The 144,179-nt window shown below is 38.8% G+C and overlaps 3 protein-coding genes and 1 long non-coding RNA gene across 6 annotated transcripts; 1 reads left to right on the top strand and 3 right to left on the bottom strand.

Annotated features, from left to right (window-relative positions):
- Positions 1-79,077: 79,077 nt before the first annotated feature.
- On the top strand, positions 79,078-97,691 carry pitx1 (paired-like homeodomain 1). Of its 3 annotated transcripts, none has more exons than XM_074611286.1 (4): positions 79,078-79,557; positions 81,135-81,189; positions 91,823-92,025; positions 96,943-97,691. In XM_074611286.1, the coding sequence occupies exons 1-4, from the start codon at positions 79,279-79,281 to the stop codon at positions 97,480-97,482; spliced, it is 1,077 nt and encodes a 358-aa protein (XP_074467387.1). In that variant the 5' UTR covers positions 79,078-79,278; the 3' UTR covers positions 97,483-97,691. The 3 variants fall into 3 exon arrangements, with proteins under 3 accessions (XP_074467387.1, XP_074467389.1, XP_074467388.1); XM_074611288.1 differs by lacking the exon at positions 79,078-79,557 and adding an exon at positions 79,728-79,785; XM_074611287.1 differs by lacking the exons at positions 79,078-79,557; positions 81,135-81,189 and adding an exon at positions 88,376-88,814.
- A 12-nt stretch (positions 97,692-97,703) lies between these two features.
- LOC141752992 (uncharacterized) lies at positions 97,704-106,694 on the bottom strand. The gene is made up of 5 exons (XR_012590369.1): positions 106,559-106,694; positions 105,495-105,644; positions 103,643-103,717; positions 98,352-98,426; positions 97,704-97,898 (listed from the first exon to the last, which is right to left on the bottom strand). It is a non-coding gene; the product is annotated as an uncharacterized LOC141752992 (long non-coding RNA).
- Positions 106,695-113,588: 6,894 nt separating this feature from the next.
- Positions 113,589-129,773, bottom strand: LOC141752355 (pterin-4-alpha-carbinolamine dehydratase 2). Its single transcript, XM_074610210.1, has 4 exons — positions 129,552-129,773; positions 128,280-128,411; positions 116,029-116,109; positions 113,589-113,827 (listed from the first exon to the last, which is right to left on the bottom strand). The coding sequence occupies exons 1-4, from the start codon at positions 129,663-129,665 to the stop codon at positions 113,732-113,734; spliced, it is 423 nt and encodes a 140-aa protein (XP_074466311.1). The 5' UTR covers positions 129,666-129,773; the 3' UTR covers positions 113,589-113,731.
- Positions 129,774-132,112: 2,339 nt separating this feature from the next.
- On the bottom strand, positions 132,113-137,482 carry txndc15 (thioredoxin domain containing 15). Its single transcript, XM_074610209.1, has 6 exons — positions 137,272-137,482; positions 135,748-136,058; positions 134,119-134,262; positions 133,504-133,667; positions 132,711-132,841; positions 132,113-132,455 (listed from the first exon to the last, which is right to left on the bottom strand). The coding sequence occupies exons 1-6, from the start codon at positions 137,354-137,356 to the stop codon at positions 132,259-132,261; spliced, it is 1,032 nt and encodes a 343-aa protein (XP_074466310.1). The 5' UTR covers positions 137,357-137,482; the 3' UTR covers positions 132,113-132,258.
- Positions 137,483-144,179: the final 6,697 nt, after the last annotated feature.

The following is a 144,179-nucleotide window of genomic DNA, read 5'->3' as shown; positions in this document are numbered from 1 at the left end:
GTGGCGAGCGAGAAAAATGTTGTCTGACGTAGTTTTTTTTTCCACTGCGGACAAATTAGTTTGCTGTCGTTCCGTGCCAAGTAGTCACGCTTTTGTCCAAAAAAACTTTCAGATTGATCCGGTGTTTAGCCGTTACAGCGATGATTGAAGTGAGCCATTTCCAAACAGAAAAGGCTTAAAGAGAAAAGGTGGAGATAAAAGGTTAAGTGGAAAGTATAAACCGGGCAGGGTGCATGACGGCAGCTCTGCATGCAAATCATCGTGCACCAACAGATTTGAGAGGAAACACAGGAGAACGGTGGCCGTACCGTTCAGCCATTTGCAACACTTAAAGTCACGATCAACTTTCTTGTGTACACTCTCCTGAAATGAAACTACTGCTGAAGAAGGGAAAAATGGTTTTCGAACAAAGCCTACAGTGTCTGCGAGCAGCCGTGGGTGCCGCTCTGTTTATCGAAGGATTCGGCTGTTGTCAAAAAGACAGATAGTTGCTCTTTGTCAACATGATTCCGCGTAATGACCCTCATTATTTATTTGGTTGCTGCCATGGCTACAGTTGGAGAGGCGTGATGTATGGGGTTTCTGACAACGCCATTCTCTCTAATGACACATCCAGTGTTTCGCCAGAGAATCCAGGCATGAAACACACTAAGGCAACAACGGGTAAGCGGGGCTCTGCGTGACGCTTTGAAGTGCTTTTCATCGAGAGATTATCGACAGGAGGAGGAGAAGAAAAAAAGGCTTGAAAATGTCCTCACTGTTTTTTAACACCCTGAATAAACAGAAAAATTGGTCCAGCAACACAGAAATATGAAATGAACAAGAAGACAAAGCATTATTGTTGTCTGTCTTGTAAAACAAGACAACATGTGAGTTTATTTAAGACCGAGATGAGGTCGATTTTATAGCTTTAGATGGTTAATTATTAGTAAGAAAATGTGATATATATAGTGTAGATTCACTCAGTACTGCCGCCAAAATCCTGGTTGGAAGCCACAAAGCGCATTCTTCTTTTTGGTATAATTATATAGAGTTGAAAATGCAGCAACTCTTCAAACACAGATTTCTAACACTGGTGATCTCAGTTTTTTACTCTGTGAAGCTTGAAATGACATTAAAGCAAAGATGGAAATCATCAAACCACTTCAGAAAAGGAAACGGCAGTTTCTATGTCACACTGCATAATACCACATAATCTCATGCAACGGTTTGTACATCTTATTCCTCCTTTTTCGTACGTTTTCCTACAAATGTCCAGCAACACGTGTCAATTTACGCTCGTTACATGCATACAGTCTTTTACAAATAAATTTATTTTTTCACAGGAAACAAACTTTCTTAGGTTTAGGTGAAAAAACGACTTAGGTAGGTTTAGGAAAATATCGTGATTTGGCTTAAAATTACTACGAAAGTAGCGCAATTTACGTGACAAATAAATCAACACTGACTTCTGGTTTCACACGGGACACAAACACCAGTCTCCTGGGCAAAAGTCTGGTATTTTTCGACCAACCCATCCATCCCGAACTCCTCCCTATGTGGCGTTCACCACTATTCATATTTCCTGGTTCACAATTACATTAATTACACACAAATTTATTTCATGGGATATACACAGATTACAGTGCATTACTTTCTGTAGGTACAGCTACGAACAGTGTATGAGAACAGCCTGCATAATAAGAATAAACGCAAAAGTAGAACGTCCCTGGATCACTGACATCACATGCAGCCGGTAGTAAAGAGTTCAAAGGTCAAAGCCTCAGTGCCCTGGTCTGAGTCCATGTTGTAACATCTCTATGCAGGTATTCTGGTGTCAGGTCAGACGTGACGCTCCGTGTTGCGGTGCTTCATCAGCGCGCTGTGAAGCAGAGACGTTCGTTTGACCAGAAAACTCTGGTCTGAGGCGCAGAGTGCGCTTTGATGTGAGCCTAATATGGCTTGTAAAAAGGGGATCCTGCACTTTGAAGTGTTGCCTGACGCTGTCCAGACACAAGTGTGTGTGTGTGTGTGTGTGTTAGTGTGTGTGTGTGTAATACTTGGGCTGTTGTAGGTCTGTGTCTGTCATCCTGGAGTTATAAAAAGTGATGTAAACATTGAGAGAGGCCTGGAGAGAGAGAGAGGGAGGTTTGGCAGGGGAACTGTCATAGAGCAGGGCATTATTTGTGTAGAGCATCTTCTCATTTTGTTGTTTTTATTTACTTAAACTTTTACATATTGCAATATGCAATAATTTGCCTTCTTTCCTTTAACCAATAAACCAAATATAGCGCAAATTTGAACCAAATTTCCAGAAAATCTGCATAAGAAAATGTGAATTAATGTCCTTCTGCTACTCTTACCCAAATATTATGAATTGGGTGCATCAAGATAAACAGCTGGTGGCGCAATTTCTCCAGTCGGCTGCCGTTAAAACCGAAGAAGATGTTGCAATGATATGACACTGCCACTGTTCGTAGCTATACCTACGAAAAGTAATGCACTGAAATTCGTAAATATCCCACAAAATCAATTCGTATGTAATCCACGTAATTATGAACTAGGAAGTATAAAAAGCGACAAATGCCACATAGAGAGGAGGACGGCGTGGATGGGGTGGGTCAAAAAACACCGGACCTTCGCCCAGGAGACCAGTGTTTGTGTCCCGTGTGAAACCAGAAGCCAACGTTTGTTTATTTGTCATGTAACTTCCGTACTTAAGTTACACCACTTCCGGAGTTACTTTAACCCAAACCACGATATTTTCCTTTACCTAACTAAGCAGTTTTTGTTACAAAACTTCCGTACTTACTGTAAGTTACGCCACTTCTGGTGTTGCGTATCTTAACAACAATCTTTTCCTAAATCTAACAGTAGTTTTGTTGCCTAAACCTAACAAAGTTGTTTCCTGTGAAGACAAAAGTTGATTTTGAAATGACTGGAGCGGAAATTGACGCTGAACATTCGTAGGAAAACAAAAAATGAGGGATCATTTTTCATTACATATCATACAAAACGTTGCATGAGGATATGTTGAGAAAACATGACATATTATGTTTGTTTAATGTATTAGTTTGAGGAAGATTACAGTCTCTGCATCGCTTCTGGACGATGAAGTCACTTGCTTCATGTGGGCTACATCTGGCTAAAAGCTTTTTTGCAATATTTACAATTTTGGGGTGAATTTCCAACGTTTCCATGTTTTATTTATGCACAAATTGAAAAACACACATGACACCTGCCTTTGGATCTCAGTATTTTCTACACGTTTTAAGGGATATTTCTGGTTTGTTGAAAATTGGATCTTATTTGAGAGATCTAAGAATGTGGCAACATCACTAAAAACAGTCAGATGCAGCAAGAAGTAAGAAGCAGACAGGTTGTTAACAAATCCCCTTTAACTAGCCAAACGTATTTGGAAGAGAATACAAAGACAAACAATACAAGTTTACATTTTAAGTTTACAGAGGGACTTCCTGGTCCAACTGTGACTTACTGTACGCATTATACTTGTGCACACTGACAGTTTTTCTGTACAATGAGGGATTATTAACAACCTTGTGCATTTCATAATGTATTTCATAACATACTGTGTATTATTATTGCTGTCTTGTAATAGTTTTGCTCATGATGTGTTTAAACCTTCACTTGAGGTGATAAAACAGAAAAAAGGACAATGTATACAATAACAGCGATAACACTTTAAATAACTTTGGATAAAAGAATCCTACAAATGGCACATGATATGTGATATATTATGGTCTAAAATGACTTCTTAATGCCTAAACCAAGTGCTATTTTTGTTATTTTACAGCTCAAACGTGTGTTAAATACACCAGGGGATCCTTTCACTGTGTAATCAGCTCAAACAAAGATAAAGAGCAGTTACGACAGACATAAAAACCCAAAAGACCTTCAGATCACACATTAAAATGGGAGTAACTCGGCCTCTGCTCTGTGTCTTCACTGCCGGATTATACTATGTATAAAAAGAGACAAGACTTCAGTATATCATGGCGTGAGGTGACAATTATTCATAACAATTTAGAAATGAAACAGATGATAAAATACTTTCAGCTCGCAAATGTGTTAAAAAGTCAAGATGAAGGAAAAGGGGAGAATAAAAACCCGAGCTTTTAGGCAGGTTTTCTGCAGGCGGGACAGAGGAGTTGGTGTTTTTGGCGGGGTGTGGTGACTAGGAGCTGGGGGCTGGAGTGTATAGATCATGGTGTTAGTGAGGAGGAGGTCAGGGCCAGTGCATCTAACTCTTCTACTGATTGTTATGAAGGGCCATGTGTCAGCATCCATCCGACCACTTTATAACTCTTGGCCGTTCCCTGCGCCTCTCCTGCAAAAGGCCCTAATGCATTCTCTTTGACCCCGCCGGTGTAAATCAAATATCTGGCCTCAGATCTTGTCGAGTGTGTGTGTTTTGTGTGTGTGTGAGAGAGAGAGAGAGAGCATGGTAGAAGCTATGTGGGCCTGAGAAAGTAAAAAACATAACAGAGAGGATGAAAGAATAAAAGAGTGTAGGAAAAGAAAGAAAGGACTTCTAAGCCTCCTCTCAGTAATTCATTATTGTTTTAAAATCCATCAGGATTCCAGTATATTAACCCATTCAACAGCTAAACCTGCAACAACAGATCTTTTTGGACACTTGGGGGCAGCCGAAAGCGGAAGTTGTGAACGCAACATTGACATATCACCTTTTAGGCTGAACGTGTAAGCAAACAGGTGACGGTTTACACAGCCAGAAGTTATAGAGAAACATTATCATTCATTTGGAGTCGTGTTTGTGTCCACCTGATGAATGTAAGTCCAGTATTCACTCTCTTTTAGCTCCATTTTTGGTCTCCACCAACTGCTGAGGGAAATATCTGGCTCTTTAGCTGCTAAATGCTCCACTATGTTCACCAGCAGTCCAGTCGATAGGAGTTAGCATTGTACGTTTCTGCAAACCCCGGATACGTTGAATGTCGACGTTTTTGCATTCGATCAGAGAAAGTGGCGTAGTATATCGAGCAACCGTTATTGAAAGTTATGTGGTAGCTTATAATAATGAGTATAACATGCGAGAAAGTCCAATAAGGGCGGGTGGATGGGCACAACAAACAGGACTTTCCAGCACGTTCTCATTCCCAGGTCCAATATTGAGGGTTTGTTGTGGCCATTGGTGTTCGGTACCACCGCACAAGGCACCCTTCAGCCTTTTTTTATTTGTTTGTCTCCCTTTGTCTTTTCTGTCTGTAAATGTGTTTTTGTGCAACTGCCTGTCTTGGCAAGGTCGCCTTGAAAAAGAGATTCTTAATCTCAATGGGTTTCGCTTGGTTAAATAAAGGTTAAACAACCGTTTTGTTGCCTAAATCTAACCAATCATTTCACAATGTTAACCAAGTGACATTGTGTGTTTCTGAAGTCGTTCTGTGATACGAGGCTGATATGAAATGTATTTATGAAACATATTTTTTGTTTCAGAAACATCGACATTTCGACATATCCCGTGGTTTGCAGAGACATACACTGCATGCCAACATGTCAACCGGCTCGTCACCAGCTAGTTTCTAAATTTGTCTGTCTGTGGTTTGTTGCTGGGAAGGTAGTGTACGGTGGGTTTTTACAGCTGAGGGCGGAAAATGACGGCAAGAGAGTGGGGAGAGCGAACCAAAAAACAAAACAATGAGCTGAAAGACACTAAAATGTTCTGTTGAGCTGAGGGGAAATGCAGAGTTGGGTGATAATTCTCTATGGGTTTGTCACTTTGAGTGACCCCTTCTACATTTCACATTAAATATAGTAATTTCATATAAAAAAAAAAAAAAAAATATTGATTATAGCCATGTCAAAGTTTTACTGCAGACATCTATGTCCCACCTTGGTGTGTCGGATGTAAAGAGTTCAGGAATGGTGCACGTCCCCCACTTTTAATTTGGCGCCTCTATAATTGAATGCAGGATTAGCATGAACAGTGAAGCCACCACAGAAAAGAGCAGCGCTTTCAGAAACTCAAACTTCACCAGCCAGTGATAATTATAGAAAGAAGAGCCAACACCGTTTGATTGACATTGGATGCTACTGTCTGGCAAGAGCTGAAACACCGCAAGATATAATACTGGATATCACTTTTAGACTGGTAGGAGTTGATTTTGTTAAGCTGAAATGCTACAAACTTTACAACAAAGAGAACAGGCTACTGGTCCATATGAGGTGGCAGTTCATATGTACAGCTGGGACATTAGAAGGCAGCATTTCCACCGCTGTTTGTCGGTTCTTGTCTAATAAAACAGCTTTTATCCAAAATCTGACATCTGGGTCCATCAAATACTCTGACATACTTTCAATGTGGCGAAACAGCAAAAAAAAAAAAGGACTTTTTTTTTAACCAATCACCAAACATATTCACAAATGTACCGTACAGCCACATCAACATATACAGGTCAGAAAAAAATTAAAGAAATAGAAACAAATACTGAAACTTTACAGTGGCCATTTAGGCAAGAAGTGGAAGTCAATGGCTTTTCCTCAACGACGTGTCATTTAGGAAACAAACTATTCAAGAACTGCGAAATGTTCCGTTTAAAATAACTACTTTGGCATTAATAATGACATATAATACAACAGCATGACTTGAATATCTCGGTGTACTACTGGTGTGTAAGTTTGGGTGTGTCTTACAATAACTCACGGTAGATTTATACACTCCCGGACAAACATGTCGTGCACACAAAGCCCTCCTACTGAAACATACATCACACAGTATTTACTCCTAAAACAGGAAGGCAGCAGTGAACCCATCACAACAACACTGATATTAAACTGGATAAACATATTAATAATCATAATAAAACCTCTCCTGCGTGGACGGTTTCCATATCATTATGTCTGTGATACTCTGCTCTCAACATTCCCGACATTCCCATGTAGCTCTTGACCCCTGACAGCCTTAAATTATTAACATTCCCATATGGGCTTAAACCCCCTGATCGCTGCTCGCAGCTACATTTTTTCATGTGTTTTTCATATTACCACAAGAATTGACACAGGAGATAAATATCTTATTTATAATTCACGGCCTGTGTGTGTTTGTGTTTTCGGTGTGTGTTGTGAGTCTTTCCTGTTTATCTGTCTTGAAAATATCACCATCATGTACTAAATTTGACTTTTTGGAAGCCTGCAGGCTAAATACATCCTCCATGCAGTGCTGGGGTCTGATGACTGAGAGCCTGAGGCCAACAGGGGGCAGTAGTTTGCCTGTTTCTGCTGTATAAAAACCCACAGACTGGACTGTGTCTCTGCTGCAGCACTGACAGCACACAGGGCCAACTACACAATGGGTTATGAATGAGCTCCCATTCATCACAATTAATCAGTGGGCCAAACCCATTAACTGTCAGGCGAGAGACGAGTTTGTCTTCGTAAGGATGACGGACGGCTCGACTGTTCAAATGCATCAGACGGATTCAGGTAGTCGAGAAAAAAGTGCGTTTGAACCCGTTTTCACTTTATTACTTTGTAGTCTTTGTCGTTTTCTTCACACATATAAAAGATGATGGAAATGTATGTTTTTGGACAAAACTTGCTTCATGATTCAGTTGAAATTCCACCTCACATCTGAGCTCAAATCTCAGAGATGGAAAGTAACCGAGTTCATTTACTGATGTACTGAAAGTCCATTTACGAAGTACCATTTTAAGATAAGACAAGATAATCCTTTATAAGTCCCACAGCGAGGAAATTTGCAGGATTACAGCAGCAAAGAGGGACACTGCAAACAGCAAGAGGCATCAGTAAAAAACAAAACAAGATCTAATAGCAAGTAAACAATAAAGATATAGTAAGTAAGTAAACAGTAAAAAACAAGTTATAAAAAATAAGGTTAACGGGATAATTGCGCATTAACGCAAATTTGTTTTAACGCTACTAATTTCTTTAACGCATTAGCGCAACTTACGATTTTTAGGTTGTAGCGCTCGGTTTTAAATCTAGAGTGAAGATACTGGTATCATATGAAACTAGAAAACCTAAAGAATCATCGTCATACCAACCATGTAATACTAGCTTTTCAGGAAGGAGTCTAAATAACGCTCCAAACTTACGCTACATTTTGGCGAGGACCTCCCTTGACCTCTGACCTCAAGATATGTGAATGAAAATGTGTTCTATGGGTACCCACGAGTCTCCTATTTACAGACATGCCCACTTTATGATAATCACATGCAGTTTTGGGCAAGTCACAGTCAAGTCAGCACACTGACACACTGACAGCTGTTGTTGCCTGTTGGGCTGCAGTTTGCCATGTTATGATTTGAGCATCTTTATAATGTTAAATTACAGTACCTGTGAGGGTTTCTGGACAATATTTGTCATTGTTTTGTGTTGTTAATTGATCTCCAATAATAAATATATACATATAATTGCATAAAACAAACATATTTCCCTATTCTCATGTTGATAAAAGTATTAAATACTTGACAAATCTCCCTTTAAGGTACATTTTGAACAGATAAAAAATGTGAGATTAATCGCGATTAACTATTTTAATTGATTGACAGCCCTAATAAAAAATAGACTGAATGAGGTGTTGGGTTCACACTTGACATTTTATGCTACTTAACACTCGTAACTCCACTGCATTTTATAAGGAAACATAGTTTTTTACTCCACTACATTCATGTGACAGCATAGATACTAGTTATTTTACAGATTTAAGTTGTGATCTTAAAACATTATAGTATTTAAATTAGCTCCATCTCCAGCTACAACATTAAAACACTGCTTACAACTAAATGCATCAGAAATAACAATCTAATAATTAAATAATATAGTCTAAAACGGGCCATCCTGCAGAATTATTTTACCATTTTAATACATTTTGCTGATAACATTATAATTTTAATGCTGGATTTTTATTTGTAAAAGAGTATTTGTACAATGTATTTTGGTAATATTCGGAATACTTCTCGCCTATTTCAATGCAAAAAACGTGGCAGTCCTACTCGAGGTGTCCTACGTGTTGTAACGACATTTCCATATTCTGCACGCTTCTGATCGTTCTTTAACACAAATATGTGATGCAGTATAACATGATCTCAGTCAACAGGCGGCTGATAACGGTTTAAAAGGCGAAGGCGAATGTAAACACCTCAGTCAAGTTTGAAAGGACGTCTGTAGCATGTTTGAGTGACCAAACTTCAAACCCTCAAAGTCTTCCTCAAACAAAAAGTCTTTTTTTTCTCTTTTCTTTTCTCCTCACTTTTTCTCCCCCTCCATAACAAACACCACATAATGATTTTGGGTATCTGGTAGATCAAGCGGGGTTTTGCCGGCAGCTGTGTGGTGGTTGCGGGGCTGCCAAGCCAAATAGAGGGGGGCTCCTGGAGTCACCTCTGCCCAAACATACACCTAATCCTCCCAGCACCGGCCAGATCGCAACTCTTGAAATGCACAAGACAGTTTAAAAATAAAGGGGGGCGGGGACAAAGGTCAAATCTACAGAGGGATTTAAGGCCTTATCATTATCACGGAACAGCAGAGCCGAGCTGCAGCCCTGAGAAAGTGCCTCCGTGTCTACCAGAGGACGGGAGGCCTCTGCATGACTAACAGCAGGCAGATAGGAGATTTCACCTCTTCTCGGATTCAACTGTTTTCAGAGCTGCAGATAGAAAATCACCCTTAAAGGCCCAATCTGTCATTTTTGTGTCCTTATAAATCACGACTATTTGCTTATACACTGCGTATTTCAAAGAGTGACATTTCCTTCGTTGAAATGTCATCTGAATTTTCTAAATTGTAAGTCTACTGTTGTATTCATAAGCATTACCGCTGCATCAAGAACATTAATAACGTAAACTTACACTACATTTAACGGTTAACTGTTAATTGTAAGTTTAGCTTTTTCATGCAACTTATTTCAACATGTGAACTGTCCGAAAACCACATGTACATACATGTGAATTCATCATGCGATATAAAGTTAACTTATTTTGTGATTTCTTACAAATTATGTCTGTATCATGTGAATTAATAATTTTTAGAAAACTATACGTACATATGCCTAAATATGACATTTTCATGTGTAAATGTTGTAAGAAACATCTGAAATGGTTTTTTTTGTTTTTGTAGTGCTTTTATCTTTTCAATTTTGGTGGTGGAGTGACTCTTTTGTTTTCATTAAGTTCATGATTGTTCCTTTAATGAAGAATATAAGGAAAAATGTGAAGCATGAATCCTGAAAATAATATTTATTTTTCTTTTTGAGTTGCACACATACTGCTTTTACATTATATTTTATTAATTTTTAGTACACAAAGTTTGTTTAGGGGCCGATATTATAAAAACACTGCATAATTGACATAAATCCCTATCATATTGTGCTTATTTTTTTCCAGTAAGTAAGTAAGTAAGCAATTTGACATGTGGAGAACAACAGCTGCCTTTTAAACTCTGACTGTAAACTCCCTAAAGGTGGATGAAAGGGAAAAATACTGAAAATAATAACTGATAAAAACAGTGTGGAAGACTATAAGACTGTATAATATTGTTAAATCAATGTGTTTGTACTGTATAAATATGTAATTTCTCATGCAATTTAATTAACTGTGTGTACTAACAGCATGCAGCATTGTGGCTGTTAGAATCAGACTGATGGAGGCTGATGTTTTTTAAACATTTTAAAGTCAAAAGCCACAAAATTAAACGTTTTTTGAGGTTGATTGTGCTTATTGGTGGGATAGAAGAGCTTCATAAACAGCATGCAGACCATTATTAAAAAACAGAATAATTAAATTATCTTTAAGAGACACTCTGGGAGATATTAAATTACTGTACTCAAATGTCACTGAATGATTAAAAGAATGAATTAAAGATGCAGGGGAATAAAAATCTAATAGAAGGTTTTAATCTTCTTGAGCTGAACACGAGCCGTCACTGTGACATTTAGTCAAAACAAATATGTCAAACCCTAAAGGAGACAACACATTCACACGCTCCTGTGTGTGTGTGAGCTTCATGTTATCAACGATACTCATGCATGAAGAGCACTTGAGGCCCTGATGAAAAGCACTTGCTCAGGCCATTGAGGCCCGGAGGAGAGGGATCCCTGCTGCAGCCGTATCAGGTAGAATCTGTGAGGGAGGTTCAAACGAGCTGCTGGTGGACGGCAGCGTGGGAGGAATAAGGTCAATCGGCCTTTAGGTTTTTGTTTTTGAGAGGGAAAATTTAGTTTTGGTCTTTGATGAAGTTAAATATTTGTATTAATAAATCTCTGCTGGTTAGTTTTAGTGCTTATTATTGATGTATTTCATTTTTTACTTATGGAAATAATGCATAGACCATCACAGCACTTAAAAAAACTCACTGAAAACCAGAATAATTAGTGTATTTTTAAGGCAGGCTGACTCACCAGGCTGTTGAGGACTGGATCAGTTGCAGTCAGCGGGGGCTCCGAACCCAAAGAGGAGACTTCCAGCTCCTGTGGGAACAGATACGTTGAAGAAATATGACTCAGGAGGAAGTTGTCTTTGAGTTTTGTAGTTATTAACGACTGCATCTTTGTTTGCAAGATCAGCTTTTGGCTGTGAGGGAACAGAAATATCTGGAAAATGCGTTAAAAATATAGCTTCAAATAAAGCTGTGAAAGAGATTCTGTCCTGCATCTCCATCTCTTAAATTCAAGATTATTGGCCTAAATGGTTGATGACAAATATTCTAAGTCAGGGAGTATGTTACCTTTTTTTTAGAGCTTAAAAATTCAAGCAGTTCAATTGCGGACTGGACAACAAAAAGAACCTTAAGGTTATGTTGCCGTAAACTGAGACTAAATTTAAAAGAAATAAATTCTCCTGCATCAATCAGAGCTCTTTTTCCTCCTCGATGACAGTGAAATCCCACCGTGCTCCACTGCAGTGAAGCTGCTGCACAACTTTTACTCCTACAAGTCGAGGAATTTGATTAAAATTGTCTGGTTTTGTGATTAAACTGACCACAGCGATGCTAAATCAAAACCTATTAACATGCTGTTATGAAACGTAGAGCAAGGGGCCAGTGCTAATTCTGCTGGGGCTTTAGCCGCACCATGAGCAGTTAGCAGCCGCTTTATTATCACCTTGTTGTAGCTTAGTGTGTATACAGACACTGTATACAAAGTTATTACAGACATGAAAGCACTTAAGCCCTCTGAAGGAAAAAGGGTGTTCAGAGACTTGATAAAAAAAAGTCTCCAGTTATTTCAAGGGGAGTTTTAGGGCTTTATTGTTAGCTTTTGGCCACAAAGCTGGAGTCAGAGATGCTTTAAAAGAAAAACTGCACAGCTGACCTTTAGGCCTCAATCAAAAACAGACCAAAAAAAAAATGAAGGAGGGGAGAAGAATTTACCGCCCTTTTTTAGAGGAAAAAGAAGAGGACTTGGCTCTGTTTGTGGAAAGAGGAAGAATATGATGAAGTCAGGTGTCTCCTGCACCATCTGATTATTTCCTATTTTAACTTCTCATGAATAATTAATCAGTTCAATGCAAAAGGTGAAACTTATATTTACAGTATGATAAAATAACTGTGTTCTAGCCAGCAATGCATGTAGTTTAATTAAACAAATTTTAACTCCTTAATTCTTTTTAGAATTAAAAGAAAAACAGTTTAATTTGAGACTAATACACTGTAAACAATTGCTGTTAATTTACAGCAGGATTTCAACAGTATTAACCTGTTATTGCTAAAAACAGTGCTTTACTGTTAATACAAAAGAAAACCTGTTAAATTACGCTCATAGGCCGTTTTTTAACTGAACTATAATGCATTCTTAAAAAACAGCACTTTACACAACTGTCTAAAGTATCATCAGTAACAGTTTCATGCAGTATTTATTTAAAACTGGGATCTGATCTGCACATGTGAGGCTTGTACATTGTACATGATTGTAAAATCAGTGAATTAGCTTTATTGTTCACTCACATGTTGTTATGGTATACATTCTGTGCTCAGCTATAGACAGACATTTTGGGAAAAGTGTCAACAAGTCTATTATAGCCTTTTTCCTAACAAGTGCTTTAATTGTATTTAGTGTGACTATTCCTATGTCTGTAACCTGCTAAGTCTATTCATCTAGGCAAAAAATAATGTTTATTAAAATGTAAAAAATACAACCTAAATAGTGCATTAAAACAAATCAGTAAGATAAAAGAAAGGTGAAAAACAGCTTTATAATGTATCTTTAAACAGTAAATTAACTGTAAAATACTGTGAAATTAATAAAAAAAAGAAAACAGTTCAAACTGTATTTTTCATTAACAGTACAAAGCTGTACATTTCAGCGACAGTATAATAATGTTAATTTTACAGTAACATAAAGGCAACCCTGCTGCCAGTTCTTTACTGTTATTTTACTGGGAAATTCTTCACAGAGTAATTGTAAAAAGCCTCTATATGAAAGCTGAAAACGACGCTTCATTCGCGTCCTCATGCATTTTAATATCGTGAAAACACCGCAAGCGACGTCGTAGAGAATTAAAAACCTTACAAACTAATATGCTTTAAGTAAATAAAAAAAAAAAATTGGTTTAATTTAAAAAACTTCAAAGTGAAATCAGACGTTCATTTACATCCCGCTTGTTAATAATTCTGTTAAAAGGCCGAGAGGCTTAAAACGAAGCTTTGACTCTCAGAGGAGACTCTTTCTATTCAACCAGAGAAGATCTGAGTGTTAAAAACACATTTAAACTAAGTCAGAGGATGAAAAAGGATCAAAGCGGAATTAAAGTTTAAAAAACGGACAAAGAAACGGAAACTCGACACATTCAGGTTTCATTATAGGCCCAACTTATTATCTAAAACGGAATATTACTATTATTATTTTATTATTTACGTTTGATTTAAAACCGTTTTCAAATCTAGAAAGCAAAAATAATGTGATATTAAATCACGAACAGAAATAACTGAACTGTAAAAAGTCGATCAGCCAAAAAATAAAATAAATAAATAAAATATCTAGAGATGTTTATTTATAGTGGTTTATCATAATTGAATAATATTAAAAATAATTGAATAATATTAACACTGAATAATAATAATAATAATAATAATAATAATAATAATAATAATAATAATAATAGTAATAATAATAATAATAATAATAATGTGCATGCATTATTGATTAGAAGCCCATGTGATTAAAAAAAATAATCAGTGTAAGCTATTTTATAGACAGAAAAGTATCTGAAATGTATTTAATAAAGCAGTCAAAAGAAATTGGAGAATATCTGAAAATGCATTTAGGAAACAAAATTTTAAAAATGAATCAATAATATAATAATAATATATAATATTAATTATATAATATAATAATTAATATCATTACTATTATATTATATATATTAAATAAATGAAACTAAATATTCACCATGAAAGAAAAAATATATAAAATAAGAGGAGGTCTTCTGAAAAAGTGTGTGTGTGTGTGTGTGTGTTTTGGGGGAGTGTTTTATTCGTGCCCCCTGAGGAAGGGGACTTACCCTCCTTATTGTTCCACACTTGAGCCTCTTAGAGACAAATATTCCTGATGTTACTTAAAACCAAACTACTGCTGCTTCTCAGCCTCCAGAGATCAGAAAACATCCAGAAATACAACAGTATCAAAAAAACAACAACTAACTGTCCACCTATTTGAAAAGGATTGCAATTATTCTCATGGCACTTGAAATAAGCTACACTTTGATTTTGCCATTACATATCCTAAGATATTAAAAAATATATATTTTAAGCAACACCAACTTCTTGTTTCTTTAACAGAAGCAAGACAATACAGATCACCTTGGTTGACATGAAAGAGCATAAACACACACATCCTGATGCTTTCTGGTGTAAACAGAAATGACCCAAAAAATCAGAAAAACAATATACAAATAGCAGAAAAGTGCACAGAAATTAAATGAAATACAAGTTGAAACCTTTCTTGTTTTTGGTTCTCACAGGAAGAAGAAGGGAGAGATTATGGTGGGACAACATGAGGCCAAAAAAAGGCAGAAGATGAAAAAGAATGAAACATATCAGAAGTGATCATCTAACAGGAGCCAGAAGAGGCAGCAAACGTCACCTGATCTGATGGACACGGATCAATTTCCAGCCTTTAGACCACTGTCTCCAGCTGAGGACGCCTAACAGACATGAATCATCCCTGAATGTGTGTGTGTGTGTGTGTGTGTGTGTGTGTGTGTGTGTGTGTGTGTGTTACTGCTTTAATATCTGGCTCCTCGTGCGGATGTCGACATCTGAATTTAAGCATCTTAACTGATGCCTTTAATATCTAATATTATTCTGCCAAAATGACTCTGCTGTGGCTCTAAATCGTGGACGTGTGTTGTGATGATTAGAAACATTAAACGTCTGCTCATGCTGTTTCTTGAAATATATCATTTAACGTGAACAAGATCAGTGACAAATATGTCTCCGTATGAAATCATGTTTTTTATTTGTTCAAAAATCTATTAAAAATGTAATTAATTAAAAATTAAAACTGAGGTGTAATAAAGTCCATGATTAGGCCCATAATACATTTTTTTCCAATTATGAACTTTTTTTCAATATTTTGCATATATATTCATATTTTGAAATAAATAAATATTTAATAAATAAATAAAAAATATATAATGAATCATTTGAAGATATTACATTTTTCTACAATTCCGTAAAAATTTATGAATTAATTAAATAAATATTGTTGGTACTGTTTATATATTTTTTTGTCACCTGTATCTAGTTTTCTTTTGTCCATTGTTCATTTCTGACTTTAAGTCATTTTAAAAAAATGAATAAAATAAAAATAAATATTTATAAAAATAAACTAATCCAGCTAGTTGAACCTTTTATCGTTCAGGCTTTTTCTAAATATGTAGACAACGTGTGGATCACTTAGTGGTGATAATTGCTGGGAAACATGATTTTATGGGAGATAATGTGCTGTTAAAACACATCTCTAAACTCAAGGGTTCCACAAAATGCTTTACAGTGCAATCACAAGAAAGAAAATAAACAACAGACAAATAAAAAAGAAGAATTTAAATGATGTAATATGGAGTTTAAATTGATGCTGAAGCCTCCTACAGTGAGAACACACCGTGTTACCTCCAAACAGGCAGACAGAGCGCTTTATAATAGAGTCCTTACTGTCTTATAAAGGCTGTTCTCTGGGCCAGCAGAGGCATAACCCCCCTCCCTCCCTCCCTCCCTCCCCCCCCGCCCCCCTCTCACACACACACACACACACACACACACACACACACACAGACAAACACACACACACTCACACACATTAAAGCCGTGCCTGGCCTCGATAGGGAGGCTTGTGCAGCAGATGTGGGGTCAGCCCTGCAGGGCCTTACATAAGGCCTTGGCTGAGCCAAGCTGAAACTTTTACTGCATTAAAGCCTCACTCTGGATCCTTTTATATTGTTTAATGAGTTATCAATTAAAGCAGCAATTATAAATTAATCCAATTCAGCCAGATAGTCTTAATGAGATTTCAGAGAGATCTGCTGAGAGATTAGCAGATGTGTTTGTCCATCTGGGGAGAAAAAAAATATGTGTGAAGAGGTTTTACATGAAGATGTTTGTTTGTGCATTTGAACTTGTTCACCTTTTTTATGTGAGGGTATAAAAAATCACTTCACAGCTTCAAAACAGCGTCACATAAACGAGCAGCTCGAGCATTTTTGGGGCCGTACGCAAGATTTTTTGCAGTGCGCCAAAATCCTGTTGAGTTCTCCAGAGCTTTGAGAGCATTTTGGGGGATTTAGGGGCACAACGGAGCACTATACGAAAAGAGGGAATGTTTCTTTAAATACTTAAAGTGGACACAAATATATGAATAGATACATTATAATGCAGGAACCAAAGAAAAGTCACATGTTCAGTTGGTTCTGGAGGCCCCCGGGGCCCTAATCATGCCTCGTTATCCGCCTTTTGTCCCATTTCAGTCCTTCCTATGCCCATACCGGCGTAATATCTGAGAAAAGCAACCACAGCGGTGCAAATGCAAGAAAGTCTAAGATTGTATTGTTTATCTGAAGTTTCCAAAACTTCTTTCCATTCCTACCTGCAGGCTGTCGGTGGCGTGGAAAAGCCCTCTGTGTGTGTGTGACTCTTTGAGATCCCAGCTGCTGCAGAGCCAGAGGGAAGGCAGGCAGCTAATGCAGCCAATTACAGTCTAATCCAGTGATGAAGCATTGTCTCAGGCAGATAACAGAGCTGCTAAGTGGCCCTGCTAATGACACGGGAGAGGTGGGGATCCCTGTATTCATGGAGCACATGCAAAAGAAAATAAAAGCATAATGTGTTGGTGAGGAAGAGGTCTGGAGAACGCTGTTGTTAACAGGAAGTGTGATGGTAAAATATTAAAGGTCCCATATTATACTCATTTTCAGGTTCATGCTTTTATTTTGTGTTTCTACTAGAGCATGTTTACATGCTTTAATGTTAAAAAATATGTTTATTTTCCTCATACCGTCTGCCTGAACATGCCTGTCTTCACCCTCTGTCTGAAACGCTCCATTTTAGTGCATTTTAACTGAACTGCAACGGAATTGCGTTGCTAGGCAACAGCTTTGGTTCATGACTACTTCCTGTCAGCTGATGTCACTTTTGGTGCCTTTAAATGAAACTTGCGAGCTTGTGTTTACAACATGGGAAATCGTGTACACAATATGCTTGGCGTTCAAGTGGTTGAGTCGTGAGAACACCACTGCTAAGCAACGGCAATATTAACGTTACTGTCGGCATCTAGAAGCTACAGAAGATAACAATTTAGCAAGCTAGCAAATGGGAAACATAATGCAGTAAATGCAAAGGCATGATGGAAGAGGAACAAGACGAGGCCCTTGGGAATATCAATATTTTCCTCAGACATATTATAAAATTACGAAGAAAAACAATATATGACTAAAATTACAATATACGTATTAACTTATAATGCACCAAATTATTGACTTCCATAGCCTCCGCCATATCTAACAACGTCAACAAACACGTCACAACTCCTGAACTCAGAGCTTTCAGAAACTTTCCACTTTTTTGCGAATACCACAAGAGGGGGGCGTTCATATGGACTCCTCTCGTGAACACGGTAAACACGACACCATTTGAAGGCACCAATACACTTCACTGTGACATCACTAATGTACAGAAAGCCTGACAGTTTGTTTCAAAGGCACAGTTTCTAAACACGGGCTGTGTGTATTTCTCTATGGATTGAGTGTTTCGATACTTTGTTTACATAACATTTAAACCTGCTTTATAATATAAAAGACATGAAAATTTAACTTTTTACAATATGAGACCTTTAAGTTACAATAAATGTATTCTCACGACCATCTGTGAAACTACACCTTTATATATCATATCTAAATAACAGTGAGGGCCTAGTTTTTCTTAATAATACTACAATTCCCTGTTTTTGCCAAAAACAACAAAATTGCCACCACACCTATCTGGTATACATATAATGACTAAGTAGGTAAATGGAAATAATAGGACAGCTAAAACAGTCTGGTAAATTCAGAAAATTACATAACTTTAAAACCAGGAAAAGACAACACTTATGACATATTACAATATCCAAAAGCAAAGACAATATATAGCCTCATATCTTGATATTGATATAATATCGATATGTTGCCCAGCCCTAGGGTTATTTTTATTTATTTAGTATGAAATTCCCATGAGATCAGATCTGCAGCATAAACATTTTACTTTGTAGGTTTAAGCTTTTAAACTTTACACTGAAGCTAAAACTCCTACAGTTTATACACAAAAGAGGCTGTGAAGAAAGCTGTAATAATGAAAGCATACTGTTGTGTAATCTTGCATTTTGCAAGGTAAACACATTGCATCTGCATTTCAATTTAGATTCAAATTCAGAAAACACTATTTCAAAAGTGACACAATGTTGGTTCACATAGACACATGCAGGCGACCTGCATTAATATGCAAATGATGCACTGCAGAGAAAACAGAAGTTTATCTACAGTGTCCACACGCGCGCATACACCTCATCCAGAACATAACACTAACTACTCAGACAAACGCAGCTACTAAGTTGCTAATTCAACAGGCTTCGTGGGGCTTAAGGGACCTTTGTCATGCGGATCACAACATAATGGTCTTTAGATGCATCAACAAGATTAGCTGAAACATTTCCACACTGTCCTGCTGGTACGGAGCAGGCAGGCAGCAACGAGGCCACTGCTGGATAATATCCTAACCTTTAGACACCTCTGACAACAGAGATAGAATAGCTTTAGAGCCCAATATGTTTGTGATATTTTCAGGTCTAGTTAAACTGCCAATTAACAGGGAAGTCCTTTATGAAGGTTTGATTAACTGTGCAGCTTCATGAGACACCCATACAAGAAATGTACAGTATATGCACTTGTTATCCTGTTTCCTGCAGAAAACAAATCAATAAGTGGATTTTAAAGTGTCCCTTTTTCCAAATTCTCTGTCCACATAAGCCGGCTGAGTGAAAGAAAAGGGATTCCTACACTAATACACTAAACTTGAGGAAATAAATTGTGTCAAGCACACATACAGTAACTCCACGTCTCCCCGCTGCGATGCATCAGCTGCAAAACAAAGACGCAAATCAGTCAGAACTCATCTGCAGCTGTTGATGGAACTGATTGATGAGATATTATTACCTATATATTATTATCATTATTATCATTATTATCATTATTATTATAGGTATTTAGGCTTCTGGACTACAGTGAGTGTCTCAGTCATTGCGCAAGACTTGGTGTGTTTAGTTTAACTTTCTACGTACAGAAAGACGCTCTGAAAAACACTACGCTTGTGTGGATTGCAAGCCACAAAGACAAATTACAGTAAATTTGTTGACCAAAAAATACATTTTCAAAGTGAATTCTGAACAATGTCTTCCACAATATAAAACAATGATGATCAATTATGTAATTGCAATTAATCACAAACATATAAATATGAAACATGCAAAATATAGCGTTTTCTATTCTGCTCTATGGCTGGGAAATAAGACGATATATATTGTCAAAATGATATAAAAATGTCTATCGTATATGTTTTTCTATATCGTTTCTATCGTGATATAAGCTAGGCCTGTATTTATTTCTTTTATCTCTCTATAAATTCACATAAAACTGTTATTTTCAGTTCTTAAAATGAGAAAATACTCTGTACTTTTAATTTGTCAAGTGTTTAATTCAAACAGGAGTATTAAGAAATAGGTTTTACCATGTGGTTATTTCATATAGACTATTTATTTATTGAATTACCAGAAAACATGCAACAATATCACCATATTCTGCTCTATTCGTGTCTATTCTGTTGTATTTTTGCTTTATGCATTTCATGCTCAGCCTCCATTTCTGAACCAAGCTATGGGAAATAATATGTACCTCTTATTTGTAGAGATGTTGTTTCCGTAATGCTTTAATAAGTAGCTTAAAGCTGTTGGTGATTTGTTGTTAAATTGGAGGTTTATATGCGCCTCTATCGTTCGAGTAAACTCCGTCACTCTTGACTAAATATTCAAACCAAACCAACCAAAAGCCGAACGCATAATGTTCAAGCCGAAAACAAAGATTTACTTTAAAGAAATAGCTTGGATATTTGACATTTCCGCCCGACAGCAACAATAACCACCTAAACTCGTCTGATGGCACTTAGAGATTTAGATTCCTGATTTCAGTCCATTGTTGCTAATTGTTTTAGGTTGTTGTGTCTTTCCTGTTTCAGCCTCCGGAGGTTAAATCCTGCAGCCTGAGTGGCTCTGTGCTCTGAATGTGTGTCGATCTACTTTATCTTTCTTTATGTGTCAGGAATCGGAGAGGACACCCCGTGTTTAAGTCTTAATATTTCAGTCAAAAAGTCCAACTTGCAGAGAGAAAACAGAGAAAAAAGCATGTGGAATCTCCCTTTAAACATGTAACACAAGCTCAGCAATCATCCCTCGAAGTGCTTCCAGGCACAGCACTGTACAATCAACTGAAATTTGCAGGAACGGAAAGCCCTGGCAGGGCCCGGGCTCCTGAGATCATGTCTGTTTTATTGGGGGATAAATGTTGCCATTGACATTGCGGAGGGGGGAAAACGGAGCGTGGCCGGCCCAGCTCTAATTGGCTGCATTAGCATCATCATCGCTGTATACGCACGCCCCTCCCAACCTGGCTCCGTCTCCTGCCATACGATTGGTTCTGTCGGCATTCCAGCACAATTTACAAGCTACCTCGGGGATATTTTTTTCTTCCTTTCCTCCCTTTGCTACCTCAGTTTTTTTTCTTTCTTTTTTCTGCCAGTGCCTAACAAGCGTCAATGTGTGTTTCATGTCTTGAGTCTGCTCCAACAGAGTGCCAATACAAAGAGGCTGAGAGCAGGGGAAGAGTTGATTGAAACCAAGAGAGAGAGGAGATGTATTTATATAACATTTGAAGGGGAGAGAAAAGCCTTCAGTTTCATATCTAAAAACAGGACTCTGATCGGATTCACCTGAATAAATATACATTGTTGTTACATTTTCTACACGAATCAAGATCAGAATAAAAGTGCACACACACTGTCAGTAAAGATTTTTACGAAACAAGGGTGAGACAAGAGGAAGTGACTCATTTTAAAGTATGATTTTTTGAGCAACTTTTGGACGCTTTATAAGCTACATTTTAACTATGTTTGTAAAGATATAGCAAATCGGTCTGGCGTCGAATTCATGGATGTATAAAGAGAACTGGATACAGCGTTGTAGGTGAGCACCAGTTCATTCCTATGAGAGCTGCTCAGTGGCGCGTGAAGCCAAAATGGCTCGACTGCCGAGCGACAAAGTACCCGGATCATCCGGCGATCTTCCGCATCAATTCGGACCATAGAGCAGGCGCAGTAGCGTTTCCTTTAACTCCGCCTCCCAGCCCGTGGTCCAGCCGCGTTCTGGGTCTCATCCACATGAACGAAGGAAGGGAAATAACTCTGGATTCAGCTATTAGTGCATTTTACAACAGAAAGTTTGCTGATCTCGTGGGGAGTCGGAGGAGTCCCACGTGATCAGACCCTTAGTGCTGGGGTTTGCACTTGCTGAATTTTAGCTAACTGCTATCTTGGTTTGTCTTCCGGAGCTGCCGCACACATTTCTCACGGTGGCGGGGATGACAAGGTGAGGGTGTGAGTCTTTTTCTCGTTTCTGCCATGTTGTATTTAATCCAATAAACAAACTACAAAATGCACATGGACCATCGGGGTATTATTGACAAGCCCTAGTGTCAGCTCTACTTCTTCGTTCTCTGGACTGAGGGCAGACTGGCGCTACAGTGACTCACTATCGCCTCTTGAGGAACAAGTGGTATTACAAGAAAGTACGGGCCGGACCGTGCTGGTTAGATATCAGTGCAGCACAATACATTAACATATTTGGCATAACGTCAAAACGAAAATTCTGGCCAGATCTTAAATGTTGCACCTTTAAATAAAAGATTTTTTTCAGACCTTACGAGCGCATTAGCATTTTATATTCTAACCACACAGTTGGACCACTCTATTTTTCATCTTCCCTCCTTTCACAGCGCCTGTAATCATTTTGTGGCTGTTAGACGCTGCGATGCTAAAGAGCCTTACATGGCGGCTGAGCCCTTTAAAGTCCTGACCCCAGAGGTGTCAGTGTCATCCTCCGCCTACAGAGCTGTGTAGGAATAAATGGTGGGAGATGGAAGCTACTTAATCCTGGATGTGTGATGAGGGCAGCTCTATGAATGGACTGACTGTTTTACAGTGAAATGTGTCCAAACATCGGCGTCACTCAGGCCATTTCAGAAACACACTGTGTGTACGCTGCGCTGTGGTACAAGACAGGAAGGACAAATTACTTCAGTGCAGTGGGCTGCGATTTTAGTGCCTCCAACCCATTGTGCATTAATACCTCCTTCTGGCAGTAACATGCGCACATACACATCAGCAGGTAAGCAGACAGGAAGGGACGTTTTTAAAGCAGTACGTCAGCAGATATGCACACCTACAGTACCTCCTCCACTACCCCTACACCTAGTCTCTCACACAAGAACAAAAAAGGACAAGAAGCTTTGTGAATCATCTTTTTCTGCAGCCATCTTTAATCCCTGCACAGGGATTTAGGCAGTGAGGGGGGAGGGAGGGAGGAGAGAGGAGGGAGGATGTCTCCAGGGCGAGGGCCTCCCTTTGGTACTCTCACCCCAGGAGCAGGGGCCTAATTGGGGCTGCATAGGAGGTCTGCAACAACATCAGCAGACAGTCCTTAAGGAGGGACTGCTCTTTTCACTTCTATTCTAACTTATTAGGTTTTGTTAGGATCTATTTCCTAGTCTTGCATAGCCAGACCGCAGTCCGTTCTAAAAAATTAATCGTGATTCAATATTTTCATCGATTGACAGCCCTTATTAAAATCAATTCATGCTTGATTCAACCTGAATTCTGTTATAGCAATCTTGATTAAGGTGCATGCCAGGTGCAATAGCTGGAGTATTGCCTTAATTGAATTAGAATCAAATCATTAACATGCATGATGATCACTGCAGGTTTTAACACCAACGATCACTGTAATGTCCTAACGGGACCAGATCTTTGTAATGCCTTTAAGATGTTATTTGTCATTCATCAGTTCCTGGCAGAAAGGCTGTGATTTGCCACAATAAAACCCTGAGTGTGACCACTGGCGACGGGTCTGAGGGGATGTTGGTTCTCGCTGCATAAAGTGAAAGCTTATTGTGTTTGGAGTCTGTCTTACTTTTGGCTGCACTTCACGGGGACTTGCAGAATAAAGAGGTTTGATTTTTAAGTGTCTAAACGGTGCAAAAGCAAACACAGTTGGGCAAAACACATTAATGCATGAACCCAGAACCAAAATGTGTGGTTTTGGCATTGTAGCTGGATATAATGACATAAGAAATGACATCCACATGAGGGACGAAGAATAGACAGCAATTAAAAATGGAAAGTTGCTTTCAGATTTAACTGAAAAACACGTATAAACTGTAGGATTTAGTAGATTAACCACATGAGGAAATATGATACTGTTGAAGTCAGTTGTTTCAAATTTATGAGAAAATACATAAACAACTCACCAACTTTTCATTCATTTGTCTCAGACCGGATTTCACAACCTGCTGTGCGTACGTGTGTGCGTGCTTGTGTGCGTGCGTGCGTGCATGCGAGACAGATGGTCCTCAGTGTGACGAGCGTCAGCATCCACCCATTGAAGGATTAGATATTACTCTGCTGCTCCACAGATCAAAGCTTCACCAACTATCTTGTCTGCTCCAGGACGTCGCCTCTCCTGCCTCTCATTGTTTATGATGCGACTGAAATGAGGTCAGTCCAAGATGATAACCGCTGAACAAGAAGAAAATTTGTTAACCAGCTTACTGTACAAAAACATTTTGACATCAATGACACTTTAAGATTAACTCTCCTATAATCTACATGTCTGTACTACTAATTTGTTCCAATAAATACAGGGAACGCCGCTTGAATTAGTTTTTTTTGCAAACTAATGTCAAGTTGCAATATGTTCATACAGGACGTACTGTATCTTTCAACCTGGACCCTATTTCCCCATGTTTTTAAACATGCACTATCTACCTTTAAACATGCACTGTTTTCCCTTTAAACATGCACTATCTACCTTTTAACATGCACTATCTGCAACCATCTTGGACTCTAACCACTGGCGCACTTTACACTCACTTTACACTATACATCCTTTATACCACTTTATAGACTGCACATATTACATTTATTTATTGCACATACTACATTGCACACACTATGTTCACCCATTCACTCTGTATCTTTTATATCTCTATTATTGTTTTTATCATTTTTGTATACCTTTACCTCTCCTGTGTTTCACTCTGTTTGCTGATGTTGCTGCTTTGACACCTGAATTTCCCTCCAGGGATTAATGAAGGTTCATCTTATTTTATCTTATTGAGGGACAACGCTGCAGTCGGCAGCTGCTAAATGAGCTGTAACATAATCATTTCGGGCAATTGCGCACCGTCAGTGAACGTCCACTAAAAGTGCTTGTTTTTGGAATACTGGGAGAAGAAGAAAGAGGAGAGGAGGACGTGGTGGCTGGGATGAGAGTCAGGTAGAGAGGAGGGAAGGGAGGGTGAGTCAGTGAGATTATACAGGGGAGGAAGGATGGGAGATGGAAGGCTGTAATTGGTTGCCTGGTGAGGATTAACCTGTCTGCCTCCAGCCTCTCCCTTCTATCTTAAACAATATACTGTATACCTGCGTTACCGTGGCAACTACCCTCTCTCCCTTTAGCCCCCTATCCTCCCCGCGGCCCCATCACACTAAAAAAAAGTCACCAGCGTTTCTTTGCTTCTCTCTCTCTGTCTCTTAATCTTGGCTCTCCCCAGTCTCCCTCACACTGTCCCTGTAATATAAATGATTAATTAAGCACTCAATTCCCACGAGGGACCTGTATTGTCTACCTGACCAGATAAGCGGAACAGCGGCTACTGTACGCTACATTAGCATCAGAGTTTCCTGACTCTTTCACCACAAACGCTATAATTAAAAGACAGGGAAGGGCATCCCCTTCTTTTGATCTCTGGATATAAATTTGATTGACGCTTTGAGACTTCATACCACACACATACACGTGTACAGATTTCACACACACCCTCACTCCTAACCTCAGATGTAGCCGCAAGGCAAGCAGGAACTAGTTTGTGTGCGAAACCACAGCCAGCCAGACACACAGAAACACAGACAAACGCTCCTGTGAAAAGACGAGCGAGCGTTTGCGACGGTTCCCACCATTTCGCTGTATGACAGCACACAATAGGACAGGAAATAACACCCAGACGACACACACCTTCATCCTGTATTCTGTCTGAACAAACACTTGATTGAGAAGAGTAAGATTAATGGATGAATGGTTTGCTAAATGGCAACAATGAAATGTTTGACAATAGCTTTGCCAGGTTTGAGAACACCGGCTCATTAAACACCAAATACACAAATAGTGTAATTATATAGTTCAGATTTTTAGGGATTGCAGACCTCTGCTTCCTATTGTCATTATTAAATATTGTATATGCAGATATACTGTGGGAAAAAAATATTTTGAGAGTTGTACGTGTGATCGGATAGTAATTTTAATGTATGATCTTTACTAGGGGGGATTCTTACTATGCATCAATTCAAATACTTATGTGTAAGTTGCACATTTTCCCCTAAATATTCATACTGCATAATCTTTACTAAAATAATAATTGCATAGTACTCTTTTATGAGAATGGATTATTAAAATAAAATAACTTGGTTAATCCCAAAGGAAATTATTTTGCCAGAGATTGCTCTAAATTACAATGTAATAAAAAACAGAGTAATAAATATAAAGTTTATTAGAAGTAATATTATATATATATATATAAATTTAGTAAAATAAGTCAACTAAATTAGAAAAGTAAATTACATCAACATAATAATAATAGAAACAAGAGTAAAAAAATAGAAAGTGCATAAACAGTAACACCAGTGCAATAAAAGTAAGATAGATTTCAGTAAAAAATTAAGTAAACTAAAATAGAAAAAGTAAATTACAACATCAGAAGAATAAAAAAACAAGAGTAAAAATATAAAGTGTATAAGAAGCCATATTAAATATATATAAATTTAGTAAAATAAGTCAACTAAATTAGAAGTAAAATGCAATAAAATAAGAATAGAAACGAGAATACAAAATAAAAAGTGTATAAAAAGTAATACTAACACCAAAGTACAGCCAAAAAGAATAACAATAAAAGTAAGATAAATGTAGTAAAATAAGTACACTCAAATTCAAAAATGAATATTGCACATGATATTGAATTTTTCTGATAAGAAGTTATTGTTTGACAGCATCATTTGATAATATAAAATATATAATATATAATAAACAATGTTAAGATGGTCTGAAAGTTGATGAATGATGTATTATCTCATTTATACAGTTGTTTTCATCTTTGCATACTATAGTTTTGGGAGTAGTATTAGTTTTGCAAATTAAATTTGAGAACTGAGCCAAAGTAATCATAAAATACGGTTGGCATAATAAACATTTTTTGCCTTGAAATGATATTCAAAGGCTACAACAACTGAAGCCTTTTGTGTTTAACCCAGTTATTTTTTTTCCATACTGTGACTCCTACTTCATGTCATATCAACCTTTACTCGACTGCGGTAAAGGCGTTAGCTTTTCTGTTGTGCTAATGGGAGCAGCTAAAGCTCCACGGTGGCGATTGACAGCAACCCACCCATGAACTTCATGACTGATGTTGGATCAACTAAAGAGGCTGCTGATGATCCATGAAAGTCAGGCTTACCGGGATGAGTCTCAGTCATAACTGATAGAGAGTCTCTTCTCTGTTTTGCTGAGTAACACGTTTCACTCACCTGTGCTATGGAGAAGAGTTGAACCTCTTTCAATTAGGAATCAATTGACTAAAAAATAAAAACAAACATGTAGGCATGAACAGGACAGGGTTCTCTTTTTGCTGATTCACATATCTTGAGGTCAGAGGTCAAGGGAGCTGTTATTCTACGTCAATACCTCGTAAAGTAGCATATTCACGCGGATGCATTTACATCACAGTCAGTACAGACTACATGGCGTGAAATGACATGCCAGCGTTGTGATAGCACGCGAAAAGACTTAAGAAATTGACGCGTCATTCATACGCCATTTAGTGAGAAATACACAAAGGCATTTCCTTAATATTCTTTGCAGTAGATACTCGATGTTGTATGTGTTACAAAAGTGTGTTTTTTGCACTTTTGTTGCTTGTTGCTGCAGAAATAAAAGAGAAATTTACACTACAGGTCACGTTATGAAAAATAAATGTACCATATCTTATATCTTAAAGTTGCATTAAAGCTGAAGTAGGCTAGATTGGAGCAAATATGATTTTAAAAAGTTGTTTTTATAAAACGGTCGCTATATCCTGACAGTAGTACATGAAACAGGTAATATGAAAAAAAGACCAGAGGAAAACAAGCAGTAAGAGCTGATCTGAGGTCTGCTGTCCATCTGCTGTCTATGATAGCCGGCTGTCAATCACTCGCGAACTCCGACCAAACGGTCAAACTAGGCAGCTCTGATCAAATATGAATTAATATTATGTTACGTTAATGCCTATTTCTCGCCTCAAATGTTTTCAGAATCATTTTGTAGTGCACGGTTTAGCTGTAAAATAAGAAAGTTTGTGACGCCATGGTGAAATCTGGTGAATGAAGGCCAAGTTCCGGTCATATGACCCGAGCACAGCCAATAGGAACGCTCTCTCAATGAAATGACCTGTGATTGGTCAAAGTCTCCCGTCACGGGCTAGATTTTCTAAAGCCTGAAAACAGAGACATGATAAGGTGCAGAAGTTTAGTTATCTCTCAGAACTCTTGAATTACAATATGCTGAAAGGTTATTATGGAATTTTTGCCCAATGATGCCAAAAATAAACTGCCTACTGCAGGTTTAATAAGTGTAAAGAAACTAATAACTTACTCTCACACACATACACACGGATCAAAGATGCAGACAAGAATTACATAAAATAATCCTCTAGATGTTTCTAGTTTCTTGCTTTCTTTCTTTCTGTCTTATTCATTCAATGTTATTTTTCTAGCAGGAATGCTACACAAACAAACATGTAAATAAAGTTCTACAACAAAGAATAAAACCATATAAAAAGATGTCTGCGGCGGAGCCTCAATGAAGCTGCCATACATTATTACTGCCTGAGCTGAGACACACAGCAGAGCCACATACCCCATCACAGAGCCGAGGATTATGCTTTTTAAACAACATCTGTCTTTCCTTCTCTCTCTCTCTCCGTCTTCAGGAGGACGGGATAAACAAGCCAATACGCGTCCAGATCATAAAACATTATCTTGATCCTTTGACTGTCTCCTGTGTATGTCGACAGAGATTACAAATTACTAAGTTTGTGTTTTATTTTGCTTGGCTGCTTATGGTTTGATTCTCCTGTGTATAACCAGATGTGGTTCACATCACCAGGGCTAACTCTAGCTTGTGTTTTAAAGTTCTCGTGCAGGAGCGGTTGCCTAGAGGGAGTTGTGTTGTTGTCTGTGGTGACGCCGTCAGTCAACTAACCAAAGAGCCAAAACAACAACCAACTAGCCAGTCAACCCCTCTGCCAAATAGTAAACCAGACAACGAGCACAAAGACCAACAGGTCAGCAGAACAGATATAAACATGGTTGAAGTTGACGCCTGGAGTTTGGAGTTTTGCTCATGGTCATCGTTGAGCCAGAAAACCCTCATTTGGGGCAACAGATTAAACAGACTTAACTGCTTAACAAGCAGCGTCTTCCCGGTGGGTCAGTCAGTACAAACTCATGTTGGGCAGCCAAAAATTGTTTAAACACACAGAACCTCATTTCAAATTTCTAGTGGAAAACCCAACGGTCCCAAAGATACAAAACATGGCGGGTAAAAAAGTGAAAAATGATGCACAAGACATTCTAGGAACAAGCTGATCCAGACACTGCGGATAAGACTACTTTTTTCCTTTGAAAGGGAAATTTAAGAGTGAATATTAAACTTTATATCCTTAATTATTTTAAAAATCACCACCAGCCTGCCCTGGACAAGGCGCTGGGGGGGTCAACTTTCAAGCTTCTCTGGTTTATAAAACTGCCAGAAATTGAATCTCTAGGTCAATTCCCGGCGGTTTCCGGGAGTTTTCTGTGAAAAGTCATTAACCCGAACTTCCATGGCAATTTACAGTGCCGCTTACTGACGAAAATCTCACTTTTCATGCAGTGATAGGAAGCCAAAATAGCTTTAAAGATTCTGTACTGTGTATTTGTAAAGAGAACATTCAGTTCAGTTCTAGCTTGAATCGTGCAGCCACCACAAGAAAAGCATCATTAAGTATTAAAGGTCTTGAATATTGATGACTATTTTAAAAAACTAATACATCTTTAGAAAAGTGCCGAATAAAAGAATATCTTTTCCTGAAAAAAAAAAATGATTTTGATTGTGAATTAATCATTTAGGAAATTTTGGCGGGTCCAAAATTGATGTTTTGTTTATCTCTGTGGAAGAATTAGGACGTTTGGTGTCCACTTCTAACAAGGCTTGTGAGCCAATTGTAAAACGACGTTGGTATCTCTGGGTCGTCAGTTAGTGTGGAAAAAACTGATAAATGGCTGAGATTGATGGTAAGTGCCTGGCTACAACTTGTTGTGAAGTAAATGCAATGGAACGGGGAGGAAGAATGCGACATCTAGTGGCTGAATATTACAAATGTTATCAATAACACCTTTTTTTTTTTTTTTTATACAATCGCTATCTTATTTTTGTAGTTTGTCCGTTATTATTATTGGTTGTGGTAACTCACCAAATTAACTGCTGAGGTATGCGGACAAGGTAACATCACAGTTCAACAGGATAAGAAATAAAAGCTGTCAGATGAGCAACCAGGAAACAAATATACAAAACATACCAAAACTTCTATCAGCCAACATGCCAACCCAAACAAAGGAAACTGACAACCAAACTGTTATCACACCAAACAGTCATCTGAAGCAGAGAGAAACACAGCCGGCATCCGACAAACAGACATCAAACCAAACCGTCAATCAGGCCACCAAATGGCCACCAAAACACCAACCAACCAAACAGCCATCTGGAGTGGAGGCGACCACACCCACACACTTGTGGTTAGACAGAAACCACCACACCACGTTTGGTTTCACAGTGCCACAGTGTACTATCAAATGACAAAGATTAACAAAAGAGATTACATGTTTGTTTGTGTATGAATACAATAGAAAATAAAAAAATGTAACTTTGCCCATCCCTATTTGGAACCAGGTATGTCTTGGATGTGAAAACAGTCTCAACGGTTGTTTTATATTGTTGTGTTTGCATTCTTGTGTGTTTGTCGCTCTTTATACTTCCTGGTTCACAATTACGTGAATTAGATACAAATTGATTTCGTTGGATACACAAATTATTGTGAATTACTTTGAGTAGATATAGCTACGCATGGTGTTGGAAATCAGACCTCCAAGCCCGTCCCCGTCACTGATTAGATCTCCCAGTCTGAGTTTAAAGTAGAGGATTACCTGCACTGCCACACTTGCCAAAAGCGGTACAATGAAAGCACAGACAATCACATCAGAAACCTGCAGCATCTCCCTTTAGATGATGACTCATTTGTCTTTTCTGTGCTGTCAGATCATAATCGATTTATCACAGCTCTCTAATGAGAGCGCGTTCTGCTGAAGGAGTTTCAGTAAAAGCCAGGCGTGACTGCCAGGCTCAGACAGAGAAAATAAACACCTCCTGTGTGATCTCTCACGCCTGGTTAACATCACTGACAACACGCTATATTTCACGCAATCACCAAGAAGTTTTGTCTCGCATTCAGCAGATGTGGAAGCCAGTGAAGCATGAGATACTGACTTTAGATTAAAGTGCTGATGATGCGTCGCTCTCCTGCTCTCTGTCAGCGGGTCAGGTGAGGTTTTGTGAGCTCGGTTGCTGTTTTGATTAACGGTTCATTGCGCCTCGTGTCTCTTTGGTTATGTTTGGTGTCATGTTTTAGGGGGAGCAGAGAGCTGTGTGAGGTCTGATCTTGAAAAAGGGAGACTGAATAAGTGTTTCTGCGCATCAAATCACTGGGAAGCTTTGTGACTCCACATCTAATGTAAAGCCCAAACACTAACAACATACCTCCATCACCACGGCAATGCCTGTAGCTTACAGAAATGGATGCATCATATATAAGACTATACAGCACAATATGTTCAAACTGTTTCAAACTGCAAGTGAAATACACTATATATTAATTATTGTGGTATATTGTAAAAATCTAATTTTCAACTCTTTTTGGGTAATGTACTTTTTTCAGTCTTGTTTTGAACTGAATGTGTTATAAATTATTTGCTTTTGTTTTATATATGTATTTTTAAATGTGCTAAATGCGGGATTGGGAGCATATCCATTGCCTCCGCACGGCTCTCAATATGGCGACTGCTGAACCAGAGGCTAGCAGGAACGGTGCTAACAGCACTAATAGTGAAAACAACAGCAACAGAGCCATCAGTGTTTACCTTGGGGGAACCGGAGGGCGGGCGCTACACTTCCGCAACACCGGACGGCGTTATCAGCTGTAACCGCCATAGCCAGTGGGGCATGCTCACATGCACTGTGGTCTAATTTGTGTCAGTTCAGGGGTCCTTGACGTGAAAAAGTTTGGTAACCACTGTACTAACCGACCTCCAGAAGACTAGCAACCACATCACCGGAGGCTTCCAACAATAACAACACTACATGAGAGTTGAAACACGGAAAGTCTGTCCCACAATAGAAATGCTTCCCACCACAAAACAGATCTCTATTTCTTCTTTTGTATGTACTTTAAAAACATCCAGTCATGTACTCTGGTACTGCAGATAGGAAAAATATATATAAAAAACTTCATGATTCATAATTAAAATGCTATTGAAAATAATTCATATTTATTTGCTTTTTTTAAATATAGAACTTCACTAATAAATGTGCAAATTAAAAACCAAGGAAATCACGGGCTGCCCTGCAATCCTATCACCAGACAAAATGGTTTTACATCCACTTTTCCCAATTTTTGCTTCCTGCAATATTTGTGTGCATGGCATGGGAAAGATCATTGGTATAGTTCATAAAACATCAAAAGTTAAATTCAAGTCTGTGACGGGACGCAAACTTTTGTCTCCTGCATAAAAGTCTATTGCACCACATGCCCTGCACCATCCTGACCTCCACATCCTTACATCGTACCTTGCTCCATAAATGACACACCTCTTCCTGAATATGGGCATCGAATGTTTGCATTGGGCGTAAATTGTGAGATGCAGAATATGGATATAAATCCTCGGGATGCCTGGCTGCACCCAGTCTTGTATCAGTGGAAAGTAAAACTACCGCTACCACAAATAATGATAATTCAACTTCCACCACTACAGCAATATCAGTATTATTACTGCAGGTTTTATGGGACACAAAACTGAAAACAGCATGAAAATGAACTAAATCACAATTGCAAGTATTACTATAGAGTTGCATCAGTCTGTTATATCCATGTTAGATAGTTTTAACCTTTGACCTTTGTTCTCCTTGATGTGATCATTTATTCAGCCGTTTTTCGACGAGTGCACCTGTTTGGCCGCAGATGTTGCTTTAAAACAAAGCACATATCAAACTGCTTTTTGGCTGTTTTACAGCTGCTAAGTACGTACTTCAGAGATAAAATCCTTTGTGTTTGTGTTACGTTGTTATTACTACTACTAATAGAATAAATGCTGTATAAATTAGACCTGTATGCCTCAATGAGTAATACACGGTTGGGAAAATAGAAATGCCATGTTGAGAGAGTCATTGTGGGTACAAGTGCTAATCAAATGTTAATTCTAACATTATTAAACACAACATCCGTAAGACTCTTCCCTGGTTCCTCCTGGAGGCCCTGCCCTGTTTGATGTTCTGGATGAGAGCTAGTGTTTGTTAATGCTGCCACCGCAGGCAGAGACCCACCAAGTCAGCGCCGCTGCCGCAGGTTGGGTCATGACTGCCTGACGGTGGGTGGGAAGCATCACTGAGGATATAGAGAGAAGAACAACAGGAGAGGACAGACAGTAGACTCTCTGTTTAGTATTCTCTTTTCCTGTTTTATAAATTTGTGTTTATGCAACCTGATCTCATGGAAAGGCGTACAATTAGCACAACATTATAAGACCATTACGTGTGTCATGAGGATGCATTTTAGGCTTTTCGTGTGTCATTTTTACACCACGCAACAAATTTACGGTAACGTCCACAGTTAGGTTTAGGTAACAAAACCACTTAGTTATGTGCTAAACATAAGTATGTAAACTAAATACGTACAAAACAGGGTAACATCACGTAACAAATGTCACTTAAAAACACGTCACTAAGGGAACTTTAAAATAACTTTTGTTAGAACGGACAGTTGCCTCTCCGGGTCGTCTGACGCTATGGTCTCAGGCCTCACACACCTAAGCCACACCCGTAGCTGCAGTTGCTCCTCACAGGACGCTGACCGGTACAAACACATTACTTGAAGCCTGACAAGATAGATTTTCATGTGTCAATTGATACCGCGATTCTCACGTGATCTTGTGACATCACGATAATCCAGCGGCTGTGCAAGGTTATCTCCTCTCTCACCATTAAAACTACGTCACCACAACACTTTCCCTGTGCGCTTACTGTTGCCGTGGATGAGTTTACATTGTAGTTAATGGAAAGCCCGGTACATCTCATACCGACGCTAAAGGGTGCCTTTTGCGGCGCCGGCGGTATCGAACACCGACAGCCGTGACAAAGTGTCAGTATTTGACACCCTGGGAATGAGAATGGGCTGCTCATACTGACGCTAAAGGGTGCCTTGTGTGGCAGTATCGAACGTTGACGGTCGTGACAAAGTGTCGGTATTTGATGTCCTGGGAATAAGAACGGGCTGGTTCAGAAGGAGGAAATAGTTTGACTAATGGGAAAGGAAACATCCTGCAACTATGATACTAAATTGTCATACATTTTTGACTATTCATTTTAAAATTTTCAGTCATAATTACTGATATTACTTTTTCTACATGGTGTGCTCAGTGCAGTTTGTAGAAACTTACAAACACACACTTAAAGCATGACAAATAACTTCACCTGCCGTGGCCTTATTTGCCCCCTTGCCCTTTACAACACAGCTAATCCGCAGATACACCAGAGATCCCTCTATGCATTCTCCATGAGTGGAGGTCCGCGGTTTTGAGCGCAGGCAGCCTAACTGCCCCCCCTGAGACCGGCCTAAACAAGGGAGCCCGAGTCTGTCAATTACCCCCAGGAGTCGTTACACCAAAGCATATCGGATGCTGCTGACATACACACGCATGTTGTCAGAGTAGCAGTGGCATCATGGATATGTATGACACATGCGTACACACAATCACACACCCAGACAGCTGTGATTTCCCTAGGTAGCTGCTCTAAGCCTGCAGAGGGAGGATTTGTCGGAGACCTTGTTTAACACAGATGTCAAAATGAGAGCGCGGCAGCGGCGCCGTGGGACGGAGGGAGGGGGATGGAGTTGATTTTTGACAGAGATGTTCGTCTCACGCCGCTTTGATTGACAAGGAGACAAGCCCTCAGTTTAACCCTCCATGTCTGACAAGACATCTCCTGAATGATCAAGTGGTAACACAACTCAATTTAAGCAGCTCTTCGTGTTCAAGAGGTTTTATGGGGTCAAAGGGGGTTTTGCATTTGAATTTGCCCCCAATTTTTGGTGTCCCTCTGGCTGGGGTGCATGCTGGGAATATTTTGCCATGCATGCAAGCAGCGTCAGTTGGTCGGTCCACCACTTTGATCCAGACTGAAATATCTCAATGGATTGCCATGAAAATGTTAACATATTTGTCACGTTCGTGATGTGACACACATTTGTCATCCGTTCAAAATGTACCTTAAAGGGAGATTTGTCAAGTATTTAATGCTCTTATCAACACTTGACTATGACTTACCCAAACTGCATGTGATTATCATAAAGTGGGCATGTCTGTAAAGAGGAGACTCGTGGGTACCCATAGAACCCATTTTCATTCACATATCTTGAGGTCAGAGGTCAAGAGACCCCTCTGAAAATGGCCATGCCAGTTTTTCCTCGCCAAAATTGAGCGTAAGTTTGTAGCATTATTTATCTTTTCTGACAGGCTAGTATGACATAGTTGGTACCGACGGATTCCTTAGGTATTGTAGTTTCATACGAGACCAGTATCTTCACTCTAGCTTTAAAATTGAGCCCGCTACGACCTCTGAAATATCGATTGCGTTAATGCGTGCAAAATCACAAAGCCAAACTGTTCATTCCGATCAGTTATCATTCATATCTGACACAAAAAAAATCACAAAATAGCGATCCAGGGCTGACTGCTTCATGAGAGATTTGACAACCGTACTGAAACCTATTCTAACATCTTAACTTTAACATGGAGCACATATTATAATAGCTTTTATATGCCTAAAGGTGTCTTTACACGGCAACAAATGTGGTGCTTTCTTTTCCATTCTACTACTCCAGTATTTATAATAAAACAAAACCAAGAGTTCCCACATACAGAACAAGAGATGTGACTTTGCTTCCTTTAGTCAAATTAGGTAAAAACATCTGTAAAAGATTTGTCTTTGTTTAAAAGGTAGACACTGCCTGAGGCAAACTTTTTGACCTGTTACCTACCAGGCCCGGAGCGCTGCTATGAGGAACCCCACCTTAATAAACTGCTCTGACTGTCTGCAGCGTGGGACGCATGAGAAATGTCTAAAAGGAAAACAAAACTTAGAGATGTAATCTCCTCTCCTGAACCTTTCTGCTGCTTTTTTGGTTACACTCGCGAACAAACGGTGCGTGGAAGGAAAAAAAACAAAACTCAGGCTCTCGGGAGGGGAAGACAACCCAGATGATGATTGGCAGCAGCTTAACAAAGCACCTGTCTGACAAAGACACACGCAAACATGCAAACAAACACCAGAACCTGTCCTGTTCTACGCCTCCACAAATGAGGCAGACAGAGGAAAAAGTCTTTAACTCACTGCTGCCCATCCAAATTGGCGTGAAAGGAGAAAAGGCGAGAAAGCAGCATAACAGCGTAACAAAATGAGAATTATGCAGAGGCAAGCAGTGAGCGTTGCTGGAAGAGGAGGAGAAGATGTGGTGACATCATACTTAAAGCCCAGAGATGGGGCTTGTTAGCAGGAAGCTCTATTAGGTTCGCCTCCTGCCCTCTTCTCCGTTCTCCTTTGTCCTTCTCACCTCTCCCAATAGGCCTAAATTGGCCTCTAGAACTCCACCTGACTCCCCTCCCAGCCTGCAGCGCTCATGTATATGCATCTCAAATCCCCTCTGGACACGGGCAGATAGGCAGGCCAGGCGTAGCGCTGGGTTCACCTAACAAAAGCAATTTGGTACGATACACCGTTTGGGTCAAGTACCCCGCGTGTTCCCCCTCAATTGTTTTAATCAGGCCAAGGTAGCAGAAAGGAGAGGGCTCGGAGGCACCTAAAGGCACCTTTCCTCCTGGCCATTATCCTCCGGTGGGTGAATTGGGGATGTGGTTGTTAAGAGACACAGACGTGACAGCCCGTCTTGCGGACGAGTCAATTAAAGGAGACTGGAACTTTTTTAAGGGTGAAAGATGCATATAGACATATATGTTTTCAGGGAAATTAAAGGACAAGTTTGACACCAGAGACGTGGAAGTGAATGTCAAGAGGGAAAAACACTTGTTAAATGGAGACTTTGACATTTGTTACTGGAGTTGTTAAGAGTTCTCTGGACAAGACAAATTATCACACCGTAGAGTAAAGTTTTCACATTTGACTTTTGGTTCCTTTAAAGGACTATTACTATTATTATTGACACCAGTTTGACTATTACATTTTTGGCAGATTGGCACATTAGCGAACTTAGCCATTAACTAATATGACAGGCTGTTCTTATACACCGTTCGTAGCTATACCTACGGAAAGTAAATGCACTGTAATTCATATATATCCCACAAAATCTATTTGTATGTAATCCATGTGATTGTGAACAGCATGTAGGGAGGAGGTCGGAGTGGATGGGTGGGTCAAAAAACGCCAGACTTTCGCCCAGGAGAGCGGTGTTTGTGTCCCGTGTGAAACCAGAAGTCAGCGTCGATTTATTTGTCACATAACCTCCGAACATAAGTAACGGCACTTCCTGTGTTATTTTAACTCAAACCACGATCTTTTCCCGAACCTAACTAAGTAGTTTTTGTCACGGAACTTCCGTACTTAAGTTACGCCACTTCCAGTGCGATGTAACCACTTCCGGTTTGGCGTAACTTAAATACGATCTTTTCCTAATACTAACTATATGGTTTTGTTGCCTAATCCTTATTAAGTTGTTTCTTGAGAAGACGGAATTTTATTTTGAAAAGACTGGGGCGGAAATTGACGCTGGACATTCGTAGGAAACGCCCGAAAAATTAGGAATAACTTTTCGTAACATATCTCACGAACCGTTTTATGATGTTAATTGATTTCCAATAATAAATATATACAACATTTGCATAAAACAAGCATATTTTCCCACTCCCATGTTGATAAGAGTATTAAATACTTGACAAATCTCCCTTTAAGGTTCATTTTGAACAGATAAAAAATGTGCAATTCATTTGCGGGTAATCACGATTCATTATTTTAATCGACTGACAGCCCTAATTTAGAGCTTGTCTCCCAGGTTTGATTTTTCTGACTTGAACATGATAAGCAGCCAAACTGGAAGCTCCAGATGCATTTCAAAATGTTAGAGGTGATGTGGATTTTCATTAGTGTGATATGTGTGTGTCATTTACTTGGCTCTCGTCCTGATGATTCAGGTCAAAACAGAATAAACAACAGCTGGGGAAACAAAAGAGGGAAGAAATGCTGATAGATTCCACCGATCAAAAACAATCAAAACAAACTCTCATGCCCTGAGGCAGACGAGCCCTTGATTCACCTTTACAAAGAACGTAAATGTCGTGATATCTGAAAATCAACAGGTGTCGATTGTACTTGGTGTGAGCTGTCAAAGGTTAATGTGTTTAATATCTCTTTTGCCTCAGGCGACTTTACTTGAAATACCACTGACTGACAACCTCCGTGTGTAGATTACAGCACCGTATTTTGGCAAGTAAAGTTTGACAGCAGCAGCAGAATCTGTTCGCAATCATAACGTGGCACTCACCTGACCTTTGTGAGATAGTAAAGTTACGCTTCTACAATTAAAATACAAAATACACCCAGTAGGCTTTGTGCTCTGAGAATTAGTGGTCTGTGTTAGTGTGATATATACTGTATATACACACACAACTATTAGTCTAACTACACTATACTCGCAAACAGTGGTGGATGACATATTCAGAATCTTTACTGAAGTAAAAGTACTAATACCACACTGTCAAAATACTCAAAACCTTACTTAGGTAAAAGTATGTAAGTATTATCAGCAAAATGTACTTAAAAGTATGAAAAGTGAAAGTATTCATGTTGCACTAAAATGTTCCCTGCCAGTGTTTTACAATGACATATGGAGCCAGATCGCATGAAAAGGCATGTGAATGACACGATAATGTGCAAGGCATTTAGCGTGCAATAAGAACGCCGTTTGGTGTGTCATTTGTACGCCATGTAGTCTGTACTGACTGCAATGTTAAGGCATCCATGTAAATATGCCACGCTCAGAAGTAGTGACGTAGAATAAAAAGCGAGAAAGACTGCCAGAAGACCAGTGTTCGAGACCGGTATTTTGTTTTATAAATTCCTTTAGTGCCGTTTATTACATGACTTTGTTGAATACTCGATTCTGATTGGTCCATCACGGCGTTCTATGGTCTCTTATTTCTTTATACTAGACTGTTGCTATGTATAACAGACTGTTGCTATGGCCGCAGTTCTGATGTCGGACTCTGGCGGACCGTTTTTGTCAAATTATTGATTTTATAAGTAAGCAGCCGTGTAATAAGCGGGATAATGTACAGCTAGCTAGCAGGTCATTGTTGTGAAATAAACCCCTTCAGGGCGATGCGGCACCCCGATAATATTTCACAACAATGACCGGCTGGTTGTACATTATCCCTTATTTGAGACGTGTTTTTTTATGTTACGTTGTTTCCGTACGTATTTTACTTAGTTTCCGTACTCCTTCCATCACTGCTTGCAAACAGCATTAGAAAATAAGTAACAAACACATCACAAAAGTATCTCCTGTGGATGTAAAGGAGGTCAAATTGATCTGAATCTACGTCAGACTGACATTTATCTCTCTTAAAGCTGGTTGGTTAGCATCTGGTGCAGTTGTTAGCAGTTTGATCGTAGTTGCATATCAACGTAATTGTGAGATAAAACACAAACTGTAATTCACTGAAAACTCTGAAGGCAACACTAAGACTTCAAAGTCCCGAAAAGCAGCAAGTCACAACAAACACCTGAAAACTACAGCATGAACAACATGGGAAGCTGGCTTTTACAATATACTTGGCACTAGTTGTTAACACGCTACGGTTGTGTAGCTCTGACAGTTTGTATTGACAGACGCATGACTCATAAAGTGTGAGAGGCAGACGTGGACCATGCACGTCCAGTAGAGCTGAACGCAACTCACAAAACTGGCGTGGACCATTTTATATAACGACGTGGGAGGTTTTGGTTGACAGCTAATGGTCTGTGCCAACGCTGCACCCATATCTTAGTGTTCTGCAGTGAACTACTGTATCATAGTTCTGTGATCCATCACTTATCTGTCAGCAGTTTAAAATATCAAATTAATCTTACTCATTTAGATTGCAATGTTGGTCTTTGATGATCCCCTGACTTTTTTTCTAGCGCCACCATGAGGCTAGCATTCAGTCTCAACAACTATCAAACGAATTGCCACGAAATTTCGTGCTTTGCGCAGACATGTTGTTGTGACACATTCTTACTCACAACTTGTGAAATAGAGACGCTTGGTCAGTGGCCTACACGCTTCAAACTCTTACCCTCTAGTGACCGTTTTGGGCGTGTCAGGGACGGCGTGTCAGTTTCCACTCGTTACAAGCATAGTGTCTTTTCAAAATGAACTTCCAACTTCCATCCAACAAGGTTTACTTAGTTTTTAGGTTTACTTGGTTAGGTTTAGGCAACAAAAGTACTTTGTTATGCTTAGGAAAAGATTGTGCTTTGGGTTAAAATAAATACGTCTGTCATGTAAAATAAGTACGTTGCGAGCTTAACTAATGACGTGTACGTAAGTTTCATAACAAAAGTAAGGTTGTGTACCAACCCAGTTTCACTCCCAAACTGCCAAATACCGCGGATTGGGCAGCACCCCTCTGCACCGGAAACAGACACACGGTGGCACCCTTTAGCGAAGAACGGAGCTTTCAACTAACTCTAATGTAAACCCACCCGAAGCGTTATTCGACGGTCAGAGCAAGTGAAGTAGTATTAATAGCATGAGAGTCCGCTGAGGGCGAGTGGGAGTGATGGTGAATAGGTCAAACAAACACAAGACTTTCAACCAAGAGACCAGTGTTCATGTCCCGTGTGAAACTAAAAGTAACGTTGACTTATTTATGAGTCGCTAGTCACGTGAGTTGCTAGTCAGTGACGTTAACTTCAACCACGACCGTTTCCTAACCCTAACTAAGTGGTTGTGTTGCCTAAACCTAAACCTAAACTTCCTGTGAAGACTGAAGTTTATTTTGAAGGACACTATGCATGTAACGTGCATATATTGACACGCCGTCACTGGTCTATCCAAAAGTAAAGCAAGAGGAGTACCCCGTACGTCGGCCTCCAATGCTGACGGGCACTGACCAAAAGCTGGTATTTGACGAGTTGGGAGTGAGAATGTGTTGTACGTAACGTTACGTAAAATATGTGGTTCATGATGACTTTGTCAAATTACCATTGTGAACGTCTGCCATTGGTCTTAATAAAAAGATACTTTGGCTTTATTGCTTTAATTCAATTTTGATATGTCTTGATGTTTCTTCTGTTTTACTGATATCGGCAATCATACTGCAGCCATAAAACGTATATTTATATTCATGTTTTACAATTTCTCTGTCTGTGCTTATGCATATAAACAAAAGTAATGCATTGAATATGTATGAGTCACGTTTTTTTCTACCCAAAGTGTTGCGCTATTTATCTGAGATTAAGTGATTTGAATAGGCCTACAAAACAAAAACACAATTAACAGACTATTACAGATGTGCCAAATAGGTGAGGCTTAAAAATAAACTTAGCATACTGTTTGAGACATTGACATTTTCTCTGCTGTAGTAAGCTCCACCCATCTGTTTCACTAAAGCTGAAAACTGTTTGTACGTAAGCTGCACATTTGATTCAACATCCAGTAGTACAGCTGTGTAAGAGCAGCATGGTGTTATGTAAAAACGGAGGATGACACTTGAGATGGGTTATTGCAAGAATCTGTCCGTCTGATGAAGAGCAGATGGCGTCTCTGTGAATAGCCGACAGGCTACTGTCCATGTCACAGGCAGAAAACAGAAGCAGGTTAAACCTGCAGAGAACCTTCTTCAAAGGTGACCTCCTGCGGCAGCTTGAACAGTTCCGCCTTTCTGTTCCTCCCATCAAATTAAACTACCTTCCTCTGTCCAACTGTGTTTTATGTCCCGCCTCAACATTATGCCGCTCTACTCCCTTATCACTTCCTCTATTTTGATCATTTGTCAAATTTACATAGTGGGTGGAGCGGGCAGACCTCCAGAGACCGTTGAACTTCAGGTTAGCCTCACAGGCTTCTCTCTCCTTCTAAGAAACTTTCATTTCCAGCTACGATTGCAATCCCCCTCAGGCAGCAGCAAACCAACAAAAGATCATTTACAATTTCCCTTAGTGGTTGTGAAATGATGAGTCATTCAGGGGTGTTGTTATTTCCGTTGCTTTATGTGTGCACAAGCATGTTCTTGCACATTTTTGCAGTAAAAGCACAAACTCCAATATATGAGTTTATCTGCATGTGTGTGGTTTTGAATACTTTGTGTGACCTCTTTTCATGTCACTGCAACATTTCTACCCACATGTACACATTTCTACATGATGCCTCTCTTCCCTGTGTGCGGTTGTGTGCGTGTTACCGTGGCAGCGGTGATTGACAGGTCCCCCTGCAGGGCTTTCTGTCATGTTGAGAAAGGAAACGCAGACGGCGAGAGAGACAGCGAAGAAGACTGGAGGGAAAACCTGCACGGTGATAATTACACCGTCCTTCACCTCCTCCACTTAACCTTGACAAGATGTAGATCGAAATCATTCCTATCGCTCTACAGGAAGCATTTTCTGAGATGTAATGATGGTTAAAACTGAATTATCACAGGAGACTGACCTAGAGTTTGAAAGGAACGCCAATACGGTCCACGATGGTGTCTTAAAATTTTAACCATTTTCTTCCCTACACTGTAAAACATCATACTTTTACCTATCTTTTATCATTAACTTATGAAGATAAATACACATTTACATTAAATACAGTCAACTTAAAACGTATTGAATTATTAAATTGAGAAAACGGCCTACTGTTTCCAATGTCAAGAACGAAATATTAACCTGTAAGCTTTTAAGCCAACATGGACGAGAAGTCCTTAAGTGCTCCAAACTGGAAACTAGAAATATTTGAAAATGTTTTACAGTGTACAGCACATATTAAAAATCCACTTAACTTGGTGCATTAGGGACATGCAAAATGGTTGTGATGTGACAGCAGCAAACAGATTAAAACCATTTAAATCACTGGTATAACTGTTCGACTTTGGAGGCCTTTGAGCATCAATTTAATTCGTCAGTGTTTCACATGAGCCGTGTTAATGGTGCCAAAGCCTTCCCACCCAGCCAGTCCTCATTACCCTCTTGTGACTTGTCCGGGCTATCATCATCCCTCATTACATCCTCGCAGCGTGTAGTTTACCACGCACAGCTCACCAAAGGGATATAGATTCATAAAACATTCACCAGCGGGCTACATTGACACCCACTTTCCTACGGAGGGTGTAAAATATCCCTATGAATCTTTCAGAGTGGAAATTATGCGGGCATGTTTTTTGTTTGTTTGTTGTTTGAATGAGGTGGAGATATAATTTAGTTTTGACTCATCAACAGCGAGACAACAAGATGATTGCTGTCTGGGGAAAACCACAAGCAAGAGCCGCTACAACGATTGTAAATCTTTGCTGTTTAGCAAGAGCGGAGGAAGAGACTCAACCTCAGGCTATTGACGACAGAATAGATGAGAATAAAACAGATAAATCGGATCACAGTAGAATTGTTCTCTGAGAATCTGTGTTTTCTTACTTGTAGCCAGAAAAAGTGGAGGCTTATTGGAGATAATTCACCCTGATTTTACACCATGGTACTTTATCCAGCCTTCTGTGCACTTGAGGAGAATCGAAAAAGATTCGGCGACATCATATGGCCAATATTTTGTTATATCAATATCCCAAGATTGATTCAGAAAGCTTGTTTTAATCTCCCCTTCACTCACCCCTGGGCCTCAGCCCAGATGTTGAAAAACGCTGCTAAACTTTACAGTGAATTTACAAACTATTAAGACCGTCTTTCCAATATTGAGTTGCGGCCTCTTCACAGGCTCCGTCCAAATCTTCTCGGGGCTTGAAAATCCTTTGGTAAACTTCATCTTTTTGTCTTCACGCTGGAAGTGGATTTAACAGGTGAAATCAATAGGAAATAAGGGCTTTCACATGGATTCGGGGGGCCTTTTTGATTCTATGAGAACAGCATGTTGTTTTTGTGCTCTCTGTGTGGATACGACAAATAAGCATTGTGTGTAGAGGAGGAGAGCTTTTTGGCCGGCGCACAGTGTGTGAACAGCGCACTTTGTTTTGACTAGCGCCGTGAGAGAATTGTTGCTCTGCCAGTGAGGCAGTTTGTGTGTGTTGATGGAGGCAGGTTAAGAGTGTCAGTGTTGCGTCTCGCTGATGCCCTGCCTTAACTGTTATTACTGCAGCTTTTCAAATGCTCCTCTGACACTTTGACACGGCAATTGTGCCGGGACGAGAGAGAGAAAGAGAGAGAGTGTGTAAGCATGTGCGTCCGTGTGTGTTCTGGGTCTACTTCTCTTTGTGTGCACATGCCTACGTACCTGCATGATTGCGGTGTGTCGTCGTTGTGTGTGTGGGTGTGTGTGACCTTTCCTTGTCAGTGTGACTTTGTGACAAACAGCCGAAACATTTGACCCGAGGCTGTGATGTCAGAGAGCGAAGCGTCCATTGTTTCCGTGTAACTCGGCTTTACCTGCCATTCGAAGGCACTGAACTCGTACTAAATAGTTTTGGAAGTTATTACTGACATGAGTTTGTATCAGTAGAGCTCATCTTGAATCTAAGTCAACAGGATTTGTTTGATGCTGCTGTTTCTGTCATTGAAATTCTGCTTATTTTGTATGAGCGTTGTCAGTTAATGTTAGTAAAGCAAATCCACCTTGGGACCAAGTAGTCCGGCCCGGCTGGGTGAATCCCAATGAGTAACTCCACATCAATGTTGATCTTTAATAAATCCACTCTTGAGTCGACTTACTTTCTATAAGCCTGAAAGTGTGTGACCACACCGGCTGTAACACTCATTATACACCCGAGCAAAGGAAACACTACTGTTTGTTGGATGAAAAAAGGAGCGACAACTTTGTTATTCTCAGATTATCACCACTATTGGGGACATTTTTTTTTTTTATTTGCTCTGCAGAATGAAGGTCATGTTGTTACCTAAATCAAAACAGTTTATATTCTCTCTGTGTGGAGGCCGTTCTCTGTGTAGGATACGTTGAACAGTATGTTTTGTGGTTCAGTCCATATGTATAGATAAGGATGGTAATTCTAATATAGTTTCCCATGAACCCAAGACCCATGCAGGTTAAATGTCAGCAGCTCGACAGAAGAGGTGAGTTGAAAGGGCAGGTCGATTGGCTGCGATGGCTATAATAACATCAGAACACAGAGAGCCGAACAGTGTCGACATTTTTGCAAAAAAAATAGATACTGAAGAAACCAAAAACGTGCTGCTGTGTAGGAAGACATATGATAAAAATGCTCAGTGAGAACTTTGCATTGAGTTACAGATGTGGAAATGCGGCAAGTTTTGAGGCGACATCAGGACTTTGTGGACTTTGCATCCAGTGTGTGGGCTGACATAGAAAACAATGGGTGTTGGTGGCCAATCTCAGACCACGTTTCCAAAAGCTGCTCATTGACATTCTGTCTGCTTCACACTGCAGGGATGTGGTTGAACCACCTAAATCACTTTAGCTAATTAACCACTTTTACTTTTTACTGGCCGAATTGAATCACTTTTACGTGATGTAAACTCAAAACAAGAAGCATAGTAACTAGTATTAAACTAATGGATGTTATATTAAGATATGCTGAGGAAAATGAGGAAGCACTGTATGTTCTTTGCATAGACTGTGGACGTAGACACCGTGACGTCACACATTGGTTTGTGGACTAGGATTTTGAAGCCTAGAGTTCCACATTTTGACCGTTGCCATCTTGATCTTTTGCAACCAGAAGTGACACGAGAGGTAAGTACTACTGATCGCTGAATAAGACATTTTTACGCAACCAAAAAGGTTAGAATTAACTCTCATGAACTGAAAACACGCTGTGAAAGGGTTAAAGTTATAAGACAAAAATACGAACAACTCCCAGACCGGACAACGCAGTGGGAGCTACTTGTCAATCACACGGTAGCCACGCCCTAAAGCATCCCCTGCTTTATGGTCTATTTGACTCTAAATGGGACCATAATTTACTAAATGAACATCATGCTGTATTGAAGAAGACTTGAAACTAGCGATTGAGACCATAAACTCATGTTTACAATGTTTACTGAGGTAATAAATCAAGTGAGAAGTAGGGTCATTTTCTCATAGACTTCTATACAATCAGACTTCTTTTTGCAACCAGAGGAGTCGCCCCCTGCTGGCTGTTAGAGAGAATGCAAGATTAAGGCACTTGGCTGAAGCATTGGCTTCACTTTTCAGACTCCAGAGTTGCCCACTGGTAATTTGACATCAGTGATAATCATGCTGTTGCAACCTTTATTTTTGAAAAACCCTGGGACATGATGAGCAGGTATTACAGAGTAATACTGGCATCATTACTCCACTTTTTAAGTATGCAGATTTAGCAGAACATCATTATTTTAATGGCATTGCGTGATAAAAATGAATCAGAACTATTCTGGCTAAACCCTAATTATTCTTTAAGCTGTTCAAATCCAAACAAAGAACCCTAATCACAACGTTGTTTCATCTAGCGACTGATCTAGAAATCCATCATCTAATTACAAACTAAAAAGCAGCTCAGTGTTGGTACAGTTGCAGTTTAGGGAAACGGTGTTAATGTATCATCTCAGGCACTTCTAAGGGTGGCCCATATTTACTATATTGCCATAATACCCTATCATCAATTCCCTTTGTGCTGGCGGATTGTGGAGGCTCACGGGATTACAACAGGCAGATTCAGCGAGGCACATTTACAGGTGTAAACTGCAGGCTTTTGTCTGCACTTTATGTGTGTAGCCTGTGTGAAGGCTGCTAAGACAGTTGCTTTAAAACACGCAGCCAGGACCTCAAGCTGAGCAGTGAAGAAACCAAAACCTCCCCAGAGGGAGTTAGAAGGCTTCGACAGCGACACAGATGTAAAACTCTCTCTTCCGCAACACACTGTGTCGCCGTCCTGTAGCAAATTGGAAACACAGTTTCTTGAAACAAATTCAAAAGATGCAGCAGCAGCTCCAGGTTTGGAAACAAATCTCTGCATAGGTTCATAAACACAAGGTCGAATCTCAAGCAGCAGCAGAGAGAGAGCGGATTACGTCTGCGCTGCACCAAATCCAGCCAATCCCCACTTTAACCCCTGCACACCCTCCTCTCCTGTATCTGCTTCCACCTCGCTCACACGTGCTGACCAGGGTGGCTCCTAACGGACTAATGAGGGCCACTTAGGTGTCAGCATTAGGCCTGGATAGCAGAGTGACAGGGTGAGGACTTACAGTAAGTCCACTGTAAGTCCTTGCTCTATCGATGTCTCTCTCTTTGTCTTTCTATCTCTTTCTACTTTGCTTTTTTCTGTTTTTTTTCTTCACCATCTCCGTTTCTTTCTGTCTTGATTTTTCTATTCTTCTTTGACTTCTTTGTTTCCCTCTTTCTTGTTTCCTCTTTCCAGTCGGGGCTTACAAAGGGCTCATATGGGGGTCTGTGTGCAATGACTTCAGTGGCCATGTCTGAATAATTCAGGTGTGACTTTACCTTAAAATGCTGTCAAAACAACGGTATTGCTGTCACACCTGGATTTACTCCTCGATCATTCTGTCACAACATTTCTGAATAAATAAGGTGCGGACGAAGAAAGTTTATCTTGTGGAATGATTGCATTTGGACAAAAACAATAGATTTACTATAAATATTCCTATGAATAAACAGGCAATGTACGTATTGTTAACTGCTAAAATGTAATGATTTATTTTTAAGTCATCTATTGTTTAACATTTACCTAAAAAATCTGATGTAATTTGTGCCGAGTAGTTGGGATTAAGTGGTAAAAATACTCTATTACAAGTAAATCCTGCATTTACTTTTGTTAAAGTAAGTGTTATCAGCTAAAGTAGTCTGTTATTTTATCATACTATTGAATCATTATTGCATTAACAAATCACATGCATCAGTGTATAAACATGTAAGCGCTACTTTTAGTCATATTCATTAATGTTTCATTTGATTTGTTAATCTGAAAATCAGCGGTGGAAAGTACTGTACTTTTTTTTTTTACTAATTTTGAGATGCAAATATTGAGATTAACAACAAACAATAATCAACAAATAAATTATGATGTATTATTAGTTAAGATAAAACTTCATTGATACCTGGTTGAAAATTCACTACCTACTTGAGTAAAATGTACTTAGTTACTTTGCATCATGACTAGAACCTTTAACTAGAGGCCATCTTGTGACGGGATCACACCAGCCGTGACAATGCCCCTTCCCCAATTCCTACCCCCCTACTTACAGCGCCATTGCTCGAACCACATTTATCTTCGATCTCTGCCTTCATTTTAATCACAACAACACATCTGTAAAGATTCATGACTGCATCTTGCACATTTGTGATGCTATCATAGTGACAAAATCTGTCCACAGACAAACATATAAACACCTGGCAAACTACTAAAACCCGCCTCTGTGGTAGTTCCCGCTACAGTAGGTGTCTCCAGGAACACATTTTACCATGATGACTCACACACAGACTCACAAGGTGAAAACAATACCAGCGTTGCTGTCACGGCTGGTAAAAAATGGATTCTCTTTACTGAGTAACACATCAAAAATGCAGTTTCAATGCCAGAGTTAACTGGTGTTGAGGAATCTCAGGTGTTGTTTAGTCCTTTTTTTTAGATATCATTTCCCTCCACTCCCTTCGATAGCTCAGGTGGTAGCAATAATAGGTGGTAAGAGCAGTTATCCTTAGGTTGCTAGTTCAACTCCGGCTTGAAGGTAAACTAAAACTAAACTTGGGAAGGATGTACTTCTGAGGGCGGCAGTAGCTCAGTCTGTAGAGACTTGACTTGGGAACCGGAGGGTCGCCAGAGCTAGTCCCCGCATTAAGTCTGGACTGTGGACTGGTAGCTGGAGAGGTGTCAGTTCACCTCCTGGGCACTGCCGATGTGCCCTTGAGCAAAACACCGGACCTCCAAACTGCTTCCCGGGCGGCTACATAGCACTACTCCTACTACTAGGATGGGTTAAATGCAGAGACTAAATATCACTGTGTGGCTGTGCTGTGTACAATACAATGTGTGACAGTAAAAGCTGATTTACATTTCTGATCTAACTTCTATTGCAAAGAAATCTTTTTAGATCATATTTCTCTTTTCTATCAGCATCATAACGCACAAGATGTGGCACAGGGTTACCAGTTGGCAGCAAATGTTGACATTTCTGTTTAATCACATGTAATTTTCTCGTTAGGAGAGAAAAGCAACCGAAGCCAGATCAAGTCACACACTCATGGCTCTCAAAGAGCTGCAGAGTGCAACATCAAAGGAAAGCCAGAAGTCACAGGGAAAGGCGAAGCTAATGATACCGGTGTTTAATTGCTCTTAATTATATGTGTGGTGGGGAATAACTGTCTTGCGGCAACCATCTTCTGCAGTCCAAAAGATGCCAGTGTTGACACATGAAATGAAAGTGTAACCTCTTCATGAAGTTCAGGTTCGACGAGCTGGTTTAAGGTTATCGTTCCTTAATGGCACATAAATACCGGGTGATTGAAAAGAACCAGATCACACCAATTTTCTGATAAAGGTAATTTGAAGTGTCATGTGGGACAGAAAAGACCTCTTTCCAATTTTTGCAAGTCATGAGGAAAACAAAGCGGTTATTCTACAACGTCAACCGTCAAACTGCTCAAAACTTCCAATACGATTAAGCTTTCCCTCGTTTTATTTTTCTTACCTAATCAAACCTGTCACAAGCCGCATGTTTGCTCTTTAGGTCTGACAAGTGCAGCCTTACACATGCTACATACACGTCCCTCCCAGGCATGTGCTTATACTTTTGCTTGTTTAAACTAAATAGCTCAACAGAAATCCTGCAGAATGGATACAAATTTTCTCTTTAGTCCAAACACCTGGCCTCTAGACTGGAGAAACTCAGTTTTACCTCTCTGGTGACTTGATTTCATGACAAGTTAACTTTCAAATTCACTTCAGGCATGCAGACATATTTCATATGACACGGTCATCTCAAGTTGTTGGTCATTAATCTTGATAACTATATGTAAGACCGATGGAAAGCCATTTATCTAATGTCACAAGCTGGAGCCTGAATGTTAACCATCCACGGGGACCAGTGTGCAGAGATGGAAGTAATCAAATACTTTACTCCAGTACAAATACTACTACCGCAAAGTAAAATACTGCATTACTCTTTAAAGTTCTCTCAATATCTTATTTTACTTGTTATTTTGAAAACTACTTGCAGCAAAATGCACTCAAAGGATGGTATTTCTCCATGACATTAAACCTGACTTTGCAAACCATTCTCACTCATACAGACATTTGGCCAGTGGCCACTTGGCGTCAAACTATGACGCTCCACGTACCCCTCTAACGTCAGTTTTTGACATGCAGGGCTGCCTATAATAGCCATAGTAATTATGGCGGGAGTCAACGTATTCTCCTACAATGGTTCGTATGATATCTTATGAAAAAGTTATTCCTCCTTTTTCGTTCGTTTTCCTTCGAATGTCCAGCAACGTGTGTCAATTTCCGTTCGTTACATGCATACAGTCTTTTCAAAATAAACTTCTGTCTTCACAGCAAACAACTTCCTTAGGTTTAGGCAAGAAAACTACTCAGTTAGGTTTAAGAAAAGATCGATTTGGTTAGGTTTAGGCTACAAAACTACTTAGTTAGGTTTAGGGAAAGATTGCGGTTTGGCTTAAAATAACTACAGAAGAGGCGTTACTTATAACTTATGTGACAAATAAATCAATGTTGACTTCTTGTTTTACATGGGACACGAACACCGGTCTCCGGTATCTTTCGACCCACCCCAACCTCCTCCCTACACAGTGTTCACCGTTTTTTATATTTCCTACCTACAAATTGATTTTGTGGGATATTGTATGAAGAATAACTTCTTTGTCATTGACAAATTCCAGTTTGTGTTTGCCTTCATCGGGGTCAAAATACACTTTACACTTAAGATATTATGTATTACTGATGCATTGGGATTTAAGCAGTATTTACTGTAAATGTTGTAGCTGGTCAAAGTCGACCCAATTCTAACTACTTTATATAGTGTCGGGTAGTTTAATCTATAGCAATGCATCATATTTATAATCTGATCAAATATTTTGGATGTTAAATCTGCAATCGGCTGTCAAATAAATTCAGTGAAGTAAAAGATACCATATTTCCTCCTAAATTATAGAACTAAAAGGGAGACCGAAGAACTCCAAAAGTGTATCTAAGAACAGTACTGGGGTAGATGTACACACACATAGTACTTACTACAGCTTATTCTGTTTCTCTTACAACTTAACATGTACATAAACCGTAAAAACACCTTTACACACCAACATACACTGTCTTTTTCAGTCTGACAGAATCCGCAGATACAAACACTCGTGCGACAAACACACACGCACAAAGAGCAAAAACAGATTTAACGTGCGCCCCCTTCCACGTCTAAGTCGGGGGGATTTTTCTGATTCTGTCGAGCCTTTGTGGGGTGCAAAGAACAGCTTTGATGTCACCGTATATCTTCCTGATCTCTCTGGCTCCGCTCTGGCCTCCGCTACCTTCAGGTTTTACTTAAAGCACCACCAAACGTCTAATTTAGGGCCAGGCTTATGGAAATTGGACTTAATATACTGCTTGCCCCTTTCTCCCCGAGTACCTTAACAGCCCCTCTGAGTTGGGGGACGTAATTCATCAGTAAAAGGTGTTTCGCTCAAACCAGGACTGAAAAACGTGTGTTGAAACGACAGGGGATGTGACGTCTGGGTGCAAAACAAATGAGGATGCATTAGAAAATGTAAAAATGGAAGTATGTCAGGATGTTTCCAGCACTGCTGAGAGAGAGAGAGAGAGCAAATGAGCACCTTGTTTCAAAACGCCCTTGAATATCTGGGATTTGATTGAGACTATTGTTGCAATGAATGGGGAGCATCACAGATAATCAAATTATTATTTGCATGTGAAAAAACAATACAAGAGTTTACATTAAGATAGGATTGGACTTTAATATAAAAATATGCAAACAGAGCATTTAGGGACATGTATTTAATATTAATTAAAGATCATCAGTTTGTGTCTGTGACTATGTGCAGCTGGTTTTAGGTTATGGTAAGTTAATGCTACCAGAACTGCACATGGAAGTCCCTTTAAAGTAGTTAAAGTAAAGAAAGTCCAGTAAAGCTAAACATGAAGCCAACAAGACCAGTACAATCACACAGGCACAGTCATGTCTCTTAAAATAAAACAGGTGAAAAGCACGAGAGCTAAAGTGTTTGTCGCTAGAAAAGTGTGGTGTCAGTGGATGCTTCTTTTTTGAGATTTAATTTATGTCGTTTTTTCAAGTACAGTTTGCAGAGAGCGGTCTAGTTCTGAACTGCATCGTTTGTGAACGTTCAGACGGCTCACAAAGTTGATTGACGGGTGTCACAGCATGATATTGAACAGCTGGAGGGGACAAAAGAGGACTAACAAACTTCTTATTTAAAAGCAGCATGTAAACACTTAATAAATGGGGGTACTTAATAAATACGCTACTTGACTTAAGTTAAGTAGGTTACATAACTTAACAGGCTGGTCTCATACACCATTCGTAGCTATAGCTATGAAAAGCAATGTACTGTAATTTGTGTTTATCCCACAAAATCAATTTATATGTAATTCACGTAATTGTGAATCAGGAAATATAAATAGCGGTGAACGCCGCGTATAGGGAGAAGGTCGGGGTGGATGGATGGGTCGAAAAATACCGGACTTTCACCCAGGAGACTGCTGTTTGTGTCTCGTGTGAAACCAGAAGTCAACGTTGATTTATTTGTCACATAACTGTCGTACTTCAGAAACGCCATTTCCAGAGTTATTTTAAGCCAAACCTAAATCTTTTCCTAAACCTAACTAAGTCGTTTCGTTGCCTAAATCTAAAGAAGTTGTTTTCTGTGAAGACAGAAGTTTCAAGCGAAAAATTTACACGTGTTGCTGGACATTATCGTAAGATATCATACAAACCGCTGCATGACAATACATTGAACGTAAAATAGTCAAGAGGAAAAACATAGGAGGCTCTTCTCATTTTTCATCTTCATCTCATCTGATCATTCTAATACACAGATTTTTTTCATAACGACATGGTTATCTGGACTGAAGCTAACTGGTGAGTGAGAGTGGTGTGAAAATGATCGTCAATCGCAGCTTTGTTTCATGTACCTAACGTATCATAACAACAGCTTGTATATCCGCCGTCCTTGGTCTCCCGGCTTCCCTTTTTTAATGACAAATTCAGACTAACGCGACCTGCTGTTGTGAAGAGTTATTTCCTCTCATGTAGGCGCAGAACATACGTGCTAACCAGCCGTCAGCTGTAGCCTTTGCGTGTATTCAAATGCAACTCATCGGCCAAAACAAAGGCGATGTGAGGCAACGCAACAGTTGGCTTTCATCACCACTAGTTCTTTGTGTCTGGGCCTTTACAGAAAGAGAAAACATCTCAGTCTGAAAAAGAAGAAAAGTGAATATTTGTGAGTGCGCTGGGCATATTGCACATAATACTCTACAGTTAATTTCTGTATTAGACCACAATTTGTGGTTCATCATCATGGAGCCTTAAACACCCTATTTTGATTCATACCGTTCCCTTTGTGCCTATCTATTCTGCTCCAAACCACAGCCCAGTTATGCAAAGAGTGATCTTTTGTATACGCGGGCAACTGATACACGCAAACGCTTTGCATCAAATCACCTTAACAAAACATGTTCACTAGGCCAACGGTCTCTCATCCTCTCTCTGCATTTGAATAAAAATGCACCTTGACGCTGAAAGAACAAGAGCGGAAAAAAAAAAAAAAAAGAAGAGAAGCCCTGAAATGTAAACTCGTCTCTCCTTGATATCCCCGCCAATTTATTCCGCCTGTCTGTCAGCACTGCCATCCATCTGTAACATGAAGACAATGATGAAGCTGTCTCTCATTTAGCAGCTGTGGCCTCTCGTCAGGAGCCGACCAACTCCTTTGCATGCGATGCGAACGTCCCAGCCTACCTTGCAGCAGGCCGGTATTCATATTAAGCAGGTAGAGCTGGTTGGAGACAATCAGTAATGGAGGTGTGAAGCTAGTTGTATAGCGGCAGGAAAAGGGAGGGGTGAGCATGAATTATTCCAACTGTGATATCTGCATACAACTATGCAATCAGACCAGCCCTGAGCAGACGGGTAGGAAGTACAGTGAGGACATGAAAAATGCCCCGGAACCACCGACAATGCCAAAGACGAAGCAGAACAAGAACAAAAAACACGCCACTGGAGTGACACATCCCATGTGCTTAGAAAACAACAGGAAGGGTTTGGAAAGCTGACAATTAATTACACCTACTGAAGAATGCGCCCACAGGAAGAAAAAGTGCACACCTACTGTAGCAATGTCTCTGAGAACAATCACCACATCCGCGTGTGCTTAAGTCAATTAGACCGCAACAGTAAAAAATAGGATTTCTGGATATCAAGTTACAGAGAGCGGGAACTTTTGTTTACCTGTATTAACTCAGAGTAGGGTTGCAATCCCTGCATCGTCCTGCTTCAACATTTATACAGTCTTCCTCTCTTTTTCTATTTTCCTGTGCTGATATTTGATTCATACACACGTTACTTTCGTCAATAAAGCCACAACTGTGCGCTGCTGACCGCTGAGCAGCTGAGCGCACAGGCTTTGTTCAAGGGCACCTTCGCAATGTTTATAAAGGGATGAGAGAGATTTACACTTTCCCGTCTCCTGCCACGATTGTCCCGGTCGAGACGGGGATTCACACCCCAGCTTCTGAAACCCTCCAGTCATCCAATTGGCCCGTTGAAACGTACTGACATAACACCTCATCTCATCTGCCGTGCTGAGGCTTCTCCCAGATTGTTGTGGATGTACAACTCGCCCTCCGACGATCAAAGGAGGAAGCGGTGATGGATGAGGTCCGAGCAACTGACTAAACTGAAGAAGACACTTCCTCGTGTCATTGTGGAGGCGCTTTCATCAACCGGAGGAGGTGTCTGACTGGACCGTGGAAGAAGATACCAGAGGGGATAACTGGACTTTCCAGTGTGTAGTTCGGATGACACAGACACCCATAGACATGCACTCAAACTAATAAGAGCAAATATTTCTTGTGCACAAATACACACTACACACTTACATGTTGTGCATTGACGTTATAATCTTCTTGACTGCAGGGGACACCTTGAAAAGAACACTTTGATTGACTGTCCAAGGTGTCTATTTCTGTTCCTCATGAACCAGTCTGAGATCTGAACTGAAGAGCAAAGAGATTTCTGGGAAACGGAGGAGACCTTTAAGATCTATTTTAGAGAATGTTTGTGTTTGGTTAAAAGTGGAAACACTGTCAGAGTAACCTTGGGTTGAGGGTTAAAGAGAGGCCAACACTGAGCAAAGTTAAACATGTGCTATGAATCATTGCAAAGCAGTTGGTGTTCAGGCTAAAGACTCCGGGAATACAACAATACAGTATCCTCGGAAGGACAAGGAAAAGGACAATTCAGTTTTTATTAAATTTTAGCTATGCTAGTGGGGTACATGTTAAATGCAAAATTAGCATTTAAATGATTATAGCGTTATATGTTTTACATTAACTCTACACAATTTCATATTTTGTGTTATTTATAAGACACCTCCATTTAAAATATCCTTTAGGTGCAATAAAATGTCGCTATGACAACAGGTTCCAATATAATGCACGAGAGCTGGTTCAAGTCCGACCACTCTCTAAATTGTGCCTTTTTGCATCTTGTCAGAATAGAATTCATCCTTAAAATATGTCACTGTGAGGATCTCTACTTCATAAGTGCAACACTAGCAGCATGGCTTTAGGGATGGCGATGTTTATCTACAACTTTGGTTCTGAATGGAACATCTCAACAACTATTGGATGGATTGCCATGAAATGTACTACGCACATTCATGCCCCCTAAGGATGAATCGCAATAACTTCATATGAATGTCCAGCAACACGTGTCAATTTGCGCTCATCATACGTGCATACAGTCTTTTCAAAATAAACTTCCCTCTTCACGGGAAACAACTCTGTTAGGTTTAGGGAACAAAACTACTTAGATAGATTTCGGAAAAGATCGTGGTTTAAGTTAAAATAACTACACGGAAGTTACGTGACAAATTATTATCTGGATTTCGAAATGATTTTGTGAGATATACACGAATTACAGTGCATTACTTTTCATAGGTATAGCTACGAACGATGTATGAGAACAACTTTCCCAGGTGAACATGATAAACATTACACCTGCTAAACATCAGCATGTTAATATCTTTGTGAGCAGGGTAGCATGCTGATGTTAGCATTTAGCATTTGGGTTGATTGTTAACATGGACGCATTCAGTTCAAAACTTTGCTTCAATGCAGTTTCTTAGAGGTTGCAAATTTCAGTGTGGAGACAACTTCTCCTTTTCCAAAAGGCTGATTGTGTTAACTGTACCAAAATCGCCTCACAGCCCACAACTATTCCTGGGGGGTGGCCACATGCACAAAGCCATATCCATTAAAAATGGAAGAACTTGACTGGTCCTGACCTCAAGCAAAGTGGAGGCTCTTATAGCAGCATAGTAATACATATGGATTTTGAATGAGTTGAGGGCGACAATCAAATCCGGGTGTAAAGTTCAGGACATACTTTTGTCCATGTAGTTAACGTAGACAGAGCTCTGACGAGGTCACAGATGAAAAGGCAGACAAAAGAGACAGAAGGAGACAGAGGAGGCTGATTTATTGATAACAACGTGGAGACGTGATGGATCTGGGCATCGAGGGAGCATTCCTCCCTGAACAGACGTGACGGAGAGAGGGAGAGAAACAGAGATGTGGCGAAGAGCAGGACAAGAAAGGAAACAGGAGAGACATGAAAACCAGAGCAAATGTTTCAAAGTGAGGAGAAAATGGAAGGAAGACCAGCACATGGATTGATGATAGATGAGAGAAACAAAAGAGAGAAAACGTTACAAAAAGGAGAAGACAAAAGGGGATAACAGGCTGGGAAGAGAGAGATGACTGAGGACAGAGGGATGAAAAGGTTGCAAAAGCGAAAGAAAGAGGTAGAAAGAAAGATCACAAGATAGACAGAAGGGAGACAAAATAGGACTGACACAGATAGACGAGGGAGGAGGAGAAAAAAAAAAGGGAGAGAACAGCTTTTTTAAGCCAGCCAGGAGGAGAGTGCCAGCTGTGTTTATCTGACCTTTGACCTCAAGGCCACTCCAATCTCTACAAGGCCTCAGTGTGACGAGCAGGCGCACACACACACACACACTCATATGTACCTACAGCTGCAAACAGTGGATTACTGAGGCACTACTTTACCTGATTAAAACAGAGAAAGACCCACTTGGCCAGGTAGGAAACACACCTGGAGGAAACTAACCGAGTAACAGTATAGGCAGGCTTGGCTGTTTTTTTTTTTTAATCAACTTGGCTCTTTAATTTTGAGACATTACTATATTTTAGCCACCTCGCCAAACACACATTTGCTTCTCTCATTGCTTTTCTCTCAAGTCTTTCTGTGCCAGAAGAGGAGAGCTGCTCCTTAATCCTGCAGTCCTGGCCTCTGGCAATCAGTTCCTCTCACAGGCCAGACACACACAAACACACACAATGTGTAGGCCAGATCAAAGCCTGACAGCCTCCGCAGACCCCCACTACACACTGAAATATGTCTCTGCATGGGCCTCTTTTTAGCCATTTCTCCGTCATTTCTAGCCCTCTCATCCTCTATCTACTCTGTCCCCAAATCTCTATTTTTCTATCTCTCCCCCCTCCCCCTTTTCTCCCTTCTTTCAGCTCCGTATCTCTCTTTCTGTCCCCGTGAAATATGTCCAGCTGGATTGAGCTTCTTCCTCCTCAGCACTCACCAAACCCAAGAGGGAGTAAGACAAGCAGCTGGTTTTACACAACAAGAGGAAGGGATGGGGGGTTGGAGGTAGATGGGAAAAGAGATATGGGGAGTGAGAGATGGAGAAATATGGGAGAAGGTGACGGACGAAGAGTGGGAGATAGAGGGAGACAATGGATGTAGAGCGAAACATAACAAACGAGATTTGCTGATGTGGGAAAACTGAAGATAGATTTCAGCCCAGTAACCGACTGTAAGGATTACGTCCATATTGTATAAATCCTAACCTCACGATGTACATCCAAGTAGTTACCATGTGCAGTTATTACACGGCTTTGTTGAATACTCGATTCTAATTGGTTAATCACGGCGTCTGTTATTTCTTTATAGCAGACCGTTGCTATGGGCGCAGATCTGATGTCTGATGTCTGATTATTGATCTGTCGGGGTTTCTTCACAACAATGACCTGCTCGCTGTACTTTATCCTTTACATAAGAACATTATCACTGGACGTAACGTGGGGTTTTGCAGAATTGTCCAATATAAACATTTTTGTCTGGCGATAGGACAAAGATCTAAAGGTAATCATCGTTTTTATTAGAGGAATAATTACATTTTTAAATATACTCCAAGCTGCCAGCAAATGTGTCTGATATAAATTAAACCATATATATATATAAGACAACCATCTTTTCCCAAAACCAACACTTATTTAGCTGCTTCAGTTTCAGGTTCCTGGCTGGCTATTTATAGGCCTTCCCATGAGATGTATTGTAATAGAAAATGTAAAGGGGCCGCATTTGTTGTTGAAAATTAGCAGTTTATGACAGTAATTTCTCAGCTGTTTCCCAGCTACACAGGAAGTTTTGCATGTTTTGCAGTTGGTAAAAGCTGGTTTGTTTGAAAACTGAGTTTCCAAAAGACCCAGACAGAAAGAGAAAATATTCATTAGAGCGCCTGATACACAGAAACCAGACACACACAGAGCAAAGGATGAGGATAAGTGGCGGAAATATGCAGATATGAATTAGGCAACAGGGTTAAAGCTGTGCTCTCAGTTTGTTCAGTTTAGACAAAGAAGACAAACTGCATTGTTAGCGTTGCCAACAACAACAACGATCATGGCTGAAGAGAAAAGAGTGCCACCTCTCATCAACATAAATTGGAAGAGAAGAGACAGCGTCGCCTACGCAGTCCTGAATGAAAGAAAAAGCAGAGATCTCTGGGATTACCACATTAAACTCACCCTCACTCACCACAGACAAGAGCACTGACTAAACATTGGGAGTCTACAGGCATCTTTCACATCATTTAATCACATCTATACTTAACATATTAATTTGGCATTTGAGGATTAGTTTGTTAAATTACACTGGCGACTGTTGGTTTCTATGATAGATAGAGTGCTTTGGGTTTTAGCACAGCCGTTCTGGGAATGAGTCACAGCATTATACTCCTCAGACTGAGACAAACAGAGATTACTGGGCTTACCTACCGCCACACAGGTAGACACTCTGTCAAACACACATGCATGACACACACACACACACACATTAGACAAAAGCTAAAGCTCTAAGATACACACAATTAAACACAAGCACTAAAGGCAAGAAAACGGATCCGGCACGGTTGCAATCAATTTGGAAACAAGATCTCTATTGATAGCAATTTAAGGTGTCGTTTGAGTTTAATTCAGTGTGTTAAAAAGATGCATCATCTTTGTCTTTTACTGTCATGAAAAGCATTTTGCAACTTTTGTTTTTTTAATAAGTAGCTTAAGCAAGAGGTGTAGATTTCAAATGTGCATTTCTAAAACCAATGGATTCTGTTGAATCGTTTCTAGGAAGCTTTTATGTACGAAATAAACAGAAAAATTTACCTTATGATCTCATCAGCGACCCGTGGCTTGTGAAAATCATCAGACAACTACTTTTTGAAGCCAGCTTACTACCTCAGCATACAGCGTTTTATTTATTTAACCTTGATTCAGTCCTCACCATCAAGTACCTGGTGGTTCTATTAATGGAGCTTCTACTGTGTTTTTACATAAATGTGTACATGGATGTGTCTTTTAATGTACCCTTTTTAATAGCAGATTTTGCACATGCAAACCAAAGATAAATGTCTGCCTTTTGTATGCAAAAAGTCGACTATTAAGCTCACATAGATGCAGGGTTTAAGTACAGGCTGCCCTGCAACAAGAGATTAATGTGGATTATTTGAAATGTGAATCTGTGCGCAATGAAAAGAGTGAAGAAAGAAAAATAATACAATAAGAATTTGTCTTAATGTTCACTTGTTTAGTTTTTTTGGCAGAGCAACATGTGTTGAGATTCCTACTTTACAGCTGCATAAAACTGTGTGTGAAACCTGATGATGTTACGATGCACATTTAATTCATTCTTTTCATTGTTGAGTAATGTCTTGTAAATTAATTCTTCTTTCCACCCGTTATTGGACAGGTTGGGTCACCCTGCCTTACCGAAAAGAGTTTTATTAGTCTGTGTTTGAAAGGAGAGTTTTAGTGTCCTGAGATGATCTCAGTGTTGTTTCGGAGCCTTCGCCGCCACGACGACAAACTACTGGAGGAAACAATGACTCCCTGTAGAATAGCTGCCATGAAAACGGTTCAAATTAAAAGACACTGATAAACATTGTCGGGAGCTTTAATTGCATCAGTTGTCAAACACCTCTATTAAAAACATCATGAAAATAATTTAATTTATTAATTTAATTAAGGTTAGGTTTAATCAATTAAATTGTTAATATATATATATATATATATATTACTATTAATATGTAATTAAATTACATTTACTTTAATTCAATTAAACCACATTGGCATTATATCATCATCATCATCATCATCATCATGTGATTAAATTACATTTACTGGGGGATTTACTTTAATTAATTGTCATTATATTATTATTATTATTATTATTATTATTATTATTATTATCATTATTATATTAATAATATTATTATCATCATCATCATTATTGTTATTAATATTAATAATAACAATAATCATAATGATGTTATTGTGTAAATACATTACATTTACTTTAATTGAATTAAACCTTATAGTGATTATACTTGCATACAATGAAACATAGTTACAGGATAGTGCAACCTGCTAAAACTAATTAAAGTATACAATAAATAACTGTAAATTATCTTGCCAAATATTGCACATAACTTTTAAAATGTACAGTGTTTTATACACTGTAACAGTGTTGGAAATTAGAAACCAGTCAAATTTCCTTCACTCACCAGCCAAAGAGCAATGGTAATCTATTGAGTGGCTGGTGCAATTTGAACATTCACTATAGCCGACTTTATATTTGCAGGTGGATAAAAAAGTTCATTTTGAGAGATAATGTCAGTATTTTACTTAAGATTTTAAATATCAAATAAAATAGCCTTTTGCTTGAATATTGCAGATCTTGTTTTATTATTTTTCACAAGTAGTTTCACACTGCCAGTTTAAACAAGAAAGTGGCTGGTAGATTTTGGAATCAAAAAAGTTAATTTCCAACCCTGATGACTGCAAACATGCTATACAAGCAGGCATAATCACAGTGCAAAGGATTATCTTTACATTTTTGGAATAAGATCAAATAAAAGTTGAACATTGACGTGTAGCCTATACTCCTGGAGCTCTTGTAGTGTGTTATACTGTTGTATTTATTTACTGTATATCTAAAGATTCCTTTAAATCTACTATACTTTTCCCAGTTGAATTCTTATGTCTTATATCTTGTGTCAGATCAAATATTATTACTGCTATTCCTAATTTGGTTATTTTTGCAGTGTGAACAATTCAAACTATCAGAGCTTGACGGTTCATTCTTGATCATATAAACAGCAGTTTGACAAAGAAAAAATCAATACAAAGTCAATCCAACTAGTTGTTTCCAGATCTTTCAACCACATCTCGTGGCCTTCGATGTCACACAGATGGATTTGTTCGTTATCACATGACCACGGTATGGAACCGCAGTGACGTGAATAACAGGTGGTCGATTGTGGATGATGTACTTGATCTTTTTTCCAGCCGTGGACGACCACCTGTTATCGGTTACGTGACCCAAACTCCATATAAAAATGTAGGTAAAAGCTTTGGAATCAGCAAATGTGCTGGACTTTATGTTGACTTGTGTTTTTTTTTTCAAACTGTTTCCCTGTTGAATTTACCTTCAGACCATTACGCCCATTATGTTTGCATGACACTGTATACCGTCGGCTACAGTAAGTCAATGGGAAGACTCCATAATAAATGTGCTTGTTTGAGTGTCAGTGCTCAAATTACAACACACACATACCCTCACATATGTAGACATACACAAGGAAACACACACACAAACACGCACACACATATACACACACACAAACTCACGAAAACACACAAAAACACACACCTCTCACCCTCAACCCAATTCCACAGCCGTCTACTGCGTACATTGTCTGCTGCTCCCGAAAAACGAATTAGTCACACATGTTTGCATTTGTACACAAACCCGCCCAGCAACAAACACAACAGGCGCTCGGGGTCATACACGCATGTGCACACACACACACACACACACACACACACACACACACACACACACAGACGCATGCATGAACACACACACAGACGCATGCATGAACACACTCGCGTAACACACATGTGCATAACTACACACACAGAAACATGTGAGGATGTTTAAACAAACATACGTGAAGACAAACACACCAATATGAGCGCACACCTCTGTAGCACACTCACACTCACACTCACACACTCACACACTCACACACTCACACACACTACATTGGTGGTCCTGCCTGGAGAGGAGCTAAAGCTCCGTGTCTTTTGTCTCTCGTGGGAGGCCCAGACAAAAGCAACAGCCTGACAGGTAAACAAGCCGTCATGTTTGGGCAGACCTACCTGAGAAAGGCTCTCACCCTTCTCAGCCTCACCCGACACACCCTCCTCCCACCGCTCTCCCACCGATGCCGCCTCCAGTCTGCGGCTTTTCTTCCCCAAAGTTCCTCCCTGCATCTCCTAGTCTCTCCCTCACTCTTTCCCCTCAGTCGTTGAACTTTGCTTCGTAAACCTGAACAGAAACGTTGTGAGTCCTGACAGGTGATATAACATACCGCGTGTCAGCCATATTGGAGGTCCATAGCTCCAGAGCAACAACTGATTATATTTATGAACATACAACTTGTAAATTCCACAGATGTGACTAAACATGTGCTATTTCTGAGTTAAAACTGGTTACCACTACATGCTTACGATATGTTAGCTATGTTATATGTTAGCCCCTTCAGGGCGATGAGAGACCCCTCTGCTCCGCTTGGGTTTATTTCACGACAAAGACCAGCTCGCTGTACATCATCCCTTACTTAGCACAGTTATTCTGCAGCTATGTAGATGTAGTGTTAGTAGCCAGTGGTGGAAAGTGAGTTTATTTACTCAAGTACTAGAGCAAATCTGAGGTATTTGTACTTTAATTTTCTGCAACTTTACTTCAACTCCACTAATTCTAAGAGGGAAATATTGTACTTTTAATCCACTGTATTTATTTTATACCTGCACGAGTTACTTTACAGATTAAGATTTTTTTGTAAAAACACAACGATAAGCTTATAAATTGCATTGCTAAAGATTAAAGTAGTGTTTCCCAACCTTTTTGGCTTGTGAACCTTTACACTGTTTCACAACACATTTCAGATGTCTGTGAGAACAAGAACAAGTTATTACAACATGTTTTGGAATACTTTGCATTAGGGCTGTCATTATATCAAATTTTCACAACACGATTGTTGTGGTCAAAAGAATTCACGGTAACGATTTTAATCGCAATATCTGTGGATAATTTGAAAAATAAATAATGCAGTCAAACTAATCTTTGACTTGTTTTTTTTGTCTCTTTTTGGCAAATGTGTAGGGAGGTATTGACCGTAACTGTACAAAAGCGTGATATAAAATGGCACTGGATTATTTACATTATCCTAGTGTAGCTTATTATTAATATGATAATATTTTATTTTGTAAATATCACGGTTATCGTCAATATCCGTATATCGCGACACCCCTACTCTGCATTGACTGCTCCCTCTGTCTTATTCTGCATCCAATGTATGCGTCAGGTGTCAGTTTATGATCCAACGCGTCACTATGTGGAGACTAAAGATCGTTTCTGTCCCAATATCCGACAATAAATGTAAACATACGGTCCCAAACTATTCACCTGTAACGTGAAGTTAGTAAATGATCAGCTACATCACAACTTGTTTTTAATCTGTTAAACAATAATTGTTCCATTGGGCCTTTTTACTTGAATGTTGGGACACTTCCAGGCTTGATTCTAGCTCCTCGACATGATTCCCAAGAGATCAATGACACAATGGCTCTAGTGCCATGTTCATTGTGCCACTACACTGTCTTGTGTTTCACAAGACAGAAAAAGAGAAAAAGATGTGATCTGGCCAGGCAGCGCATGACATCATATCGTCATGGTTTATTCGTGGTTGGTAATAGAGGTTAGTAAATGTCATGGATGATTTAATGGCCCTTTTAACATCAGAGTATGTTTGTTATAGCAAAGGTTCTAATACAGCATAATGCAGCTCCAGACCACAGAGCAGAGTATTTAAATGCTGTTTCAGAGGTTTTTCTACCCAAGAACAACATTTCCACTACAATGCTGAATATGTGGAATTTTTTGCCAGCTATTTAGTCCAAAAATAGCACCTTCACGTTTCCATATTGGTCAAATCGTCATTATTCTTATTACAATGGGTTTCAACAAGTTTGGGAAACACTGAATGTTTGTCAGTTTTGGCATGGAAACTGAAATGTATCATCCTGGTTCACAAATATTGGTCAAAGCCAAATTATCAGAGCATTAGGCCAATGACATTTGGTTTGATGTGTGTATAATTCGACCTCACACGCAGCTATCGTAAGTGCACAGAGGTGCGCACACACACACACACACACACACTGAAGCAGCAAATCCCTGCCAACTTCAGCCTTTCCAAACAATTCAAAACATTTGGGAATTAAGTCTCATAAGACGAGAGTCTAACAAAAGCACCTGCTTTATCACTGGAGTGTACTCCTAGCGTTCCCCTCCAACTAAACATTGGGAACCAGTTTTTTCATTCTGCACAGCAGATGTGAGATGGTGGACGATCACGACCACAGGGACGGAGACGGAGGGAGGGAGGGAGAGAGACGACCAAAAAACAGACAACGAATAACGAATGAGGTGTTGTAAAGAAATAAGAAGAAGACTGGTGGAAAGATCAGGGATGAAGTGGAGAGTAGGTTACTCAGTTTCCAGTAGTGCTGTTTCCCCAATTCTTATGTGTAATAATAGAGCTTAAATGCCTTTTTAGTTGGGCAACATACTGTACGGCAATTTCATTTAAAGCTGGACCATTACAAACAAATAACACATTCTTCCTCTTACAGATTAAAAGGTTAATTCATAAGCAATAAAACACGCAATACACACAGGTATTTTACTGCTACAAATTTACTTGGTCTGGTATGACCAATAGTGTAAATCACAAGTTTCACCGTGATACGATATTATATTGATTATTTGGCCAATGATACGATATTTGCTGTCACAATAGGATTTCGATTCAATTCATGGGCCTGCGATCGATACGAGACGATATCATACGCCCATTTAACACAATCAGTTACATTTATATCAACTTACAAAAAGCGACTAAAATATGATTTGACAATTGTATTACCGGGCTCTGTAGGAATGAGGTGCGCCCGGATGGAAATGGTGACACAGACATGCCATGGGAATTTCAAAATAAAGGCGTATGTTAAAGATGACGATATGTATCAATGTTTTCACTTTGCATCGATGATATTGGAGCGTTGAATCGATGTATTGAACCAGATCGATGGATCGTTACACCCCCTAACCAGTATTATATTATTGTATGTTACTGAGTCAGTTTGCAGACTTTTTCTTCTCTACTTGTGCTTCTCTTACACAAGAACAGTGGCGAAGTAAGGCCTGCAGCAAGCTGCCATGCAATGTCTATGGAAAGCTACAGCGGCCGCTCCCGAGCTCTGCAAGCTACAGCTGCTTGATTCTGCGTTGAAGTGCAGCCAAACTAAACGGTGGGAAAAGTTTAACCTTCAGCAGCGAAGGGCGGCCAGAGAATACCTGCAGCCAATCAGTAAACAGGTCCTGTGACTCCTGTGGCACGTTGACCTGTGTTACAAAGAATTTCTTCCCACCTAAAACACATGAACACGCCTCCCACCCACAGAGAAATTTTGTTATTGCAGTAAGCCGCACTTCGCCGCTGCCGTGACGACATCATTTGTCAGTTCCTTCCAAAAATGTTAAGGTCAACGTGGTTAAGGTTTGGTTAAGTGTAGGCACAAAAACAATTTGGTTGGGTCTAGGGAACGATCATTGTCTGGATTAATAATACATCAGGTTTATATAGCACTTATTAAACTTCTCAAGGATGCTTTACATACTGTAGAATAAAATAAAGGATAAAAAAACAAGCAGTAAACTTTTTAAAATAGACAAAAAAAAAAAAAAGTACTTCGTTAAGGGAGATTAATCATCAAGGTTATAATACTAAACACGTGTTTAAGGTTAGGTTAGGTTAAAGAAATACGCCATATACTTTAAAATCATAAAACAGATTTATTTTTCCAACTGTGATTGTAACGGTTGTGGAAGACACAGACAAACAATGTCGTCCTGTCGATGGGCGGCGTTGCGTTGTTCTGGATGACAAATAATGTATTTCGTTGTTTAATATGAAGGACTAATTGACAAACACACCTCCTGGTTACAGATACGAATTACAGACTGGGATGCATCGGCATCAAACTTGTTACCGATTGACAATTAGCAAACAAATGTTTAGATTTTATATTTCATAAAGGACTGTCTTAACGGTGTGTTGTTTGTGCTACACCGCCAAAACATTGTATTTATATGTAATTCTTTATTCACAATAAAATTCTCAATATGTGCAGAACTGCTAATAAATGCATACGTATGTATTAATCTTAATAAAGCAACAAAAAAACCTTAGTAAAGGTTTAACAATGACATAATAGGTATTTAAACTCAATAAATGTGTTCAATGCTATTATAAACAATTATAAAAAAAACAACTCTTTTATTAACTTTCTTAAGCAGTCTATAAACTGTTAAGTTTCTTATAAGTGCTTATAATCCAACAATAATTGTGTTTATGATGCTATTATTAACACTTATATAGTCTTATTAAAACATAATGTTATAATGTTTTATAAGGACTTATAAGTTTTTTTTTACCTATTAACTAATGCTTATTACAAGGACCTTAATATAAAGTGCTATCCTTCTCGGTAAGCTTAATAGATTTTCTACTATACAGCATTTGGACAGTGATTGTGCTTCACCAGCGAGAGGTCATAGGTCACTGGTTTTATAGAAAGCTACATCATCAGATAAGACTGACGGAGGAGGAGCAGTAAAGACAGAAGAGTTGAACGCTGTGTTACACGAGAAGCCGTGTGAGGCGTTTTTTTTTTTTTGCGTGCGCTGCTGTGGGAAAACACTCGTTCCTGACTGAGGATAACCAGAGTCCCAGCAGTTCCTCCCTAACTCCTCTTTAACCTGGCCTGCTCCGTCAGGCTACTGTGTGTGTGTGTGTGTGTGTGTGTGTGTGTTTGCATTAGTGTGTGTGTATACCTGTGTTAATCCATACCTGTGTCTGCGTGTCTGGCTCAGTGCACAGCATGGGAAAGAATGAAGAGGAGAAAATATAGCAGAGGAGGAGGACACAAGTTGCTCCCTCTAGAGCTAAAATTTATAGAAGCTTCTCATGAACAACATTCAGACTTAAGAGCAAATCTCAGCCACAGCTGAGACAAATATGATACGGGAGAGGTGGTACCAAAGTAACACTTTTCAGATAAACGCCATTTTTAAAAGGCAATGTTTCAGACAGAAACAAATTTTTGCTGTGATCAACAACTCACATGTGTGTTGTATCAATACCGGGTGTTATTTTGTACCAATGTGGAACGACTTTGGTATAATTTGACTTTGAAGGGACGTTGCGCGTTGTTACTTTCGACACCGTCAGTCGGGATGAAAATAACACGACGGTATAAACTTGAATTGTTTATGTTGTTCTATTAAACATATCTGATGATGTCCTTGTTAATATGTGCTGCAGTTTGGCATATCAGAATTGTATGGGCTCAGAGAAAATCGACTTTCGTCCGGCGTTACTTTCGTACCGGCTCTCCCCTATTGATACCAAAACTGCCATACTTCTGATACGTTATGGGGCGACAAAATTGTGTGTAAAAAGATGTTGATCATCCATTTTTGATGTTGGTTTCAGTCATGCTCTGACATGTTTTTACTCTGTATAAAAATAAGCATCTGGCATAAACCCGGCCATAGATCAAACCATTTTGTAGCCTATTTTATAAATCATAGCTATCAGGATAGACCTAAATCTTCATGGACAGGTTAATCCTCTTACTCTTACTCTCTACATAAGGATGCAGCGTTCATATTCAAAACACTTCACAAAAGTAGACTCCTAACTGCCTTTTACAGAAGTTCAGGATTTGAGAGATTTTGATTGATGAACTTGAAAGAAAAAGATGAAGAAAACATGTATGTTGCTGCTTTAAAAGGGAAGTCTTCAGAAGAAGCTCCAGGCCTCTGTGCACTTTTATTGGCCTTGCTAATGACACAGTGTTTGTGCGATTTTTATCAGAAAGCAGAATGTGAGAAGGAGCTAAAGTGCTTCTTGCTAAAGACTCTCGTGTACAGCTTTAGAGCAGCACATGCCGTTTTATCTGACAATCAAGATAAAACTGCCAGGGTGAGTTCACCGCTTCGGCTTTTCCTACTCTCCATTCCCATACCTGGATCATGTGGAATTCCCAGAGAAGGGCAGTAAATTGTCCATCAGGGCGACGTTGTCCTCTCCCTCCTGAATACCTTCGACTCTGAGAAAAAGAGACAGGAGAGGAGGCATGTTGAGTTTCACCTACGTGTCCTTTCTGAAAAACACATACATCACTTCTTTTTTTTTTTTTTTTTTTAAAGGGAGGATGTGAGCCTGAGATGGAGCAGTGTGCGTGTGTGTGTGTTCAGTCCGTGACTTTCTCAGGTCCAACATCTTCCCAGATCAAGTGAAAAGCGGCTGTGCTTTGTGAGAAATAAAATACGTGGTTGACCTTTTGTTGATGGACAAATACGGCTGAGGTTCCTGAGCAAATATGTAGAGGAGGCTCAATCAACCTCGGCGGTTGCTCTTGATCAATATACGACGCTTACAGGCCGCAGAGAAGTTCAAACCTCGCCAAGAACATGTCAGCTCAATTGGCTAACGTCCAGAATGCCGTTTCAAGAAATGAAATCCACTGCAGGTGGTTTTATAAAGCGATGCAGTGGTCAATTCAGGACACGTTGTCAGTTCTCTGAAAGCTGAGGTGTAAGTCAATATGTTGTAGACATTCATCATTGGATCTGAGGCCCACAGTCCGGTACATAAAAGTCAGTTTGACCTGACAGTGTTTCAGGTTTTCTCATCTTCATAACTCAAGTAATAATGCAGCAAACCTGTAGAAAGTGAGACTTCTAATGAGAGGCACATTGGACTTTTAAGTACAAACATTTTGTCTATTAATCAAAACAGAAACAAGCCTATAAAATGCCAACATCAAAGTCCCCATAGTTAAAGAAAGAGTTCAGCCTTTTAGGAAATGTGCTCATTCGCTGTGATGACATGAATCCAGGAGGTCGCTGCACCTGGCCAAGAAATAGTCCAGCACATAACCTCTTGATGTTTTTACACTTTTTTTGGTGACCAAAATGTTACAATTAACTTTGATGAACAGAAAACACACTGTGAAAGGGTTAAAGTTCTAGGACAAAAATACAGACAACTCCCAGACTGGACAACACCATGGTAGCTACCTGTCAATCACAAGGCGGCCACGCCCTAAAGCATACATACACATACACTTAGGTCTTTGCGCCAAGTTTAGTGAAATTTGATGGACAAATTTGCAACGTCAAAAAAACAGCAAACTGTTTTGACATTAGGAGAAGACATTGGACCGTCTTTGGAAACTGTTTGGAAAAGGGCAGGCATTTGGCAGGTGATTGGATGAACCATCTGTCAATCAAACTCTTGCCGAAGCCGGTCGGGAGAAGAGCGAAAACATCTTGTCCATCGAGAAAAACCTTCAGTGCCGTTCTTTGCTCTCCTTTCAATATGAAGAAATACTCTCCAGTTCTGATATAACTGTTAACGTCTTCAGGAGCCACACCCGTAGCTGCCAGTAGCTCCTCACAGGACGCTGATTGTTGCACCGGCTTATGACAAGATTGATTTTCGTGTGATATGTGATCCCGCGATTTACACGTCTCATGTTGTGACATTGCGAGAATCCACCTGTCGTGCAAGATGAGCGGCCCTACTGTTGAGCCAAAAACGGTGGAAGATATCCTCCTAGCTCATGTCAGTTCACACAGTTCTTGCAAAATACAAATTCCAACGCCAAAGCCCTTTGGCCTATTTGCCTTCAGTAGTTACACAGTGTCAAGTACCTAGCGTGAACTATATATTTCTTACATATGCTTTGCATTCCATTGTTGACCTAGCTAGGTCAACTTGCTAATAAGTAGTATTAGCTAGAAAACTAAGCTTCAAGTACATTTTGAAGCAACATCTGACGGAATCTCACTCCGTCACTTTCTGGCGTGACCATCAGAGAAAGTTTAAGGTTATATGAAGTAACAGAAGCAGCCAAATACAATTTTTTCCGGTGTTTGCATAGCTTGCGTAACCTATTTTTTCAAAAGGTGGATCACAGTTACTCATCGTACCAGCAGAGCCACCAGAGGCACTGAACGGGTACCACAATAATTCAATTCAGAAGTATAGATCAGCATAAAGCCTGCAGTAAGTGAATGACCTCAAAGCTGCAGTGAGACATACGTGTGCTTTGAGGACATACAGCTGTACAAGTGTGTGAGCATGTGTGTGAGTGTACATGGGAGTGTGTTTATAACTGTTTACACTCTCCGGGTTCAAGCCTTTGCTCGGCCTGGTTCCACCGAGCAGGCAGGTACACACTGACAGGCAGGGAGGCCGAGGCAGCTTCTTAATCATTTCTCCCTCCTTTTTGTTTCTCTTTTGACAGTCCTTCGCTCTTGTGTGACGGCCCACATCGCCGCCCCGGCCTGCTTACCTTTTCAGGGCTCCTGAAGCGAGACTACTAATGCACTTGCTGCTCTGCTCGCAGCCTCGCCGCCTCGCCCTGAGCTCCAAACTCCCGTGACAGCGCAGGACGCTCACTTTGTCTGCCGTGTTTGTCCAAAAATTGTTTCAATATGTATTTTTGGGAACGGTAATGTTTGCATAATAAATCTTTGTGTCAGGAGAATACAAAAGGAGCTATAGGTCGAAACCTGGGTGGGTCGGATTGGACACTCTCTCTCTCTTTCCTCGTTTACTCTACTTTCCATTCTCTCTCTCTGCCAGGTTGTTTTTCCAGCCCGCTGTCAGTAGGTTTATATAGACATGTATCAGGCCCAGCGCAGAGGCTGGAGCTGCCTTCCCCGGAGTAACCTTTGGCAGTTCTCATGCCCCATGTTTTGCTACCATCACATGCCCAGTTCGAGGAAGGAGCTGAGAATCTGCAGAGATATACAACATGCTACAGAGAGAAACCACATGCTATAAACATTTTGTTGTCACACATTTCTAACATGATCCAACACCTATGAATCTAACATTAGTGCCAAAAAATCCAATTACCAAGCTATGTGCCGAGTAAGCTTCAAGCTCCTGGTCCTTATGCCAAAAACAACTTATCTAGAAATCACTCCTCAAGTACAATTTCATTACATTTAAACTAATCTCTTATTATGGGAACAACTTTACAAAAAAAGATTTTTACAGACACTCTGGGCAGCTCTGGTGAAGTTGAGTCGAGAGACAAAGAGGGGAGGGGAAGTAATGTACCTCAAATGATGGAAAATTGGATGTGCTTCCTCCTTTTAGCCCAAAAATGAGGAAGTGGAGCAGCAACAATTGACACAAGACAAAGAAACTGAGAGAACAAGTACAAGATCCTCACTGGCAGCAATTGTCAAAAAGTCACACTGACCTCAAGCACCAAGACAACTCAATTTCACTAAAACGACCTTAAACAGATTTATGCTTCTTTCTCATCAAATGTCCATTTGATGCTACATATTTGAAAACTCCATTTTAAAGAAAAGGGAGTGGGTCCTCTTCACGGAGTCCGTCATGTTGCTCCGCCATGTTTCTACAGTAGCCCAAAACGGACAAACAAAACACTGGCTCTAGAGTGAGACTTTCACGTTTTTATGTTACCTGAAGACCACCGTAGTTCTCAAGACGCTTGTGAAACTGCGGTAATGTGAGCCACGGAGTGCGAAACCGCGATGCCGCCGTCTGACTTCTGTTGCTCCTATAGTGTTATTACAGTATGGTAAGGATGGCCTCTGAGTGAGGTGATGGCGTTACCACGGTTTTGCACTTGGCAGCTCACGTTACCGCAGTCTTGGACTGGAAGGAGTGAGCGGAGGGGTACTCAGTTGGTTGCAATCTGCAACCACACCATTAGATACCACCAAATCCTACACACTGTACCTTTAAGGTTCGAGAAAAGATCTTGGTCGGGGCTAGAAGAAATCAACATTAACCAAATTACAGCAATGTCACACTACTTCCATCTTTGCTCGTCAGTCATTATTTGTGCTGCGACAATTCGTCCTTGACAGGGAAATGTAAAAATGGGTCATTTAAGTGTTTGACCAAGCGACAAATGCAGTCCGTCTTCGTGTGAGGACAGTCTCAGAATTGGTTCAGTTTATCCATCCATAAAATTGTGGAAATTGGGGTTTCTCTAATTATTTTTGTTGGATGTGGACTTTGTTTAATCTGTCAAAAGACAATCAATAGTTCGGCAAGGCAACGAAATCCATCTATTTTACTGTTTGTATCACTTAAATCACCTAAATGTGAAGAACCACACGGCCTAGTTGAGCTTCTTTGCTGCAAACCAAACAGTCTCTTGTAATCAGAGCAGCCACATGACCTTGTGGTTTTTATTGTCCCTCGCTGGTGACAGAAGCAGACAGAGAGGGGAAGAAGGGGGGGCGGACAGTTTTCCTCGATGAGCCAGAGGCTGGATTGAAAGCGGGGAAGCAGGGGAGGAGAGAGTATAGTGATCTTAGTGGGACGGCGCAGGGCAACGCTATCCCAAACACAGCAGAGTGCTATAAGCCTCCGCCATAAATCTCCGAGCTCGGCGAGCCACAGCCAAGCTTGTTCAGTGCTGTGTGCCGCTCCAGAGGCCAGAATCCAGATGTTGGAGGGAGACGGTAAATAAAACAATCTATCAAAACTGAAGAACCAAAAAGAAAAAAGAAAAAAGTGGGGGGGGGATTTTTTTCCTGCAACTGATATTGGAAATCTGTTTTAAGCAATTATCAATGAGGTTGTGTCCAATAACTCCCTCAGTGAGTGGAATCAGTACTTTAATCCCAATTGGGACAACACAGATATTATAGCAGCATGCAGCTCAAGGTGTTCCTGAATACAAAACAGGCCTGTTCCTCTGGATTAGTTTTTATCATTTATAGATGCAGGTGGATTGAAGGGATAAACAGATATGCAAACCTCATTGTGGAATAAATATCCGCAGCTTAAAATCTTATTGTGCCGAGCGTAGTGATGGTTTATTGTTTAAGACCTTTGCCTCTGGACATGAACTCCTGCTGGGACTGGATCCTGGAGGACCTATTTGTATCCTGTGTCCCTGCTGCTGTTGTGTCTTTCTCAGCTTTCATTTGGCCTGATAAACAAAGCACGAAAAGGGGAGCGCACTGCTCAGATTACTACAAAACATTTAATGTTAAAGATCTTTCTTTTTCAAGAAAACACACGCTCGTCCCATCTCGCCTTGTTTTCCGTTAAAAATTGAACAACAGATTCACTTAATCTGCCCAAATGAACCTCAGGTTTCAGCAGTTGAAGGAAATCAAGTCACAGGAAGTGGAAAATGTAGTTCTTGTCTCATCGATGTTAGATCTTTCGCTCTTTGTTTTGGTTTAAACTGATCTCAGTCTCGCCGGGTTGATGAACATGAGAGCGCTGCGTGCAGTTGGATGTCACATTACAGGATTTTAGGGATTTGTGGGTATTGAGGCTCACGCTGTTTTGAAACGGTTACCTGTTGCTGCCATTTGGAGCCGCCACCGTGCACAACAGCCTTGGTTTTCAATCCCAGAAGTGAAGTGAACTAAAGAAAACTTACTTATTAATATTATATTCCATTTCTGCCCATAGATGCCCCTAAATGCCACACACCGGTCCTTTAAGAAAACAACTCTGACAGAGTCACATCAAATGGAAATATTCTAGATGTCTTGGGCCTCATTTTATGCCCCAAATTCACTCTGATATATCTGGTATCTTTGGGAACTTTGGTGTCTCTCCGCTAACTCGATTTTGATAAATGGAGCCACTAATGAGGTCTGCAGTGTTGAAGAAATAAGAGGACATGGATAAAAATAATTGTTCTATCATAAAACAGTGAATTATTTCAAGATCAGATATCTTCACATGAATCTAAACTTCAACTCCAACCGAGGATGTGCTGCATTTTCACACCAGCAGTCAGTGATGAGTGACTGGAGTGAGGTGATGCTTTACTTTTGTGGATAATATTAAAACTGCTAAATTTCATGTTGAGTTCAGGAGTGTTCAACCTTCAAAATCAGCAGCCCTGAAGATATGATCATCATTCAGGATTAGTCAAAATCTGACAAAAAGGAACATTTCTTGAAGAGATGTTAAGATCTGGAATGAAAGAAGATGTCATTGTATTTATTACTTAATTAGCCAAAAGAAGTGATGAAAAGACGTTTTTTAGACCAGCTCCGTCCAAGCGTTTTGTGCTGGAGCTGCCCAGTTTTGGTGGTCGGCCTTTTAAATATTCTACCAAAAGGAAATATCACTTTAGCCAGCATTAGGTTTATGCTCAGATGAAAAACTGGAAGCTGGACGTCCGCTTCTCATCAGCACTAAGCCAAAGAGGCCCGCCGAGTTTGGATAAAGTGGAAAAAAGGGATGATGCCTCCTCTTGAAATGATGATCTATGCACCAGACCTGTTTACGTTGGTAATCTCCGAGCCCTGCGCAATCAAAACATCACTAATTTCACTGCCGATTGGAAACTGTGACATCTGCGTTTTCAACACACTTCAAGGGGGACTGCTTCAAAGAAAAAAAAAGAGAGGAGCTGGGAAGCATCCATTCTTCATAATAGCCCCAGTGATGAGAGGGTGACTTCATCTTTGTCCGCTCACATGTTTTAAAGTGGACAGATATCCATAGTGGAAACTTTATGCAGTAAATATCAAGACTGTCTGTCCAACAGACGGTTGTGTATCTGTCTGGGCAGGCTGGCTGGGTGAGTGTTTGGCTTGTTGACATGCAGGCGGACTCTCCGGCTCTGCTCCGAGTTAGAGAAAGGGCCGCGACGTCACAAAAAGGCTTTCCATCCTGTCGAGCTGCCCGGCGTCAAGCTCACAAAACCCTCCTGATTGATTCGACAGAGTCTGGACGGCATACGGTTCAAAAGCACTTCTCTGCTCCTCGCTCAGCGGAAACAGGCCTTACATACTAATGCCACCAGCTCTGCTTTATTATGATTGTCCTGGATGGGGAGCTCGCTGGGAGTCGCTGGTTGAAGGGACGAAGAAGAAGAAGAAGAACATCACTTTTTTAGATTAAAACTGCTGATTCTGCTATATGAACCAACACACATGACTCTGCAGGTGTATATGTGTGATAATGTATCCTCAACACACACTTATAACCTCCTCTGAACTCGTCTCCTGATGGGGTGTGAGCTTGTTTTCCACCTATTCCACCGCGCATCAGCCCTTCTGTTATTTAGGAATAACTATTTACGCTGCGGGGGTGACCATCAGACAGGCCCTGGCCACAGACACACACCTCCTCCCCCTTCACACACACTCCAAACGGGGCCAAATAATCCCTCCACCTATTTACACAGGAGAGATGAGGCCACGGCCTCACCTTCAGGGCACTACTTAACTCCTCGAGTCACTCGTTGAGTAATCACAGCATTCTCCTACCTGCCTACTGCCTAATTATAGAGAGAGTGTGTGAGTAGGACTCATTATTTAGCAATGCAGGCCTCCCAGGTAGACAATTACACAGGCGGATTTTGCATATTATTACTATTTTGTGGATACAGTTGCATGCTGGGAGCTGGGGTCAGTATTGTGGCCAATCAAGTAGGATGACTTGCATGTTTGAGGTGCAGACTTTGAGTTGCAGCAGTGGACTAATCTTACATAACTTGATCAAATTTGACTGTTAATGTTAACTTTTAAGTGCTTTTTAGCTATCTTGTGGTAGAACAGGCGAATAATTGTCTATTTTTTTACTTTATTTGGCAGAAAAATCTAGCAAAAGCTGCTTCTAACTAATCGCCTGGTGGGAAAAACAGATTTTTTGTGCACAGATTCAAGCCTGAGTGTTACATCACTGCATCACCTGAAGCTGCACTTCCATTTTGATACAGGAGTTTGTTTTTTTTAAAACAGCTGACTTGTGAGGATAGGTGTCTCCAAGAGGCCCCATGGGAAGGAGGTCTGTCCATGTCCTGGAGGGAGGCCCTCAGCTCCCCTTTAATCCCTCCAGGATCCCTCTCTCAGAGCCAGAGCTTTGCATCGTGCGCAGCTCTTGGCCGAGTTAAAAAGGAAAGTGTAAGGGTGGGACAAATTTCACACTTTCTCCCATGTCTCAGGCCAAAAGAAGGAGCTTGTAAACCCAAGTATGTGGAGCTGGAAATATTCTCTCTGCCACACAGACGCTGTGGTGGTTCAAGTGGTGGGACTATGGCTGTGCGTGGGATGCACATGTTGGCCGTGGACGTTTCAAATCCAGAGCAAGTTTTTGTACATGAAAAAAAAAAAACACTTATAATGGCTTTTCAGATATGGCGACTGGACATGTAAAATTATAAAAAAATATATATATTATATTGTTTTATTTTCACTTTCATTGCTTTATTAAATTATGTATTTATTTATTTATTATTCTATTAATTTATTTATTTATTCTTCTATTTATTTAAAGTTGTAATCAGTGATCCAGTCCGCCCACATCTTACAGTCTAAACCTACTTTAATCTCGGCTACTTGTTGCCTACTATATGTTATCTTATAACACTTATAATGGCTTTTCAGATATGGCGACTGGACATGTAAAATTATTGCTTTTTTATATTATATTGTTTTATTTTCACTTTCATTGCTTTATTTATTTATTCTTCTATTTATTTATTTAATGTTGTAATCAGTGATCCAGTCCGCCCACGTCTTACAGTCTAAACCTACTTTATTCTCGGCTACTTGTGGCCTATACGTTAGGCCCTAATTTGCATATTTAGACATTTTGTCTATTAATGCAACCGCACTATGACCCGATTCATCCGTTTATTTGCTTTAGCTTATTGGATTTATAAAAGTCCTTTATCTCCGTCGCTTTCGTCGTGTTTTGTGTTTTGTGCGTCTCTGCAGCTCAAAGACTCACAAAGGCCTGAATGTTTCCATCGGAGCATCTTCTTTTGTTTTCTCAGGAAATATTATATGATTATATATATATATTTTTATTAAATGCAAAAACTGTAATTCAGCAGAATATTCCCAGCTTTTAAAGCCACAGAACAAAACAAAAAAAATATTGGCACAATTAAAATGTTTTGATTCATGTCAAACCAATAGCAGAACAAATCGTTGCTTAAACCTGCATGTAAATATTAGGATATGAGCAATTGTTTGAATAATCCTCCGTTAACGAGGCCAGTGGCTTTAGGCTGTTATGTTCAGACAGTTTACCGAATCAATTAATTGTCGAGAAGACAAACATTATTAGTGTCCGCACCCAAACAATCTGTAAAGACTGCCGGCTGTATTAATGAGGCTATTTTGACATATTGTGATGTTTGACAATTAAAGTAACATAAAAAAGCAACAGACTCTGGTTAAATGAATAAATATATTTTACATCTAGAACACAAAAAAAAATATATCAGAGGTGTGTGTTTCATTCCTACACGAGTGAGACGGCAGATAATAATAACTGAGAACAGATTATTCTTTTTCAAGACGCCAAAGTCCAACACAACCTGTGTGAGTTTACAGAAAAGCTGTTTAAAAAAGTGGATTGCGCACAAATGAAGAGCTCATAAAAACTCTTAAGCCTCAACTTTTCACACCGAAACAGCTCACACACATACAAACAATACAGAGAGAGAGAGATAAATATGAGTAGTGAATTGATTTTAAAATTATAAACTGAAATAAAATCGGCATTATTATTATTTTTTTACTTATGTGTTTATTTATTTATTTGTGTTTGTTTGTTTGTTTCTTTCTTTCTTTATATTATTGTGTTATATTATAATACCAATTATTGTTATTATGACTATTATTGTTGTTGTTATTATTATTATTATTATTATTATTATTATTATTATTATCATTACCATTACCATTACTACTACTACAACTACTATCGCCATCATCATTATATTAAAGTATGAAATACTATACTTTAATTTTACTCTCTGCTTTCACATATTCGGGTTAAGCAAAATGAGGATGAGGATGAAAATTAATTTAAGATGAAGATCAGAAACTGAGAATAAGGATACATTTAGGGGATGATGGAGATGATGAGGATGAGGGTGACGTCAGTTGAGGATGATAAAGTTGTTAAATTTGTTGAGGATTCAAAAACAGATGAAGATCAGAAACTGAGAATAAGGACAAAGTTAGGGGATGAAGATGATGTAGATGAGGGTGACGTCAGTTGAGGATGATAAAGTTGTTAAATTTGTTGAGGATTCAAAAAAAGATGAAGATAAAGAAAAAAAAAAAGCAGTGTGATGAAGAGGAGATCGAGGATGCAGGAAGATGAAGAGGGTGACAACGGTGGGAGGTGGGAGGTGGTGACGTCACCGCGAGGCGTGCTGCAGAGCGCTGGAGAAGAAAACCAAAGCAGGGTCTCGGAGACGCAACCAAAAGCGCTGATTATCGCGGACGCAGCGTTTTACGCGCAGCCGACGCATAAAGTGGATTTAACTGAACAACCTGCATGGAGAAACTCTAAAGGCTTTATTCATTTTTTTCTCCCCTTGTCGTCTGCCTCTGCTGGGCACCAACTGGTGAGTAAAAACACACACCTTGTCTGTCAGGTAGCTGGATTTTAGCTCAGGGAATAATCGGTCAGAATGTTGGTCTCGCTATTCAGATGTTGCAAATGGAATAGAATGGAATAGAACGCTTTATTGTCATTGTATTAAATACAACGAGTTTCACAGGTGCCACTTCTGGTCAGTGCTTTAAATCTAATACTTGACAAGACTAAACGAGGCAGATAAAACATATAACAGGTATAAAACACACACAGTTATAATAAGACAAATAAAACAGGTAAAGTAGATGTAATAAATAAATATAAACAGAAGTGTTACACTAGAAGTTTAAAATATAAAACAAATAGATGTAATGTAAACAGAGGTTATTGCACTTGTAAAATAGGTAGAGTAGATGTAATAAATAAAATACAAACAAAGTTGCACTTGCATCAAGGATATATTGCACAGATAAATGTATTTTACATTCAGTGTATTAATATTGCACAGATTTATTGTTTGTTCAGTGTCCGTATGGCACACACAAGTCTGTGTTTAGTATGATGGAGAAAATTAAATGTTGTCAGCAGCTAACAGAGTGTGAGTGCAATTCAGAGTGGCTGAGCATCACTGTCAGCCACATATAGCATGTAGACTACTTTATTATTTCCATATAATATATAATATTATAATATAATAAACTATATGTGCTTCTTTTTCTTAGTTAGAAAAAAGTAGGCAAATGCTGGTGACTGTTCTTAAGAAATACATGTTTGTCACCTGTAAGTGTGAAGATTTCCTTTGTGTAGTTCACAAGGATTTTTCTTTTCTTCATATTCTATTCTGAATAGTTTAAGAACGGACACAGGTGATGAGCCCCTTTTGTGTTGATGAGGAAGAGGAGCTGTGGAGGTCTTCATAACCTCTTACTTTTTAATATTTAGAATTGTTTAGTCTATTATTTAAAATGCTTTCGTGTAAATAAATTCAATATTTATACCTTATACTGTGTGTGTGTGTGTGTGTGTGTGTGTGTGTGTGTGTGTGTGTGTGTGTGTGTGTGTGTGTACTATAATGGCAAAGGTAAACTTTGGGATGTTGGGTTAGGGTCGTTACTGAGGGCCTAAAACATTAAGATCTGTGTGGAAACGCTTATAAAATAAATTAAAAAGACAACAAGTGTGTGAAGGTGTTGGTGAAATATTTGGTTGCTGCTTATTAAAGTTATTTTTTAATATTTTTTTGGCTGCATTAGCTTGGAATTGCCCATATATAAGCCTAATAATTATAGTTTCTAATTTTGTGAGGCAAAAATAATTCAACATGATTATGAAGTTTCCTAAGAAATGGTGTATTAAAAAAAAAATTGAAACACTCGTCTCCAAATAAAAATGAATTTTAAAAAAAAGAAATTATTTTTAACTAATTTAAATGTATTAATATATCAGCAGAAATCTGATTATAATTTATTCCTAATTTATATGTAATATTATTTGGTTAAAGAGAAGAAAATAAATACATTTGACTTATTATTTTATATATTATTAAGTCTGATATGCAGGATTTTTTTTATTCTCCTGATGCAACTTTCATCTTCTGTTTTCCAGGATTCTGGAATGGAACTGAATCTGTCGAAGAATGTGATTTCTTGTGGAGACGCAGGTATGACGTGTTCTCTTCACAACTGTTTAATTATTATATTGTTATCAGAGTTACAAAACTATGATGTAAAGCAAAAAAAAAAACGGATGCTGTAGTAGTGTGAGTATACAGATCTACTGCAAATCTCGGTTTTATTGGCGCAAGGTCAGAACTTGTTGTTGGTGAATCTACAGGCATCTGCTTTCAGACGCAATATGTTTGATATGCGGGGAATTAATGCGCGGTGCATTTACGACATGGTGATATGCGGACATATCAGATAATGAGATGCAAATGGAAGCGTGTGGGAAACAAATGAAACGAGATTTTCAACAATGTTTAGCCTATAGTTGAGGTTTTATTTACACACTTTTATTTTTTGTGTGTCTGGTTTTTCTGATGATAATGATTTCCTGATGAGTCGTTTTGGAAAAAAAAAAAAAAAAACACGAAGCCAAATAGACAGCAAGCAACAAAAAAAGCTATATTCAGGAGGGAAGCTGAAGTTTACATGTAACATTTTATCTCATAACAAATTAAGTTTTTAACTAAAAAAAAAGGAGGTCTTCTGGATTCAATCACAGAAAAAATAAGTTTTTTTAAAGACATTTAAATGTCAAACACGTCAGACGGAAATCCTTTTAAATTTTAAATTTTCTGTCAGGAAATAATCATTTTTAATAATGAAGCAGCTAAAGGTCAGGTTCCTAAATAGCACGACTCTAATGGGAAACATAATTATTATGAAGACAGAAAGAGGTTTGGACTGCTGAGTATGTTTCTATTTGGAAAAATCTGACTAAATGGACCTTCATTAAAGTTACAGTGGAATCTATGTTACTAATAAACACGTGTACGTTTTTATTTTATTCTAACGTTTTTATCTATTCTTTTGTCATTATACTGCTTACTTGCACTAACAAAACCAAAGCAAATTCCTAGTGTATACCTCTTACACCTGGCAATAAACACCATTCTGATTCTGGATTCTGATTCTGGATTCTGGATTCTGATTCTGGATTCTGATTCTGATTCGTTTTTATTGGTTTGTATTTTTGAGAACTAATTCCACCTCAACTCAAGTTATCAACCTTTTTTGTTTTCTATAAAACCAAACTACACTAAACATGATGGTGCCCAACTTTAAGTTCATATAAAATCCAATATTTTTACAGCTTCTTCTGATGAGCATTCCCTGTGATGGCCATTAGAAGTTATTGTTTTATTTAGGGTTGTTTGTTGGTTGTCAGGCTGCAGGTCAAACAGGCCTTGGACCAAGCAGAGAAAACCATCACCAAGGAAATAATCATCCCTGTCCTTCTCCAGTTACGCACCGTGTCCAGTTACATATCCACTGCTGTCCCTGCCTTTCAATCTGCTCTCCAGCTTTAATTTTCTAAAGCTTTGTGTTTTTTTGGCCCCAGTGGTTCCAGCTTCACTTTGTTTGGTCACCTTATAAGTTAAGAGAGGAATAAATACGGTATTATTACGCGTGTTTGGTGTGTGATTAAGAGTTTATTTTCACTTCTTGGGGAGGAAAAATATGAGTTGTTTGCATTTCCACCAGGCCTTTAACCTGTCCTGCCGGATGGAAAGGCTTTTTAACTCATCCATCACACGCAAGTGCCCTCCAGAGCAGAGGAGATGCAGGCTGGAGGAGGAGGAGGAGGAGGAGGCTGCTGGGTATTTAGATTAACCCCATCTATCAGCCTGTAATATCTACTGGAGGACAGAGGAAAGGTAGAATCACAGGAGCTCCTCCATGGAAAAATCTACATGTGCTGTAAATCCTTTAATATTCCTACGGGGACTTTAAGGGTCAGCGGGTTTATTGTGACTTTTATTCTACTAGTGCTGCTCTAATATTCTTAGAAAAATTACCTTTTTGAACAGTATCTAAATTGTGATTTCCCTATAACAGGCCTGGGATTTTTTTTATTTCACAGTTTATTATATTCCTTATTATAGAGAGCCTTCAGTTCTTTTTTTTAAGGATACAGCTGCACAACTGCTCTTATAATCACCGTATATTGACCCACGCAGTGCCGCATATACACTCCACGGATACGCAGCGTAGGCAAGGCAGCTTTATTGTATAGCACATTTCAGCAACAGGGCAATTCAAAGTGCTTTACATAAACATTCAAGAACATTGCGACAAAGTGCAAAAAGAACATTACGACATAATTAAAACAGTTATAAAAACATGAAAGATTAGAAAATAAAAAAAGCTAAAAATAAAAGCTATAGGATAGAAGCTAAAATAGAAATATAACACACAAGAGTAAAAGCTCTATTGCGGTATATAAGATCATTATCTGGTTTAATAAAAGGCAGCAGCAACAAACAGGAACGTTTTAAGCTTTGATTTAAAAGAACTCAGAGTTGGAGTTGGTCCTGCAGGTTTCTGGGAGCTTGTTCCAGATATTTGGTGCATAAAAACTGATTCTGCATGTTTAGTTCTGACTCTGGGGACACTAAGCAGACCTGATCCAGATGACCTGAGAGGTCTGGATGGTTCAGAACATAGCGGAAGATCAGAAATGTATTTTGGCCCCTAAACCATTTAGTGCTTTGTAAACCAGCAGCAGTATTTTGAAATCAATTCTCGGAGAGAGACAGGGAGCCAATGTAGAGACCTCAGAACTGGACTGATGTGATCCACTTTCTTGGTCTTAGTGACGTACCCACTGACCTCCCAAATAACACGCACCGATTTAGATTTCAAATCCATTCAGTCTTCACAACCTGCATAGTAAATACCAGCTGCTGACACAGAGGGGTGACCAGGTGCTCCAGGTCACTTTTTTACAAAAATGCATCAGCATACAGATCCCACTTGCATTCTCGCGTTTGGGTCTATACCGTTGAACTGCATGCGCCAAATTTCTCTTCAAACCTATTTTACGCACGTGTCTGCAGCTCAGAAAGCAAGTGAGTACGCAGGTAAATGATGGTGGTTTTCTGCAAAAAGGACACTTCAGTATGTGAGGGTCGAACTTCTTGCAGGCCTATTAGGTTCAGGTTCAGGTGACTTTATTTGTACCCGTATAGGTAGATTTGTTTTGCAGCAAAAATAGAGGATGACATCCGTATTGACAATAAGGTAGAGCACAGACAAGAAAAAAGACATACCAAAAACATGACAAAGAGTACTCAGAGGCTTACTGGAATCAGGACTCAGCGAAAAGAAAAGAAGGCCACAAGAACAATATAAAAAAAAACACTGAAATATCAGGACAAAAAAGACAATAAATGAGAAAAGGGATAAACTTTCCATAAATATGTGCAAAAGCTGCTATTTAAATGAACAATTGCAGCTGGAACAAAGCTGTTCTCCTGTAGCGCTTTGTTCTGCACCTTGGGATATTACTGCACACTGGAGCTGGATACTCTAATAATGACACAATTCTGCTATAAAAACAACAAATTGTTTAGTTAATTTCTAGATATTTGGATTTCTTAATTAGAATGAATGAATGTGGCAGGTCTGTTATGTGTAGAAATCTAATCCAGGCCCTTATGTGAGCTCCACTCAACCAATGTAGATGGGAAAAGCAGAGTGATTGGTGAGAGCTGGAGCACAATTGTCATTTCATGCAGGGCACAAACCAAGCCACAGCCAGTTAGTAGGTCTCATGTTGCAGGAGACATAAAGCTACCAGTCCGTAGTAGTACAGATGCGTAATAATAGACGTAATTAGCGTTTTGCATTTGTTTTTTTGTTTAATTACGCAGAGACAACAAAATATGTCCTTTCCTGGTTGACATTTAGTCACTCACAGCTGAGCATTTTCCTCAAGAGATTAATTTTACAGTTGTGTTTAGACACAAGCAAAACAAAAGTCTATTAATTCAAGAAAAAGCCTCTGACTCCAATGGCAAATGTTTGCCTTCTTCTGACTGTAAGAAATGTGATTTTAAGTCTCTGTAGCTCTACTACAGTAAACCATTCAAACCTGAAATGTTGCTGTTGGTCTGCACATGTGCAATCACAATAAAACATAGATCTTAGCACACACAATAAGTAGATATGTTCTAATGCGTAAAAACAAAACCCAAACTAAACGCCTGCTCTTATTGGCTCCCAGGATGCACCAGGTCTACTTAAAACCTTAAATCACCACAATGAGGCCAACCTCACTTCAAACTAATTGAAATCTTTTGCGAGCAGCGCGTTTTCTAACAAAGAAAGAAGTTTGCACATGCAGCTGCTGCATCACCATCATCATGTTTCACTCAAAGTGCAGCACACACCGAGATCAGCAAGTCAACATCTGGCCGAAGCTCTGCAGCTCTCCACACAGACAGACAGACATATGGGTGTTCAGAGGGTTACAGTTCACATTAAAGGTCCCATATCGTGCTCATTTTCAGGTATATACTTGTATTTTGTGTTTCTACTAGAACATGTTTACATTCTGTAATGTTAAAAAAAACACTTTATTTTCCTCATACTGTCAGCCTGAATATGCCTGTATTTACCCTCTGTCTGAAACGCTCCGTTTTAGCGCATTTTGACGGAATTGTAACAGAATTGCATTGCTAGGCAACAGCTTGGGTCCATGTTCACTTCCTGTCAGCTGATGACATTCACATACACTGCAACCAGGAAATAAACTGGGACACATTTAGAATGTTTACGTTTAAAATTGTGCCAATGGTCTAAATATTGTATATTTGTGACATCACAAATGAGCAGAAAATCCTGATAGCTTGTTTCAAATGCACAATTTCTGAATACGGGCTGTGTGTATTTTCCTTGTGGATTGAGTGTTTCGATACTTTCACAGTATTTATATAGAACTGAAGCCTGCTTTATAATAAAAAAAACGTGAAAATCTCACCTTTTCATAATATGGGACCTTTAACTGAACTGTGAGTCAATGTGTGAATGCGTGTGAGGGATGACAGAAAACACTGAGATTATATCAAATCTGATTTGAAATTTTGATTTTCAAATTTACTTATTAGCTATTTTCACATACTTTATCTAAATTATACCACAGGGCTTGTATAGAAAGCGTATAATGCCGCCTGCAAACTGACCACCACTGGATCGCCATTCGTGCGTCATCGACCAACAAAACGCACTGAAATGTGTCACCATCAGCCACATTCAGGTCATCTGTAATCAGATCATAGTAGCGGACCATCAATCTTAATGGGGATTTGTGCTGAGAGGTTGTGCATGTTGAAGTTTTTTGAAAAAAGGGTTTTTATTAATGCTTAATTATATCATCATGTTTAGGGGAAAGATCTGCTGCTGTCATCAGATTTAGTTATCTGGTAGAAAATCTGTCATTCTGCTATAAAAGGAAAACAAAACGTGTGTTAAGTTATGAGCTCTGCTGGTCTTTTTATTAGTCCTGATTGTTTATTTGTCAAAGTGCAACAATGAGCTTGATGGAGAGCGACACTCAGTCAGTTTACAGTGCGTGCCATTATTCATACTACACACAATAATCTTCATGCACTTTTCAATCATACTGAGGAAACAGTAACTGGGCATGGCCAGTGTTGGAGGGCAAATGTTTATTCAGCTCAGTACATATCCGAGATATACGGTACATTGTGTGGGTGCGTGTGTGTATAAGCGCACCCAGCTGCGTTGCGCTGGACGAGATTCAAACATGCCTGCACGAATAAAAGGCCCATTTTACTCCTAAAGAGCAAAGCGGTGCATTGCGCGCTCCCGAGAGCTGGAGAAAAAAAAACGAACGCTGCAAAAAATATGTGCGTAAAAACCTTTACCTAGAGTCTTTTAAAGGTCCCATATCCTCCTGGAAACCGAGTAAAAAAAGTGTCTTCCAATTTCTTTTTTTGTGTGATTTCCTTCCTATTTAGGGTTAAAAGAAAATCTTGCAATTTAGACTTTTTAATTTGTATTTTTAATTTTGCAATATGTCCACTGTAGTCCATTTCAGTGTGAAAAGACAGCCGAATTTAGAAGATACAAAAAAAATAATGGCTATAGAGTGATATTAAACCAAGAATACATTCAACTTGATTTAAAAAAAAAAAAACACATGACATATCACTGGAAAGCCCATGATGTCCTCTTTACAATAACCCAGGGGTTGATAGAGTAGGTCAAAAGAGTAAAAAGGAGATGCACGTGGACAAAATGTCGACTACATGGGACACATGTCAATGGGCTGGGTCTCAGGAGGATATTATAAAAAGTGAGATTTTCATGTCTTTTATATTATGAAGCAGGTTTAAATGTTTTATAAATTCTGTTAAACTATCAAAACGCTCAATATACGGAGAAATACACATACAGCTCGTATTCAGAAATTGTGCGTTTGAAACAAGCCGTTTTGGATTTCTGTCCATTTGTGATGTCACAAATATACAATATTTAGACCATTACGCGGTTTTAAACATAAACATTCTAAATGTGTCCCAGTTTATTTCCTGTTTCAGTGTATGTAAATTACATCAGCTGACAGGAAGTAAATATGGACCCAAACTGTTACCTAGCAACGCAATTCTGTTGCAATTCTGTTGAAATGCGCTAAAACGGAGCGTTTCAGACAGGAGGGTGAATACAGGTATATTCAGACAGACAGGATGAGGGAAATAAAGTTTTTTTTTTTAACATTACCGCATGTAAACATGTTCTAGTAGAAACACAAAATACATGTATGAACCTGAAAATGAGCACGATATTGGACCTTTAAAGCAAGTGGGAAAACTGTAGAGTAGAAATTCACATGGAATATTATGCTCAGATAGGAAGCTTTTTACGTTTTCACTGCAAAAAATGTGTGCGTAAACCAGCCAATGTGTGCGTAAACTCAGTATGCGTCCAATACTGAGACTTTTAGCAAGTGGGAAAACTGTAGAGTCGAAATTCACATGGAATATTATGCTCAGATAGGAAGCTTTTTACCTTTTCACTGCAAAAAATGTGTGCGTAAACCAGCCATTCAGTCTAATACTGAGTCTTTTAGTAAGTGAGAAAACTGTAGAGTAGAAATCCACATGGAATATTGTGCTCAGATAGGACGCTTTTTACTTTTTCACCGCACCTAAACTTGATTGAAGATTTTTGCATGCGATAAAAACTAAATGTCTGATAAATTAATAGCACCACTTGTTTTAGCTTGACGTCAGAGTTGTTTGGGTGGATGTTTTTTCTTGCAGTGGTGCATGCTCAGTGGGTGGGACTCGTTCATTTTGGGGAGGTTAAACGCAGCCGATGGGTGTGTCTCATGTGTGGGTGTTGGAGAGCCGAGGCTTCCTCTCAGTCACAGCGGTGCACAAGCTTTTTCCTGCAGCGCAGAGAAGGAAGGAGAGGAATAAGGAAAAAGGAGCTGCATGTGTGGGGGTTAATTTTTATTTTTCGTGGAAGAACAAGACTTTCGTGTGATCGTTGCAGAGGGTGGACTTTTTTTTAAGCTTTTGAGGAAAAAAGCGCTGTGCATCTCCAAGGATTCATCCCCTTTTTACCCTTTTTTTGCACGCATCCTTCTCTCTTCAAGGTGGGATGAATTTGGACAGAGTCGCAGAGGCAGTGAGAGCTGCACCGCCGGCTGCTCGCGACGTGGCCACCGCGTTTCATTTACCGAGAACTTCAAACAGCAGCAGAGAAACTTTAGAGAACTCAAGCAGCGAGTCTTCAGACACAGAGTTGGCAGGTACACACAGCCAGAGTATTAACCTGTTATTGCTAAAAGCAGTGCTTTACTGTTAATACAAAAGAAAACTTGTTCAATTACGCTCATAGCCTATAATGCATTCTTAAAAAAACAGCACTTTACTGCTGATCAACTGTCTAAAGTATCACCAGTAACAGTTTCATGCAGTATTTTTTTAATTCTGGGACCTGATCTGCACAGGTGAGGCTTGTACGTTGTACATGATTGGAAAATCAGTGAATTAGCTTTATTGTTCTTCACTCGCATGTTGTTATGGTTTGCATTCTGTACTCAGCTATAGACAGACATTTGGGGAAAAGTGTCAACAAGTCTATTCATCTAGGCAAAAAAAAATAATGTTTATTAAAATGTATGTAAAAAATACAACCTAAATAGTGCATTAAAACAAATCAGTAAAATAAAAGAAAGGTGAAAAACAGCTATATAATGTATCTTTAAACAGTAAATTAACTCTAAAATACTGTGAAATTTAATAAAAAAAGCAGTTCAAACTGTATTTCTCATTAACAGTACAAAGCTGTAAATTTCAGCGACAGTATAATAATGTTAATTGTACAGTAACATAAAGGCAACCCTGCTGCCAGTTCTTTACTGGGAAATTCTTAACAGAGTGCTTTTAGCAACTCGATTCCTTCTTCTGAGTGCAATAACAGTTTATTTTACGTCTCCATCTCGGCAGTAAAGGAGACACTATTTTAGTGAACTCAGTGTTTCCTTATTCTCACTGCAAAGACGATTTATTTCCTGCAACATGCACATGGATAAAATGCAACAAAGTCCATTTACAGTAAATCTTAGTTTGGTTTATTTCTGCTCCACAGTGTAATGCGCATAAAAATGCAACAGAAACAAGGGAGAATAGTTCAGCTTTTTGTTTATTGCGTTGGCTGAACCAAACACTTGGCAGGATCCTGAGGTCTGTCAGGGAAAAATGTGCAGAACAGCCTGGCCTGCTGTCAGTAAATGCATTAAAACAAAACTATAAATATTGAGCCCATCCACCAATCTAAACTAGGAAGCCAGAAGGTCTGTTAACAATTCTTGGAGAAGCTTTTTGTTCTTCAACTTGGCCACACTTTTAGAGGAAAAACTAGTCTTCTGTCTCACTCCATGTGAGGAAGAAATGGCAAATATGGGTGCATGTTTATTTCCCTTGTTTGAATTATTTATGGGGCTTAAATTAAAAATGATGTTGTGGCTTTAAGTTGCTTTTTATTTTTGGCAAACAATCAAAACACTATTCCCTTTTTTTGTGATTAACCTTTGCACGTGTTGACCCTTCAGTTTAATGAGCCAACCTTGTTAGGACACGAATACAAGATAGCAGTTGGGAGATAAGAGACCTCGTCGTAAAGAAAGCCATATTGATCTCTAAGTGTGTTTGAAAGAATCGATGCAAAACTCACAGACATGTTTGTAAATATTTGGCTTTTAATGTGTCACTTCTCCTCTGAGGGCTTATTTTTCATGAACAACTTTGTAAATAGTTTATTTATAGCTTTGCTTATTTCATGCTGGCATGCAGAGTTGACCTATAAAGCTTTAAGTTTGTTTATGCACTTTGGTTGCATTTACTTTCAGTCTGAAACGTTTGACTTTTAAAGTGAAAATACTAAATTTGTATGTACGTGTTAAACAAAGTACCATATTGCCTTTGGTCGTGTCAAATTACAGAAATACTGGTCTGAAATATTATGTGAAATGGAAAAGATATTTGGTTTAGAAATGCATCTTTGATTTTAGGAATCCCAAGTACAAATATAAACAAAAGGTTATATAACATTCTTACATTTGCTGCTAGAAAAAATATCTTACTACAGTGGATCAGTGATAAGAAACCCTCTGTCCAAGGCTGGCGAAAAGTCATATTTGAGATGGTCCCTTTGGAATATCTCACAAATATTCTACATGCCCAAAGTAGATCAGTTCCACAATATTTGGCAGCCCTATCTGAATTATATTGGACCTGAACTCTCTTACATTATCTCACAAGGAGTCTCTTGAACATGAATTCATATATCCTGTGACTTCCCTACACTATGGACTATTTCCTATGACCTCCAATTAGGGCTGTCTTGATATCAGAATTTCACTAAAGTATTATTGTGGCCAAAGAATTCACGATAACGATATTATCGCAATATCTATAGAACATTTTTTTTAATTAAATAATGCTATCATTCACATTAATCTTTAACTTTGTTTATTGTGCATTTTTTTCTGTTTTGGCAAATTAATTACATGAAAAATACGAGTGTAGGGAGGTGAAGACAGAGTTTGTTACCATAACTTTATATATAAACTTATTTAGGAGATGCTATATTATTAACACAATATTATCATATGTGTATTATTAACATGATATCAATATTTCATTTTTAAATATCACGGTTATACAGGCATATCGTTACACCCCTACCTCCTATATAAAAAAAAATTATCTGAGCTGTACCAGTGTTGGTTTATTTTGTTTGTGAAAATAAGAAAACCCAATAAACATATTAGTGAAAAAAAAAGTACCATAGCTGCAGCATAGAATAATTTCACCCCAAAACCAAACCAGCCATATAGTACGTGGACAGACACAATGTGATCTGTAAAAACTTCTTATAAAGACTTTAGCAATGCTCGAATGCTTGAAAGTTATCATGGCGGTCAAATCATTTAAGAAAAAAAAAAACGTACACAGAAGTATATGATGGAGAAATCTGTGATTATTTAGGTCAAAATATACAGTAGGAGTGCTGTGCTTTGGCTTTAATGTGTCACTTCTCTTCTGATGCTTATTTTTCATGAACAACTTTGTAAATAATTTATTTATAGCTTTGCTTATTTCATGCTGGGAGAGTTGACCTATAAAGCTTTAGATTTGTTTTCTGAAACATTTGTCTTTTAAAGTGAAAATACTATTTTTTTTATGTACATGTTACACAAAGTACCATAGCTGCACCATAGAATAATTTCACCCCCGATTTTATGATCCACAGAAAAGGAGAGAAGCGCCGAACAGAGGAGCGATGATGGGAACGCGGACGATCCGAAGAAGAAGAAGCAGCGACGGCAGCGGACTCACTTCACCAGCCAGCAGCTGCAGGAGCTGGAAGCCACTTTCCAGAGGAACCGATACCCGGACATGAGCACCAGGGAGGAGATCGCTGTGTGGACCAACCTGACCGAGGCCAGAGTCCGGGTAAGAGGTCAAACAGGCCGTGCGTAATACGTGCGTAATGACGATTAGAGAAATAAACCTCATTCAGAATCAGAATCAGAATTAGAATTAGAATCAGAATGGTGTTTATTGCCAGGTGTAAGAGGTACACACTAGGAATTTGCTTTGGTTTTGTTGGTGCAAATAAGCAGTAAAATAAAAGAATAGATAAATACGTTAGAATAAAATAAGAATAAAAAAAATTTAAATTTTACCAATATACAATATAAGCTATAAACAAAAAAATAAACATGATATAAACAAATAGTGCAAATGACATCAGTATCCTAAGACGATTTGAGAAATAAACCACAACATTCTGGGAGTATTCTCAAGCAATTATCTAAATACATGAAATAACTCCAACACATATGGACTGGATAAATAACTAAATGTTAAGCGAAATATACCCCGAAATAAATAATGCTAAGAAAATTAACAAAGCAAAATTAATATCTGCGTTGCATGCAGGTAACATTAACGCCTACGTACGTGTGTGATTAGGCTCTATCTATCTATCTATATACATATATATATATATATATATATATATATATATATATACTGTATACTGATATATATATATATCAGTATGTAGGTCAGATATCCCAAAATAAAACCAACACATTTACAGCATCAAACGCGAGGAGGGAATGACTGTGTGACTGTAAATGAATCAGAAACGAGCCTCTGGACTTCCTCAGATCTTATCGAAATACCTGACAAAATCCCCGTTAGTCGGCACTCTGAGACTCATTTTTAATTCATAGTAGAAACAGTTTACAAGTGGAACCATCAGACGGCCGCGCGGAGGCTATTTATAGGCGCGCAGTGGACAAGGTGCTGAGGACAAATTGTCCACAAAGACATGAGCGATGTGACGGAGAGCTGCGTCTCACTGCGAGGCTCCACTTTCCTACCGAGCAAAAAAAATAATACTTTTGGTTTTAATGGCACGTTAACGAGCAAAAAGCCTCATTAGAGCTCATTAAACGATGGAGACATTCAAAATAGCTGAGCTCACAAATAGCATTCAATGTCATAATATATTATCTGTCAAGCTTGATTGAACACCGATGACCTTAAAAAGGTCAAGTCCAAACACTTTAAAATGTCAAAACATTTTAATAAATGCTCAGATATGAATCAGAAATGTTACCAATGTTTTCTTTTTATTCCGCTAAAATAAAATGCTGCACTGTTTCACTTTCACCGCACTTTAAATAGCTGTATGCACTTATTTGTTGATTTCATTTATTATTATTTTTTTTCTTTTTGTTTTTTAACTCTACTCTTTATTTTTGTCATTATTATTATTGCTATTTCTTTTCTTGATTTTGAATGTTGAGGTTTTCTCTATAGTGTACTCGATGGGTTTGTCTGTAAACTCATCTATTTAAAAGCTGGTTTATAGACTGTTGTAATTACAAACAGTGGATTGCATATATGAAAACAGCCTTGAAAAAAGGGAAAAAATAAAGTAGAAAAAAATAAATAGCTGCATGCATTTTTTATGCAATTTGAGAAGGTGGATTCTGCAAAGGACGAGCCGCCAGGCGCCAGTTGCTGTAAATGAAAACCGACTGCAATTGTTTTGTGTTTGACGCACGTCTCTTGCATCCACATTTTTTTGTCTGAGAAAAGAGCAGCCAGCATGAATACCTGCGTAAAAGCAGCTTGTTGTGTCAGCTATTTTCTACTTTTAAATGGTTCCTATTATAAGAATTTAAATCTCTTATAATTAAAGTCCTCCCTGAATAAATAGAATCACACGAGCTGTTCATCGCACAGCTCGAGGTAGATCTGGCTGCACGAGCTGCGTCTCCTGCACGCGGACAAATAAGGGTCCAGACTGGTGGTGATGTCATCAAAAGACAAATCCTCCATTGGCTCCGCTAACACCCTCAGAGAGAGAGAGAGAGATGTGTATCCAACAGATCCAAATAGTTAAAGACAGATTACATTTCTGCTAAATTTTCAACATGAAATGTGTTGACATGTTAGTCCTGCTCGTGTCAGAAATGCGCGCGGTGTTGGGAATTGCGCACGTGTTTGAAATAATGGAAGACTTACTTTTTTAGAGGATGACTGCAACTTAATATATGTTAACGCCACATATCCGAAAAAACTCCCAGTTTTTTTGTCAAATGATTTTTCTTCACAGTGTCTCTGAATTATATAACATTTAACGTCGCTGCAGTAATTTACATGTACTCTTAAGAGGCTGGATTTTCACTCTTTCATTCAGTAACAGGAAGAAGTCGCTCGGAGAAAGTGTAAAGACCTCAATAGCACACATAATATTATACATGATGATGATGTTGTCCTCATATGAAATGATGGGAGAGCGAGTTTGTGTTGACACCAGCAGTTTTCTACAATATCTTTGCATATATTTAAGCAAATCAATGGTACATTTTGCATCAATATGTTAGTTGGAACAAGAAGTAATTGTATGAATTTAACGCACAGTGTGTCTCTGATATTAATGCGTTAATTCCATTGTATTATTTTTTTGTTAGAATTACTTTTGCTTTGTTAGTTTTCTTAGCATTATTTATTTCGGGGTATATTTCGCTCAACATTTAGTTATTTATCCAGTCCATATGTGTTGGAGTTATTTCATGTATTTAGGTTTATTGCTTGAGAATACTCTCACCCAAGAATGTTGTGGTTTATTTCTCAAATCGTCTTTACATATATATATATATATATATATATATATATGTATATATATATATATATATTCTTATCACTGTATATCAAGTGATGCAAATTAAAATAAATACTCTGCATAATTGCCTTCAACACATCCTTGGCTCTTTGGTCAAAACACACTGATGTTGTAGGCTGTTACTGTTGTTTTATTTGAATTATATCATGAAATAATTCATGATTCATTTACAGGTTCTAAACAAATTAAATCGGTCATGACATTAATTCAATTGCAGAAATTTAAAAATATTTGTAGATACATTTTCTCACAAGGAATATTTAATTGAAAAAAATACAAGAATATTTCTATACGAGGACTGTTGGACAAAAGTTGGTCATTTAATTGGGTTTCTTTCCGTGCACACTCACTAATTTAACACTTCCTGCGTAAATAACTGAACAACTGACAATAAATGTGGCTTTAATAAAAAAAAAGCAAATGTAAACATGTGCAAACAAAAGAAGCTCTTTTTTTCCACCCTCCGCAGTTATATTCACTTTTGATGATTTTGAGCAAATTAAAGAGGAGTTTTACTGGATCAATTTGAAGTTTAAGTCTTTATAGTATACTGGACTCTAAAGCTGCAGCAGTTGCTCCTCTAATTAAATCCCCAGGCTGAATTTAAATGAGCAGAAAAGTACAAAGTTTAGTATCAAAAGACTATTAGGACCAAGTTTGATGTTTTCACAGCTCTAATACAAACTGAAAAACTGAGGATGAATTGCACTTGGCAAAAAAGTGTTATTTTCTATATTTCTGATAAACTGATTTTTGTGGTCATGTATAAAAAAAACATATAGAGCCTATAACTGAAAACGTTGACCATGATGCAAATACGCCTTTGTGTGTGTGTTACTAAAATGATCACAACTGAACACATAGTCTGGGCAATTTTGTGTGTGTTTATAAACTGATGTAAACACATTTCTCTGAGAACATTAAACAGATGTAGTTGTTATTAAAGAACTGATAACGTGGGACTGCAGCTTTAAATGTGGCATTTAGCTGTATAAATCTTTTGAGTGTGCCTTTAAAATATTTAACCCTTTGACATTACACTTTATTCAACTTTCAAATGTTTTTCATTTAGATTTTTTTTTTTATAAATAGCACACAGTGTGTTTTTGCCAGTTTTCAGTTGCCAAAACACCTACAGACCCTGAAGGCATCGTCACTACTGCTTTTAACAACTCTGCCTCCTTTTCCAACATTTTAACTGCATGCACTGTTTTTGATAGTAAGCCTTTTGTAAAACACTGGCCATGCACTACAGATTAAAAATAGCCTTTTGGCTAATTCTGGCATTTTTTTTATACCATCTGTATTTGTTCATTTGAACCGTCCCTTGTCAAATAAACTAAACTCAATAGGGGGCCTTCAAGTGCACCGAGATATTATTCAGTTGGCTAAGAAAAAAAAAGGTACAGATAATTATTGGAAAGTTGGATTTTATGCAACATGAGATGCTGCCACATACTTGTAACTTGATTCTGGCCTGTAAGACAATAAGTTAATGTCAAAAACAAAATCAGGAACCGTATCTTCTTTTTCGTTTTTTTAAATTTAATTTAATTAATTTATTCATTATCATCATTATTATTTTTATTATTATTTTTTTCCCTCCTATTTCTATGTATATGTATGTGTGTATGTGTGTATGTGTGTGTGTATGTATGTATGTATGTGTATGTATGTATATGTATGTATATGTGTATATATATATGTACATATATGTATGTATGTATGTGTGTACGTGTAGGTATATATATATATATTTATTTTTTTTAATGTTTTTTTTTTTTTTCTCTTGTTCTTATTATTTCATGACTTATTTGTGGATACTCTCCCTATGTTGTATCCTCTACAATTTGAATTTTATGTATCCATGATTGAGAATCAGTTAGGTCCTTTGTGGCCAGCTGTGGCTGTTTGTGTATATGTTGTTGTTGTCAGGTATGATTGATTGATGTGTTGTGTCATGGGGTGAGTGTTGTTCAGAAAAACAAAAATTAACTTTCCTTGCATAGTGACTGTTCAATTGATTATTGACAATTAATAAAAAGACCTTTGAAAGAAATGTCGACATATGTGACACTTTGGGGTCCCCATGGTACCTCTCTCATTCCTCAGGTGACTCTCAGCTCTTTAATGGCACAGCACTATAACTCTCCTGTCTCCTTCAGGTGTGGTTCAAGAACCGCCGTGCCAAGTGGAGGAAGCGTGAGCGCAACCAGCAGATGGACCTGTGCAAGAACAGCTACCTGCCGCAGTTCAGTGGCCTCATGCAGCCTTACGAAGACATGTACCCGGCCTACACCTACAACAACTGGACCAACAAGGGCCTCACCCCGGCGCCGCTGTCCACCAAGAACTTCACCTTCTTCAACTCCATGAGCCCCCTCACCTCACAGTCCATGTTCTCATCGCCCACCTCCATCTCCTCCATGACCATGGCCTCCGGGATGGGCCACTCCGCCGTGCCGGGCATGCCCAACCCGGGTCTCAACAACATCAACGGGATCGGCACGTCCGGCATCAACTCGGCCATGTCTCCGTCCGCGTGTCCGTACGGGCCTCCTGGTTCTCCGTACAGCGTTTACCGGGACACTTGCAACTCCAGCCTGGCCACCCTCAGACTCAAATCCAAACAACATCCAACTTTTGGATACAGCAGCCTGCAGAGCCCTGGATCCAGCCTCAACGCCTGTCAATACAACAGCTGACGTTGTACTAATGTTACTAATATAAATAAATAAATATATATATATGTGATAATAAACGGACACGGTGTCAGAGCTTTCAGGCTATATACCTGCGGATGATGAGGGAAAAAAAAAAAAAAAAAAAAATCAAAGACAACTAAACTGGATTAGTTGCAATCATTTTTCCAAAAAAAAAAAAAAAAGAAAGAAAAAGTGGATTATGCGGGTTTTATGTGTTTACCAGTGAACTTGCACAGCAATTGAAATGTCCAGGTTTTTTGGATTTTTTTTTTTTAAATAATGAAGACGTGTTACATTGCTGCATTGTACATATAAATGTAAATATATACAGGCTTAACATATGAAACAGACGATGGGATTTTTGCTTGCTTTTGAAGACTGGCTGGCTGATGGGAAGGGGGAGGGGGTGTCTTGACCTAAAAGGATTTGCAAAAAAAAATAAAGCGTGGAGCATATCATCATCAACACGAGAAAAGAAAAAGTCGCCTATGAGTCATTCTATAATTAGGGGTACATTTCATGTCAACCAAAAAGTGAAGAAATCAAATAATTATGACAATTATATACAAAAACATGTATTTTAATGTTAATCTGAAGAGCAAAACCTGACATTTAGCAAATCGGACAGCACAAAAACAGCAAATTCCAGTATAGAATATACATTTTCTGCAAAATAAATGATGGGACCTGTTGATTTTTTTGTATTAAATGAAAGAGAAATGTGCCCTGATATAAAATTGACAATTGCGTGAAGTGAATATTTAGTAAAATTGATAAATACAGCCCATGGACATGACATGTACCCCTAATTATAGAATCACTCCTATATTGTACATATTTTATACTGCTTCTGTGTGCTTTCTATTTACCGTCTATGCAGGGTGCCACCGGCCCGTTTCACTGACTTTACTTTGAAAATGTCTTTCCCATTTTTTGTTTGTTTGCTGAAATAGAAAATGCATGTTTAAAACTTGAGTGCAACGTGTTTTTGTACAATAATGTAAAGACTTTTACAGAAGTACGTTCATTAACCTAAACTGTATACAAAAAAAAAAAAAAAAGGTGATTCAAAGTCCTCATGTGTTTATGGTAACATGTTTGTTTGAATAAACTCCAGGAAAAGAGAGAGGTTTATTTCAAGTAGAGGAGTCTTTGTTTAACGAGACAAACCACAGTTTGAGGAGCAAAAAATGAAGAAGTTGGCTAAATATCCGCCTATTGATCCACTCACTTTAAAAGGGATTATCTGAGAAATATGAAGATTTTTTTAAGGATTATTAGGACTATAGCCGGTAGTTATCTGGGCTTTAACCACAATATTTTATTTTTCTTTTGCTCATTTTGAAGCTTATTTCTGCATTATTGCTTTTTCTTTCACTTTATTGCACATTTTCTCTATGGAGGGAAATAAATCCATAATTTTCTAGGAATTAATAGGATCCTTGTCTAAAGCTTCTTTAATATTATGGGCAATTGCTATTTGGGGAGTACAATAATCGCCATATTTCACAGCTCACAGCTAATAAAATATACATTTATGATTATTTTTACTTGATATTTGCTCTCACCATTCACACTATAATAATAACACACAAGGTAAAAAGTCACTTTTCTATGGGCCTACCTAACGGACTCTCATTTTAATTAATGATTATATCCAACCTGCATATCTTATTCTAAACAGAGGATGAAAAAAGTTACTTATATGTGATTTTTTTTAGCTGCAAAAGTGTGAAACTCTTTAACAGACTTGTGTGTCTCAAAACACCTTCTGGATAAAAACAAACTGTACTTCTTTAATAGCGACAATCCTGCGCCAAGTTTGTCCAAGAAGTGCAAACAAAATGAATTCAATCAATACCATATCTTGTTTTCTGACACCTGCAGAAATCCCCATATCTATATTACTCAACGTCACACTGATATTAGCGTGCAGCACAAATGAGTGTGTGCTTTCACTGATAGCGCTCTGTAAGGGCAGGATGTTATAGGATTAGAGAGGCAACACTTGAATAAACCATCAGATGTAAAACAGTCTTCTAATGACTAATAAAAACAGCCTGTGACACCTGAAGAATTATATGATTTAGACCTACAGTGTTACAAGTCAACAAACTACTGTAAACCAGTGTCTATAATAATATTAATATTCCTCTATTCTACCCATTATTGCTCTATAAAGGTAAAAACAAAGAGCTTATCTTGACAATGTGGTGCATTTTTTTTGTATTAGATCTGCTATAGTACCTAAAATAGTCCTATAAAAATATGTGCCTATGACACTCAAAAGTGAGTCAATCATGACCTCGTTGTGGCTTTTTAGTAATTATTCTCTTATATTAGCTTTAAATTATTTTATCTTTACTATATAAAAAAGTGAGTTTATGTTGACTTTAAGGTGTCTTTTTGGAATATGTATCATCTATAGTGTTTTTAATATTTGTACCAAAATATAAAAAGGGACCATATGTCAACGTAAACTCATATTGTTTGTCTCCTAATAGCCTCATAATAACTTCTTTTTTTTTACCTTAACCTGAAGCATGTCCGACACTCAAAAGTGAGTTAACTGTGTTAATCATGGTGGCTTTTTACCTTTCTATAACATTTATATAGCATATATACATATATAATATAATATAATATAATATACTTGTAAAATATTCATGTAATATTCATGTAATATCCAATCTTGACTTGATACTCAAAAGTGAGTTTATGTTAAACTAAAATGTCTTTTTGGAAAATTTACTATAATATTCCTATAATATTTCACCATATTGTGACACTCAAAAGTCAGTTTTCTTGACATTATGGTGGCTTTTAGGTAATTGTTCTAGTTCCTCTATAATATTCCAATAATGTATTTTATTTTAATTTATAGTGTCTGTACTCAAAAAGGAGTTTATGTTGACCTTAAGGTGCCTTTTTGGAAAATGTCTCCAACAGGGACTATAATTTATTATGTTACCACAACATTTAGCATTTAACTCCTATAATGGCTCTTTAATATATTTCTATAATATTTTACTTTAATATGGAGTGAGTTAGCAACACTTAAAAAGCGCATTTGTTGAGCTTGGTTTGTTTTTGGAAAATTAATATTTGCTCTATCCTATAATATTTTTTACAATTGTGCCTCTGGCGTCTTGACCTCATGATGTTTTTTTGTATTCATCCTCCTATAGTACCTCAATAATATTCCTATAACATTTTATCTTGACCTGTAATACTCAAAAGCGAGTTTATGTTATTAGGTGCCTTTTTTGGAAAATTAATCTAATATACCTTGCTTTAATATTTGACCACAGTGTTTCTGACACTCTAGTTTAATAATGATAATAACAATGCATTTATTTTATACAACACTTGAAAAGGCACCTTACATGGTATAAACAGTAAAAGCAATAACATTAAAAGACAATCAAATTACATTAAACAGTATAAATACAATTACATTAAAGTTTCATGTCATTTGGGTTCTTCGTTGGTGAATTTATCTCCTATATAGCCTATGGCTCTATAATATTCCTATAATATTTTTACCTCATAGTGAGTTACTAAAGGTGATTTGATGTTGTTTTGGTGATTTTATCTCCCATAATCAATTAAAACTATCATAATGTTTTCTTATAACTTATATTAGACACACCCTGCTGTTACTATATCTGTAACTGTGTCACAGGTTCAACCATTCATAACAAGTCACAACAGTAACATCAGCAGCGTGTGCGCGCCTTCAAATTCTTTCCTTGGGCGCGGCGGCGCGCATGGAGGCGCAGAGCGTTTACTCAGCGCGGGCATGCGCACTGGCTGTGATTACAACTACCCGCTTTGATTTGGAAATGTTTGACGAGAGGACAAAGGCGCACAAGAGGCTCATAATGATTCCTAACAAAAACAAAGCGCGCATGCTGTCGTAAAGGTTACCCATAATGCTCGTATCCGGTTATAAATAAGACCGCGTGAACGCGCCTGAACCTGGAGGGCAAAGTTCAACATGCTGCTTTACAGCCAGTAAATATTTGAACTAGTGTTTCTCTGGTAAGGAAGTCCCCACTTCCTCCTGAATTATTAGAGATACTGCGAAGGGATAAAATAAAATAAAATAAAACAAAATAGAATAAAATAAAATAGAAATGTGTGACATCATGTAACCACGTGTGTTGTGTGTGGGTGTGTTCAAGGGTGCAAATCAGGATTTTCTCTCACATGCAAATGATTTAACTGAACAAACAATAATAACTGGTAATATCAAATGCCTGTTTCCTTTTGCTCTCTCACGCACACACTGAATGATAGGCTGGTGTAAAACAAATAAATAAAACTTTAAAGATAAGAAGAAGTTAGACAATAAATCAATCAACAGCTATTTTTGATAATCAAAGAATTATTTTGGGGGAAAAAGGCCAAACAATCTCCAGCTCCTGCTTCTCTAATGTAAAGACCTTATTGGACTCGGGAGTTATTATGATGGTCGTATTTCATAGTTTTATGATATTACATTAGAAAATCGATTGGATTTAATCGATTAATTTAAGGAATAATCCGCAGATATCAAGAATGAAAATAACTTAAAGTCACAGCAAAGATGAGTGAGGGCTGCAGCCAAACGGGACTAAACATATTCACTCCACGCAATAACTTCAAATAATAATCAAAATCAATGCAAATGAACTAAAATCAAGTTGGCATAAAGAAGAAACTATGCTGGACTTAAAAGGTGCAGTTTGTATGATCTGGCGGCATTTAGTCTAGTGGTGAGGTTGCAGATTGCAACCAACTAAAACTTCTCCCGTGTGCCAAGCACGTAGGAGAATTACAGTGGCCGATGCAAAAACGCGAATGTCCCTCTCTAGAACCAGTGTTTGGTTTGTCCATTCTGGGCTACTGTAGAAACATGGCGGCAGACTCCATGAAGAGGACCCGCTCCATATGTAGATATAAACGACTCATTCTAAGCTAACGAAAACACAACGATTCTTATTTTCAGGTGATTACACACTAAATAAAACATACTTATTAATATTATGTTCTATTCCTGCCAATAGATCCCCCTAAATGCTACACACTTCCTTTGATGTCATCACAGACCTTTTCTGATGAGTCGTATAGCTCAAAAAGAGCTCAACCAGCTAACTTTGGTTTTAAATACGTCTTCATGTTTTGTTTTGTAAATTTATTTTGAATATGTAAATAACAATACTGGCTTTCCATGAGGCCTGTTTAGAAGTTAACTGTGATCCTCGTGGCCACATCAGTGTACTGAGGCAAGTCTGCATTACCAACTGGGGGCCCAAAAGCCCAAAAGAACACTGTATGTCAACTGATTTAGGTCATTTGGTTAACTGCAAATTTGTTTTTACGAATCCCACCACTGAATATCAACTAAGGCAGGTCCTGCATTATCAATTTTTTGGCCGTGACTTTTGTCTCGTGCCTTGTTATCATAGGATCAAGACTTTTATGATTTTAATTTTCATTGTGCACACATGGTGCATTTCCTTAATAAAGTTGTTTTTGATTAATCAAATTATAGCAAACTAACCTACTCTGAAGCTGCAATGAGGGCGTTAAGTTTTGGGCTCAATGGGGGCCCAACAGCGTGTCTTTGCCCCGGGCCCCACAGGAGGTTAATACAGCCATGGCTATAAAAAGCAAGAGCCAAATAGTAAGTGCAGATACACTTAATGGTTGCATAAAGGAGGCAGCGTCCATTCTCCTTTTCAGAAATGAAACATGTCTTCAGTAGGGTGATACAGCAACTATTACATATTTCATCGAAGTGTTTGCACAATTTAATAATAAATACCACCACAACATAATTTTAAAAAAGGTAGAAACTTATATTTGAAGCCATTATTTGAATGTCACTACACTTCAGTGGCTGACGTCTGAATAGTCTCTACAACCCCGTCCATCTGGTGTGCCCTAATTATCAAAACAAGCACCGCTAAACCGAGGCCTTCCCTCAGCTATGACTACAACGCTGCTCGGCTTCTGTTAGCTCTCTGCTGCCAGCTCCCTGCAGCAGCTCATCTGATCCTGAAACCTGCACTACAGCTGCTGCATCCCATAAACACACCAAGTGCCTGTTTAGATCCAGACCTGTAGTTTATTCAGAAGCGCTACCTCGACTCCATAACAGAACAATACTCACCCTGTAATCAAACAATAGCAGCTGGGGTCTGCTAGGACAGCACCGGAGTGACGTTTATCTCTCTAGAGGCAGCTGCTGCACCCAAAAAAACAAGACAGCAGCACACACAAATCAGGTGCGTGGTCTTTACATCACTTTGTGAGCATTGGGAAACCATTAGTTTCCATTAATTTTCATATGGTATGAAAATCGAAATTACCAAGATCTGAAACGTGCTTGAGACGCACTGCAGACCTTCCACTCAATCAATAAAAGCAGACACTCACTGTGATAGATGACTCACTTAAAGACCATATTTTAAGAGTGCTTCAAGTATCTGCATGTTGATTTTGATAACATGCTAAAATTAATCAAAAGTAATGGCTGCTTGGAGTGGAGGAAAAATACATTCATGTCCAAATAAACCCCACATCTGCACAATATAATCCTGGAGGACAAAACAACCTCTTTTACAAATTACATGGAGGTTTGTCAAATCTAAAAAAAAAACATCTTCACAAGAGAGTGGACTAACAGGCCGGATCCTGAATTGCTGCTCACATTTGATTGCTTTTGGATTAATGTTGCCATGAAACATGCATCACAAACAGTAACTCAAGACGTTGCATGTTCTACTTTGGGTTATCTCACTTTACGGATTTCACTGAACAGAAAGCACACACCATTACGTCACTGTTTGGCGCTCCGTCTCGTGTCGTGTGTGTCATCGTGGTGCAAGCTGCTAAGTCAAAATGTCATCGGTTATACACTTATGGTAACTGCAGGGTGACACAAGACTGATCAATCTTGACTTAAAAGTTGAAATGACAGCCCAAATGTACCATAAGTCGCATGCTTCTGGATACACATTTTACTAATATAAATGACTATATACTATAGGGCTTTTTTATGCAATCAGAACAGTGGGATCTGCATTTGCATTTATCACAGTCCTTGTAACCACCAACGTCATAGCACTACTTTGAGAGGGCTGAGATGGCACATCTCTTTGCAAATGAAATAAAGTATGGACTGAGTTCATCTTTGCATGTAAACTATAAATTAATACAGTAAAAAAAAACATAATATCGCAATACTCGATATTTTGTGTCGTCACTGCCAAGATGTTGTCGACCAGAGCCACCCACTTTGAGCTTCACAACGGCTCTTCAGAAACCTATGGGTGACGTCACAGAGACTATGTCCATATTTTATACAGTCTATGGTTTCAACATGACAATACCCCTCTGCACAATTACTTTTCCCAGTTTAATGTGGAAGAACTTCCAGCCAGGTCTTCCCAGAGGAATGAAGACTATGCTAGCAATACACTAATGACCATAGTTTTGGACTGAGACGTTCAACAATCACATATGACTGTAATGTTTCGGTGTCCACATACTTTGTTCAGTTTTGGCCATATAGTACATGCAATATTGATTACATACAATATATAAAAACCAATCACTTAAAAGGCTTATTTCTTACCAACCTGTATGCATATATGCATTGCAATCACCATTTTCTTAACTAGACTATTCTGGCGGAGCGAAAAGAACGATAAAATCATCTATTTGGTCATCATAGTGACAATATAAACAACTTGAGGGTAAAACACTCAGTTGCCAGTTTATTAGGTACACTTAGCTAATTCTGATGAAGTCAAGTCCTTTTGCAATAAGTTCATGACAGTTATGTTCAGATTTGTTGAGACTGTTTCAGAGGGGTGTTGATTCAACTATAGGTTCATAATGGAGGATGTAGTTTGTGGTGCTGTTGACTTTGCATTGTATTATACTAAGAGACTGTTTAAACTACAATCATCTTGTGAATGTTTTAAAACAGCTGGTGCAAAAGAGAGGATTCATTTTACCTGTTTAGCTGAAGTAACAGAACGATTTCCACATTCACGAATTTCACGGTGCTGGGCCTCTCGTCTTCCATGCGCTGAGTGATCCATGTCTGCTGGACATTCTCGGTCAATCTCGAACCATAAGACTTTCTCTGGGTTTTGTAATCCACCCTGTGAACAGAATAACAGAAATTAATTATTTTACTATGAGAGGTGAAGTCTTTGATTTCTGTTGCCCTAAAACAGCGTTCTGTCTTGTATGCAAACATCACACCAAGCTCCATTTAGAAATCTAGCAGTTTATAGTGGCCAACTTGTTGCTATTGGCAGACACACATCCCTAATAGAACAACACTTTAGCTTTCATCACATTAAAGGAGACTTTTTTTCAATTCAGCATTAATCAAATCCACAAAGCAGTTCGTATTTCACTGAAATCTCTACTTTTGGATGTTATGACGCCCGCAAACAAAACACAACGGAGCACATAAGGGATAAGTTGAGTACAGCCTCATAAGTCATAACAGGTCAGCGGTGAGGGCAAAACAGTCTCACCCTCATATCTCCCATAACCTTCTCATTTACAGTATATTTCAGTGGTAAGCACCAGTTGCGCAGGTACCAAACTTGCTGAGGTAAGCATTATGATAAAATAGCACATGACCAAAAGAACAAAGAAAACACTACATGACATACCAGCAATATACTAAGGCTGATTTCACATATAATCCTTTTTGTGTTCACATTGTCAGTTCATTTGAAAGAGGACTCAGTTCTGGTTCTGGTCCACTTCAGCTCTGATGGGGCCTAAATCTTCCCTATGCCTAACCAGGGTCCACCAAATTAAGTGCCATCCCAAACCAATTAGCTGGGAGTGGAAGTGGGTTACATTTGAACACATCATGATAACATTATAATTTTCGTCCAATTCTCTTTTTTACTAAACAGACTTGAACGCATCATAATACAACTCAATGGAAAGTCTGTACCATCCATCCAGTAGCAGCATGTGGCATGTCTGCTGTCAATGTTTGCTGGTGAGCTTACTGCTAACATACCTGCACTATCTAGGCACACTGTCTTACCTTACTGATCTTCTTTCTTCCCTCAGTTTAGTATCTGCATAGTATCTTCTCCAGAGATGTCCTCAACGTTCAAAACTCTTCTGCAGCATCTTAATTCCTCTTGAACTGCCACCATTTTGGCATTACTCTCCATTCTGATCTCATTTACTTCCTGGTTATACCATGTTTGAAGAAAGTAGGGGGGATACCTATTTCTTATTTAAAAAAAAGGTGATTTTCTGAAGCTGGTGGATACATATAAGGTTGGCACTGTAATTCTTTAGTTATTTGTGAACAAAACTGTATAAATTGTAAACATTTATGTGGCCAAATTGTGTGTCTATATGTGTATGTTTATGGTGAGCTCCCCTACTAGTGGTTTAGTCCACTCCAATTTACTTGGAAGGTATATAAAGGGACTCCAGGCCAGTGGGTGGAGGCAATGCACCTATGAGCTGGTTTGCAAACAACAACTGCATCAACAAATAAGTACATCCAGTAATCATATTTATGAAATTTTGTTCACAATTATAAAATAGGCAATCAAGGGTAATGAGTAGAAGATAAACTGACATGCAAACAAAAAAGGAAATGTTGAAATCAATACTGAACTTTCAGAATCAGAGAGGAAAAGCATGGTGTGGAGGAAAATAAATCAACAAAAGGATGATGTCTACAGTCAATCCAAATAGACTGAAAGGACTGAGAAATAGAAGAATCAGACTTCGAATTGCATCAAATCAGGCAGATCATTGTGAGACAGTAGAACATATCCTTACACAATTTGAGTAAAAACCAGAGTAAATAGTATGTTGGAGTGTGTAGATAGTGTTAATTTACAGTGTTAGTAGTGTTAATAATTTAAAATTACTGAGCCTTTTCTAAAAATAAAAGTCTCTACAATGTGCTTCTGGCTGAGATCCGAAGTCAGAGTAGGAAGGTGGGGAAAGTGTTGAGAGACGGATTAACGCGTTGTTGGTTTTGATCTTTTCATGGAACTTGTTGACAATAAGAAAAATATAGAATATTAAAGTATGAAATATGAAAGTATGAAACAGGTTATTTTGTTCCTGCCCTGCCATGGTGAGTTGAGTGCTCCTTTACTGAAGCATGTTCAAAGAAGCCATATTTTACAATATAACCTAAATCTGAAGAGCTGTATATATCCACGTTGAGCATGCACCCAAAGTAAATTATGAGGTCTTTATGAATGTATTTTAATTTAATTGGCAGAAAGCCAACCTGATTATTATAATATTAACCACTATAACAAGCCAACATGTATGCTGTGCTGCGAAGAGACACACTTTGATTTATGGAGCTGAAGATTTATTACAAAATACTGGATCGCATAGTCAAAAGAGCATTTGGTCTGCTGTTGCAAGCCAAAGTACAACACCATGAATTACTATAATTATATGTGTCCTGAGAAAATGATGTAATTACCGCCAAGACTGTGTCTCAGTACCGCTGTCATTCTGACAAAGCTGACACATGACATGTCATTTTGGGATTAGTGACCGAACTGCAGTGACTTCACAGCCAAGTGTTTGTGTGCTTTAACACACTAAAGAGAGCTGTGGGTGGTGAGTAAAGAATGAAGCCTACTGTATGAAGGATCTGGTTCAACATACTCTATTTATTTTAAAGGAACACAATTATCTGACATTTGCGTGCACAGTTACTGTACATGCACGGGCAAAATCCTGAGTTTAACTGTTGCTCTCTTTGAAACACCCGCTTGACATAAGGAATTCTGGGAGATGTAGGAAATCACTACTGCAAGCTTAGCATGAAGGAAAGTGGCTATACACTAAAAAAGTAATACAACAACTTAAATGAACTGTACATCAAATACTGATGTACAGTGCATTATGGTCAAAAGCATGTGGAGACGACAACATTACATCCATATGTGATTGTTGAGCATGTCATTCAAATCACATCATAGTGTGCTGTAACATTAAAGAAACAGCGTGTAGCATTTCGGGGGATCTATTAGCAGAAATGGAATATAATAATATAATAATTCATAACTATGTTTTCATTAGTGTATAATCACATGAAACTAAGAATCGTTGTGTTTCAGTAGCCCAGAATGGACAAACCAAACACTGGCTCTAGATAGGGTCATTAACATGTTTTTCGCGTCTGCCTCCGTAGCTCTCCTAGGCACACGAGAGAGTCTTCAGTTGGTTGCAATCTGCAACCTCACCGCTAGATGCCGCCAAATCCTACACACTGCACCTTTAACTTTTCATGTAGCACCATCATCAGGGTCCAGTTTGAATTTTGTCTTAATGCAAATACTTGCAAAACTAATGGCGCTCCCATAAGCCTCAGCTGTACTCTGTGTTTAGTGCTAATTAGCAAATATTAGCATGTTAATATTAAGGTGGTGAACACGTTAAACCGTGTAAAGTCAGCGTGATTGCATTCTGATGTTAGCATTTACCTTAAAGTACCGCTGTGCCTAAGAACAACATCAGAGAGCCGCTAGCATGGCTGCAGACTCTTAGTCTTGTCAACAATTACAGTATACTGTATACACTTACATATTTAGATTGGCTCTTTAGTACAAAAAACTGAAATTCTTCTACTTCTTATGTTAGATAAACCATTTAAAATCCCATTGGACTATCTTAGAAATGTAATGCCACAAAGGTTTGTAATGGATGTCTGTATTACGGAGCTTCTCTGTTGCTGATACTTTACTTCACTCTGGAATCAGCATGACAACCATTACCGTGATCCCTCACATCCCACAGAAAATGTGTTTTCCTTTCCGCAAAAAAAAAAGGACTACTGACAACTTGTCTTTTAAATGAAAGAAGACAGCGTGAAACTGCCATTTATCAGCATAACAGACAACAATGTGTTTCTGTTCACGCAAATGAGAACAGTCAGTGGTCGTCCAGTAGTTACTGCCGCACCACATGGGAAATGTACAAACAGGGTGCATTTGATCAAATAACAAATGCCATACAAATGTCTCTGAAAGCTACTGGTTACTTTTTGGCTTCAAGTACACGCTGTGATTACTCTCAGCGGTGTGTCTGCAGCGAATCCCACAACAGACGAGGCCACATGCTAAACGTTGGCCTGTTCTCTCCCCCCGGAGACTCCAAACGCAGACTTAAGTCAAGATTGACTTTCTATGACCTTGTTATCTTTATTTGGCAGTATCTGATTTCAACTACTGGGTCCCCCGACCCTTCCCCACATGGCCAGGGAGTGAAACTACTAGATTCACACACTAGAGGAGAAATATGGGCCGCTATCACGCACAGCAGCTACTTGGAAGAAGCCCAGAAAGCCTCTCTCCTGCCCCCACTCCATCTCTCTCTTTACCCTTCTGTCGCTGTATGGTGGGGAGAATTATTATTTTTCCATCTCAAGGTCTGCACAAAGAAAAAAGGGAAACAGGCATCCCCCACCTGGCCCGTCCCACTCATCTATTCTCAACTCTAGTCCTTTCCACTCTCCGTCTGTCTTCTACTCCCCTCCACCTCTGCAATCTCAGCTGCCCTCCCCTCTTTCTCTGCCTCTTCTTTCTTCCTCATTCCTTCCCCCTGTCTGTCTGTCTGTCTGCTTCCCTCTGGTTCTTGTGAGTGTGTGCGTGCAGGCAGGACTGCTGGCGGTGCAGAATTAGTAGGTGAAGCTGAAAACGGATTAAGGAGCCAGAATCCAGGGAGTTCACTAATGGGAGGGCTGGCTGGGCTGCCTGCTGCTTCTGGCCATCAGCTGAGGCCAATTATCTGAAGGGGCCACATCTGGCCTGGTCTGGCCCGGCTTGGCCTTGTAGGAACTGCTGTCTGGTCACTAAAAAAGTCTTCCTCCTCTTCCTCAGAAGACAGATGATAGTGGCCTATTAATTCTAGTTGATTGACAAAAATTTATTTATCAATTTTGATAATCATTTAAAGGAACAGTGTGTAACATTTCGGGGAATCTTTTAGCAGAAATGGAATATAATATGCATAACTATGTTTTCACTAGTGTATAATCACCTGAAACTACGAGGTTTTCGTTAGCTTAGAATGAGCCCTTCATATCGAGCGGGTCCTCTTCACGGAGTCCGCCATGTTGCGCAGCCATGTTTCTACAGTAACACAGAACGGACAAACCAAACACTGGCTCTCGAGAGTGTCTTTCGTGTTTTTATGTTAACTGAAACTGTGGTAACGTGAGCCGCACAATGCAAAACCGTGGTACCTCCAGCTGCCGTTTGACTTCCGTTGTTCCTAAAGTAGTGTTATTACGGTAAGGATGGCCTCTGAGCGAGGCGAACGGCGTTACCATGGTTTTTGCGCCTCACGTTACTGCAGTCTTGGAAAGGGAGGAGTGAGCGGAGGAGTACTCAGTTGGTTGCAATCTGCAACCATACCACTAGATTCCACCAAATCCTTCACACTGTACCTTTAAGTCATGTATCAAGGAACATTTCCAGACATTCACTGTTTCCAGCTTCTCAGATGTGACGATTGGATTGTAATCGGACAACTTATGATGGGCATTTCATAGACTAAACAATAACTTGGAAACAAAATAATCAGATTAATTGTTCCTTGCAACGCTAGAAATGAAAAGTTCAAATGTACCGTTTCAGCTGATCTTTACAGTATGTAGAGAGAATAGTGTGTCATCCTCTTTTATACATCCAAGATATTCAATTGCTTTGCCTCAATAAAGGTCAGGAGACATGCATCACAACGCATTTCTGATAATTCTGTAACCGTCAGGTATCACACACACTGACGGCCGTGACAAAGCGTCGGTATTTGACGCTCTGAGAATGAGAACAGGCTGGATAAATTTGAGAGCAGTTCCATTGAAGAGAGACTTCCCCTCTAAACCACTCCGATGGTTTCACTTTGAATTCTCCTCCCGCCTCATTAATCATCTTACGATCCCTCAGATGTATGTTGTGACCCTCCGGAGGGGGTACGACCCCAAGGTTGGGAACCAATAGACTAAACTACCTAATACAGTAGTCAAAACTAGCTCCACCTTAAGAAGCTACAACAGTAAAATACTACTTACACACTCATGCATCAATAACTATCTAAAGCTTTAACTAATTATACTTATTTACTTTTACTGATGTATGATATTGAATGCAGGACTTGTACTTGTAATGGAGTATTTTTAGATAAAGTATCTGAGTACCTTCTTCCACCACTGCTGACATGGTTCCTACACAGCTGCTGCAGACGAAGTAAGGTGTTGTTATGCTGCTGTGTCCACCTGAGACAATACACACGAGACACGTACAGTACAGTGGTGAGGTGGTTTGTGTCAGTACCATTAAAAAGACTTGAAATGCCTCGTATTGTTTTCCAGCCTTGCAGTTGTCTTCCTGCACAGAAAAGCAGTCAGACTGTGTGGGTCAGTGTTGTGCGATTTAATACACAACAGATGCAACGGTTCTCTAATTTTGGTCCGAACTTGACTATACAGATGAATGAACAAGGGGTTAAGTGCTCACAAATCATCTTTGCAATAGGATATGTATCTCACTTTGTGCTTTAACCTCGCCAGCATGTGTGTGGGCCGGGATGGCCTTCACTGTAAAAAGGCGAAACTGTGAAAATTTGACAAATTATTTAATCTAATGTAAATGCAGCCAGTGTATAGCCCATAAGGTTCAAGTTACCATGTTAGTCGAGGCCTAAAAGAAACAGAAAATTGAGCTTTAGCAGCAACAGTCAAGCGTAGGTTACGTACAGTTTTATGAAATATGATATGATCCAGCTATTCTTATGACAAATGATGATCAAATAGTGTTTCCCTCCTGTTTAGAATGATGTTTCTCTGTTGCGCCCCCGTCCACAGCGGTCAAGTCTTAGACTAGGTTATGGTTAGGTGTAGCAGACATAACTGCCTGGGGTCAGGTTAAAGTAAGGAGAAGCACATATCGACAGGGAAACAGACTTCAACACAACACCGCACCATTTCTTGGACTGGCGCAGTAACTTCCTAGAGGCTCTGCTGGTTGCCTGGCAACTTCATGGTGATGAGGCCAAACAGTCCAGCACATAACCCCAGTTACACACTTTCTTTTACTGATTAAACAGACAAGATATAATGTGTTAATTAGTGAGCTTTACAGCTGCTGGCGGGCAGATTTTGTTACCTTTGGACAGCCTGGCTAGCTGTTTCCCTCCGCTCCCAGTCTTTGTGCTAAGCTAAGCTAAATGCCTGCTGGCCGTAGCTTCATATTTACCATACAGACATGCGAGTTGTATCGATCTGCTCATCTAAATCTCTGCAAAAAAAGGTGCATAAGTGCACTTTTTTTTTGTTTTACACCTTGACCTGATCAGGAAAGGCTGACTAAGGATAATTATTACTCATTGTTTAGGAACAATTCACGGATTTGGAGCAACCACAACCACCTAACAGATCACTTGAGGTGTTCAGCATCTTGCCTCAGGGCATACACTGTAGATAAATCATACATACAGTACATTAACTTCCCTTCTCCAGGTTTAAAGTACAGAGCACAAGAGAGGACGGAGAAAGAGGCTTTTTGCTACAGGTTGGCAGCGTGAACATAGTTCTACTGATTCGGCTTTTATTACACTATTTTCTCTTTGCTGATCTCCTCCTGATGGCGATCCAGTCAGGAAAACACAGCAGCCCTGTCTGACTCATCCCTTACCAAACCGTAAATCACATAAATCCCCCTCCTACTGACTTTGACCCCTTCCTCATTTTGCTCCTCTCTCCGTGGCCAAAAGGAGAACATGTGGTCTGGTGGAGGACTGATGGGGAAAAGTATCTCCTGGATCGTTTGCAAGTATGGGACAGAGTGGGTCTGCTGCAGAGCAATTACGCTCCATTTTAGTGTGAAAATAAACACTGCTGAAAACAAGAAAACCACTCAGTGACACACACAACGAAATCAAATCTGCCAGGTTCAGTTAGTGATCAAATCCTGAATCTAAACCACAGAGCAAGACTTTCTCCAACGCCTTAGAAATGTCATCTTATTCAAGAGTCAGTGCAGCGTTACCTTGTTTTTAAATAACAGACAACACCGTTTCATAGAATCAAAGTTTTATTCTTAGAGAAAGCTTGTACAAAATATGCTGCAAATAAAATACAAACACACACTTTCACAGATTTTATGGAGGACAAACAGGAGTTGTGACTGAAAGCAGAGAGACTTTCTGATTGAAGACAAAGACATTACATTGTAAGAGCAATTTTGTCGATAAACTTGGCCATTTTGATGTCGCGTTTTGACAGCCCTCCACAGTCATGTGTAGTCAGTGTAATGTGGACCTGTGAGGACACATACACATTGTATGCAATCACAAAGCAAAACCAAGTCAAGCAAAAATGAATAATTAGTGCTGTAATCATAGTTTTACAAAGTGTTTGTTATCCAATTGTCCAATTGAGATTGGAAAAAGATCATGGTTTAGGTTAAAATAACTACGGATGGGGCGTTACTGAAGTATGGAAGTTATGTGACAAATAAATCAACGTTGACATCTGGTTTCACACGGGGTACAAACACCGGTCTCCTGGGCGAAAGTCTGGTGTTTTTTGACCCATTGTTGGCAACTGCAAACCACGGATACGTTGAATGGCGATGTTTCTGAACCAAAAATACGTTTCATAAATACTTTCAAAATATAATTTCTCGATGGAAAAGATGTTTTCGTTCTTCTCCTGACCGGCTTCGGCAAGAGTTTGATTGACAGACGGTTCATCCAATCCCCTGCCAAGTATTTTTTGAAAGTGCCTGCTCTTTTATAAACAGTTTCCATTGACGGCTTCTCAGATGGTTCTGTGTAACAAACCACCTGACGGGTCAGGTTACACAACTCCCCCTAAAACCACAAATTGTACATTTCTGTTTAGCTTTAGAGGTGTTGGCAGGTATTCTTTTGTAAACTTTGGACAGAGCCAGGCTAGCTGTTTCTCCTGTTTCCAGTCTTTATGCTAAGCTAAACTAAACTAGCCACATGCTGACTCCAGCTCTATATTTAACACGCAGACAGGAGATTGACATCGATCTTCTGGTTTTGATTTGATTTTGGAAAGAAAGTGAATAAGCATGTTCCCAAAAATGTCGAACTATTTCTTTAAGCCTTGATCCAAATAGAGTATAAGATATCGACACGTTCATCCCAACTCATCACATCAGGTCACTTTTCAGTCGCAGTAAACACGTGCTTAACGTTGTGACTTAAACTAAAACCCTTGCTTAGGTTTAGGCAACAAAACCACTTAGTCAGGTTTAGGAAAAAAACAACATGGTTGGGCTTAAAATCACTACGTTTTTACAGTGGAATTATGACTTGACGTTGACACAAACAGCAGTCTCCTGGATGAACGTCTTTTATTGTTGGACCCCTCCACCTTCCCTCCGTCCGCTCTGTTTGTCTCTTTCCCTCTTTAAACTACGTCACCACACTCCCGGCGCACTTTCCCTGTGCGTTTACTGTTACTGCGGATGGGTTTACATTGTAGTGGTGCATATCCTACCGCTGCTAAAGGGTGCCTTGTGCGGCGGTATCAAACAGCAATGGCCGTGACAAAGCCTCGGTAGTTGACGCCCTGGGAATGAGAACGGGCTGCAGATATTGTCTCATTATTTGGCAGGACATGTGATGAATTCAGTGGATGTCAGCAGGGTGCACCCATTGAGATTTTACTCAACCAATGTGGTTACTCCCTGGAGAGCAGCTCCCACCCAGAATGGAATGTTTGTAAACTCACATCTTAATATTGAGAGCCAATAAAACAGAACAGAACATGAATGGATATTAATAGAATATTAGCAGCGGCGCAGTATACAGCATCTATTTTGTCGAGGCCGAAGCTCAGTCGGAGTGGGATTTATGTGTAAGTGCCTGGTGGAAAGTGCTGTGGGGGCCCAGAGACCTGTAGCACCGTTCTACAGCCACTTTAATAAAGAGTGGATTAGGAGCAGCATTCCTGTCAGAGCGGCCCGGTCCACCACATAGTAACTCAGTGGCTACAGCCTAATGCTGAGAGATTTTCAGGGACTGGGTTTGTCATATCAACCACTACTTTATTTCTGAGGCAGGGAAAGTGAGAGTGTGCGCGAGCGTTGGGGTTGTGGAGGGGAGGTAGAGATATTTGCAGAGCTTTTCACAAGAAAAACGATGGGATTAGAGTGTGAAGCTACTGCGTTTTTTCGTCGTTCTGACTAACGGGAGTGTGTTTCAGGCTTTGAGTGGAGAGCTCTCCAGAACCAGCAAGGATTGTTTGACATGAAAAAATCTGACTTTATCCAGGGTTGATTGATCTCGGTGTGTCTGCAATTTGTCATAAGCCAACCGTAGCATTGCAAATATGGCAGTAACTCAAACACGTAGCCGTGATAACACCGTTTGATTCCGCAAGCCGCGATTTCTGTAATGGATACTAAACAAATGCAGCGCTGTAAGTGACTCCTCAATCACTATTACAAATTGTGATTTGGGCCATAATGTGGAGAAAGTTATTACCTTATTATAAACGTTGAACCATTCTGGGTGATGGTTCATCTTCTCTGCCTGCAGAGCCACTCGCGACATGAAGCCAAATGCCTGGATAGAAAGAAAAAAAATCATCTGTCAATCAAAAACAGCTCAGCATATGGTGCATAGTTGTTACCATAAAAAAAGCTTCTTTGTGTAATTCTTTCTGTGAGTATTTAGTCCTGTCTACCCTCATTAATATGAATGGGGTGGACAAAATATTAGAAGCAACTTTCAAAATAAAGCAAAACAGTTAAACAGCACCAAAACCTACATCCTCCTAAATAGAGCATACAGAGAGGCGAAGTCCCGCCCCTTCCGGTGGATCACCGTGGGACCTTATTTCTGAAAAAATATGAACGGTAGACATACTACTAATAAGAGACTAATATTTTTTTTATCTGGTTTGATGATCACACATATGTTTGTCAATTTAAAACATAATTTTGCAAGTCAAGAAAGTCTCAGTTTGTTATAAAACTGTTGGAAGTATAAGACGGTGAAAATACGTAACTAGAAAGAATACACACCCAAAAGTCGCGCATGTGACATCTCTCTCACTGAAGCTACGATGCCTGTGTGTTTCGTACTGGGATGTACTCAGACGAGCAACGGGCCTCGCTCATTCTTTCTCTTCCCGGCTGATAAAAAAGACCAGGAGTCGCTGGATAAAACACATCAGGTATGATAACGTTTCATTTGTGCGTGGTCATAGCTAGCTAGTGTTGGTGACGTATATTTTGCGAGACGAGAGATGTAGTTCACTGAGCGGTTTCACACAAAACTAGATGATACTACGACAAACCTACGACAGTCTGAGACTTTCTTGACTTGCGAAATTATGTTTTAAATTGACAAACATATGTGTGATTCATGACGAAATTCTAACGGGATCAAAATAATATTAGTCTGAATTATTAGCTGAAATGTATTATTACAAAAGAAATGAATCACTGAAGAACAACCTGGCCGGTGGCTCCCATGGGATTGATTGCAAAAATACAATTTATAAATAATTGTTCAACAATATACACGTTATCATTTAGTGAAACTATTAAAAAACATCTTACAAGATTATAAAGCTCCATCACAACAAATGCAGAAACCCAGCAACATTGATTCAACTTTTGCTAATAATAAAGATAACAATTATTTTCATTATAGATTAATCAGTCGGTTATATTATTATCTTGATTAATCGATTATGATTTGGTTTACAAAAATGGCAGAAAATGGTGAAGAATGACCATCACAATTTCTCAAAGCCCACGGTGGCGTCTTCAATTGTCTTGTTTTGTCCGACAAACGGTCCAAAAAATTACTAAAGATGATTAATTGATTATCAAAATAATTCAAAGCTGATTGATTTTCTGGCTACCAATTAATCGACTAATTGTTGCAGCTGTAAAAGAAATTAGGAAAACATTTAGAGCTGCAACGATTAATCGATTAGTTGTCAACTATTAAATTATATCGGCAACTATTTTGATAATTTTTTAAGAAAAAAAGAAGTAAAAATTCTCTGAATCCAGCTTTTTAAATGTGAATATTTTCTGGTTTCTTTACTCCTCTATGACAGTAAACTGAATATCTTTGAGTTGTGGTCAAAACAAGACATTTGAGGATGTCATCTTGGGCTTTGGGAAACACTGATCGACATTTTTCACCATTTTCTGACATTTTATAAATCATACAACTAATTGATTAATTGAGAAAATAATCGACAGATTAATCAACAATGAAAATTATCATTAGTTGCAGCCCTACTCTGATATAATAATGATTTAAAGTTATGAAATTTAAACATGTTTTACTCTTTATTATAATGATACTTTAGTCAGTTATGTAAAATGGTCTCCCTCTTTTGAGGTTGTATTAGATAAATGAATAATGCTCTGTTCTGTTGTTTTTACTGCACTTATTTTATTGTATTTGACGAGTTATTGAGTTATTCAAAAGTTATCTAATTATTGGCAACATGTTCCGACTGTATTTAAGCTTGGTCTACAAAAACGGTTTTGCACAATGCCTCACACTTGATTAATCGAGAAAATAATCAACAGATTAATCGACAATGAAAATAATAAATAACATAATAACACACAAAATAATTTACATTTACATTACATAAAATAACTGTTGGGTGCAGCCCTAAAAACCTGTAGCGGCAGGAACGTACAGCACAAGGAGCAATGCTGCCATCTGAGGCAGAGAGAAGCACAAGACGGCGTCTCTGTGCATGTTGAAAACATGAAGGCATGTATGTGCATACTTCCACACCCACGTAAGGAGCAGACAGCACGCAGGCACACACTCCGAAACATACACACTCTTCATATTTCAAGTTCGGCAAATGGCTCTCTCCAATCACAGGCCATCCAGGGAGTGATTATGGTTATTCTAATTATCTACAAAGAGGAGAGTGAAATCCCTCGTCATGCCCACTGTGAACAGAGGAGAAAAAAAAAATCAGGTAGACCTATTTCAGAGCAATTTCCCACTGCAATCTCAATTAAGCCCCTAAATACTTCCTCCCTGCCTAATTAAATCAACTGAAACGCCATTGTTTACAGGCCATGGCTGCGGTCCCGTCCACCACCTGACATGACGAAACAGAATTACTCTCGCAGAAGAAATTAGCCTTTTTAGTGTGTTGTAACCAATTTTCGGAGACGTCCTGTTCAGTGCCCGAGCAGCGCGACGTGTGTAACACGATCAGCAGCTTGATCAAATTGGTTATCAAGGAAACCGTCTCCTGATCAATTTAAGTAATTGGCATATTCCTGCAACTTGACCCCACTGGCACCAATTTGGAGACCGAGGCAGTCTGCTTTTTCTCAGTTCTCATTGACTCTAATGGAGATGGCTAAGCAGCCTGTCATGTCAGGTGTTGTCCAAACATGTCGTCTCTCTCTCAGGGCCGAGCTCGGCCTAAGCTGCTGCCGAGGAACATTGAGTGACGGGTAAAAGGATTCTGTGTGAACACTTAAAGGTTCCTGCGCATTGTCCCATTTCAAAACATCATGTTCTTTCAAAACCTCACTTTCCAGCCTGGACTCTGTTACGGAACAAAAACTCATCCCCCTGGCATTTCAACACCCCATTGATTGGCCAAACGTGGGCTGAGAATATGCGCGAAGACAGGTTTTTAACATTTAAAATCAATAATTTCTATTTATTTTCACCACCATCATTGGCACCAGATGCACATTGCTGTGCAGCCCTGTCTCCGAAAAATGACGTTCCCGTACAACTAAATTGTTTTCTCAATTACGTTTGGAAGGAAACATTTTGTCATGGATTAGCCTACGGCTTCATCCGAAATCACATACCATGCACTACGTACTCAATATGTGTACTATCGTTCAACATATTTTTGTGTGAACAAACAGTAGTACGTATTTTTTCGGACGCACTGAGCTGCAATTTACGTCGTCACTTCCTGAGAGCCTCCTTGCTGGTTGGAGATGTGTAACCATGGCAACCCGTGCCAACCTCATGTGACCAAAACGACGGTTTGCGAGACTCAAAGTCTGAATAAATTTAAAATATATATTACACCTAACATAGTGAAGTCTTATACTTACACTTAAATTGAAGTGTTATTGATGTAACAGAGCTGTCCATCAACGTCTGTCATGGACGTTGTCGTCACTACTGCATTGCATTGTGGGATTTTTTTAAATGATTATTATTTTTTTTATTTTATTTTAATTATGTCATCTCTTCTTCTGCAGTGGTGTAATGGTTTTCCGAGTGGAGAATTAGCGCCACCTACTGCTTATCTCGATTAATTAAATCGCATAGCAGTAGTGGATAAAAACGAGCCTTCATTCACATTTTCTTTCGCAGAATTTCTCGAAATTCGGTTTAAATTTGAGAGACATTTGGATGGAAACCTGGCTGTAGAATACTCAATGCGTTCAGTACACTTCTTGCTCGAAATTTAATATGAATCTTGAGGGATCCTTATCAAAACTGGTTTGGTTATGTTATGCGTTTGGTAGAAAGTGAAAAATATCAATATCAGCCTCAAAAATCAGTCGAGCTCTACGTAGTTCGCATTTAATTTCTTGGATGAATTTGAGGATTTTGGCTAGCAGTTGAAAAGCTGAATATAGGGTTTCATTTTACTGGAGGAGTTTCATATTTATTCCCGCTGGAGATGTTTTCAGGCTCCTGGCCTTGATCAGCATGTGTGAATAATGGGTGTACTTCTCTCTTAAATACAGGGAGGATCCCTTTTAACACTACATGTCTGCCAACTGGGTCACACCACTTTAAAGCAACATTATCACAATAACACAGTTGTAGATTCACTTGCATTACGACGGGTCTGCAAACATCTGCAGTCACATCTGTATGATGCGTTTCCACAGATTTCCGAGCTTGGCAGAAGGAGGAACTTGTAGTCTGGACGAATAATTCACTTCGATTCAGTTTTAATTCAAGAAGTCGATTTTTCTTCCAAAGCGAACTCATGGCATGTAGAAGTTTGCCAATGATTAAGAACAAATGCTGTATTATAAGTGTGTTTTTTATTTGCATTTTGAATCCATTGAATTGACAGCGAACCAACCCCCAACCAGAGCTTATACTCATTATCCAAACTTCAAAGCGCTGCAGAAAACGCGGGCCGCTCTGCTTCTATCAAGCGGAGTGTCACACTTCCCGAAAAGTTACACGTCCACGTTTAGACCTCATTGATGTGCAAACGAACCACAGAGCGAAATGTAATTTAAAGGAAAGGAGGAATGTGAAACAGAAGATGACAAGTTCAGCCCGTATGCAACATGAACCCTGAGAGAAAACGCTTCGTGTACAAGAAAAAAAGCAAGGTAATCTCCCACTACAAATGAATTGGAGTTGAATGTCCAAATATCCTGAAAAGGCCTGAAAAATCGCGCCCTACATCGCCCTTCTCTCACAGGTGGTGGTCCCTCGGGGGCAGTAAGGAGAGTAGCAGGACACAATACTGGCGAAGTGGTGGTGCAAAGCCTGTCTGTCACCTGTAGGTCATCTCAACGCCCTCCACTTGGGCCAAACAAGGAAATAAAACCAACCGTCAACTCCCAGCTGAGGTCTTATGTCAACACAGGTCAAGGACTCTCCCTCTCAAAGTGCTTTGTTTACCCCATTTGTATTGTCCGGGCCACACTTCTCGAGCCAACAGGTCAGCCAGCCAGCCGTTCAGCCAGCCAGCCGTTCCCTCCAACTGGCCCAACAAGCTGTAGCTGTCAGACTCAGACAATTTGACATGACATTATGCAGGCCCCCATCTCAAATAATCAGAAACACCCGACGGTAGACCCCCGCCATGCCCCTTTCCCCGCGCACCCGCTTTTGAGGAGCCGATTTGGTGCTATTACGGCATGATTGTCATACAACACTGGATGAGACAATTTGACGTCGGCGCAGAGTGGTGTTCTCTCTCTCATTGCGGCCGTGGGCTGGAATACAGGACTCAGTTTCAAACACATGTGTCTGTTATTTACAGATCGGTTTTCCACCGCTGCGCGGTCCAGGGGCTTAGAAACGCCTGCTCTGTCTTGCCAGGACTAAGTGCATGCAGATTGCGCCTACTCTTACTAGCCTCACACATGCACACTGATGCATGTATGAATGCACATATGCAAACCTCCTCAGCATACACACAAGTATGTGTCGACACACATGAAGACAAGCCGCTCTCCTCCATTACACACCACCACGACTACCCGATGATTACCCAGCGAGCCCCATCATCACCCGCGTCAGCCCCCTGGAAAACCTTCGCTCCTCCGCAGTGAAAGGCAAGAACGCTGTGAACTGAACGGCGGTGGTCATGATGATGACGACCACACCTCTTATGTCTCATTTCTCTGCTTTCCCAAACAGCTCTTCACAGGCTTCCAGCTGGCCGGACAAGGCTGCCCGCTAAGTTGACATGTAACTTAAAGCAAAATATTGAATAATTTGGAAGCAAAGCTGCCAGGCGCTGAGGTTCTTTCATGCAGTGCAGAGAGCTCTGCTGGGCGTGTGTCACATCATAATCTTAAAGTTGAGAAACACAGAAGAGCTTCAATTTGATACCCCGACAAAGGTGATACACGCTGTGAACACTCATTAAGTGACTAATATCCTGTGTAACAAGCGTTCACGCAAGTCAGCTCCTATTTGTGTCATGTAATGCTCAGGCATGGCGTTAAGGCCAATTTATGCAAACCCCCTCATTAACTGCAGGGTTACCAGCAAGGGCTTAAAAAGACATTGGGCTCGTCAAAGGACAGCAGACGTCAGGGCCATCTTAGCTTACACAGCGACTGATAGCCAGATTATCTAACCACCTCCGCTTGGGCGCCACACCTCGCTGCTTCCCTGCAGCCATTTTCACAACATGAGAGAAATGCCTCCAGTTCCCGGAGAGAGTTCCATTTTGGAGACGGAGGTGGGAACTGAACACCGCTGAGCCGATTAACCGGCCTCTCGCTGGGAGTAAGGGATACAGTGCGAGCGCTTGTGTAGGTTGATTACGTATGCATGTGTGTGTAAATATTAGGGTTTAGATATGGAGTTTTAAAGGCTGATTATCTAAAGTCAACAATTTTAGACATTTTCATGCCAGAAAATTACCACTCGTGTTTCCGGCAGAGTTAGATTTTTGTCAGGGTGGAAAAGCTGCTGAAACTGTTTATTTATAACACTAAAACTGACTAAACTCTTTGAGGGTTAGCAACTCTTTAAAACAACTCACGACTCACCACGTCCATCCCATAGTTAAGAAACTCTGGGAACAACATACAAAGACTTTAATTGAACAATTAATTGAGTTAGGGCTGATTATTTCCAATAGAGTTGTGCAGGGATGACGTATTTTTGTAGGCCAACCGGGAAGTTAGCATCGCCCTGGGTTTCCTCGACAAAAAAGCCGATGGGATTGTTCCATCGGTAAAGGCAGACGAGTCGGCATGATGACGTCTTGTTTAGCCACTTGTTAGCAACCACCTTTTTTAAGACATATAAAAGCTTCAAAATTCACGAGTGGGATATTTACTGACGTATTTTATGTCGTAGAACAAAACTTTAAAATCTCTTCAGCTTGTGTTAACCACAGACCTCATTTCATGCATCTAACTAAAAACCCTGACTTTCAGACGGGGGAACCGGAAGTGCTAAAATGCTAACTCATTTACAGGTTTTCGGACTCATTCCTGCACCACTCTATACTAACATACTATATTTTTCAATTAATAATTCCATCCGTATTCAAAAGTATTGATTTTATAATAATATGACTCAAAGAATACCACGCTAATGTAGAAAATGTTTAGCATTTTCACTTGATAATTGACCAAAAATCGACGTATTTGTCAATCGACAAACAGAAATAAATTGTTCAACTGTGAAATTGAATTGTCAGTTTATGAACTGTATGGTGTGTGTGTGTGTGTGTCTGTGTGGAGCAGGAGGGGGATGGCTGTGGGAGTCTGGTTTACCCAGAGGCTCAGTTTTAGTTGTAGGACAACTTATTCAACACAAGCAGAGCAAGGCCCGTAACGAGAGGCAGAGGCTTGAAGGAGATTTGGTGGAGAGGGAGCCCCTGACTGAATATAAAAAGGGGGATCAGCCTCCGAGAGCGCAGCGGAGGGAGCTGTCGGGACACAGCAGCGCTCCCCTCAGTCTCAAAATTGGAACTTAAGTCCAGAAGCTGTGTGGACGCTGCAGCTTTTTCCGGTGCTTGTAATGCGGTCATCGTCCGTGGTTAACCACAACTTTGGCGTGTTGTTTGTCTCAAAGTTTGTGTCATATTCTTTTCAGCTTTTGTTGCATTAGTTTTTGCACGAATGTGTAAATGTTGTGAATTTATTAAAAAAAAATCAAGTGCTATTTTATGTATTTAACCTAGCAACGCTTTTAATGCGGAGTAGCTTTCTAAAATGACCTGAAATCAGATTCTAAAACAGCTTTGTGTAGTTTTACTGCATCAGTCCGTGACATTTATGTGCTCTTTATGAGGCTGACGAACTCACCTCCCTCCACGTCTTTCAAATATCTGGAGGCCTGATTGCTGACCCTTTCAAACTGATTTTCAATATGCATCTTTTCAACTTATACATAGATAACATGTACAGAAGTCACTGAGAGGTTAATGCAGCAATACAGCCCCTATAAGAATAAACCACTGAGTGAATACTGCAAATATTTACTAAGAATGTAACAATATAATGCATCATATTGGTTAATACATCCTATAAAACCATAACTTTCATGAATGCTTACATCCCTTTTACTCAAAACACCTTTCATGAATGCTAATTTGACAAGGAAATACTGTTTAATACTTGATTTTAATGTGTACATTTAGAATGGTTTTGTACGTGAGGCCAACATTAGACTATATCGCGATAGAAACGATATAGAAAAATATATATGTTATACATTTTTATATCGTTTTGATTAGGGATGCACCGATTTGACTTTTTCAGATGGGTATCGACCGAGTACCGATCCAATACCAGTGTTCAATTAATAAGCTGTATGCCTCGCTGGCTGTGTGGAAGTGACTGGGATCATTCTTTTATGTGTAAAGAATAATCAGGCTTGACTTAAACATTGTTTCCCTAACTTTGTAAAACAAAATGGAACAAATAAATACATTGATAACATAACATAAATTTACTGAATTGTTATTTGTTATTAAAATAATGAATCGTACACCAACAACTTGGCAAAAAAATCTTGATCAGGAATGACAATTCAGGTGTAAACCTTTTTAATGCAGCAACAAATTGGTCAAAACGTAACCAGGAATTAAACTAAGTAAAGTATATAAGCATAGAATTTAATTTAATAGATCGGCCCCATTGTCACCGATATCCGATCTGGTATGGGTATCGGTGCATCCCTATTTTGTATCGGTGTTTTTCACCATAAAATGACAGCTTGTTTGGTAATATTTTTTTACAATATTTTCTAAACCCCACCTAATGTTGACAAAAGCAGCACAAATGCTCATCTACCAGCCCAACATAATCAAAAGTAGCCCAGTTGGGCAGAAACTAGTCCAATCTGGCAACACTGCCAAGCCTATATCACGACAGAAACGATATAGAAAAATATATATAATATACATTTTTATATCATTTTGATGATATATATCGTCATATCGACCAGCCCCTAGGACAGACTAACTTAAAAAACTCATCTATGAATGTCTGGAAAACTAAATGACCTCTTCACTGTTGGACCCCCTCATCTGCTAGGTTAACCCATAAATAAAAACTGTTTAGTGACATTTACCTGGTTAAAAGTGTCTCTATAGTTAAAAGGAGGGGTTTGTTCACTTTGCAGGAGAGATTTGAGATTATAACCAGCCATTTTTCCATCCCAAAATGCAGCTTTTGAGGGATTTTTTTTCCCGCCCTCACCACTGCATGACTGAGTATTTGTGGGGAGAGATGGAATGCCATCGTTGTCAACTTCAGCTAACACAACACAACAGTTGAGCATGCACAGCAGCTCACCTCTCCTACACAAACTGCATCTTATGAGGCTACCCATTTCACTTGTGTCGCATGAATGTTTCCACTTCATCCGCCGAAACGGAAAGCAGATGGTCATCCGTAAACATACATAACATATAAAGCTCGATGCGTAAACAAGATCAGTGACTGCAACTTAAAAACAAGCACAACTCCAACCTAAATTTACAGTATTAAAAGACACACAGAGATGTTTCCACGTATGATTGCAGGGATTCTCACTGACCAAAGCGACTCCAGACGGAGGATTTCGCCTCTCAAACCTGATTAAACGTCACTGGAGTTGATGAGGAAAATAACTCGCAGTTACTTCTCAGACTCCTGCCACTATCAACGCACAGTTTACCCACATGCCGCAGATAAATTACTGAGCTGCAACAGCATCATAACACTTTCCACTTGCCGTAATCAAAGAAAAATAAAGTCAAAAATCCAGCTGTCATGTTCTTTTTGAGTGGCTCATGTATTCAGCTCCACTTCAACAGACTGCCACTGTGGCTTTACACAGTCATACACACGCCTCTACTGCCGCCTAGTGACCACAAGAGGAAGAGCTTCAACTCACAGACAGGGGATTTGTTATTCTCATTATAAACTCTCTGGGATCTGATTTCCTCAAGCCCATCACTCGCAGATAAGTGGCGGATGGAAATCAGCCAGCGTGTCGCTCCTCATCTCCATTCCCCTCTGGTAAAAAAAGCCCTTTAAGAAGAGCCATGAAAAACGAGCTAGAGAGTTTGTGAAAATGCATCAGAGAAGCGGAGGCGGTGGCTGGAGAGAGAATAAAAGAAGAGTGAAAAAGAAAGACAAGACGGAGAGAGTTGCCAGCATGTAAAATTGGAACAACATGAGCTCATTCCCCAATAACATGGGGCACAGAATGGGAATGAGAGACAGACAAAGACAGAGATGGGGGGTGGCAACGAGCAAGAAAAAAAAAAAAATGCACATCTACCAGAAGGAATGATGGGGTTGTTAGTGGTTTGTGAACCAGATGAAACATTTTAACCAATTTGATTGTTTGTGAAAGAAATCATTCTGATCGAAACCCCAATTGCTGCCAACTGGCCGCCTGGCGTGTCTCAGGGTAATGCAGCCTGACGTGTCGGGGTAAGAGGAGAGGCTTTAGAGCCAGGAGGAGCAGATGGGGGAGGTCAGCGTTCGCCCCCCGACTTCAAACACGGGGAAGTGTAAAAACAGACTATTTTAGGGGCTAAAACAACTAACGACAGGATTAGAGGAAGTCCGCTAAGTGGCCTTGAGATGTTGCAGTTTACTTCGCTCACTACACGGCTGAGGCAAGCTGGCTACCAATGCTCTGCCAAAAAAAACATAACTTTTAGTGTCTCTTTTTTACATCCAGAAGTAGTAGAGATGCCACATAGGTCACAGTAAGTGTGACATTGTTGAGAGTCACTGGAAATTGCGAGCAATTTTTTTTTCTGTGGCAAATTTCCTTTGCTGTGATAAACCGCACCTGTCTAGTGCAACAAGAACATTAAATATGTTTGCAATACTAATTGAGGCGGGACTATTACACGGAAGAGGTAGACCCTGAAGAATGTAGAAAATCCTTTTCACAACAAAAACATGCTTCAGCTGCACCCGATTCGACTGTTATCAGGCTATTAAATAGGTGTTATCGGTCGCTATAAGCACCATAGATGTGGGTCGTTAGGGGCCTACTACGCCTACTACATTGTAAAAGTCAAAGCGAAACTTGCAACACATTCTAATACGTTGTAAAAGTGAATAAAATGTTAGATTCTGAACAGAAACAAAAAGGCTTCTTTAGGTTTAGGCTACAATAACACTTGGTTAAGTTTAGGGGAAAACAGTGTTTTGGCTAGGGCTGTCAAAGTTAACGATATAATAATGCGTCAATGCAAATTCGTTTTAACGCCACTAATTTCTTTAAAGCAATCGATACTAAAAAAACTAAGGAATCCATTGCTACCAACCATGTCATACTAGCTTGTTGTGAAGGAGGTTAAATAACGCTCTAAGCTTGCGCTAAATTTTGGTTTGGCAATTTGCAAAAGGGGTTCCTTGACCTCTGACCTCTGACCCCTGATATGTGAATGAAAATGGGTTCTATGGGTACCCACGAGTCTCTCCTTTACAGACATGCCCACTTTATGATAATCACATACAGTTTGGGGCAAGTCATAGTCAAGTCAGCACACTGACACACTGACAGCTGTTGTTGCCTGTTGGGCTTCATGTTATGATTTCAGCATATTTTTTATGCTAAATGCAGTACCTGTGAGGGTTTCTGAACAATATTTGTCATTGTTTTGTGTTGTTAATTGATTTCCAATAATAAATATATACACACATTTGCATAAAGCAAGCATATTTGTCCACTCCCATGTTGATAGGAGTATTAAATACTTGACAAATAAATTTTTAAGCAGATAACAAATGTATTATTAATCGCAATTAACTATGGACAATCATGCGATTAATCACTATTAAATATTTAAATCCATTGACAACCCTATAATTTTCACATCATTCATCATTTCAGCCATATTGCGATTAGGACAAAATTAATTTAATTAAATCGATTAATTGTGCAGCCCTAACGGAAACTAAAATCAGCCTTACTGTGTGTGCAAAAGTTACAAAACAACCTCAATTTGCAAAAAATGTTCTCAACTTAAAGTCAACTAACATTGACTCCAACATGTCAGAAGTACATCTACATACACACACCTGATTAAAGGTTTTAAAGTGCATCTCTTTGAAGATGGCATCGCGGTCCTCCACCTCCACCCATCCTGTGGCCCTGAGGTCCATCACCTGCTGGTCCCGGTCTGCAGGGGAGAGCCAGTGGGAGTCTGACGACTGGCGACAAACACACACAAAACATTAAAAAAAAAACAATGTGTACTACTTAATTTTGTTGCTCTTGTCGTAGTTATCACAGTAGAATAAGCACTGTGTTTATTCTCTCTTTTCAATCTGCTGCTGTGTGCATAAATTGTTGTTTTTCTTTTAAAATCAGGGAAATAATTCTTATTTAACAATATCACATCTGTATAATGACATTTTAACTGTGGTTTTTGGTGTTTGTTTTTAACACTTTTTCTATCCAAAGGTCAGATGTGATATTAAGGCCTTCACTGCCACAGTGGAACCACAGATTTTAAGTAAAGCTTGCTTCATTATTATGTTCAGATGTCACATTATTTGTGGGAGTTACCTGAGTGCTATTAGTGCTGCATCCTGAAGGTGGCAGCCAAGCACTGAAAATGAGTAATGCAACTACCCTAATTATTAACCAAACAAGCAATGGCCGCACGTTAAATTCATTTATTTTATATGTATATTTGGCTGTATAATTACTGAGCGTGAATTCTCCATCTGTACATTAAAACACACACACACCAAACTCCATTAGTAATTCCGAGTATGTTTAATATCGGCTTGCTTATTTCCTTTTCACACTCACAATAATAAGAATATAAATATTGTGTGACTTCTTACAACCCTGTTCTTCAATTCGGCTCATTAATAAATCAACACAACAGAACTTAATGTCGAAATATTCAACTTTATCACATCGCAAAATGCGCACAGAATTGAAAGCGTTTTGCCTAATCTGGAGGAAAGAGAAGAGCGCGACTCACAACTCATTAAGTTTAAATGCCAAGTTGTGAGTTAAATCCATCAAATTTATTTGAGCCGAATTGAAGAAAAGCTCCAAAGCAAGTAAAATATGCCACAAAAATGTTGCTTAGTACGAGTTATTTTTACAAGTATGCATGTAGACATTAAATTCAGACATTTTCGAATAGAGTCTGGCGTACGATTTTTTTTTTTGTGCGTCCTCCATGGGGCTATAGCCACTTGCTACTTCAGTGCATACAGTTCTTGCTTGTCTCATGAGATCATGTACATAAGTCCAGCTTGTTATGGAATACATAGATAAGATGCTTATACATGCTGATAATGCTAAAAACAACCTGTCACTGCAGCACTCACCATCTTAGAGGAGTGGTTCTTGGAGAGCTGAGGCCGCAGCAGACTGCTCAGCCTGAACAGACTTTTGCAAGGCCATGAGCTGCTCGTCCTTAGGCTAAACATTAACCCAGACATAACCAGAGCTTTGTCAGCTTTTTAAACCTCTCCTGTCACCTCTTCGGCTCTCTGCTTGCCCTCGGTGCTCTCACACTTTAAACATGACTTTACCATAGCTGTTCTGCTTACTGCCTGACTAAAATAGCACATTTTCCAATGGGAGTCTGGTTATGTCAAGGTGAAAACTCCCAAAGTGTCAGACATTCATTGGTGTGAATGCTGGAAAACATATGTTCTTCTACTACGAAAAAAAAGTATTATTATTTTTTTTTTTGCAACGCTTCTCCTTCCACATTTTTCAACACAGAAACTCCATTCAAACATCAAAACGTGCAGCTCAATTAGGACATGATGGCTATTACTTTTCTCTTTCATAGCTTTCATAGTTTCAGAATTATTAACTATAATTCATCAAAAATTCTCCATTGAAATGAATGGAAGAAATGTTCAGAATTTAAACATTTTCAAGCATTTTCAACTCTTCACTGCTCATTCATACTTTCACCTAGAAACTCCATTCAAACTGTAAAATGTTCCACATCTTCCATAGATTCGGGCTATTATTCAACTTTCATTCATCCCAATTGTACTTTTTGAAATATTTAACTTCGTTTGGAGCTTGGTAAAATTCCCCTTTTTGTATTTTAACAGGAAACTAGGGAGTCACCTAGTTTTTCAAAATAAAAGCCCCAGAAGGTAACTTTGTTAACAGGGAACTCAGAACTAACTTTATAAGGCTTCAGCTGCTTTTCATTCAATTACAACTTTTATTTACCGATTCATAATCTTTTGATTCTGATTCTGTATCCTTCTTCATACAGATTAAAGCTCTTCAGCATCTAGCATTCACACCGCAATTTCTTCAGAAATTGCTTTTTAGTTTATCTTGGTATTGTAAGGAAGTTGCATTATTTTGGATTAAAGTTGAAAAGTGGATCTCAGTCTATAAATTAAATTTCTATAGTTGTCCTTTATCTATTATGTTTGGTGATTTAAGGGATGATGAAAAAGGAAAAGACCTGAACAACATCATCATTATGATGGGGGAAAGCATTTATATTTATAGCTATATAAAGACACAGCAATTAAACACTGAACGTTTCAAAATGTTTTTGAAACATCAGTGGGTTCTGGAGAAGGATGTTAATAGAAATAAAGAACAGAATATATGTCAGAATAATGAATAATGAATAAATAATGTCGATAAAGGTCAACTAAAGAGATGTAAATATGTCCTTTTTTGTCTGTATAATAGAATAGATAATTGTGTAAGTGAATGTGTCTAAGTGGATATGTATATGAATGCGCGTGTAGATAGACATATGTATATACTGTATGTATATATATATATCTATATATGAGGTTGGTTGTATATAATATAATAAACAAAACTCCAAAGTGTGTTTCATGTAGTAATATTTGGAGGTCTTGCAAACAAGATCCTCCAATCAGTGATCATGAAAACAATTATACAAAATAGGTGCTATTGATATAACATTGATAGCATTCAACAACTAGATATAGCATTGTCGGGCACTTAACATCAATCTCAGCCATTAATCTGTTTGTTTTTTCTCCCAATGGCATACACATGCATGCACTACATACCCAATATGTGTACTATGTTCAATATACTTTTGTGTGAATAAATGTGTATCTTTACGTGTAACCATGGTAACCCGTGCCAACCTCATGTGACCAAAACAAGTTTGTTAAAATATATAAGTCTGAAATAATTAAAAATATATACTACGCCTAGCAAAGTGACATATTATGCATACAGTTAAATTGCAGTGTTGTACTAAGGTTTCGGACATACTAAAATAATGTCACATACTATTTTGGCGTACTAAATAGCATGTTAGTAGGGAATTTCGGAACTGATGACCCAGAGATACCACGTGATATCAACGTCAATTTACTACTGGCTCACAAGCCTTGTTAGAAGTGGGAACCAAAAGTCAGATATCTTCCACAGAGATACACAAAAAAATAATTTTGAACCGCCAACATTTTTAAATTATTAATTCACAATAATAATTTTCATCAGGAAAAATACACTTTTATTCAGCACCTTTCTAAAGGCTCTGTAGATGTATTATTTTTTTTAAATATTTGTCTACATAAAAATGTTATCAATTAGACATTTAATGTATACATTCTTACTGGAAAAAAATTGTTTATATAATTTAAAGTATACCATTTCTGGCAGCTTAAAAAGGTGGATAAATTCTTATTTTTGTCTTTTTTAAATTAGTGGACTACCCTCCTCTGCAGCTTTTCCTTTATGTGATATTGCTCCTACCTCTCCATAGCAAACTCACAGCTTTTTTTTTTTTGCACTTTGTACTTCAGGATTATGACTGCAAGAGAATATCTAATAAAAAGCATAGAAGAGAACTACACAGAAACACAAGCCTGTTGACTCTAACATAGCTAAAAGCCCTGAAATGTTAACAGTTACAAATCATTACATTCTTTATTATAAATCACAACGGCTCACATACATTTATTTTGTTCACTTGAAACATAAGCAAATTAGCAATTGTTAATTTTAATAACAGACTAAATAGTTTATCAAATAATCCAGTGACCTGCAGCCTGTGTGTTTTCAGTCCTGATGCTCGTGCTCCTGTCCCGGTATGAGCCAGCGGATGCTGTCTGTCCGCAGGATGGCGTACGTAATGAAGCCTGAGATGAAAAGGACAGAGAAGACCAGCAGCCAGTCGATGCTCTTCACCGGGACGCTGGGGAGGGGGCCGAGGTGGTCTGTATCCGTCACGTTTTTGTCGGGGCCAACTTCAAACCCTGGAGCACATAAAGAGTTTATCAGAAATTACAACAGGCTGGATGAGCAGTGATGGAATACAGTTTAAAGTTTTACTAGTTGAAATAGGGCTGTCATGATATCAGATTTTCCCTACACGATTAGACCAAAAGAATTCACAATAACGATATTATCGCGATATCTACAGTAAATAAAAAAAATAAAAAATGATATCAGTCAAATTCATCTTTAACTTTGTTTATTGTGTATATATACAGTATATACTCAGTTCGTACCTGTCTGGTTGGCGATGAAGGAGGTGAGCGTCTCCAGCGTTCTGTCGGTGTGGTTGAAGCGAGCCATGGGTTTGGCCCCCTGGAACAGCAGGATGTTGGGCACTGCCACAGTCCCAAACCTCGTGGAGAGGCTGGTGAAAGACGGAGATGGACAAGACACAAGAATGACAAATGATGATTTAGTTCTAGATATTCATCTGAGTTGCTGATCTGGTCTGATATAAAGAATAGAGCTGTCAAAGTTAACGCGATAAACTAGAAAACCTAAGGAATCCATCGGTACCAACCATATTATACTAACTTGCCATGCTAGTGGACCTCATGATATGTGAATGAAAATGGGTTCTATGGGTACCCACGAGTCTCAGTTTTGGTTAGGGTGCTGATTGAACTCTGGTGTTTTTCAGGCTGTAGTATTGACACTGTGTTCATCTACATTATATTCAAGGATGTTTCCAATGTTTTCACACACATTTGCATGCATGAGGAGGGACAGAATATTACAAACCGGTACTCAACGGTACGCAGTACTGGTACTTCTAAATTTTACTCTTCGGTGTACCGTAACTGTGCCGTACGGTGCAGCGCATCATAAGCCGTATGAACATAAAAACTATGTGGAGAGCATCTGAACAAGCCGATGCACGGCACGGGGGAGGGGGATGAGAATGAGGGTGCTGTAATTTATCAATACAATGCTTACATCCTTTTTGTAAAATAATTAGTGAACTGCTCGTCATAACTTTTTTTTATTTGTGAAAACACATTAATACCAGAAGTCATGACCATTCACCTGCTGTGCTGCGAGGCATCCAGTGCCATGAAGTGCATGCTGGGAAAGACTCGGGGCAGGGCATTGAAGTGAGGAGCCAGGCTGGCTGAGAACTGGCACCAGGCGGTGAAGAACAGCACCACGGAGCACTCGGTGCTGTTAGCATTCAGGAACTCCATCAGGTCCTGAGAGAGGAGAGGAACAAGGACACAGACTGAGGGACGGATCCTTCTCCTCTGGCATTTTATTTGAGGAATACAAACAGACTGACTGTGTTTTATGGGAATTATCAGCATAGTCGGATCACATCTTTTACAAAGTCGAGACTAAAAATCATGTTGCACTCCGACTGGAGGGCGACTAACACTTAATGACAGGTTTCCCTGGTTCCTCCATAAGTCTGGGAGAAAGTAAAACTGTCTAGCTTAACACCTATTACAATGAATTCAAAATTAATTTGTTAACACAACAATACACAACTGGAAGAAAATTATGGAAAACTATGGCCAATTTCAATATGTTAAGCGCCGAGTTGTCTCAAGTTAAATGTACGAACACATTCAGGAATTACATTCAGATGTTCAGAGTGCTGATGGTACTCCTCAACCAGAGAGCCTCAGAGGGCAGCATGAATACCTGAGAAACGTTGAGGACCTGCACAGCGAAACTGTCCACTTCTGTGATGTTCCTCTTATCACAGTTCACCTTGTACGTCTTGGCGGTCTCTGTGGTGTTCTGCTCATCAGTTGGCGTGTCCGCACGCACCATGTCAAGAATGAGCTGGGGGTAAACATCCAGAAAAGTCAACTTCTGCACTACTACTACTACTACTACTACTACTACTACTACTACTACTACTACTACTACTACTACTACTACTACTGCACTTATCAAATGCTTCTATACAACCAGACTTCAGAATGACATAACAATATAAGATCTAAACTAGGGCTATAGCTAACTTAATTCCGTTATTGATTAATCTACCATTACTTTTTCAATTCATTGATTAGTTGAAGATATTCATGTTACTATCATATAAGGAGAAGCTGTAACCAGAGAATGATTTGTGTTTGTGCTTCAAAAAATACTTAAATCATTAATCGATTATCACTTAAGTAGTGCAGATAACTAATCGATTAATTGACTAATCGTTTCAGCTCTAATCTAAACCCTGACAAAGCTTAAAGGGTAACTTTTTCACAACCTGGATCCTATTTTCCCATGTTGTTGTGTCTAAGTGACTAATGGGACAACAATTTTTGAAACTGGTTCAATATTGAGGAAGAGCGCTGCAACCGGCAGCTGCGAAACGAGCTGCGAGGACATGTGAGCAGCCTAAATGTAACGTTACGTTCACTAAAAATGCACGTTTCTGCTACAGACATGCTCAGATTATTATTATACGTGTCTGACAACATTATGGAAAGGACCCTACAGTGAAATATAATGGTTTGTTATTGTGTCCAAGTATAAATCTGAATATCCGTATACTCTGGCTCAAATAAATACGAGCAGCCATTTAATTCAAAGACCTCATCCCCATTGTCGAAATCATCTAAATATTCAGCTATGACATTGAAAATCTTTTAGATAACACTAAGCTACGCTTACTGTACTCCAACACAACAAACTCTGCCCAGCTATTCCACCGTTGTCTTCCGGCAACACGTCAACTCGCCAAATTTCAGAACGAGAATTCTCCTTGAGCGAGACTCTTTCCATAATGTTGTCAGACACTTATAATAACAATCAGAGCCTGTCATGGAAAAAACAAGCACTTTTAGTGGACGTAAATGGCGGTGCCAGCTTGCCCCAATAGCATCATATTGCAGCCTGTGAGCAGCTGCCGTCTGCGGAGTTCTCCCTCAATATTGGACCAATTTCATAAATTGTTGTCCCTATCAGTCACTTAGACATAAAAACATGGGAAAATAGGGTCCAGGCTGAAAAATACTGAAGTTACCCTTTAAAGCAGTTTTTCAGCATGATTTTCACTTCTGAAGCATAAATCAAGAATAATAATAGCAAGTACACATGGAAAATAATATTTCATTAATTTTTCTCCTATCCAGAAATCACCCTTTGACTTCCCCATAATTAACTTTTTACTATTTACAAACTATTTGGCAATTCATCATCATCTGCTGCCACTTTGGCAGCTCCACACAGTTGCTGTTTATCAGATGTTCATACCTCACCCTACTCTTTAAGCTGCAATTTACAACAACCCTTACTCATGTTACAGTCCTCCCAGTGAGTTACCTGCTGTGATGATTCGTCACTATTCTCCTCCAGTGATTCTGCTTTAGCAGCCAGAGTGGGTGAACCACACTGGGCACTGTTCTCATCACAAGGCGGGGAGAAGCCCGACTGGAAGTCTTTCACATTTTTGGGGAAAAGGGACTCGATGTCAGATGGGTCGATGGGGGCTTCGGTTCCCATCACAGCATCTGCGATCTCGGCTGTCTTGAACTGCCTCTTCGGTAGAGAGTCCAGGTCTTCTGACTCCACAAACTTGGGGATGTTCTCCAAGTCGGACACGGCATCCTCTGACAGCACAAGCTCATCACTCTCTGAAAAAACATCAAGCTCAGTAAAGAAGACATTTCTCTCACGGCTGTCGATAGTGTAAACCGCCACAGTTCTAAAAATAAGCTTTTTGGCAGTTTTATCTCTTACCTTTAATAACAGATCTACTTTTCTTTGCCAAAAACTGACAGTTACCTCCCATGAAAATCCCCTGACCTCAATAGAGTAGGCAACGCTCTCATCTGCTCCCTTTTAGACTACTGCAACGCCCTTTATTCCGGTCTCAGCCAAACTTCAATACATTGCCTGCAACTAGTCCAAAATGCAGCTGCTAGACTGATCATGGTTACGAGGAGATTTGAGCACATCACTCCGGTTTTAGCTGCACTTCAATGGTTGACCTGCAGATTTAGAATTGATTTTAAGCTTTTATTATTAACTTTTAAAGCTCTGCATGGTTTGGCACCAAGCTACATCACTGAGCTCCTTACACCCTATGTGCCACCGCGTAACCTGAGGTTCTCTGACTTGGCTCTACTGGTTGTTCCCAGGTCTAGGCTGGTGACTAAGGGTGGCAGGGCCTTTGCCATCAATGCCCCTAGACTGTGGAACAGCCTACCTCAGGACCTCAAGCTCTACTACCAATTTTAAATCTCTTTTAAAAACCCATTTTTATAAAAAGGCTTTTTTTTAACTCCGTAAGGCAACAGCTTGGTGCACCATTTCCCACACCTTATATTGTCCTCTTTTGGCTTATGTGTAGTAACTTATTATTTTGATACCACTGGTTACGGGTTTTAGTTTTCTCATTATTTGGTCTTTATGTTTTGTTCTTTTATTGTTGTTTTTATTTTGTCTGTATTTCATTGTATCTGTGCAAGCACTTTGAAACTATGTTCAGAAAGGTGCTATACAAATGAAGATTATTAGTATTATATGAAAATTGCTGAGTGAGTCTAAAGGAAGGTGCACTGAAAAGGTCTAGATATCTAAATCACAACTCATATCTCAAATGTGTTGTGTAATTCAAATTAAGTGCAATTAAAAGGTAATTCAGTCTGAATATCAGTCATGTACATTCAGTTACCAGTTAATAAAAGGTGCATCTAGCTAAAACTAATTCAGTCTAACACAAAAGCCCTGTAATAAATCCTGTCTTCATGAAGGTTATTGTGTTCAGTTTGTGTTGTTTAAGATGTGTTGTTATGATCTAAGTAATGTTATAACAGTGTTGAGCATTAACTCTCAGTCTCTTACCTTGAGCGGTCACAGCAGAAAACCTCAAACAATCTGAATGATATAACGCGAATAATAAAGTAAGTTTAATAAAAATCCCCGTCATATTGTTTGTTATTTATTTAGCTATGTGCTCCTATGATCGGTCATCACGACATGTTGATGGTTGATACGATGTGAGCTGCTGGTTTTAGGCTCATAGGAAAGAATGTTTCGAGCTCCGGCGGAGGAAAATAAATGTTACACCTCGAGATTCTGCTTCCGGGCCATTAAGTAAGACAGCTTCCGGTGTGTCTTTTTTTTTTTCTTACTTTATTTTTTTGAAAGTTTAATACAATAATTACATAAACATGTTCATGTTTCATTACAAAAAATATATTTTAAAGTATAAAAAAATAATATAAAAATAAAATACATTTTACAACAAATACAATGTAAGGAAATAAAAAGATAAATAAAAACAACAAATTGGAATAAATTTAAAATGTCTAAACAATCTAATAGTTTATGCAAATTCACATTTTTTATTTTTTGAAAGTTCAATATAATAGTTACATAAACATGTTCATGTTTCATTACAAAAAATTCAGCAACTATATTTTACACTATAAAAAATAATATAAAAATAAAATACATTGTACAACAAATAAAACGTAAGGAAAGGAAAAGATAGATAAAAACAACAACAACAAATTGGAATAAATGTCTAAACAATCTAATAGTTTTTGCCAATTTAACATTTTTATTTTTTGAACGTTCAATACAATAGTTACATAAACCTGTTCATGTTTCATTACAAAGAATATATTTTACAGTATAGAAAAATAATATAAAAATAAAATACATTATACAACAAATAAAATGTAAGGAAAATAAAATTAAAATAAAAACAACAACAACAAATTGGAATAAATGTCTAAACAATCTAATAGTTTTTGCCAATTTAAAACTTTTATTTTTTGAAAGTTCAATACAATAGTTACATAAACATGTTCATGTTTCATTACAAAAAATTCAGCAAATATATTTTACAGCATAAAAAATAATATAAAAATAAAATACATTGTACAACAAAAAAAACGTAAGGAAAGGAAAAAATAAATAAAAACAACAACAACAAATTGGAATAAATGTCTAAACAATCTAATAGTTTTTGCCAATTTAGAATTTTCAATCATAGTCAAATATGTTTTAAAATCAGTATCTTTAAAAGTATAAAAGGAGGATATTCTTTTAAGCCATATCATTGTATGGATATAATGTTTTGCTAAGATATTAATCTAATTCATTGTAAATTTCATCTTCCGAAAAAAGATTGTTAAAAGTGAGTAATATCTCAATCTTTGTTAGAATGATATTTTTTTCAAAATGTTTATGAGAAATTATTCTGTAAATCAAACCAAAAAGAAGTAGCATGAAAACAATCTACAATCACATGTTCAATAGTTTCCCCTTCACAATTGCAAAAAGTGCATCTATTGTTAAACCTGTGTGTCTTTTAATTTAAGAGGAAATGCAGAAATCCACGCCTATGTGCTGCATATTGCTCTGTAATAAAACTGGACAGAAAAAAATAATGTAAAATATGATTGTCTTGCATGTCTTTATACAGAATGAGGGAGAAGGGAAATCCAGATACAACAAATCATTTCATTTTTAATTTCTTGTCCATACTATTTTTACAGGCTATTCCTACCAGGCAGGTAGAGTTAGAGAGTTTTTTCTTTCAGGGGTTGCTAGTGTTGGTGTGTCTCTGTTGGTGTCAAGTGTGGATGCCAGCAAATGCCACTTCTGGTACATTTCATTTTAACCCCCTCTCTCTCTTTATTTATGTTATTTTACCTTTATTCTACTAAGAACTCCCACTGAGATAAAAAAAACAAGAGAGACCTGGCCGGCCATATGAAATTACAACACATTAAAATACAACATATTCAACATTATATACAAAAATTCACAATAAAACTGAAGAACAGCTGTTTAACACGCTGGCAGCCACATATCACCACATTCAATATGATGCCCTTAAATTCATCAATGGATATGATCTCATTTTAGATCTTTTTGTAGATGTCCGAGGTGCATAGTGGGAGAATATCTCTCTATGTGTATGCAAGGTGCTATATGAGTACAGTTCACTTACAATTGGATTTGTTTTTTATATAAATGGGCTTAATTATATTATAAACTATAAAATGAATAAAAGAGTCAAGTATGTAAAAATACATAAATGTATTTGGATTTTTGTGCATCTGCCAAATGAATGTAACACAAAGTTTAAAAAAAGAGGTCATTTTATTATCTCCATGAACATAATTTGTATAATTTAATGTTTACTTATTAGTACTCATCATAGTAGTAGTGGTAGTAATATATTACATTGGAAGTCTTCCATTTAATTCTGTAGTTCTGAATCTGAAAGACAGACTATAACTGAGGACTAAAGACACACAGCAACGCTCAAACCGCTCCTCTTCCTGGAATGAAGCATAACTTTTACAAACCCCACCCAGACTTTATTTACTGACAAGGCGAGTATCCTCCCGCTCAAAGTCTATTCATCTCAGACTTGTCGTTCCCTCCCCTTTCACAGATCTGCCCGTTTACAGATGGGTGCAAACACCATGTGATCAGATGTAAGAGCTGGAACGCTCATACACTGCAGATCAGTGGACAAACATTGAGGAAATGAGCACAGCATTTATCTGGAAACAGAAAGTGAAACTTACAGACATTCACTATCGTCTAGAGGAGAAATGGCGCAGCAAGTGATTCTGGATCGAGACAAACTGAGCTGTTCAATCTGTCTGGATCTTCTAAAGGATCCGGTGGCTATTCCCTGTGGGCACAGCTACTGCATGAGCTGTATTAAAGACTACTGGGGTGAGGAGCATGAGACGAAGACACACAGCTGCCCTCAGTGCAGGCAGAGCTTCACACCGAGGCCTGTCCTGGTGAAAAATATCATGTTAGCAGAGGTTGTGGAGGAACTGAAGAAAGCAGGACTTCAAGCTGCTTCACCTGATCATTCCTCTGCTGGACCTGGAGACGTGGCCTGTGATTTCTGCTCTGGGATGAAGGTGAAAGCCCAACAGAGAGTCCAGGACAGAGAGAAAGACGTGAAGGTGCTTCAGCAGAGGCTGGAGGCTATCAATCTTTCTGCTGATGAAGCTGTGAGGGACAGTGAGAAGATCTTCACTGAGCTGATCCGCCTCATTAAGAAAAGAAGCTCCGAAGTGAAGCAGCAGATCAGATCCCAGCAGACAACTCAAGTGAGTCGAGCTAAAGAGCTTGAGGAGAAGCTGCAGCAGGAGATCACTGAGCTGCGGAGGAAAGACACTGAGCTGGAGACGCTCTCACACACAGAGGATCACCTCCACTTCCTAAACAACTACCCCTCGCTGTCACGTCTGAGCGAATCTAAAGACGTTCCCAGCATTGATATCTGTCCTCTGTACTCCTTTGAGGATGTGACAGCGGCGGTGTCAGAGGCCAGAGATAAACTGCAGGCTGTTCTGAGTGAAGAGTGGGGAAAGATCTCTCTGGCAGTGACTGAAGTGGATGTTTTACAAGCAGAGCCCAGAACCACAGCTGAGTTTATGAAATATTCTTGTCAAATCACACTGGATCCAAATACAGCAAACACCTATTTGTCATTGAGTGACAGGGACAGAAAAGCAACATTAATGAAAGGAAAACAGTTATATTTGGATCACCAAGACAGATTTAGAGAAAGGAGCCAGGTCCTGAGTAGAGAGGGTCTGACTGGACGCTGTTACTGGGAGGTGAAATGGAGCAGGAAAGCTCATATAGCAGTTGCATACAAGGATATTAGCAGAACAGGCACCTTTTATGAATGTGGATTTGGATGTAATGACAAATCTTGGTCATTAGAAAGTGACAGTAGTAGTTATACATTCAGACACAACAATATTTCTACTTCCGTCTCAGGCCCTCAGTCCTCCAGAATAGGAGTTTACCTGGATCACAGAGCAGGTACTCTGTCTTACTACAGCGTCTCTGAAACCATGACTCTTCTCCACAGAGTCCAGACCACGTTCACTCAGCCTCTCTATGCTGGATTTTGGATTCCAAATTATGGTGGAGACACTGCTGAGCTGTGTGAGCTCAAGTAGACAAGAGTTTAATGAGTGATTCATCTCTGTACAGTAAATGTTGAGATGTGTCTGCACTGCAGAGATCAAACATAGTGGGTGGGACTTTTTTCTTCTATTTTAATTCAATGAAATGATGAAAACTTTTTTTTATTTGCTACATAGAGATTATTTGTTGAAATTTGATTCTGATGTTATATTTACTAAACATTTTCCTTATATACTGTGCATGGAAAATATTGCATATGCAAAATGAATGTAATATAGATTTAAAAAAGGGAGTAATGTTTACTTTTCAGTACTCTACATACTGCTGTCTGTACTGATATTGTAAAATCACATGACCTTTTTTTTGTAAATGTACCCAAAAAGTACAGGAAAAACTGGTCTAAATTTTAACGTATCCTTCTGAAAAATAGCTAATCATCTTTTTAAGAGTGAATTCAAGTGTCTTTACATGGTTAAAAAAATATATACAAAGTTAATGTTCAAATCCTACAAATAAATAGCCTGAATAAATAAATTGTTGACTTGGAATATGCAAAATGTCTAACGAAAAATCTGTTTTTGTTCTACTTAAAATTTAATTTGGTTATTATATGAATGGGCTTAATTATGTAAAAACTACAAAATTAATAAAACATTCATGTATGTAATAATGTATAAATGTATTTGGGTTTGTATTTTTGAGCATCTGTCAAATGAATGTAATATAATTTCTTTTAAAAATATTTTTAGTTGTACTAAATCTTCATATCTTCATAATTTGTATAATGTAATGTTTATTTTCTGCATACTCTGTTGCTGTTAAAATAGCAACTTTTATTTTAATGTACCCAGAAAAGTACGAGTACCAGAAAACTGGGATCATTTTAAATGTAACCTTTTGAAAAATAGTTTAGTAATCTTTTTTTTTAAAGAAATAATTCAAATGGACTTTCATGATAACAATTATTTGGATACATTAATGAAAATCAATGTTGTAAATCCTAAAAAAATAAATAAATTGTTGACTTATCTATATTCTATATTCTTCATTTCACTGTCCGAGTATCAACATTTTTTTTTTTTCCTTTTCCTACTTAATTCCTTTCTAATCAATCAGTTTTCAAGATATTTTGGTAAAATACAAACACACAGGGAGATTAATGAAGGCAGTAAAATAACTTTCACTTTCTGGTGGATATCACCAGAAACAACACAATCTTTGAATGATTTTAAATTTGTAAAATGTTGGGGTCTTTTTTTTGCAAATGAAAATCATGTTCAAGACAATATTTCAGCAGAATGTTTTACTTTCAGATTTATTACACAACTTTTGAACATTCCACAACAATCATGCAGGAATAAAATGGGAATTATAGAAAGCTTTACAGGCTTCGCCAATCACACTTTAGGAATAACTGGGCTGCACGTCGTCTCAAAAACACTCAAAATGTGAGGTAATATCTTTTTTAAATCATCATCTACCGACAACAGACCATGTGTTGATTTAATGCTGATGATGGTGAGAGAAGAAAATCACTCAAAAAACAATAATGAAAAAAAAGGAAATATAACAGAAACTATCAATTGAAGATTATCTCTTATTTCTAATAACAACTCTACTTTTCTTTGCCAAAAGCTGACGGTTACCTCCCAGTTGAAAACCGCTGAGTGAGTCTAAAGGAAGATGCACTGAAAAGGTCTAGACCTCTAAATCACAACTCATATCTCAAATGTGTTGAGTGATTCAAATGAAGTGAAATTAAAAGGTAATAGTCTGAATATCAGGCTAGAAGAGGTCAACCAGTCATGTACATTCAGTTACCAGTTAATAAAAGGTACATCTAGCTAAAACTAATGCAGTCTAACACAAAAGCCCTGTAATAAATCCTGTCTTCATGAAGGTTATTGTGTTCAGTTTGTGTTGTTTAAGATGTGTTGTTATGATCTAAGTAATGTTGAATTAGCTCTAGCTAGGTCCTGTCCAATAAACACTCCTAAACTAACTTATTGTTCATCCTTACAAGTATGTTTTAATTCAGTGTTGATGTTATTTACCATGAGTGCATCAATCAACTAAAACCCTGTATCATAACATTATAACAACGAGCTAGCTTTGTGACATAAAATGCAGTTAGCAGATGTTACACCTCGGGATTCTGCTTCCGGGCCATTAAGTAAGACAGCTTCCGGTGTGTCTGTTTTTTTTCATATTTTATATTTTTTGGAAAGTTCAATATAATAGTTACATAAACATGTTCATGTTTCATTACAGAAAATTCAGCAAATATATTTTACGGTATAAAAAATAATATAAAAATAAAATACATTATACAACAAATACAATGTAAGGAAAGGAAAAGATAAATAAAAACAACAACAACAAATTGGAATAAATGTCTAAACAATCTAATAGTTTTTGGCAATTTAGAATTTTCTATCATCGTCAAATATGTTTTAAAATCAGTATCTTTAAAAGTATAAAAGAGGGATATTCTTTTAAGCCATATCATTTTATGGATATAATGTTTTGCTAAGATATTAATCTAATTCATTGTAAATTTCATCTTCTGAAAAAGATTGTTAAAAGTGAGTAATATCTCAATCTTTGTTAGAATGATATTTTTTTCAAAATGTTTATGAGAAATTATTCTGTAAATCAAACAAAAAAGAAGTAGCATGAAAACAATCTACAAACACATGTTCAACAGTTTTCCCTTCACAATTGCAAAAAGTGCATCTATTGTTAAACCGGTGTGTCTTTTAATTTAAGAGGAAATGCAGAAATTCACGCCTATGTGCTGCATATTGCTCTGTAATAAAACTGGA

Source organism: Sebastes fasciatus, chromosome 16, assembly GCF_043250625.1.
Source record: "Sebastes fasciatus isolate fSebFas1 chromosome 16, fSebFas1.pri, whole genome shotgun sequence".
NCBI lineage: Eukaryota > Metazoa > Chordata > Actinopteri > Perciformes > Sebastidae > Sebastes > Sebastes fasciatus.
Note: the sequence above shows the minus strand (reverse complement) of the source record. Positions and strands in the feature narration are given on the sequence as shown.

Coding starts and splice junctions, on each gene's coding strand:
- pitx1 (XM_074611286.1), top strand. CDS start 79,279: ATGAAGAGGAGATCGAGGATGCAGGAAGATGAAGAGGGTGACAACGGT. Junction 79,558..81,134: donor CCTCTGCTGGGCACCAACTG/GTGAGTAAAAAC, acceptor TCTGTTTTCCAG/GATTCTGGAATGGAACTGAA. Junction 81,190..91,822: donor GATTTCTTGTGGAGACGCAG/GTATGACGTGTT, acceptor TATGATCCACAG/AAAAGGAGAGAAGCGCCGAA.
- LOC141752355 (XM_074610210.1), bottom strand. CDS start 129,665: ATGTCTGGGTTAATGTTTAGCCTAAGGACGAGCAGCTCATGGCCTTGC. Junction 128,412..129,551: donor AGAACCACTCCTCTAAGATG/GTGAGTGCTGCA, acceptor GTTTGTCGCCAG/TCGTCAGACTCCCACTGGCT. Junction 113,828..116,028: donor GGTTCAACGTTTATAATAAG/GTAATAACTTTC, acceptor GTGTCCTCACAG/GTCCACATTACACTGACTAC.
- txndc15 (XM_074610209.1), bottom strand. CDS start 137,356: ATGACGGGGATTTTTATTAAACTTACTTTATTATTCGCGTTATATCAT. Junction 136,059..137,271: donor TTCTGCTGTGACCGCTCAAG/GTAAGAGACTGA, acceptor ATGTTTTTTCAG/AGAGTGATGAGCTTGTGCTG. Junction 132,842..133,503: donor GATGCCTCGCAGCACAGCAG/GTGAATGGTCAT, acceptor GTCTTTCACCAG/CCTCTCCACGAGGTTTGGGA.